Source organism: Haliotis asinina, chromosome 1 (assembly GCF_037392515.1).
Source record: "Haliotis asinina isolate JCU_RB_2024 chromosome 1, JCU_Hal_asi_v2, whole genome shotgun sequence".
NCBI lineage: Eukaryota > Metazoa > Mollusca > Gastropoda > Lepetellida > Haliotidae > Haliotis > Haliotis asinina.
In genome coordinates, this window is record NC_090280.1 from 96,740,249 (window position 1) to 96,884,427 (window position 144,179).

The 144,179-nt window shown below is 41.7% G+C and overlaps 7 protein-coding genes across 7 annotated transcripts; 2 read left to right on the top strand and 5 right to left on the bottom strand.

Annotated features, from left to right (window-relative positions):
* The first annotated feature begins 497 nt into the window (after positions 1-497).
* Positions 498-5,717, top strand: LOC137284752 (mammalian ependymin-related protein 1-like). The gene is made up of 6 exons (XM_067816705.1): positions 498-681; positions 1,695-1,799; positions 2,705-2,783; positions 3,202-3,366; positions 4,609-4,709; positions 5,606-5,717. Exons 1-6 carry the CDS (start codon positions 532-534, stop codon positions 5,642-5,644), a joined length of 639 nt encoding a protein of 212 aa, XP_067672806.1. The 5' UTR covers positions 498-531; the 3' UTR covers positions 5,645-5,717.
* Positions 5,718-10,807: 5,090 nt separating this feature from the next.
* LOC137284755 (mammalian ependymin-related protein 1-like) lies at positions 10,808-16,723 on the bottom strand. Its single transcript, XM_067816720.1, has 6 exons — positions 16,520-16,723; positions 14,743-14,853; positions 14,465-14,543; positions 12,839-13,009; positions 11,884-11,984; positions 10,808-10,904 (listed from the first exon to the last, which is right to left on the bottom strand). The coding sequence occupies exons 1-6, from the start codon at positions 16,658-16,660 to the stop codon at positions 10,857-10,859; spliced, it is 651 nt and encodes a 216-aa protein (XP_067672821.1). The 5' UTR covers positions 16,661-16,723; the 3' UTR covers positions 10,808-10,856.
* A 2,386-nt stretch (positions 16,724-19,109) lies between these two features.
* On the top strand, positions 19,110-24,861 carry LOC137284762 (uncharacterized). The gene is made up of 6 exons (XM_067816732.1): positions 19,110-19,282; positions 20,071-20,181; positions 20,591-20,669; positions 21,800-21,970; positions 24,373-24,473; positions 24,710-24,861. Exons 1-6 carry the CDS (start codon positions 19,118-19,120, stop codon positions 24,755-24,757), a joined length of 675 nt encoding a protein of 224 aa, XP_067672833.1. The 5' UTR covers positions 19,110-19,117; the 3' UTR covers positions 24,758-24,861.
* A 4,158-nt stretch (positions 24,862-29,019) lies between these two features.
* Positions 29,020-38,318, bottom strand: LOC137284771 (uncharacterized). The gene is made up of 6 exons (XM_067816742.1): positions 38,177-38,318; positions 33,101-33,211; positions 32,055-32,133; positions 31,613-31,765; positions 30,547-30,647; positions 29,020-29,133 (listed from the first exon to the last, which is right to left on the bottom strand). Exons 1-6 carry the CDS (start codon positions 38,315-38,317, stop codon positions 29,086-29,088), a joined length of 633 nt encoding a protein of 210 aa, XP_067672843.1. The 5' UTR covers position 38,318; the 3' UTR covers positions 29,020-29,085.
* A 1,162-nt stretch (positions 38,319-39,480) lies between these two features.
* Positions 39,481-44,584, bottom strand: LOC137284777 (uncharacterized). The gene is made up of 6 exons (XM_067816757.1): positions 44,416-44,584; positions 43,626-43,736; positions 43,301-43,379; positions 40,908-41,078; positions 40,249-40,349; positions 39,481-39,622 (listed from the first exon to the last, which is right to left on the bottom strand). Exons 1-6 carry the CDS (start codon positions 44,557-44,559, stop codon positions 39,560-39,562), a joined length of 669 nt encoding a protein of 222 aa, XP_067672858.1. The 5' UTR covers positions 44,560-44,584; the 3' UTR covers positions 39,481-39,559.
* Positions 44,585-46,167: 1,583 nt separating this feature from the next.
* LOC137284786 (uncharacterized) lies at positions 46,168-49,565 on the bottom strand. Its single transcript, XM_067816768.1, has 6 exons — positions 49,113-49,565; positions 48,835-48,945; positions 48,091-48,169; positions 47,456-47,626; positions 46,775-46,875; positions 46,168-46,351 (listed from the first exon to the last, which is right to left on the bottom strand). Exons 1-6 carry the CDS (start codon positions 49,254-49,256, stop codon positions 46,280-46,282), a joined length of 678 nt encoding a protein of 225 aa, XP_067672869.1. The 5' UTR covers positions 49,257-49,565; the 3' UTR covers positions 46,168-46,279.
* A 2,906-nt stretch (positions 49,566-52,471) lies between these two features.
* On the bottom strand, positions 52,472-57,436 carry LOC137284794 (uncharacterized). The gene is made up of 6 exons (XM_067816779.1): positions 57,293-57,436; positions 56,343-56,453; positions 54,560-54,638; positions 54,047-54,217; positions 52,889-52,989; positions 52,472-52,661 (listed from the first exon to the last, which is right to left on the bottom strand). The coding sequence occupies exons 1-6, from the start codon at positions 57,434-57,436 to the stop codon at positions 52,596-52,598; spliced, it is 672 nt and encodes a 223-aa protein (XP_067672880.1). The 3' UTR covers positions 52,472-52,595.
* Between the last annotated feature and the right edge of the window lie 86,743 nt (positions 57,437-144,179).

Below are 144,179 nucleotides of genomic sequence, written 5' to 3' on the forward strand. Positions count from 1 at the left end.
CCGTATCTTGGTTCAATTAGTTGGGACAGATGCACATAATTTGAACTCAGTCGCCATTTCCATCTGTAATTAATCTAGGCACATTGTAAAGTTAGTAAGTCAAGTGGTTTCCCATCCACGTAATACTCTGCAATGAGTGAGAATGGTTTTACGCCGCTTTTAGCAGCATTCCTGTAATATCACGGTGGGGGAGCAGAAAATGGGATTCATCCATTGAGCCAATGAGGGGAATCGAGCCCAGGCCTTCTGCATGACGAAGGAAAGCTTTAACCACTAGATTACCCCACCGCTCCCGTGAAACCCTGAAACTGACAAGATATAAGATAAGGCTTTTCAGAGAAGAATCTTGACGTTTTTAAGTTTTACACATACCAAATTCTCTTCATATAATTCGAAAATGTATATTTGTTATATTAACATTCAATATTGAAATATTCGTTACAAAACACAATTGCGTCCTGACAGACCTGATAAGATAAGGAACGCATATGTCCAATGTCACGTTCATAGACAGTGCTCAATCCATGAATCATGTCTTTCTTCAGGTCCCTGATCTTCACGTGTATGGTGACAGCGAGCACGTGCAGTTTACCGTTTGACTGGTGCACTCCACCTCAGTGGGAGGCGGTTCAGAGCACGCTGCATGGAGTCTTCAAAAATGGGGTTCCCAACATGGAAGCGGTAGGCACGTTTACTGCTATTTGGCCTCAGACCACAATTGTTTTCCTTCTTTGCTGTCTACAGTGGCATGCCAATCCGCCATAATTAATATCGTTTCTCCTGTTGCATGCTGACAAACCTGCCTCTTGTCACTTAACCATCAAAATATCACCCTGGATTGACCAGTGGGATTTTGTTGTGTCCAGTGTGAACAATGGCACCGGAAGTTTCGCGCCAAAACATGCTAAACAGCCTTGAACTTGGGGTCAAATCATGGAAGGCCGGTGTCCACACCATGTGCAGATTAGGAGCCAAAAAAGAATTGGCGATAAAGTGCAATGTCTGACCTTTCATTTAACCTATCACAAGTCACCCTGGAAACATTAGCACAAACAGAACAGCCCATTTAAACAAAGCACTATATTCTGCTATTCTCCTTCCGGGTCATGGTAAAACTAACTGCGGTCTGGGGCCATTTCGTCAAGACAGTTGTGATTATCCGAGGCATTCACGGAATTGCTTATACATACTTCTTCACACACACGCTCTCACGGGCGAATACAGTCGCCAAAATATACTTTACGCTATGACGTCATCAAAGACGTTGCGGATTTCACAGAATGTTGTGTTTCGGTTAACACTATCTTGAAAATACGCTGGAAAAAGCTTAAACAAACATAGGAGTGGTGTTCTTTTTAATAACGGTGTCTGTTAAAACACAAATCACAAATCGAATGAAAATATGTGATAAATGTTTTAATCACAAGTGGTATAACACATTTTACAAATAACTGTCCGCATGAAGCATGAAACTTGGTCCGTTACTCAAATCGATCTCACCAGAAATGGTTCTTACCTTTCTTGACACTAACCTATATCGGCACCTGTTTGTTAAACGTAGCGTTCAGCATTCATTAATCCAGCCATATGAGAGCGGATTAAGGAATCAAGCCTTGACCGATAGTAACTGATGTTTGAAGTCGCTTGTCACAGGGTGCCAAACGCATGCAGTATGTAGTATTTTCTAACTTCAGAGCAGCCTCAAAATATCTTACGACCAGAATCACTCGAGAATAGCGACCACACAAACGCAAGACGGACAGTCCCCCAAAGTCAAGAAAATCTACGATTACACACAGGTGAGCGACTAGTTTGCGGTTAACGCCGCTTTGAACACTATGCCACCTATCAGAAGTCTACCAGTCTCAGAAGCGTATTATTACAGAGAAAACCACAGTCTTTGTATGGACACTCACGTGAAGCACAACCACATTTTTTACTGTGGATGGCGTTGTTGTACCCAAAGAAGGATGCACGTGCCAACATCCTCCATATCCACACTGCCCTCAGTATTTTGAACAGTGCTTGCTGAAGGCAATGTGTATAGCCAGGGGTGAAACATCGTGACGTGATATCAGATACCAGTATATGCTGATGTCATGATGACGTCACACAGTTTGGCGATTAACGTTTCCTGTATATCAAAGAAACGCAGCTTCGAAATCTCATTAAAAAAACCGAAACAACCAAGTCTCATAAAAGTAATCGTTCATATTTATGTGTTCAATTTGAAAACCTGACACAAAAAAAGAAGTCCAGTTTTTTGCTGTTTAGTATATGTATTTCATACAAATAACGATAACGTAACATTCGTATTGGTTATGAGTAAGTAAGTGGGTTTAGTTTTACGCCGCTTTTGGCTGTATTCCCGCAATATCACGGCGCGACACCAGTTATGGTCTTCACATCTTGTACCCATGTGGGGAATCGATCCGGCTTTTCGGCCTGACGAGCAAACACTTCCTCCACAAGGCCACCACTTCGCCCCGTTGGCGGAAACCCGAAGAGATGCCAGCCTCTGACATTTACCTCTCAAGTACAACCCACGAGGACGGTCATGGTATAGGCAAACCTAGAACTATAACCAAGGAGAACTGGGTTCAAACCCAAAACCGACTTAAAGGTTGCAAGGTCACATGTGTCCTTCTTGAATGGACCGAAATAAGTTGATGCACTGTTTTTCAGAAATGTAATTTTGTTCCAGAAAACATTGTATGTTATCGAAAATGACACCTGCAGAAAAGCTTTGCTGAACGAAACTTTCAGAAAAGCATGCATTCCACGTAAGTATGTGTCCTATTTAGAATTGTTTTGCTCTTGCTTAACACCGGACTCAGCGGTAGTCAAGTAGTATGGTGGCCCGTAAATGACCGAGTTTGGACCAGAAACAAATGTTAAATAGCATGAGAATCGAATTAAGGGATAATGTGACGCGTGTCTACCACGTCAGCAAGCCTGACAACACGACCCGTTAGTCGCCTCTTGCGACAAGCACGGGTTACTGAAGATCAATTCTAACCCGGTTGTTCAAGGTTACGTATCTTAATTACAAAAGTGGTTCGACTTCCGTTCGCGTTATGCTAAAAGATGCTACTTGTTGCTTGACATAGAGGCACGGATATGTCCGTCGCTCATTGATTCCAATGGTCTTGAAGTCTGTGTTTAAACCCAGTTTACGTGACGGCATATCCTTGTCCACAGGGGACGCCAACTTCAGCTGGGATAAGACCAGATACGGCATGGACTACGAAAACTCAGTGTGGATTCAAGAATTCCGAGGCACTGAGGACGGCATCAGTTACATCCTGCAGACGACGTATGACCACATGCCGGTGTTTGAGACAATCTACGGAACTCTTAACGGAGGTGACTGCGTCTTTCCAGACTATATACTGTGTCAAAAGCCAGATGATGTATCATACAGATGAGGAATCTTCAGGGAAACCCATTTTGGGCCCCTCCGTTCTGAAAATCGAATTTATTACTTAAACGACATTTGCTTGGTCAATGTAGTGTGGAGTGGCTGGACGTGGTCAGAAACGTGTACAGTCGTTAATACGAGTAGATACCACACTGTCATAGTTGTTAAATGCTCCCCGCTTGAAAGACCTTGGTTACCCCTGACAGATGCAACATGGTGGACACATGATCGCGATCACGTGATCGCAAATGAGTAATAACGTCAAAGCAAGCTGTGCACGCACTTTTTTTGAAAGCATAATTTTTTGTATAATGTACACTTTTTTCTCATAAGACGTTATTTGGCTCACTGCTCATTTTCACTTTTCGCAAAAAGAACCATCCAATTTTATCAAAGTATCCGTCTGTTTCAATCACGAAGTGGCGTTAGTGCACAGTAAATATGACGAAACTGACACTAGTTTACCTGTGATTGACCTTTCAGTTTGCCTTAGGTACTTGGCACGGTGATTACAGGTAACATTCCCCCAAGAAAAAGCGAAAATACCTTCCATTTATCGCTTCTTTGAACTGCGAGCCGTCGCTCGGTGTTCGATTCCAAACTCGTATCTATTGCCCCAATTTGGCACACATTCGAGCAGCGAATGAGACACTTAGAGCCGCGCCATATGCATGTGTTTACATCTTAATGGGTTACCATGGTAATGACGCAAGAACACGAATCACAGGTATTAAAATGGTTTATATACAGATTTACCCACCTGTGCTAGAATTAACTGTGTTCAAATATAAATCTGTACATGAAGGTCACAGTGACATTATAATCTCCAAGGGTCAGTGTGACATGAGGGTTACTTCAACTTCTCCAAGAGTCAACTTTTCATTTATATAGCGCTATTCCAGGACGAGAAACCTTTTTGGTTCAAGTGAGAAGTGATACATTAGTGATGATAATAGTTCTTTCCCCAAACTGACTTGTACCACTGCTTTGGTGTTGATTAACAATTTACTTGCCTTACAGTCTCATGTGTTTGTGATGCTTGCCACCAGGGGGAAAGGATTTGATCTTATTTTCATGAATACCAGATATCATCATGTCTAATAGTGATTCATGAACACATGGTATTCGTTATTGCTCTGTAATGGATTTTTTCGCTTATATAATAAACCTTCTCATTATTCTGACAGCGTATATTCTCTCTAACTCTGCCTTCGTCAACACAACGATTGGAATCAAGAACCCGGATGTGTTCATTCCGCCACCTAGCTGCAAGGGGGCGAACGACGAGGTGGGTTGTAGTAAACTATAAGCTGAAAGTGTGAGGAAAAGTTACAACCGGTGTGTCGTGATATTCAGCTGTAGTAGTACATATATTCCAGCAATATTTCGTGAGGACTTTGCCTTCACACATTTTACGAACTTCACACATTTTACCAACTTAGGAATCGAATAAGGTAACGCATTAACCACCAGGCTTCCACGGTCGTAGGTATGTTTGACAGGCGAGGTCGTCCTATCCGAACCCTAAGACGGGGTAGGCTTGTGGTTCAAGTTTTCACCAGTCACAACTGACATGGGTTCGAATCCCCATAAGGGTCCAGTGTGTGACGCATTGGTGTTCTCCACCACGACCATCTAAGATGGCGTAAGCCATACTCAGTCATCGTGTATCCTTGATCACCTTGTAGGGGAATGTCTCGTGGTTATAGTGTTCGTTCGTCACGCACAAGACCCGGGATCGATTCCCCGCGTGAGTACAATTTATGAAGTCCATTTCTCGTGTCCCCCCACAGTGATATTGCTGCATTATTGCCAAAAGCGGCGTAAAACACTCTTCTGCTGTATAACCAGCACCAAGTGAAGTAAGGTGAAGATGTCGGACAGCCAGGCTAGAGACACAATACAAGGTGACATACTAACAGACGCTTATGATGGGTTCACTTGCAATGTTCGTTGGGCACATACATTTATACGGCAAAGCCCGTCCAAGCCACTAGTAAAGGTGTTTTCCGATTGACTGGAATCCTTGCTTTCGCATACGGAACTAAGCAACGTTAAAGTAAGCAAGCACTAGCTCGAAAGTTCGTACTCTTCCTCGAACAAATTCGTGCCCCAAATACTCGGTAACTTAAATTGAGTTTCTCCGCTATATATCTGCTCACGATTGGTTCATTTTGTGTTTAGCCTGCTGTTCCAAGGAGACCTGGGTTTATGACATTCTGAGACGAGGCAGTGAGCATAAAGACATCCAGAAATGACAATTTACAAGGTAAACTGAAATAAACAGATAATATTTGAACACAACCGCCATATGCTGATCAAGTCGAATGACTGCAAACGACTGACATATTCCGGTCATTTGGGAAAATGAAGGGAAGCGTTTCTTGTCTGCCCCCTCTTTGTCTGGTGTTTTTTGGTACTATCTGTCTGCCAATGGATGTGAAAACGACTTACACCTGACCGACAATTCCTTACGTGAGTCTTTGTGAGTCTGGTGTGCGTTTGAAGGTGCTATATGACACGAGATTCTTTAGACACAAAAAACATTATTATTTCTTTACGATATGCGCCGGTAATATGTTTTATGACTGGATTTCAGTGAACAAAATTTACAATATATGTCTTTTGCCATTTGTATTTCGTGTTAACTCATTCCCTCTCAGAATATTCAATCTGCGATTACTTGTGTCTAACCCCTGTGACACAGCAGCTTTTTCAGAATTTTGCATACTTAATTATCTTCCTCGTTTATGGCCAATAGGGTAGTGTAGAAGCTTTGTGGCTAGAGTGTTCACTTGTCACGCCTAAGACCCGGGTTCGATTCCCGACATGGGTACAAAGTGAGTGAATTCCATTTTATGAGTATCCGCAGTGATATTTGCTAGGGTATTGTTAAAAGCGGCGTAAAACCAAACTCACTTACTCATGACCAGTATGAATATTACGTTATCGGTATTGTATGAAAAATAAACGTTAAATGCCATATGACGTCAAACTGTAGCCTCTGACGTCATCATGACATCATAATAAACTATCATATATCACGTAACGGTTCACCCCTGGCTATACACACATCTGTAAGCACTGTTCAAACATCGAGGGCTGAGAACTCAGCCGTTCGGAACCTGTACCTAATTATGTGTGTTAAAGATGCACCTGCTGAATAGTACACGTGCCCGACACCAGAAGGTCACAGGGGTCAGTACTGAGCAGTGTTGTGTTGATGACCACGAGATGCGGGGCTCTTTAGAAACAGGCACACTTATGTTTGATGCTGGGTGTTGTTTGTTGATGTGTTTACACGTGGAATGGAGGAACAGCTTTATCTTCAGGACGTACAGCGAACATCTCTTCATCGTAGGGAGAGGGTGCAAAGTCTTAACCAGCTGCAGAATCGACAGCAAATGGTTCTCTACACCAGGAGTGACTTCATCCTTTCTAGATGTTCAGGATGTTTGAGGAAGTTGTGGGTTCAATAGTTGAATGTTACTCGGTAATAGAGAGATCACGAGAATCCTAGAGTTCCACAGTCGACAGATTCGAGTGATGTATCGGACAGAAACTATATGGGTGGGCTAACAATTACAGGTTTGTTCAATACCCCACATTTGTATTAGTTCAATTTGTTTAAGATGAGGGTTCAGTGACTTGCTTGAACAAAACTGTATACAAGAACAAACTGCAACGTCATCCTTATAGTTTATACTTCTTAGAGCTCAAGACGGACACGCTTTTTAGTCTCAGGCTATTCCCAAATACACATTCTTAAACTGAATTCTTTGAAAAATTACAATCATAGTATTTTTTTCAATAAGAGTGTTCCTTTGTCGCTTTTTTCCTTCACAAAACAAAACCAATAAGCCAATTTTACGCAAATGTTTTGCTCTGCTTATACAATCGGTGTCAACAGAGAGGGTGACAATTTAATTTATTGTTGAGAAGATCGTGAATTGTGTTTAACCTTAACGTAGGTGTAGACGACATATTGTGACGGACGTTTGGGAATCACTGACCATCTCAAACAGTCTTGACAGGGGCTGAACCAGTGGCAGACGACAACACAGATCCATCTGAATACCTTCAATCACATGAATTCAGTTAGGAACCCCTCCTACCATTAACTCCCATAGATCTGTATTATTTAAGTTTACGGCCGACGTTACCACTGATGACAAACCAAAACAAAGGACGCGACGAGATGTGGGTAAGTATAAAGTATTAAGAAGACTTACAGAATAACTGTGTATCCTACAATGTAGACAGACGACATCGTGTGACGAGAATGCGTTAATTCCTGTTAAATCTAACTTAAGACTCTGGCCTTTGGACGACCCACATTACATTCAGACGACAACACTCTTCCACCTCATTCCATTCCCATCAAGACAGAAACGTTAATCTTCAATGTCCAAGGCTTGTGATGAACTTGACCATGAGAAACAGACAAATCTCCATTACCGCAATATCCCCACCATCTCCTCTACGGCCAGTTCGTTAATTTCTGCATCTATCGACTGATTTAACACCGCGGTGTCTCCCTTCTCGTCTGTCAGATAACGCCAGTCGCCGTCACTGACCACATTGTCTGACCTAGAGTGACGTCTCCCAGGATGTCCCCAGGGCGGCAAAAGCGAGTTACCTCATTTAGTCATTCAATACATTTACAATATTCAACTGTCACTTGAATTAAATCTGACCTCAAGTGACGTCTTCAGGTTGATCCTAGAACTATTTACTTCATTTAATTCATGTGTGCATTCCCAACATTCAGAAGTATCTAATTTCCATCACTGCCCACATCAAGTCATCTGACCTGGAGTGACGTCGTCAGGAACGTCCTGGTGGGTAACTTTGTGAACCGTTGACCGCGGGGGTCATAATGAAACAGTTTCATACAATTAATACCATCAGCACTGAGGTGATTATACCTCTATTTTAGTGCTGAACTCGTGAAGCTCCGGACTGGAACTCGTCTTCAGTAACTTCTGCTTGAAAGAGAGCGCATGATGCTAACTGCTGTTGCCTTGCCCGGTGATCAGAATTAACGGTGTGTAACGACATACTGTGTCTGAGTGGGGTATCTATGTTGTACCCATCTTAAACTGCCGCATATGTCTGTATGCCAGCACATCGTCTATATGTTCGCGCTGACAGACGTATCCAAACTTACTCGTGCCTTCACGCTTCAATACGAATGAACGAGCGAGTAATGTTCCAGCAATATTAGACATGGGCATCACATATTTCACCCATGTGGGGAATCGCCCGGGTCTTCGTCGTGACGAGCTATCGCGTTAACCACGATGTATCCCCACGTCCCTCATTATGAAAGAAAACCCCATTACATATCATTTCACCCAATAATAAATGGTATTGCCTTGTCACGTTTACAACGTCGAAGATTCTCACAAACATTTACAGCAGACACTCTTCACTTCAAGGGTTCAGTCCATCGATACATCCACGTGAACCTAACGGCCACCACGTCAGTCCGACATTATGTTTGCTGCTGACAATTTCGCAATGTCAAGGTCACCGAGATCCTAAAACATTATATCACAAACATGTATCTGTGAGTGATATGTCCATGACGTCACGTCACCTGTTTTGACGTCATATATTAGCGTTATGGCAATATACATTGCCTATGAAATTAAGACTATGAGAGATGCCAGGTCGAGCCGTGCTCGTGGAAGTACCAGTCTAAATTGTTTCGGTGTTTACAGACTGTCAGTTTTTTTAACAAGCAAATATCACCGACGTGTTTACAAAGTAAAGGGCATATTTAGATCTGACATATTCTTTATTTTCGGCAAGTAATGGATCGTACAAGGGGCTGTTGTTAATGAATACACATCTGTTTATATTATGAGTTCACCAAGTCTTTAATGGCCAAACCTGTGTCTGGGCAGAATGGTGATTCGCGACGCAAATATGAAATTTAAGAAGTTATTGTTACAACGAATGTCACTGTTTGTATGTTTGCCATTGTATGAATCGTGACGTCATCAGCACTGGAGTGCATGTCATTTCCTCAATTTATTATACCTTATAGAATGATTAACGGTTGACGCTCAGTCACAAATGGCGAAAGGAGTTCCTGCTGCAAAGTTTGTTTGTTCGTAGTTTTTCCCTGCTCTCAGCAACATTCCTGTATATGGCGGCGATGGTCCTTAAGTAAACAAGTCTGATCCAGACAATCACGGATAGATATTGCTGTAAGAACCGTAGTGTAGTTTTGTACCTTAGTCGGGCCACAAACGGGTTCGAACCCCAGATTGGCACTCATTATGGTTCTTGGTTTGTTTGCACCATACTGTGATAATCGTAGGTTTCATCAAAGAAAATCTCATACGGCTTTTGGCATACACCGATATATCTGAAATACTGTGTATATGGCGTTATAAAGCAATCTGATACACAAAAAATGAATTTGTTGCAGTTTCCTTAGTTTAAGGTATTGTTAGGTATTTGTTGCCTTCCCAATGCTAGAACAAACCCGTGAAGATTCGACTAAAAACACCAGTCCGCGAGACACGAGTTAGAGGGTGGGTTATCAACTGTCATCCTATCCTAGCTGCGTTGGTTGATGCTCATAATGCCAACCACTGGATTCGAAAACTCTTGTTTTCATTTCATCTTTAAACATCACATCGATGCTGTTCGAGCCGAACGAGTCCCAAAACATGACAACTATCTGACATTTCAACTTAAATATGCCTGTAACCTGCACTATTTGTAAGTAACGTACCAGTACCCAGCATGCCCCGGGACACTAGCGATACAATGACGTATCAACATTACAGATCACCAACCAGTGAGATTGTCTGTTGCCTGTACAAACACCCACTACCACAGGGTTTGATTGGAGTACGTGTAGTGGTAAACAGAATAATGAAAACGATAGTAGGGGTGTTTCATAGGTCATCTATGCGTTGTGTTATACAATCTGACAAGATATTTGTACGGAAATGCAAGGGGTTGTTCTCTTATTTTGTTTCACGAACACCTGCCAACAAAAATGAACTGTACTCTTGGTCTCTACATTCTGTATACAAAAGCGGTATAACTGGAAACATGGATCTTTATTTATAAATCATATACTGAACAGCAAAAGAAACGCAACACTGTTTTTAAATGAAGCCATAAAGATGAACTTTTACTTTTATAAGATTTCATTCTTTTCGAAATTTTTCTGTTTCTGTTCAGTATAGTAATTCTCGATAATTTGTTTCTTTTGTTTTGAAATATTTATTTTTTATTTATTTTCCGCCACATGCTAGATGTATACACTCACTCGCTCACTCACGTACGCATATCGTAACAGTATCGGCATCGGGTGGTCAGTCTCACCGGCTGAAACATGGAATGATGGCATGACAAAAGTTAATACCAATATTCTTTATTTCTGAATGGTTAAGGCCAAAGGCGAGTTCTAGATTTTCAGGATACCATGACAACGTCGGGTGGATCTGTCTGCTGGCTGAAACAAAGGTAACCTCAATCAGACCACCTCATCTATCCGGATACCCGAATATCCGAGAAAACCGGAACCTATTGGCCACATAATGCTGTTGTTTGGGGGATTTTTTTAGGAAAACTTTTTAGTCAACATATAGTCAACATATATGCGTGTAGGTGTGTAATAAAACATTGAACAGTAGTATATATCCACATATTCGTTATGCGCGATTCAGATATACTGGTGTCTCATGACTGCTTCCGTATGTACAAATTCTTTACCAGCCTTCTTATGATAACACGATCTTAATAACTGTTGACTACAAGATGTGGGTAAATACTGAAGCTGCTGCATTATTAATGCATTGTAGTGACCTGATTACCGATTGTTACAGGATCCTCCTAAAAAATTCCCCATGAGTGTTAGTGCAGATTTACAGCACGTTGTAATAACGTTAAAATACCCACTGCATATTAACACACCAGTCAAATATTTACCAAATGATAAAACCTGCTTTAAATAGTTTACCACACCCTATACCATAATTCGAATAGTTTACCACACCCTATACCATCAGTCGAAAAGTTTACCTCATGATACACCATTTTAGAATAGTTTAACGCATGCTATATATCCTTCAAATAGTTTACCGCACGATATACCATATTTCAAATAGTTTCTGCATGATATAATATGGTGTAAATAATTACAGCAAGATATAGCAAAGAACTAATTGTTCCATGATATAGCATCCTTAAAATAGTCATCGCGTGACAAACAAGGTCTAATGATTACAGTGACCTATAATAACCAATACACATATAACGTATGCTGTACTATCCCGCAAATACAGACCACCAGTTTTGACGTAGCATTAAATAATCTTGCAAGCAGCCAGAGTGAGAGCAGAAGCTAGAAGAGCCCAGAACCTCCTCCAGTGTTATACAGGCCAAGAGCATGGGAGTCATGTCATGGCGTCAACAGCTGCGTCTGTCACTACCTGGACTTCTACTGCCCTGCACGACGGCGGCGGGGTGAACACTGCCGGGTCCTGGATGCCCACGGTGACGTTCATGAAGTTGGAGTTCTGATACATGGGGTCTGTAAGTATCAGTTTAGTCACGCCATGCGTAGTGAGTGTACATTTCATTGCACCTACAATACAACTTGAGTCTACCAACTGCGTTGATCGTTGCTCATGCTGTAGATCACTGGATTTATCTGATCCAGACTCGATTATTTACAGACCGCGCCATACAGCTGGAAATTGCTGAGTGTGGCGTTAAACAAACAAACATAGGCCATAGAGCATAGGCCTTGATCTAACCAATTAATGCTGTACAAGTATTAGATGAGCCACGACCTGACAAATGGTCCCTGTTTGTATATATGGGAACGCCCTCCAGAACATTCCTTTTGAAACAAGAGGGAAACATGTTGCGAATCGTGTGGTGATGGTGTTTAGCTGAACTAAATCGCTCTACGAGACACGTGTTAAACAATAGCTTTATTGATTTCTCGCCACGGTCAGCATGTATTGCACGTGCTTAATCGCCAATCTACATGTAGCAACCAGGTGTATTTGTCCAGATTACTTGCTCCGCCTGCTTGTCACAAACGCGTTCACAGCGCTGGCTCATCTAATACTTGTCACGCAGTAATGCCCAGCGCCAGACAGGGTAACAATAATTACCATGTTGTGACGGATTTTGTACGACTCGACCCAGGAACCACCGGCCTCCCTCTCTCCGATTATTAAACGCAAGTGAGTTCAGTTTTACGCCTCTTTTAGTAATATGCCAGTAATATCACGGCCCGGAGACCAGAAATCGGCTTCACTCATTAATTTGTACTCATGTGGGGAAGCGAACCTAGACAGTCGGCGTGGCGAGCGACCTCTTTTACCATCCAATTTAGTCTGAAATACTTTGACTCATGATTGAAAGAGGGATTACCTCCATTGATGTCCCCAGTGAGCGTCTCAAACACCGGCACGATGGGGAACTGGTTGAAGGACATGTGGTAGCTTATGTTGTTTAGCTTTCCAGTGAAGCCAAGGATCCACAGCTCGTCGTTAGGCCCCGCCCCTCCTAGCCACGTCTTGCCCCACGTCATCACGGCGTCCTCTGTGGGAAGAACGTAGTTGTGTACGTTGCATTATGACTGAATGGGTGAGTGAGTTAATATGTGGAGAGGTTGATGAGTGAGTGCCTGGAGTGTGTGAGTGAGTGAGTGAGTGAGTGAGTGTGTAAGTTGAGGGGTGGGTGAGTTAGTGAGGGAATGTATGGGCGAATGAGTGAGTGGATGGGTATAGACCTGCATAGAGAGCGGAAAAGAAATCTGGTCCGTGATGACCGAACCCACAGACTACTGTGCCGCTCCCGTACTTACAACCTACGGACAAATTAATGTGAATGGAACAGGGAAGAAATACCCTTCGCATGCAACTATGGCTCGCTTCAGATTTAGAGGATATCCAGGAACACAAGGAACCAGTCGGCACTACGTTCTATTATTCCAAATACTATCTGTTCTATAATACCACGAACGCAACTGCAATGGTCGTTAGCATATTTGGCGCGCCATTATAGAAACTGTTAAAAGCTTCTTACCAATGGATGAAGTTCCATTCTTTTCAAATAGTCGCGGTGGATTAGACTAGTGACTGAAAGGAAGTTTTACTTGTGTTTAAGGTGCGACAAGGGAAGCCTACGTCTTACGTACGTAGTGTCACTCGTTGCTCGCGAACCAGTGCCCCGATCCACAGAGCGTTCGTAACGTTACGACCCGTCGTAAGTCTAAACTTTATCATGGCTTACGAATGGCACAGTGCTACGAACGTGTTGCAGATCGGGTCCCTGGAAGTTGTTTCAAAGGCATTTAGAAGTTGGAGGAATCAAACTAAAAGTGCTTTATGGTTCAACTTCTTTATTGTACAAGGTCACAACGTTTCGAGACAGATTCTAGTCTCTTCTTCAGGTGAAGTGATGGTAAAACTAAAGGGTTGTAGTATATATACACATAAAAGTAGACTGATAACAATGGGTAACAAGATATACAGGTTTCTATAAATTGATGTACAGGCTTCGATTGATTGATGTACAGGCTTCAACTTATGTACAGACTTAAACTGATTGGTGTGTAGGCTTGTGTTGATTAGGTTAACGAGTTACAGGTAAAGATGTTTGGATAAAGATTAGTCACTGAGGATAAGGTGGTTCCATGCATTGGGTAAGTAAACACCTCCGTCTCTGTTGATCGAGGGATTGTTCCGCTTGATTGCAATGGCTTCTAGGAGCTTCCGTTTTTTTAAGTCATTAGCGTTCCTAACTAATGTCCTGGTGTTGTCCCAAACAATCTTATGATTGGGGTTGTGCACTTTTAGTTTGGGTCCCTGGAATCTTATACTTCAGCTCACACTTATAAAGATCCTTGCATCTTCATCATGTCGGCTTCGTTACCAACATGGCGAAAGTCTGCATCCCTATAGGATTTCCACACAAGCCAACATGGTTTAACCTGATCTCCGACTCATTAACTCACAATCCCTGGAGAGAAGTCAAATGACCTGCAATACCTACTTGGAGTGCACAGTCTCTCGAACGGCTGTGTCAATGGCGTCTTTATACAGTTACCTCCCTCTATAGTGTACAGGATCCCCTGCGACAAAGATGAAATCGGAAAGATGGAGGATGGTAAATGAACCAGATACAATAAACCTACAGGCATGTTTCGAGTCACTCTGACCATTCACGTTGTGTAATTTACCACCTGAAGTTTCACAAAGAGCAAGGCGTATATTATATGATACGTTTCAACACGGGCCAAGGCTATGGAGAACATGGCCACCCAACGTTACCTCGGTGTAGTTGTAGATGAAGTCCACCTTGTGGTAGACGCCGCCAGTCGTGCCGCTGGTGGAGAGAGCCAGTCTGGTGTTGTTCTGGTCGTAGGCAATCCTTGTCAACAACTGTGAGTGAGTAATTAGTGTATGAGTGAGTGTGAACAGCTGTGAGTAATTAGTGCATGAGTGAGTGAATAACAGTGAATGACTGGAAATGACTGGATGTCTCGAATGAATGAGTGATTGTATGTGTACATAGGGGAAGCGTATGGGTGAGTAAGTGGGTTTCGAATGAGTGAGGAAGTCAGTGAGGAAGTGAGTGAGTGGGTATATGGGGAATCGAATGGGTGAACGAGTTCGTTGGTGGGAGATCGAATGAATGAGGGGGTGTATGAGTGCTCGGGTGGGTATGATGTGTTGATGAGTGGGGAACGGATGAGCAGGTTTGTTGGTGAGTCAGTTAGAAAGTGAGAGGTGTCATATTGTTATGGCGTTCACAAGTGAATAAATTGGGGACTGTATGGTTGATTGTGTAATTGTTGAATTCGGCAAGCAAGGCAGTATCCATCTTATCACCTGCTTTCAGACTTGTCTTTGACAGTAAACGCAAATCTGGAACTATCGCTTTTTACGAGGTGATATAAATAAGTAGTGAGCCTAACTATATTCTCGATGTACAAAGTTTGTAAAGTTTCCATTTTATTGTGAAGGGATCATTAGCAAAACCATATCTTCAGTTTCACATATGTGATTAATGTGGGTCACGGGATATGAGTCATCACAACACATTGGGGTATATTATTTGTAAAACAATTGCAGAAAATGAAAACGGAAACGTTTTTGAAGGACATCCAACTTTGACCTTTCACAGACATTGTGTTCAGATGTTCATGTTGGTACTGTTTATAATATATTGGGAGCGGACACTTGTGTGGCCATTCAGTCTTTTGGCTAAACCATTGGCATCATGTATGAATAGTGAAAATCAGATATGTCCTTATGATGAAGTCATCTGGAAGGGAGTGAGTAGTGTCTCCAACGACTTACAGCAAACAGGAAGGGGACAGTCACTTTAACAAGCGATTGTAGCTTCAAATTGCCTTTATATGTACTTTAATATATAGGTTTGATCCTAGCGGACTTACCTACCTCAAACACAATGTTTCTTGCATATTTTGTTTCGCGCAGTTTGTGATACATTTTTTGCACGTTTTGAGGGGGTTATTTTATTTTTCATGTTATTTTTTTACTCATTCATTCATTCATTCGTTTGTTTGTTTGTGGGTTGTGGTGTGGTTACTAAATGAGTGGGATCGTGAGGCAAGTACATAGCAAACCAATTTGCTTGAGGTTGACATATATTATGTAGAAATGTCAAACATAAAGACAGTTGCATTTATATCATTGTCGTGGTGAGGCTCACTGCTTTTTGATATCCCCTCCTATAGAGGGTGACCATTGTATTAAGTCGTCAGCTGCGCCAGTGTGATCAATCTCATAAACTATATATCTTTCTTGTTTAGTGTTTAGTACCGCATTCTACTCGAGCTGTTTACCACAACACAATCCATAATTGACGAGACTATCAACTGACTGACATCACGAGTATAGATACAAAAATGGTATACAATGGTATGCGTCAACGTCAACGAACCTGACCACCCGATCCCGTTAGTCGATTCTTGCGATAATCATGGGTTTCTGAAGACACGTTGGTCCAAATAATGATATGTTATCTTGTTATTCCGTTGTTATAAAGAGACATTTCCAGTCCACAGAACAGGTCACTTACTTCATCTATAGCAAGCTGCCCCTCCTTGAAGATCCCTCCATATGTGCTCTGGTAGCCCTCCCATTGCGGGATAGTGCAGAACTGATACTCTTGGGACAAACCCACTCCCCACACCGTCACCAGGAACAGTAACACCCTCATAGCGAGTATAAAATGTGGAGCAATGCCCTGACCTGTAGTGCTTATCTTTCGCACAGGAATCTCAAACCTGAAACACCTCTATCTGAGACAATCAGTTTTCCTTATCTGGGAATTGCCGACCTTCACATGTTCATCGTGGTCAACCTTAAGGACTAAAAGACTTAAGCACTTCAGTACCAACCTTGAGGACTAAAAGACTTAAGCACTTCAGGACCAACCTTAAAGGATTATAATACCTTTAGGATTTTCAAATACATTTAGGAAATCTTCAAATGGAAATGTCAGATTGTAGAGTTGCATAACACTTTGAATATCGACCAGACAATTATCATTCATTTTGAAATTGTGACTGGTGACTTCCAAGTTTTGGATTTCTGAAATGACCTAAATACATAATTATGGCCGAAATGAATAAAAGGGTGTTATCAGTAATCAGATAAGAGGTTTGTATTATACTATTTTTATCTTCATAAATTTGGAGGAAACGCTTTCTGAACCTAACATACATGGTAGTAGTGTAGAGTTCTGTCATAAACATGCAATATTGTCTTTTTCTAGTACATGAGATAATATCTAAAATCTTTCACAGTGATTTGTCAAGGTTTTCATTGATTGAATGAGGTCTGTCTAAAGGAGCAAACGGCTCCAGCTTGTCGTTTATCAGATTATGACTTACGAGTACATCTGTCGGTGACTTGTTCACCCAGGTGCGACGTAAAACCATACATTTCATACCCATGGAGTCTCCAGCACCTCATGAGGCGACTCCCGGGATCGTGTGGGCAGGCTCGATAACCTGGTTGACACGTTCCATCGTATCCCATTTGAGTATGGGATACACAAACGCTCATGCTGTTGATCACTGGATTGTCTAGTCCAGGCTCGATTATTGACAGACCACTAGCTCATAGCTGGAATATTGCGTCGTTAAGCAACAAATCAACCAACTTCAAACAAAATACACCTTACACTACGACCGCTTTTGCTCCCTATCTTTTTCTTCACGTTCTGCAGAATAGGAACATAAGGGGGTTCCATTCGTCGTTCTCCAGGGTCGGGTTTCCGTGGATACGCTTTGAACTCCCATTTCTGTCTTATTTTGCTCAGGTCGTGGCCCAACACATAATATAGTTCAGTTTGTTGAAATACTAAACAGTCTCAAGTAAACGCAACATATCCCTCTTTACAAAATATCCATAAATATTAGCACTATAGACACCGTTGTGTCAGTTATTGTGAGACAACGTTCAGCATCAATATATATCATTACAGGTGATGTCTGTAAACTAACTTTTGTGTACGATATAGGTATATGTCTATTGCGGTTTCCCAGTTTATCTGAGTAAATATTATGAAAGCTGTGATATGTATCTGTATCCGGAGCCTTGGGGGCTCCAGACAGCTAGATAGCATGACCTTTTAAGTAAAATCGGCGTTTCGTTTCAAACCGTGAGCTAAAGAGGTCCGTAAAAAAACAGTACTTTGGGGATTTGCTGTGTTGAACATGAGTAGTTGTATCTTTTTGTAACAACCAGTTGTAACAACAGGAGTTGGAATAAAATTTGGTCTAAACAATTATGTTATCTTACTTGAACAGGTACAAAATACATTACTATACCTCAATCCAAAATTGATAATATTCCTTATTATTTCTTCAACGCAGGTGGTCATTTAGAAAACAGCATTAGCAAAAAATGTACCATTTCTATTGCTGTAGCGCTTGGTCTTAGGCGATATGTCAGACTTTCGTCACATATCACGTCACAAGCGAAAGGGCCACGTTAGTCCCATAATGGTCGAAATCGAGATAACAGAAACTGTTTTCACGATTAAAAAACAAGTACATAAGTGCTTTTACATTAAAATTTAGGGTCCAGGTGTCTGATAACTTCATCTTTCACCCAGTCAGTTATTGAACATTTCTAGTGTCCTTCAAGTGTTTGTCTCGCCGAAGGCTCAGTTTGGATTCCCTATATAGGTAAGGATACGTGAAGGATTCTGGAACCCACGTTAGTGGGCCTTTTGCAGGAACTACTGGGGTCACTTTATTCTGACTTGATGTGCAACATCTTGAGCAACTGACAAACTCTCCCATTAACACCTTTGTTGAACAATATCATCCACGGCAACCATTACAAAGGTGTGTTGACTGGATTCGAACTCAAAACTTCAGCTGGGGAAAACGATTACGAATGCGAATGTCAGATAAACAGAACTGAATGAATGATGAGTTTAGTTTTACGCCCCTTTAGCAATATTTTAGCATTCCACCCATCTGGGGAATGGAACCAGGACCTTCAGCATGATCAGCGAACGCATTAACCACAAGGCTACCCAACCGCCCTTTAGCAGAATTGGATTAGACACTGGCAATGTCAGGTCATGAAGAATACTTTCTTTTCTAAAGAATAGCTTAAAACACTCTACACCTATATGTGCCTGAGACTTGATAAGATAATGGATAACGTTAAGATTGCAGTCACTATGCTGAGAGTCGCGGTGGTCCTAGTATTATTGGCGTCTGTTTTTAATGGTGAGGAGATATGTGCTCCAAACCAGTGGGAAGGAATTCAGGCTGTCGTCACGGGGACGGAGGAGGCAGGGGCGTTGACGGTGATCCAGGTAAGACGTTGCAACGTTGACGTTACCATAAACAAGGCAGACACTGATGTCTATGTATGTCTGCCTTATATTTATGTGTAAGTGGACGACTTCAGCAGAACATCAGTCTGAATACCTCAAGGCTTCTGTGTTCTGTGCTTATCTTCATTATCAGTGACTACGGACGGAAACTTTTCAGTGTCGTCACTATTGACATGTCTACAACATTGTACAGTATATGACTCGGGGCTGTCTACTCCACACACTGCTTAAGAGTCAGGGTTCGCTCAATATTCACTGGTAGGGTTCGCCCAATATTCATGCATGGAGCTGGGCTATCGTAAGTTACTAGTAGTTTATTTCACTTCTGCATATACTAGACTGAGAGTAGGTCGTGTTTTATGCGGACGGTAAGGGGAGGTTGTGAATACAGTGTATTGATCTGGTCCTCAACGTACAACCATACAACGGACGTTTTCATTCTGATCATGATTCAGGGGAGGTAACTGACTGATCGGATAGAGTTGTCTCCTCATTGGTCAAGGTGTCCGTTACTTTAATATCAAGCCAGTTCTCATTAATGAAAGTGATTATGTTATGAAAAGCAGCGTCTATCCTATGAAATTGTGGTTGTAATATGGTATCCCTTTTCGTGAACAAATGAATTTCAACCGATTCAAACAGAATAAATATAAAATATCTGAACATATCTCTGGTTTATAAACGGTACATATTGCTATTCTAAAATAACAGTGTCAAAGAATTCGTCACAAAAATCATGGCGTTGTTTCATTTCTGTTTTCTGTCAGAGTACAACGAGATTCTCCTTTGATGCCAACAACACCAGAATAGCCGCTTTTACATCCGGGTCTCGGAATGGCATTGGTTTCCAGAAAGACTTCCTGTTCTTGTACCAGACGGTAGCGTTGTTGGACATATTGAATACATATTTGCACACTTTAACGTTGAAAGGTTCCGTTGCCATGATCTTCCTCCTCCTGGAGAACAGACCAGTGAAAATCCGGGTTAGAACTGACCTTCAGCAGTCTGTAAATAATCAAGTTGGAAAAGACATTCCAGTAATCAACAACATGAGCATCGACCTACGCGAAAGGGATATGATGACATGTGTCAACCAAGTCAGCGAGCCTGACCACCCGATCACGTTATTCTCTTACCACAAACATGGACTACTGAAAGTCAATATTAACCCGGATCGCCACGGGTGAGAGCAACTCAGAGACGCTTTTTCTTGCATAACTTGTTTAAAACGCCCAAAGGAGCCGAGTCTCCACTATGTTTCAGTGTTGCTGTATATGCTTTCTCTAGGGAAGAGTCTACATCACAGACGGAGGAAGATGCCGGGCATATCAACTCCTTCAACACTTCCCTTCTCCGTGTCTTCCTCGTAGGTTCCTAGCAGTCAGTTAGTGTATACAATAAACTTTGAATGTATTTTACACTCATATATAATCTAAAAAAGTAGAAAGATAACGGTAATAGGTTTCCGATATTTGCCAGTTTTTCATTTTATAAATGACGACGCGCTGGTGGCGCCATCGGCTGTTACTGAAAGAGGCAAACGCCTTAAGTCCAGCATCACTTCCTGCTTTTCTCCTTCGTCAACCTCTCGAACTGTCTCTGTTCAAAGCAGCGATCAACTCAGATTAGTTACACATTGTTCATGACGTCATAAATTGTTAAAATTAAATTTCTCTGTTTGATTTTAATTTTTTCGTTTGACATAAGTTATTTCACTTTCTTTCTAGAAATGACAATTCGTAATTTAGTAATGCATAACACAGCCTTTCAGAATTACGGATAACCGGAAACTCGTGCATGAATTATAGGCCTCGCCAAATCGCGGGTCTTACACTATTCTATTGTGTCAAGTATGGAGATGTCCAGGAAGCTCGCTGGATATACTACAATTATCCCTCACGTAAAGTGGTTGTCCAGTGGCATAATCTGCTGCACATTCGGTATCACTTTTAAAGCAGTTGTATAAAAAATACCACCAAAAACGCTGGTACAGGGTAGAGGCCAAGCAGAAAACATTCGCCAAAACACAGCATGTTCTTTATGCACTTTTTGAAAGAACTCAGAATTTTGTAGTTTTCAGTTTTGACCCCTGGCTTAATGAATTGCAACAAGTTCAAGACCAGCATTACCCTGGATTTTCAGTCAAAGCATTGAAAACGATTTCTGTTTGTAAAATGATTATCATAAGTTTCACATACTTCTTTTTCTCATTTTGGGACCAGGTGAAGTCTGTGGTAACTTTCATTAATGTTTAGCAGTAATTGGACGAGCGTTTATATTGTTATATTGGCAAGCGACGGCCTATAGGGTACCGGCAATACGCTTAGAATATTCGCTGTGACTTTCGGGAAGGCCATCCCGCCAATACAGAAACACAAAAATAATTATGAGTCATACCTCAGCATTATGCGGTAAGAAAACAATAAGTAACGCAAGTCTCATAAAACGCTATTAAACGTCACCATCAACATTGATGTCATTGTTTTTTCTCTCCAGAGACGTTCACTTCGACCTGGGCTATGATGTGGGACGGATTTGTCACTTCTACCGATAAACTGTTCATGTTTGAGTTTGTGGGTGCTCTGAGCGACCTGTATTGTCACGTGCAAGTGTTGGCTTACACGAAGCTTCCTGTCTATATGCAGCAAAATGGAACTGTCGACCAGGGTGAGTCTCGAGATACATCCATTGAAACTAACCAGTAGGATAGGTACATTTGGTATACAAATAGTTTGCAATTACATTGTGACCTATTAACATCGTTTTCTTAACTGACCTTGACCTTTATATTTGTCATAAAAATATTTCAGAATGCTTGGTTCTGTACATACTTTCTCTCGAAGCTCATATTTTCCATAAAATTAACTTATAATGACGACATCACAACTTATTTAAATGTAGATTGCGGTTTTTCTTACAGCTGGAAACATTATTCAATAAACTGTTATCAACATGCTGTTATCGCGGCTACCAAAGCTGACTTCTTTAATTTAAACTCGCTGAATGTTGCTCGACACGAAGAGGGAAATTTACGTCAACATCAGCTCCACTGTTTTACATCTTGATACGTAGCTGGTATCTTTACGAACAGGGGCGGTGGGGTAGCTAAGTAGTTACAGCTAAGTCAGGCCCAAGGCCGGGGTTCGATTTCCCACATTAGTATAATGTGTAAAGCCCTTTTTCTGGTGACCCTTGTTGTGCTTTTGCTGGATTGTCGCTGAAAACGGCGTAAAACTCGACTCACCCACACACACTTTAAAAACACAATTCATTCAGAGTGTGAGATGAAGGTCAGTTGCTTAAATTTACTTCTCAATTTAAACTGCCCGACAAAAAGAAAGGATACACCCCTGTCTACCACGATTATTTAACCATTTAATTAGTATGGCTCTTACGTGATCTGATGCATGACGTGTTGCTCATACTGTCGGTCACTGGTTTTCACAGTGATATAACTATACTGTTGCTGTCTGATGTTTGTAAATCCTGATTAACATAAGCAGGATCAGAGCGTAATTCATTTGTTGTATGACTGTCACTGGCTGACAGGTCATCGACTACATCGTGGAGCGTCACTCTTAGCAGCAAACCACTGGTTTTAACCGTGGCATAGCTCTAATGCTGCTATCTGAATATTATAACAACAGCAAGACAGTAAGAGTAGGGTCAGAACGTTATATCGCGATGTGTGATTGGCTGTGCTTAATTGCGTCCATCACTGGGCGGTGCTAATGCAATCAGTCACTGGTTTTTCGAATGTCTAATCTTCCATCTCATTTTCGTTTCTTTAATGTGACTTGTTTCGGTGCAGGATTACATCTTAGCGTACGATTGGAGCAATTATCACGGTGCCAACAACTAGCTTGCCCATTATGACGCTAATCTTGCTGTCAGCAGTCTTATGCTAACTAATTTTCCATTTTTTTCCTAAACGTCGAATTATTTTGGTATGGGATTGCGTTAATAATATATTTGTAATGAGTGACGTCCGCTGACACAGAATGATCCAGTTGAAGATTACCCAGATGTAATTACAACCAAACGGCCTCACCTGTAAATGAAAATACATTTCTAGCACCAGAAAATTCGATTAGTTGTCATTACGACGGATTCAAAGTGCCGTCAAGATAACGGCCATGATAACTCCTCGTAAAAAAAACAAAAACAAAAAAACAAACCCCTAAACAACAGGTGGATCTGTGGTAAATGTGACTCTCGGATATCCTGTCATTCTCGTGCTTTCAGAAAATTACACACACACTCACGCACGCAAGTGCGCACACACGCACGCGCACAGCTACACGTGAGCACGCATATACACACAAATACACACACTTATACATACATAAACACACAAGAAACAATACATACACATATAGGCACGCGAAGTCCGGAAACTGTCACGTTACATAGTATGATTGTAATGGTAGCAAGAATATTACGTCTCCATGTCGAAAATATCGGATCTGGCTAGCTATTCTCGAAACTATTCTCTGTTCTCACACAATTCTTAGAGTTAAGAATTTTTAGGGCGACGAACGTTTCGAGAATAAGGATCTAGTCCTTGGCCATGACTCTGCAGCTCTATGTGCTCTTGAGGGATATCGCAAACCTGTGCATGCTAGGGGCCTTAAGTGCAGTCGAAAATAGGAAAAACAGTGTTCTTTTTCACGTTTATCTCTACAATTTATGTAGTTGATATGCGAAAGTATGAAATAGCTGTTAAAATAGGTTCGCCCTAACTACAATGTCCGCGGTAAGGAGATAGGAAACGTGAAAAAAGAAACTTAACAGAGGAGAGATTAGTTCAGAAATGAACCATGCGATTTTTTAATTCTTTAATTTTTAATTTGTTAATTTTTCATTTTTTTTGTGCAAATAAGTCGAAAGGGCGATGATTAGTGCGACTAATTGTTTCGTAACATGATTTCAGCCTTGGAACGACATTAGGTATTTCACTGTTGATGCCATGGAGAAAATGTTTGTATTCTGAAGTTTACCATAGAAATATACTCCATCGACCGGAAGGACGCTGCATTTGAAACTGACCTTTGACCATTATGTTACAGCTCCTGTTTTCCGGACGACAGCCTACACTAATGTCACCCTGGGGATAAAGAACCCGGATGTTTTCACGCTCCCGTCTGTCTGCAAGACAGCAGAAGTAGAGGTTTGTTAATCGTCCTTGACCTTTTGTATTTTACTTTTAAAGATATAATACCAGTCCACTCCTACAGTCCTAACCCTACTGAAGAGAGCTCAAAACATATTAGACTGTTCAACTTGGCATTTATATTCGCCTCGCTTTTGCTTAAATGCGGAGTGAAACCCTACTCACTCAGTAGTTCCCGGATTCCACAGTGATCCTATTTACCCCAAAACTAACTCAGTTGTTCGGGTTTTCAGGGTACTTTCGACGCTCCAGACTATTTCATCGGATTGAATTTTGAGTGAGGTTGTGTAAGGCTGTTCCGTGACAAGATGTCTGATGTGATAGTGAATAAAGTAAATGGTGTATTTATCTGTTGGAGGTTTGTCTTGCAGATGATGTTTCAAAATTATGTTGATGTAAGTAAAATAAACCCCTCGTTTGTCGATGCCCTAAAAGAAGTTAACAATCATTTAACACACGTGAAATACTAATAAACTTAGATCGATTTAAAAACTGTTAATTATTTATTTACTAGTTTAGTTCGTTTCAGTACAGATTTCTTATGAGTAGTTATCGGAACTACTTCGAGTAGCTGCATCGAGACCTTCGCTGGAATCAAACCGGCGTCGTGGTAGATTGGGCAAATACACTCATATGGGCTACCCTACCTGCCAAACACAGGACAATATATAGAAGTAACATCAGGAAAAATGTATCCGGCGTGCATACACGGAAGCGATTGTACGGACAATAGCATTCGGAATTGTTCCGGTACAAACTTTTTCGAATATCACTTCGCGAAGTGGTAAGCTGTGTTCTGATTGGTCAGATTTAAAGGTTACCTGACGCGACCTCCTACAAGGGTTTGTTAGACTTAGTGCAGGAGTGTAACGAATAAAAGTGAGACTTTGTTTACTTAGAATGGGTTAGATGAGACAATCACTCAAACTTGAGGACACCAGTTGTTCATGATCCTGCCTGTTCTGTTAATATAGGCTACCCACACAGTTTTTCCATACAATGTCTGTTTGTTGCCTCACCCCTCATTCAGTTGCACTCCTGCCGTGCAAAACAGACAACATGAATTGTTGCATATGTACTAACGCGTTTGAGTAGGCTGGTTGGTTGCTGTTTAATGTCGCACTCCAGTTTTATGCCGTCGTAAGCAATATATCAGCTATATGGAGACGTCTTGATTATTGAATCTGGACCAGACAGTCCAGTGATCGGCAGCATGAATATCCATCTACGTGTTTACTTGTTACCGAGGGACCGGTATGGCAACGGTGTCCGCCACTTGCGCCACTCGCGGTATAGTGTGTGAAGTCAATTTCTGTCATCCCTTGCAGTGATATTCCGGGAATACGAGTATTGCATTAGGGGGGTAAAAGTATTTTAACTCACGCTCGGAACGCAACGTAAATTGTCTTCCTGAAACACGTGTTGTCGTTGATAACCAAACGCCTGAATCTGAAAACAAAATCAACATAAAAAGTCAAATATATAACATGCCGTGAAAAGAGTACTGACGCAGGTGAACCTTGTCCTGATGTTTTCAACTGCTTTGTTCGCAATCATGTCTGTTGTTGTTCAACGCCTTCTTCTCGAACACAAGCAACATTTGTTTATGGTTTCACGTTTACGTAACTTTTGATCATATTGACACCTTTGATCCAACAGGTGTCAGCATGTGTGTTACAATAACAGCATCTACTAGCCAATTCTATCTTTGTAACGGATTGTAATAATGTGGATTATCAAGCGTTTGTCGTTTTGCGAAGCACGAAAGAAGAAGTAACCCCAGCAAAAAAGAGGCGAGCTTCAACACTCGAGATCAGGATTAATGGACTTGGTGTGAGGGAAGAACCCTTGTGGCTTCAGAAAATGTGCAAAAGTTGCACTGGCTTACTTACATGCCGGTTTTCATTCCATGTTAACAGCATCAGAATAGGTACCCCTACTTCCGGGTCACGAAATGACAGATGGTCCCAGAATAACTTCCTGTTCCTGTACCCGCAGGTGGCGCCACCACCACACGTGTTAACCTTAAACACACCAACTGCGGCGTACAGAGAGATCTCGGTTTGAAATGAGTTTCTTTGGTGTACTAATAACAATCATCAAAGTGGCATCACATTACAAAGGCACTTCAATGCTTGCCTATTTTAGGGCCATATCGACACCAAGGGATAGTCAATCTTTTGAACAAAGTTGAATTATGTAGAGAGTGTTTATCGCCACATTCAGCGGTTGTTCAGCTGTATGGAGGCATTTTTCAATTAAACGAGTCTGGAACAGACAATCCAGTGATCATCATCATGAGCATCGGTGTGGTCTGAGACCAGTTGGAAACGATGACAGTTGCCGACGAAGTCCGCAAGCCTGGACACCCAACCTGTAGGAACTTTAAGACCCGTGAAGGTCCCGGAGTAGAATAGGCCTTCATTCCATATAGCTGGAAGAGTTGCGTCCCTTGAGGATGGGGGGATGAAAAATCACAGAAAGCACAGACATGGAACATGGAAAAAACATGGGCAGCTCGTCGCTGAACCTCTAATGGTATCACTCACAATAATGGCATATTTACACGGGCAAACAAACGTACCAACACACTTCATTGTATTTCCTGCAAATAAACTCTTGAACTAATTCCTTTTGTTCTTTCACGAACACAGCCCGTCAGTCACCTCTTACTAAAGATCGTTAATGGCCATATCTCGAGACTCCAATAGGTATAAACGTTACGGTGCAGCCATCGGCTGTAGATGGCCCCTGTCATACCTATAATGACTGGCTTATCAACGATCTTGTAGTGATTGAGGAACCCTCAACATCTGACTAGAAATGTTTGGATTTCCCGACCAGATACGAGATCTGGTAGATATTGTAAACTGAAGTTACCCTTGTATTTGGTAGAAAACCCTTATATAGTTTGAAGGACCTGATACACATGGTAGAGGTTGGTAGAGACTGATGTTCCCTGAAGATCCTCGTTGTCTGAGTATAAAGAGTATACTGTGGTAGATTCTAGAACTTGCAGACCCTGGTAAACTCGCCGGAAGTTATCGGATTTGGTAGACCCCGCAGGCAGTAGACCAGGTAGTCCTATGTGCACTCTGTCTCTCCAAACAGATCTCAACAGTCTGAAAATCAACTGGTTTCAAATTGTTTAATGCTCTTAGCAGAGGTTTTAATGCTCTTAAGCAGAGGTTTTAACAATAATTTCATATAATTATGGAAATGGTTTAAATCGCATGTTCTTTTTTTTTCAAATATACTAAACCTCAGAAATGCTCTCGCCTTACTTTTACAACAAATACACCAATACGTCGCCTAGCAGTATTCTTGATGCATGCCCCTACTGAAACTAGAGTCCGGTAAAGTCGCCTAAAGTGCTGCGAGTACAAGAGGATGACAAAAATACCAGCTGAGATAGTTTAGAGGGAAATAGTGTCGCCTTCAGCATTCTGGATGTGATAATATGGGCATAGGCACTAGAAATAACAGCCTTGAGACCAACCAGGAATAACATCGGATTTCAGATGTTGATTTGATAACATTGGCAACACACATCACAAAGAAATAACAACTCCTGGCTGATATAACCTGTATTGACCTACATCGGGGGCATCTTTGAGGATGAAGCCAAAACATAACAAAATGTATACGAAATTATATGCAGTGACCTATTGAATCTACGATAAATAACGTGCAAGAGATGTAAGATCAATAACACATTGGGGAAAAAGTGACTGACTGACCCATGGGAGACACTGACATTATCTAAACCTTGTTCCTGAGGGAAGATTCTACACTTCGTGTCTGTTTATTTCAGTATGTCCAGTTCCGAAGAGATTATGTGCAGAAATTTATTTGAGGAGCCTCGGGGTGTTCAGGAGAATGTTTGTAAAGATCATTTAAGAAAAACCTCAAAAGAAATGTGATAAAAATAATATTCTAAAATGTTAGTCTAGGAGCAATGATTTATATGATCTTGACATGTCTGCCAAAGTGAGTTTATCGTATCGTATAGTTAAACGCATCTAACTTAAAAAAGAATCCATTTTTTCAGTCTGTGCACCAGATCAATGTAGCAGACATGTATGGTAAGTGTAGATTGTATGTGACCATTTTTAACCTGGTAGCCCCGCGAGGGGTTTGTGAAATGATCAAAGGGTTTATGAGATGGACTTGCAACACTGTTCCACGACACTTTGGTGTTGACATGATATCAGCAGATACTTAGACAGGCTTGACTCTGTTCTGCCTGTGGGGCATTCATTTAGACGTCTGGACGATGCGCACACAGAGATGAGACGCGTGTCCAGAAATACCGAATGTAACTATTTACTTCCATTCTGCTTCTACACAAGTGTGCGGGCGCGTCTCATCATTGGTTACTTAGACATCGCCATAATTAGGAATGAATAAGATTTTACGTCTCGTTCAGCAATAGTCCAGCAATGTCACTGCGGGGCACACCAGAAATAGGCTTTATGTAACGAGCGAACGGCTTTGATACAATTATATGTTGTGATATAACTGATAAAAAACCAAGAAGGACTTACTCCTCTCACTTTATTCATACAGTCTCTCAAAACATCCCTCTCTAGCTCAACCTCTCACAACCTCACTGAAAGTTCAGTCCGATAAAATAGTCAGGCGCGTCGAAAGTACCCTGAAATACAAAAACAACAACATAAAGTCAGGAGGAAAATAACATCCCTATGGGCTCAGAGGTGTAACAGCGTTACACCAGCGTTCTGGCCAACAGACGCTAAGTAAACATATTAGTATTAACATTACTTGTTGTACGTTAGTAGTATATACTAAGGGGGATCACTGTCATCTAACTTCCTGTTCATGGCCATGTGCACATAGCCCCAGCCATTGTAAGCTTCATAGTTTATGATAAATCCTTCCACCACGAAGCCCAACCTTGAAACTACATTACAACAACCAGTCACAGCTTGGCTGATTAATAAGACAATGGTATGTTGACATTGGAACAGAAATAACAGCGAAGGCCTCATAGGTTACGCCACACCAAATGTTTTCCCATAGACTTCTATAGTAACCCTATATTTTCTAAACAAGTATCCAGGCTATAAACAGCCATTCCATGTAGATAGGGGTAAAGTCTGGCCTTTAACTACAATAAAACACAAATTCTGTCCAACTTTTCCGGCGAATTTTCCGAGCACAGGAAGCGGAACACATCAATCCTCCATTCTGCACCAAATGTCATCATCTACTTGAAAACATCGGTGCACACATAAGCCTAAGTCATGGTGATAAAAAATGACAGCACTGAATACTTAAAATTGTGGCCAGTTTTAATTACTGGATGGATGTGTTTTTAAAACACATAAACACTATCTTACACTATTTCATGCAATCACAGCTGTCACAGGCCTTGGTCGGTAGGAGTTGTTCTGATCCTGATATAGTATAGCGGAACCTAACACCAACTTCACACAGATATCAACAAAGGTAAGGCCATATGGTCGGTATATAGAGGATACTAGACGACCTTCCGTGTAATACCATTTTTATTAAACGAGTTAATGATTTGGTATCAAACGAGCGAAAGCGAGTTTGATACTAAATCTTTAACGAGTTTAATGAAAATGGTATTTCACGGAAGCGAGTTTAGTTTTCTGTTTATTACTCGCCAACATAAATTGACAGAAACTGCGGCGAAATCGCCTATAGTGTGAGGACACTCAGCTTTCAAGTCAAGCAAGGTCTAGTAAAATCGCGAACCATTTTGACGTCACAGGTCAAGCAGTATTACACTAGTATAATATTGAAGTGAAAATATTACACTGCTGTATCTTCAACGGGCGAGTAATAAGTATCCTTTATGATATCTCAGTACCGGGCATCAATATCTTCATCACCCGACAGGAGAGTATTTCTTTGGAATACACAGCATTGTAGCCTCGATCTTCACTTTCGACTGATGTACTTCACCCTTTTAAAATTTCACTGTCAGAAAACAACGGTTGTTTGGCGGAAGTATCAATGATTGAGGAGAGTTTCCGTGTCTCACAGTCGAAGTTGGAGTTTTGATGTTTGTGATATATACCTCTACTTCTGCTGCCTTGCAGATGGACGGGAGAGTGAATACATCCGGGTTCTTGATGTCCAAGGTCACATTTGCGTAGGTTGACGTCCGGAAAACGGGACCTGTAAGACAAAGGTCATTGGTCAGAAATAGTCTATGGTCTTTTACCCTGAGGTGAGGTGAGGTGAGGTGAGGTGAGGTGAGGTGAGGTGAGGTGAGGTGAGGTGAGGTGAGGTGAGGTGAGGTGAGGTGAGGTGAGGTGAGGTGAGGTGAGGTGAGGTTGGATTTAACGTCGTATTTAAGAATATTTCACACAAATCTCGACATGCATGTGTACGTGTGACTGCTTGTACCGGCCCAGACTTCAGCTGTTTTATAGTGCTAGCTCACTGAGATACCATGACACAGTTCAGCATGAATTTCCCGCTCAGACACGTTATACTGCCTCCGAGCAGACTAGTCCAGGCCTACCATATCTTAACGTGTTTTTGTATGACAGAGCCGGGAATCGAACCCGCCACCTTCCACTATGCTGGAGGACGCTCTAACCATTGTACCACGGAGGCGGTCTCATGAGGTCAAAGAATAAGTTGGAAAGTGACCTTCAACTTGGGATCAAATCACGTGAGTCTAAAGTCAGTAGTCATCACAAACGGTGTGATGAACATTTCTATGAACATGGGTTTGTCCGAGAGTTTATATGCGCGTGCGTTCTTGTGTTATTTTATTATTCTGATTTTCATGATTCAGTCGATTTCTATTGATAGGCAAGTGTTGGCCTGATTAGAGCAGGATCAGAGTTGTAAAGTGTGGCAAACAAGTACTTCGCATCATGAACAATTCCCAAATCAGACAAATCACAAATTGTGATTCAGACAAATTGTTACGTCCTCAGTTTCAGTGGGCGCGGTGGGGTAACCTAGTGGTTAAAGCGTTTGCTCGTCTCGCCAAAGACCCGGATTCTGATCCCCGCAAAATGTGTGAAGCCCATTTCTGGTCATCCCACCGTGTAGCTGGAATATTGCTAATGGCGGCATACATCTATCTTCCCTCACTCAGATTCGGCGGAAGGTGTGTACAGACTGACCATTATCGACTGTTCCAGTCTGTTGCATGGTGATTGGTATATTGCTGGCAGACAGCACCTGCACGTGGAAGTACAGATCATGTACCGGACCCACAAACTCGTATATATCGAGAAACCCCTCCCACGTGACGTCCCAGGACCACGAGAAGTTCTCTGAGGAAGAAACGTAGGACATCAATGATTGGCAGATGGTGAACCTGAGCATAATTTCATGAACATCAACACAGAGTCAATTTGATGAGGAGGGAAAGTTCAAGATTTTACCAACAGGACCAGGTCATCCTGTTCCCAATAAAGCCAATATTTCTAAAACTGAGCAATCCGTTTTAAGTCCGATTAAGAGCAAACATGTGAAAATAGTTTCCTGTTTCCACAAGTGGGGTGTTATTGCAAATTAGATTTGAAAATACTTATTTAAGATATGGGACTATTCGTCACCTACGAGGGAGACATGGAGAGGGGAAGTGTTGGATTAGCTGATATGCCCGACATCTCCCTCCGTCAATGATGTACACTCTTCTCTGTGGAAAACAAACATAGCAAAAACCTGTTTATAATGGCTCAAAGAGACTCGACTCCTTCGTCTTTGTCTAAAATATTAGTATAGGTGTTATAGTTTCCTAAACAGTTGCTTCTATAACTCATGAAATAACAGGTGGGGGTGTGGTTTCAGATTTAATTCATGTCGTGCAAATATCAGATTCAGTTAACCTTTTATCGTTACTATCAATGTAGAAATATATCCGTTGTTAACATTTATCATTTAAAGTTAACAGTGCGCTATTTGAACGACATAAATTAAATCTGGCAAACTTCAGAAGTCTATGATCACACTTCGCACCAAACCTTCACCTTGTACGTGACGTACAAAACACACGTATCGACGCAGTATGGCTGTATTAAGTAATAACACAGTGCTCACTTGGGTGCTGACAACGAGATTGTTTTGGAAAATTCGGTTTAGAATCTACATAACACGCAACCATGTCATAGACATCCTTCAAGCACTAGGGACTTGTTCATGTTCAAGTCCTCAAAGAGGTGGTATTATAAGCGAGCGAATTTAGTGTTACGCCGCTTTTAGCAAGCAATATTTCAGCAATATTACGACGGGGGACACCAAACTGGGCTTCAGACAGAGCCGTGTGGAGAATCAAATCCGGATCTTTGTCGTGAAGAACGAACGCCTTAACAACAAGGCTACCCCTCCGCCCGCTTCGATAATAATCTGACTAAATTACCCTCTGTGTTAGTATAAGCCACGGCAACCTATGCTGGTCAAAGAATCTCCCCACGTAATGTTCCTGGAATAGTGCTAAAAGCGGCGTGACACTACTCTCACTCACTTTCTCATGTTTCGAAGCACTGTATGCTCACAAATACTATGGCACTGTCAACGACATACTGTCTATTCTCGTTTCATCCCAATGCATGTTTTCAGTGTTTAACTCCACACTAGATGTGTTTTAACTCAGATGTTTGTTCTACCTGCTGATACAGAAACAGGAAGCCCTTCTGGAACTCACTGCCATCCTGTGACCCGGATGTAGAAGCGGCTATTCTGCTGTTGTTGGCATCAAAAGAGAACCGGCTTGTGCTCTGTCCGAATACAACATGTATTAAATTACAGAAGAATGTGTTACACGTGAAATACGTACTCCGTAAAAATATATAAAGAATATAAACTTTAAGTAAATAGTACCGACAGAAAAGTATGCATTTTGTATACATAGTAGAAGGTGATCCCTTTTAAACAACAGTTAACGTTCATTGTATGATTCCTACCATATGATCATATAGTTCTGAATCATCATGAAATAGCGATGACATCAGGTGTTCATCGTGCCCCGCTATCATTCAGGTGAATATAACATGTGTTATATTGCTGATGAATGTGTTACACATGAAATATGTACTCCGTAAGATTATACCGATAAAGACTATAACATATATAAAACTGACAGAAAAATATCCATTTTGTTGACCAGTTTATTGTACGATTCCTACCACATCGTGAACATATGCTTTTGAATCATTATCAAGGTGTTCATCGTGCCTCGCTATCATTCAGGTGTTCATCATGCATCATTCACAAACACATGCTAAAAGGCAAATACGTTTTTTTACAATCAACGGTACAGGTGTATATATAGAGTTGCATTAAACATTTTCCCCACTGACACGTCAAAGTTGGCTATGACCTCCAAATGTATACCATCAGGTTGATCAGACCGCTTTTGGTCAAGAGTGCCGTAACTCTTTGATCCCTTGGTAAAAACAGCTTACAGAAACAGAGGCAAAGAGAAATGAGCATGTCTTCAGGTTTAAAGTAAACCGTTTGATTTTTTAAAGATTTTATTCTCAATTATACTGTGGTTACACTATGTCTACGACAGACATAACGGGATGCATGTGTGTGACGGCTCCTTGTTGCCACGTCACGCAACAAAACGTCAGTGTGACTGCAGTAGGGCAAGAAAAATGTATTCTTCAACTCGGAGAAGAGTTCATTATATTAATCATGTTTTACAGTACCAGGTGACTGTAAATATTGCCTAAGTCTTCAGAGACAAAACAGCCTTTTAATTATGAAGGAATAAAATCTTACACTGTTACATCTATAAGTTATATGATCACAACGGGTCCGGGTATTACCCGTGTCCAACTCATTACCCACCCGTTCCGGGTATTCAGGTTACCCATTCCAGTCCAAAACCCCACGGCGCACTACACTTCGGCTGCCATGGCCCCCGGGAAATACTGAAACCCCTACAACTGAGCTGTTGAACTAGCCAGACACTACGTCAAACTTTCCGAGGCTAGTGAAAATGGAATGGCGGTAGCCTGGTTTGCTGGTGAAAATTTCAGTCTGTGAATAGCTCTCTTCAGGACATTTCTTTCATTTAAAAAATCCTAATTCTTCTAGTATTTTTTGTTTTGTTTCCAAGTTGAGAATTCTGAGCTTATGGGAACAAACGCAAAGCTGATACCCTAACCCGTTTCCAAGACACGTGATAAGAATTCGAAGTGTTAAGAAGCAAACGCCAATCAAAATAACCGACACATCCTTCTTTATTTGCATATGGCGCCATGGTGTCGTTTCAATCCTGACTGACAGACTTAGTGCGTAACTAGACTGTCACTGTTCCAATAGTTACAAACCTGAAATTTGTCCTGAATCTTCTGCTCATGACAGTTTGTAACGTTGATGTTTAAATTTCTTTAAATTAAAGAAATAATTAAAAAACCTACTTTTGAGAGTTTGTATATTTAGTTTGGCTAGTAAATCTTCATTCGGGCTAGAAACGTTTAAAACGTCCTAGCCCGGTTTGCTGGTGATCCTGAAAAATTACTTGAAATGCCACTGAAACCATGTTCTTGATGCAAAAAGGATTGATGAAGTGATGACTCAAATATTATGGTAGGGGTTTTTGTGTAATAAAGAGAATAAGGAATTCCTTGCTTGAAATGAAAATATATGCTCTTGAAACAAAACTTTTTTGGACCATGAAATAACGGTAATAAGTTCACGTAAAGTACAACTCAACTCAACTATACTTTTTGTGGGAACAGTTATTTATGTTTAATGTAGGACAGTCAGACTTTGACTGAAACTGACTTGGGTAGAATTATTTTGTCCAGTTCTATTCAAACCTTTAAGTGCATTATGTCAATGATATCATCACGCAAGGGCTGGCCCCGCTCTTTCAACACGTTCCTCAACCCTCTTGGCCACTTTTGAGTTGATGCATGTCAACATCGTGCTTTTAAGTGGGTAAGATAGTTCCATTTGTGGTTGAAGATATGTTAAATATTATGTACTCGCTTCCAGTACTTTAACATGTTGGGCCTAGATTTTCGAAGCTCTCTTAACGCTAAGATATAGTCGCAAGTGCCATACATTAACATTAACTTACGACTAATTTAGCGCTAAGAGAACTTCGGAAATCTAGGCTTTAGTATCTCTGGAGAAATCAGCTTAAGAGTAATAATATTTACACTTATGACATATACAGTTTTAACCACATGAAAACGTGGAACCATCAAATCTGTATGAAACTAGAAGACGGAAGCAGCTTAAATTGATCCTCGAAGTTAGAGTACGATCACGTGTGTCAATCAAGTCAGCAAGCCTGAGCACCAGATTCCGTTAATCGCCTCTTACGACAAGCATGTTCTTCTGGAGCCCGACACTAACCCGGATCTTCACGGAACCCTACCGAAGTAGAAAGTGTGCTAAACACATCTTTGCTCAGAAGGAAGGAACGTGACGCAACTTTCCTTTATCAATGTCAAAGACACCTGTTACGGTTGCTATTTGTCGGAACTTAAACCTGCCGTTTTCTCTGCCATAATAGATACCAGTGGTCCCTTAATGCTTGGTCTGATAAAGCGTCTACATTGTATTCTACACACTTGGCACCACCTGCACTGTCAAAAATAATCTAGACTGGAGTGTGAACATGAAACACGTTATTCCAATATTCAATCTTAAATACGTTTTAATGGCCTTTAACGAAAACAAATCCAGTACACCTGTGTCAGTGCTTCTTGTCTGACTTCTTCACAACGTTGTAAGACGAGATAGCATATTTGGATTACTTTTGGTTTGAACCTGAGACGTTAGACATCCACGTGTGTTTGTGATATGATCCTATCTATATCATGACGATAGTAAACATAACTTGTCTCTCTATAATTGTAATTGAGATCAAAGACACAATCCTAAGAACAGGATTGAGTGAATATGGTTTGTAGCAATACTCCAGTAATATCAAGGAGTGGACACAATCATCATTTTCGGACTCGAACCCAGGTGTTCGGCACCATAAGGCCACCCATGTATAACTGTGCATCTCAAAGGAAAGGAGTCGTTCATACATTTAAAGTATGTTTGGTCCGGAACTCCAAGTGAAACCAAATCCGTAAAGATCTGGGTCAGATTTGGGCCTAGATTTTCGAAGCTCTCTTAGCGCTAAGATAGTCGTAAGTGCCATACATTAACATTGTCTTACGACTATCTTAGCGATAAAACAGCTCCGAAATTCAAGACCCTGGTCTTCATCAACCTGAGCTTATCGTAAGAGGCGACCTAAGGGGTCATTTGCTCAGGTTCACTGACTTGGTTGACACACGTCTTATACCAGCTGCGTATGTCAATTCTCATCATGTTGATCACTGGATTGTCTGGTCAGAGACGATTATTTACAGACTTTCAACATGGTAGAAAAACTTTATTCAAACCTATTCGTCCATTTACATTGGCTCACAACACGGATTACCAGGATCAGTGGCTACTACAACATTACGTCAAGTTGACTCACAACACGGATTACCAGGATCAGTGGCTACTACAACATTACGTCAAGTTGACTCACAACACGGATTACCAGGATCAGTGGCTACTACAACATTACGTCAAGTTGACTCACAACACGGATTACCAGGATCAGTGGCTACTACAACATTACGTCAAGTTGACTCACAACACGGATTACCAGGATCAGTGGCTACTACAACATTACGTCAAGTTGACTCACAACACGGATTACCAGGATCAGTGGCTACTACAACATTACGTCAAGTTGACTCACAACACGGATTACCAGGATCAGTGGCTACTACAACATTACGCTAAGTTGACTCACAACACGGATTACCAGGATCAGTGGCTACTACAACATTACGTCAAGTTGACTCACAACACGGATTACCAGGATCAGTGGCTACTACAACATTACGCTAAGTTGACTCACAACACGGATTACCAGGATCAGTGGCTACTACAACATTACGTCAAGTTGACTCACAACACGGATTACCAGGATCAGTGGCTACTACAACATTACGCTAAGTTGACTCACAACACGGATTACCAGGATCAGTGGCTACTACAACATTACGTCAAGTTGACTCACAACACGGATTACCAGGATCAGTGGCTACTACAACATTACGTCAAGTTGACTCACAACACGGATTACCAGGATCAGTGGCTACTACAACATTACGTCAAGTTGACTCACAACACGGATTACCAGGATCAGTGGCTACTACAACATTACGTCAAGTTGACTCACAACACGGATTACCAGGATCAGTGGCTACTACAACATTACGCTAAGTTGACTCACAACACGGATTACCAGGATCAGTGGCTACTACAACATTACGTCAAGTTGACTCACAACACGGATTACCAGGATCAGTGGCTACTACAACATTACGTCAAGTTGACTCACAACACGGATTACCAGGATCAGTGGCTACTACAACATTACGTCAAGTTGACTCACAACACGGATTACCAGGATCAGTGGCTACTACAACATTACGTCAAGTTGACTCACAACACGGATTACCAGGATCAGTGGCTACTACAACATTACGTCAAGTTGACTCACAACACGGATTACCAGGATCAGTGGCTACTACAACATTACGTCAAGTTGACTCACAACACGGATTACCAGGATCAGTGGCTACTACAACATTACGCTAAGTTGACTCACAACACGGATTACCAGGATCAGTGGCTACTACAACATTACGTCAAGGTCTCACCTGCGTCACCGTCAAAGTCCCTGCCTCCTCCGTCCCCGTGACGACAGCCTGGATTCCCTCCCACTGATATGGTACACATACATCGTAGATGTAAGCGTTAGCAACGAACGTCAGTAACACAACAGCAGTGACTCTCAACATTGTAACTGTAATCTACAACAAAGATTTGTCTACCTTATCTGGTATCTGACCTATACTTGTGTCTTCAAATCATTGTATAAAAGGAAAACATTCCTTGGAAAAGCTTTCAGTAAGCTTTTGGTATACTGGTGGAAACATTTGGTGGACATATGAATATTAATGGCGTCAGTAATAAAACTGAATTCCGATGAAATTCCATAGGTTAATTTCCTCTATATGATCTCTTTTCGTGGGAATTGTTGATTTGCCGTTGCATGTGTTTGTGCCGGGTGCCGTAGATGTACTTGTAGACGTAGATGTACTTGTAGACGTAGATGTACTTGTAGATGTAGATGTACTTGTAGACGTAGATGTACTTGTAGACGTAGACATAGCTTTAAACGTACACACAGATGTACAAGTCGAGGGTAGTCGTAGCGGTAGATATACACGTAGATGTAGATGTATTTGAAGTAGCTGTCGTCGTAACTGTAGACGTAGATGTGGACGTACATGTACGCAGACAGACGTAGACGTAGATGGTGTGCTCAGGTGTGCTCACCACACCTCAATTCTGTATTTTGTGCTGTTGTTCCCTTGTAGTGAAACGCACACCACCCTGTATACCCATTAAAATGACAATTATTTTCTGTCACTCGGCGTCATACCTGCACGTCCCTTACAACAGTTATAATGTCACATTTGCAACCCTCGATATTCACCTCATGTACAAACAAATGCGGCATTGCATTAACAAGTTTGCTGCTATTCACTGCTGGGATCCCGTTTTTGACACGTGTCATCGTAACCCAATCGCGTAGATCGATGCCCATGATGTTGATCACTGGATTCTCCAGTCCAGACTCCATTATATACATCACTGCTGGATCAGCTGGAATATTGCTTAGTGTGGCCTTAAACAACAAACAAGCAGTATGGGAACCACTGTATTGCAGCATAACGATTGCGCAGATCAATGATCTTGCTGATGATCACTGGATTATCTGGTCCAGACTTGATTATTTACCCATACAGTTCGAATATTTCCGAATGCGGCGTAAAACAAATCTCACTCACTCACTATTGAAGCATAAAGGCCCATACTGTGACTGAACTAGTCGACGTTGAGATGGCAAGAGTCAGCTCTACCTTGTGTCCTACTCTGTAGTCACACAAAAGACTTCTGAGACTTTAGAAACATCATTTATTATCATATCTGCATGGGTCACGCATGGAACTTGTCTTTCAGCCAGGTGTAGAGTGTCACACGGAGGGATCTCGGGGGAAGGTGGCCCCCAGGAGATACTTAGGGGTTTCATAAGTGCCCTGAAAAGAAAACCCCCCCATAAAATATACATTTTAACATGTCATCAAACTGGAGTGGAGGATAAGCAGTGAGACGAAGTAAGGATTTGGGAGTTGGCGTTATAGGATTGCAAAGTCAGTCATCGGGTTAAAAGGAGCTACAACAACAACAACAATAATAATAATAGCTACTACTGGTGAGTTCTTAACAAAACTTTGCACCAGAACGCAGCTGTTCACATACACGACATTTGCACATGCATTTCAGCAAATTTAATGCAATTTTTATGCGTCATGCATAAGGTTTGCTGTTGGTTCCCTGTGTTTGTGGAGAAATTCATCTTCGATGTGTTGGATGTGTGGTAACTGTGACTCGCAGACATTCTTGCCCTTTCAGAAAATTACACACGCACGCACGCACACACCCACCCACACGTGAGCACGCAAAAAACCCCACAGTCACGCACGCACGCACGTACGCACGCACACACGCACACACATAATGTATAGTGAATGCTTTAAGTGACTTTTAATGTCTAGTATACATCGAAATACGTGTTTCCCCAGGTGTGGTAATGCGAGCTCGTCTTTGCAACAAGTACATTGATGCCATATTTTGATAAATTTATTAGAAATAAACGAAATACCTCTACTTTTGCTGTCACGCAGGGAGATGGCAGCGTGAACACATCCGGGTTCTTGATACCCCGAGTCGTGTTGACGACATCAGATGTTTGAAAGAAATATTCTGAAACACACACAGTACATCAGTTGGTCGGTGCCCATCAGGTTACTATGTGCCCATCACGTGACGTTCAAGAGTCTGCGAGTTCGCTTTTATATCGCTTAAAACGTCCATATTGTGTCCATACGCAGAATCGAACCCCGACCTTCTGCGTGACAAACACTCTAAACGCTTAGTACCACACTTCTACTGTTTAAAAGAAACACACAAGAGACTGATCCGTGAATGTCAGGACTAGAATATTGGCCTTCAGAAGCCCCATGCTTGTCTCGCTGACTTGGATGATGTTGGTCACTGGATTGTCTGGTCCAGACTCGATGTTTTACAGCCCGCCGCCATTAGCGGGAATAGTGTTGAGTGTGGCGTAAAACTAACCTCACTCACTCACTCACAAAGGACAGTGTCAATTCAAGCTATCGAGGATTCAAGCTATCTATCTCTGAACACACTCTCTGCCAACTCTCCTTAAGTGTCTAACTTCTATTCTACGGATTACCTGCTTCAGCGAGGGTCGATATTGCAGTATTTAAATCCACTTGATCGCTTTATTATAGGGCCTACCATTCTTGTAGTTGCCATAAATCTGCTGCAAGGCGGGCGTCATCAGTTCCCCCGACATCTGGATCTTGTAGCGCAGGTCGTCCACGTCGCCGCTGTAGCCGAAGATGAGCAGTTCGTCGTCCTGCTTTTCAAAACCGTACCACGTCCTCGCCCACTCCCAGGTGAAGTTGCCTGTGGTCAAGTGAGTGAGTTTAGGTTTTCGCCGCTTTAACAAAATTCCAGCAATAGACCGGCGGGGGACACCAGAAATGGGTACATATTTTACCCATGTGAGGAGTCGAACCCAGGTCTTCGGCATGAGGGACGGACGCTATCACCTGTAGGCTACCCCATCGCTCCTAAAGCTCGTATGAAGACCTTATATTTACACTCTTGTATCATGTATCTATGGTTATCATTTTCAGTGAATTCTTATATCGACTCAAGTGGAACATGTTATACTGATTTGGGTTGCAAAGCATAACTTTTGTAGAGGGACAAATTCTAGTCACTGAAATAGGTACCCAATCGTTTGACGGAAGGGAGAAAACTGTACCCACGTCATAGACAACAGAAATACGCATCCAATTGTTTGACAGAAGGGAGAAACCTGTACCTACTTCGTGGACAACAGGGGAAATACACACCCAATTGTTTGACGGAAGGGAGAAACCTGTATCTACTTCACAGACAATAGGAGAAATACACATCCAATTGTTTGACGGAAGGGAGAAACCTGTACCCACTTCATCAACAACAGGGGAAATACGCATCCAAATGTTTGACAGAAGGGAGAAACCTGTACTCACTTCAAAGACAGCAGGAGAAATACACATCCAATTGTTTGACGGAAGGGACAAAACTGTACCCACGACATAGGCAACAGGGGAAATACGCATCCAATTGTTTGACGGAAGGGACAAAACTGTACCCACGACATAGGCAACAGGGGAAATAGGTACCCAATTGTTTGACAGAAGGGAGAAAACAGTACCTACTTCGTGGACAACAAGGGAAATAGGTACCCAATTGTTTGACGGAAGGGAGAAAACCGCACCTACTTCATAGACAACAGGAGAAATACACACCCAATTGTTTGACGGAAAGGACAAACCTGTACCCACTTCAAAGACAACAGGAGAAATACACATCCAATTGTTTTACGGAAGGGAGAAACCTGTACCCACTTCATCAACAACAGGGGAAATACGCATCCAATTGTTTGACAGAAGGGAGAAACCTGTACTCACTTCAAAACAACAGGAGAAATACACATCCAATTGTTTGACGGAAGGGACAAAACTGTACCCACGACATAGGCAACAGGGGAAATACGCATCCGATTGTTTGACGGAAGAAAGAAAACAGTACCCACTTCGTGGACAACAGGGGAAATAGGTACCCAATTGTTTGACGGAAGGGAGAAAACTGTACCCACGACATAGGCAACAGCGGAAATACGCATCCGATTGTTTGACAGAAGGGAGAAACCTCTACTCACTTCATAGACAACAGGAGAAATACACATCCAGTTGTTTGACTAAAGGAACAAACCTGTACCCACTTCAAAGACAACAGGAGAAATGCACAATTGTTTCACGGAAGGGACAAACCTGTACCTACTTCAAAGACAACAGGGGAAATACGCACCCAGTTGTTTGACGGAAGGGACAAAACTGTACCCACTTTTTGGCCAGAACGGAGACAACCGTACTCACTTCATGGAAAGAGGGACATGGGCAAAGTGTATCAACGTCTTACGGTTCCTGCCGTTGCAGGCACGCAGGTAGGTTTTAAATACGATATTAGCTGTTTATGAGTGCTCGAAATAAGTGTTGGGTTTACAGTGTATGAAATTCCTGAATTAAACAGGCAGCCCACAGAGCTGATAACTGCAAAATATTGCTGGCCCTCTTAACATGCAACCAGCCCTGTATAAAAAGCAGGAAACTGATATGAGGTGTTAAAATAATGTAATTAATGAATTACTTGTAGTGAGGTAAACTTAAACATGTGCAAAAGGAAGTTTTCTATAGAAAGAAACCCATAACTTGGTGATCACTGCTCATTCATTTATCGTCACTGCCATCTGACTCAGAGAAGAACAGCAGAGAGAGGAATGATTCTCTAGAGCGATCACATTTAGTGTTAGATACATAGGCAGGCTGATCTGTGGAAGTTATGGTTTGATCATGAAGTATGCAGACATCGTCTAGCTACCAGAACTGTAAAATCATTTTCGAAATATTTCCCTTAGTCAATGACAGCATCAAATATATATCCTTGGAAATGTATTGGCCCACAGGGCTGGCTATAAAAGAAAAATATAACACAAAGTTCTAAGCCCGCCATGTAACGGGTCCGCCGGTCAGACACTGGTATTGATAATGGTGTAGGAAGGCTTACGTACGTACGTGGAAGGCAGTGCGGTGGAAACGCATTGACCAGAAGTTCGGCGTGGCAGCTTCCATCTTCTATCACATAAACGGTTTTCTAAAACATAGACGGTCTAACATAAAAACTTAACATTCTCTTTCATCTGTAATATTTTTTTTAGGGTTTGTAGACCTATTCCGTGTTGGCATAAAAGTTATCTCTGCTGCCATATGCTGCACTTTGACTAATGGCACGAAAGAGTGCTATCTACAGATTTTATGGCCACATTATTTAAAAGAAAATACTTCCAAGCTGTTAAAATGTTCGTTAGCCTTTGCATTTTAAAAGAGAAAAATCTGTTACCTGCTCGTACAGAAACAGGAAGTCCTTCTGGAACTGATGACCGTCCTGGGACCCGGATGTAGAGGCAGCTATCCTACTGTTGTTGGCGTCAAATGAGAAGTGGATCGTACTCTGCGAGGTAATCAAATGTTAACATTGTAATTGCGGTTCTGTGTATGGTTAATAAAGCAAAGGCAGTCTGAATTGATGCTCATGCTGTTGGTCTCTGGATTGGATGACCTAGACTCCATTATTTATAAACAGCCGCTAAATAGGTTCAATATTACTGAGTCCGGCAAAAAACTAAATTCACTCACTCGCCTTGATGCTTATCCTTGATCACTTGTTTGATCACTTAGAGGTTTCAGATGAAATATGGTATATATCTGTATTGGCTTTAGCATGTACCTCAACATTTTGGATCAAATATTGTCCCAGTCACCATAGAGTATGCCAGGCATTGATCCCATGTCTTCACTAGTCTGATGTGTGATATGTATCAACTGGATCCAACATGAATAACCTTTGTATGTGACCCTTCTGTGTCACTGAAGAATGTATTCCTCCTAAATCTATAATCTATATGAGAATAAGGTTAAATAGCCCGGCCTGGATCAACAACCCGTCGAGGTAGCCCTGAGACATACAAACCTAAGTTATACTGTTTCATGTCGTGTGTAGGGTCGATAGCTGTAGAACATGTTTAGCCTGGATCACATAAACAATGTGCTCGCCAAGGTCACTGTGGGGTGGCTTCATAGTTATCCTTGTTGGTTTTAGCTCACCTGGACAAATGTTGGCTATAGCTCACCTGAATCATGGTAGGCACCCCAGCCTCCTCTGTTCCCGTGACAACATACTGGATCCCCTCCCACTGGCGGTGGGAGCAGACCTGGTAGATGTCACCTTGGACACTGAAAAACAGCAACAGCAAAATAACGACTGAGTTATACATTTCTAGCTGACCAGAACAGAATGTCAGTCTTATCTTATCAAGTGACACACACCTGCACAGGCGATAAGCTTTCTTTCATTCAGCTTACTAGGAGGGTGAAATGCTTCTCTCCAACACTGCGGTCTATGAACAAATGCCCATCTGTATTTTGAAACTTCTTATAGAAAATATAAAAGATACGTTGGAACGAACACATGGCCATGTATGTGAGAACAAATTCGAAGAATGGTTTGTTGGGAACAATTTCGAGCATCAGACCGGTGAGAGTAGAGGAAGCTGTCTTGAAATACATACAGACAATCAAGTATAGGAGCAAATATAAGACAACAAAGTATTTGAACAGACATACAGGACAGACATATAATATTTAAGATACCCAAGAACCCAAAGAGCCAGGCGTGGTGTTCACAAACCAAGAAACATAATCGCCATGAACCGGGGGCGAACCCGAGATCAGAGATTCAAAGGCCGCAACTCTGCATAGCGAAACTGCAGTGCTTGAAGTGATTCGTCCATCCCTTTCCCAGGGATGTGGACCAGAGATAAACACACTGTTTTCATTGATAAGTTGACATGACATAAGTTGACATGAATTCGTAAGGAATATGCAGGTAACTGACGTACAGCTGAGGATGGTTACATGTAGTTCCGTAGTGTCTAATTAACGACCAGCATTCCGTGAACAATTTTACCCAGAATGGCATAAACAAACACCCCATGTCAACACCAACACTCAGTTGATGTATTGTCTGACTCGTGACTGTAATTGATTTCATAACTGTGTCGGATAAAATATCCACATTCCTAAATGAGATGAGTTAACAGCCACAGTATACCTGTACATCCCAATTATAACACCTGCGAACCATTGAAACTAATATAGACATGCCACAAAATGATTGTTTATGGGAACAAATGACAATTAGCTGTGCAACGAATGTCTGTATATTTTTTACAGCTCCGTTTGATCGCAACAACTGTGTTTATGTGAGGAAGTACTAAGAAAGTGAGAATTGGTAGAAAAATTCTCCACCCCTCGATGTCACTGCTGTGAAGTAATATCGTATTATTCAACACGATTATGACAGGCATCGTCCCATGTGTTTTGCCTTTGCATGTGTTTGTGACAGATGGCCCCGGTTCTACAGGTTACCTTGCCTATTTTACGGACACTTGGTCCACTGTGCTATAGACATGTGGTTATGATTCAGCAGGGCTGGCACGGGCGGGTAAAATGGAATTCGTTTTCAGTGGAGATGTTTTATGACCATGGAAAGAGTTGTCGTCGTTGACGTAATTCAAATCTGTCGCCGTTGTCGTGCAACTTGCACGCCCTGTAATGAGATCCCTATTGCGATGGCATATGATAAACGTTTAGTTAATGAAGTGCTCATGGCTTAAACCACTAGTTCAATGCCCAAACAGATCATATACCTCTAGTTAATGAAGTGCTCATGACGTCAATCACTAGGTCACTTCATCCACACATGACATACAAGTGTTCATGATGTCAGTCACTAGGCCAGTGTCCCAACACACGGTAAGCCTCTAGCTAATGAAGTGCTCATGACGTTAATCACTGTATCAAGCACAACACGAACGCTTTCCGGTTCTCTATGTCATCAACGTCTCTGCGTCTTTTAATTTTTGTTTCAGCATGGAGAGAAAAATATTTTCTTTTTTTCAAAGAGGCTGAGTGATGTCGATGAGGAAGGAAGCACTACTGCACCGCGGACACCAACACCCGGGGGAAGGTGGCACCTAAGAGGTACACGGGGGCTTTGTAAGTTCCCTGGGAAGGATAAAAGAAAAACATCAAAATTTCACGAAGCAGCAAATTTATATTCAGGAATGTTGAGTGACATTGACTGATGTGATTGCTCTGACTGGAACACTTCGTCTCAACACACAGTATACGTCATGAAAAAAGAAACCGTGTCTTCAGTGACACGAACCTGTGGTTACAGACACAGAATGAGTGAGTGAATATGGTTCTATCCCGCTTTTAACAATATTCCAGCAATATAACGACGACAGGGGACACCAGAAATGGGCATCCGTGTGGGGATTCGAACCAGCACCTTCGACGTGATTCTTTCATTATTAATTTACCTCACCGTCTATTTCCGAAGAGATGCGTTGTCTGTTCCACCATAATAACACTGTGACAATTTCCACCAAAATAATACCAAACTCGGAAACTCTGTACATTTACCTCTGGCTTGGCATCTTTGCAAGACGATGGAGGAGTGAATACTTCCGGGTTCTTGATGCCACGAGTCGTGTTCCCGACTTCAGTGGTTTGGAAGATGGGCTCTGAATCACCACACAGATGAAGCAATTAAAGTAGCCTAATCTGTCATTGTTCTCAAAACAATAGGTAACAGAGAAAAACGGGTTTTGGTCTATTTCGTTTAACGCCTCTCTCGGCATTATTCCAGTTGTATGATGGTGGCCTAAAAGTAATTGAATTTGGACCAGACAAATCCAGTGACTGATATTATAAAGAGCATGAACCTTTCTCTAAATTTGAATAACCACAGTTTACTGGGGGCTTCGGGCTCCAGGTCAATCGTGCGACTGGACTGCAGATTCATCTTTATATTTTCTGCTATGTTTCAACACAAGGCAGGGATGTAAAATAAACATGTATCTTATTTGACGGATCCTGCATGCTTACTGTGTCGTCATCACTGATTATCAGTGCTCATCCTTCTATCCTCAGAGCTGTTTTGTCTTCAGACTCAAAGGAATCTGTACCGTTAGAAAATCAAGACTGGTTACTTTCTGCTCTTGACTTTTTCTGTATGTTCATGACGTTCATGAGTTTATGAAAAGAAATATCGTGTATTATATGCATGGCGTATCCGACATTTGCAAACTACATCAGGCTTACCGTTGTTGTATTTTCCGAAGATCTGATGCGACGCGGGCGTCATTAATTCTGGATCCAACTGCACGTGGTAGGTGATGTCGTTTACGTAGCCGTCGTACCCGAAAATCCACAACTGGCTGTCCATCTTTGGGAAGCCATACCAAGTCCTTGGCCACGTCCACGTGAAGTTGCCTGTACAGGAGGACGCCAACGTTCAGATTAAACAATATTTCCAAACAATAAACCATTCAGTGTCACCATATACGTGCACAATGCTCAAATGTTGCTCCGTTGTGATTGTTTGTTTCTTTACCAAAGCAGTTGGCAATATCGCGTCTGGTCCAGTAAGTCCAGTATTTGCCGTCTTGGACAACGATCCATATTAGGATGCGATGAAATTCATTAACCAAGTCAGCGATCCTGATCACCCGATGCAGTTTGTCGCCTCTAAAGACGAGCATGGGTTACAGGAGACATATTCCAATGAACCAAGACGCACCCCTTGATCCCACATATAGCATTCTTTACATGAAATAACTATATATTTGCCGCATTTGCTGAGAAATAACAAAACATTTACATATTGGGAAACATTACTGTTCTTTGGAAATCACATCACAGCAGACAGAAACGCGAGTGACTGAGAGCCGTCTTACTTGGAAGGCAGTGAGGTGGAAAACCATTGTCCAAATATTCTGCATGGCATTTTCCTTTTTCCATCACATAAACGATTTTCTGTAAATCAAAAGCTCACATTCAGACACTCTTTTAATTAATATTTAAATAAATTATTGGAACTTTTGAAATTACGCTGTCCGTACGTTTTGTGCTCAACAATTTGAAAAATAAACGTTAATTGCGACGTGAAATGATAAACAGTTTCAATGTGTCTCTCCGTGGCTTTGGACATTTAAGCTCTGATGTGATGAAAAATACTGTTAACGGTGTACTCACAAGAGAAAGCAGAATAGCATTGATTTCTATGTAATATCTACATAATAAAATAATTCAAAGACTGCTAACAAGTGATACAGATTTTGAACTTTCGTAAAATATTTCACGCAACTGACGAAAAAGCTTTTATTTACATATTGTGTTTATTTGATGTTTTTCGCCCGCTCACTCACTTGACAACTGATGTTGTAGGGTAGAAATACCTAAAATATACGGACAACATACGCGATGGTTTAACATGCATGTGATGGGTATTTACAGTTAACGCCTCAATCTAGCGTTTCCTCAGTTTACTTGTTGTATACGGTTTCATAAAACTGAATAAGTGGTTTGCAAACACAACGGGGCGATGACTTGACAACATAAAACCTAATGGCTCATTTAACTCGTGTGACCACCATGCTTATGAGCTGACGGGCGCCATGTGAAAGTGACAAGTCCGTCACCTCTTGATACAGAAACAGGAAGTCCTTCTGGAACTGATGACCGTCCTGGGACCCGGATGTAGAGGCAGCTATCCTACTGTTGTTGACGTCAAACGAGAACTGAGTCGTACTCTGCAGAAGACGTAAACGACGGCTGAGACAGGTGATTAATTTGGCTTCAACTTCGTGTTAAACATATACATGAGGCTGGACATATATAGAATACGATCACCCATAATGAGTGCTGTTAATATTCGACATCAGTGACCCATTATCCACAGCTGTTGGATGTAGCTCACCTGGATCATGGTAGGTTTCCCCACATCCACCGTCCCCGTGACAACATACTGGATCCCCTCCCACTGGAGGGAGGTGCAGATGTCGTAGATGTCGCCACCGACAAGCAACAACAGCGACACAAAAATAACAGCTGTTTCAAACATTTCTACTTCAAGTAGGAAAAGTATGTCATCCTTATCAAGCCAAGACTATCACTATCAATGCCAAACCGTTATCTGTATATAGGAATATTTATAACAGAATACCAACATAGTAGCTTCATTCAAAGTGGTGGATTTCAATATTCAATTGATGTATACGAACATTCGTGTGGCAATTTGAAAAAACAACAACTTCCGTAGTGATGAGAAGATATCCGTTGCCGATTATTTCGTGTCTGAATCTTTGTGTATTACAAAGCACTGAGTACCAACAGATCAACGTTCTGATATAATGGCTTTCACTCCAAGAGCATTGTGACGTCAGATGGACAAATAGTTGTTGCCAGAAAGGTCTGATTGGGAACACGGCCAGTCTGATTAGAGCATGTTTCGGAGAAGGTCAGATGTGAGACGATGGACCCCATATTTGCATTTCTCTAGTATAGCTGGCTTTTTTACCTTACAGCTGCGACATGACACAATACTCAGTAGCCCGTTATGTCAGTATTACTGATGTATTATATATCACACACCAATCACACAAGCACAAGCTGGGTGAGAGAGTGAGTTCATATTTAGCGTCACTCGGCAATATTGCAGACATATCATGACGAGGACAATTTACCTTATATCAATAGTAGCTACGAATTGGAGTACATATACGAGAACGTATTGTCTGTTTCGTTTTCACCGCCATCGTTTGGCACAGGTTCAGCTCTCCGGTGTAATGAAAGAAACACTTAATTTTCTATCAAATATATGATACTATCAGTAGTGCCTACCTTTTCTTGGACACCTGGTGCTACAATCTGTTTGATCGGTTTATCCACCCAGCTTATTATCTCCCGTTACCGTTGTTTACGATCGTATTGGCGCTAACACTGCAACCTGTTTCATCGGATTATCCAGACTGTTTATTCACATGCTCATATTTGGGAGTTTAAATGCTAAAGCCTGCTTGTTAAGCGGATCCCGGGCCACCCTGACGGTGACATCTACAGATAAAGTTGATTACTTCCTGATTGCAGTCACCTTGTGCCCTCTACAAAGCGAACAGATATAGATGTACTGAAATTTGGACGCAAGACGCGACGGTTGTTTATAAAGCCTCTTCAGAAAAGGTTATCCCATATCAACCGTAAATATCACACTGTGATGCCTGATATTTACTGCATTACATATTTCGATACCATTATCAGTCGTACACATGTGGAGTAATTCTATCTCTTTGTGTCTGTTTAGACGACTTATCGCTGTTTCAGAAATAGCTAGTGTAACACTGATCTGTGCATGCATGCATATGTTGAATGCATTCAATGCAGATAAGAATGCACACATTGTGTAACATTTGTTATACATTCGGCCCCAAATGTTCTTTTTCACGACAATGTCGTATTGGTTTTCGGCAACTCGTAATGACGCCGCCATCGGTCATGAAGGAACCCTGTCTACTGCAACCAATCACAGTTGAGAAAACACAGCATGGTGTAAGACAAGCTGCGTTGGTACAGGAAGGTCGTCGCCACTATTTGCCCCTTCTTCCCGAGTTCGCCCCGCAGATGAAGGGTGGAATGAGGGCATCCCCACGTTAACAAATGTCAGGATTCCAGGTAAGCAATGTCTACCACTCGCTGTCACTCCTATCGAATCAGCTGTGTAAATGGTAGAATTTTCATAAAGGTTATTCCGGGGTTGTAACACCCGGATTCCCTCGGCTCTCTCCGCTGATCACTCGAATTGTCATTCGGAATGGTCAGGGTCAGGGTCGAATGTGGCATTTTGACAATGAAGTATTTTTGAACTGACTGTGGTAATAATTCTTAGAGATTATATATTTTAAAATGGTATCTTTTTTTTCATCGTCAATGTTTGTCCTGACGATAGCCAGTTTAACGTCTTGCGTGCTGTTGGAGAAAAGTGATAGATGCTGTTACCTACTGTGGCACCCAAGGTGACGCGGTCGGCGACGATCCATTCCCAAACACCCCCTGGCCTAACCCATAAAGAACCTGCTTAGAATTGATCTTCGGGAAACCAAAAGAGGCGATTAACATGTTCAGGTGATTTGGCTGACCCATGTGATCGTATCCCAACTGCGAAGATCGCTGCCCATGCTGCTAATCACAAGATTGTCTGGTCAAACAAACTGAGACATATTGGTTTGAATATGTTGTTGTTTCCTCAATTTACACAGCATCCCGCCATTTGAATCAGTCAATAAACTTCCCTCAGAGAGAGGAAATTGAGTCTTACCTTTAAGAGTATTCCAGGAATATCACGGCTAGCCAGCCAAATATAGGAGAAGAGATGTAAGTGACGCAGGCGTTACACATTTACTACCTAGGTGAAACCTGTGAGCACAGGAATTGACAGGTGCTGACAAACCTAGAGACATAATCGCCATGAACCGGAAGCGAACCACGATCAGAGGTTTCTGACAGACGCAAGGGAGGCAACTCTGCACAGCAAAACTGCGCGCTTGAACCGAATAGACCCCCTTTGGTTCCATTACGGTGGAGCCAGAGACCATTATATGGTCTCTGGTGGAACGGAGATAATAACACTCTTTTCATTTTTAAGATACGTTATTTGTACGTTTCAAATGTGACCATAAAATCTACGGTTAACCTCACTCAACACACGCGGGATGTTTATATTCTAATTAGAACATGTAATTAGAGTATTGAAACTAATGTGAAAATGTACAACAGGTGCTATTTGTAAATGTCAGAAAGTGAGAAAGTGCATGAAATTTGTACTAGAAATCTGTGAGTGGAACATTTCATCCTTCGAGGCTGCAGAACTATTTAGTATCCTACAGTAACATCCGCAAAATTTTCAAAACAGTTGTGTGGTAGGCATTTGCCAATGCAAAGTCCTGTGTTCATCATTCATGTGGACAGCTAATTTGCTTTGAGTGAATGACTGCTTTGGGTGTCTTAACACTGAATACACCTCAAGAGTCCCTACAGCTTCTTCAGCTTGGCCTGATCAAGTGAATACCCATGCATTGCGTCTACGTGTCACAACTGGTTGGGTCTATTATTGTGAGGGGGGTCATTTTTGCCAGTTGATTTTATCAGTCTGTCCGTCGACGAGGTCTCTGTTCCCCTGTTTAGTGAAGTTAAGTCGACCTGCCGTTTGTGCATTTGCAGAGTAGTTCAGGTCAAACTGAACAAGGTGTAATTCAGGTATCTCAAGCGATATAACTTGAACGCTTTTCAGTGATCTATGTCATCAACAGTGATGCATCGTTTAATTTCTATTTCAGCACTCAGGGAAAACTATTTTCTTCTATCCAGAACGTTGAGTTATGTCGGTGACTAGATGAGGAAGGGCACACTACTGCACCGCGGCCACCCGGGGAAAGGTGGCACCCAGTAGGTACACGGGCGTATTGTAGGTTCCCTGGAAACGAGAAAAGAACATAAGAAGTACTCGAAGCAGCAAATTTATATTTAAGAATTGGTGTGAACTGAATATATCTGACTGGATATCTGATATTGTCTCCACACATTTTCCGGAAACTAAAAACTGGGTCTGATCGTGGACGCAGAGATGTGTTATCTGTCACGACCTAAAATGATGCAACCGTTTTCACTTTAATGCCATCCTAAAAAGATCTGTACATTTACCTCTGGCTTGGCATCTTTGCAGGACGACGGAGGAGTGAATACATCCGGGTTCTTGATGCCACGGGTGGTGTTCACGACTTCAGTTGTTTGGAAGATGGGTTCTGAATCACAACACAAATGTAGCAATTGAAGTAGACTAATCTGTTATTGTTCTTAAAACCATAGATAAAGGGGGAAACAATCTGTCACTGTTCTTAAAACAAGATAAAGTGGGAAACAGGTTTGGGTCTATTTTGTTTAACGCCTTTCTCAGCATTATGTAAATTGTGGTGGTCTATAACTGATCGAGTCTGGACCAGACAAATCCAATGACTGATATTATTAACAACAACCCGCGATACAATGTCTGCTTGGTTTATTGTTTAACGCCACACTCAACAATATCCAAGCTACATGGCGGCCCAGAATAGCCCGGGAGTGACCACTGGGAACAAGCTCAATCGTGTGACTCGATTGCTGATTCATCCTCTGATATCCGGTATGTTTCCATGACACCAGCACATGACAGAGGTATAATGTGCATTATTGAACGGATACTACATGCTTTCTGTGGGGTGAGTGTGAGGAAGTTTAGTTTTACGCAGCACTCAGCAATATTCCAGCTATATAGCTGCAGTCTGTAAATAATCGAGTCTGGACCAGACAATCCAGTGAACAATAGCATGAACATCGATCTGCGCAACCGGGAACCGATGACATGTGTCAAATCAGCGAGCTTGACCACCTGATCCCGTTAGTCCCCTCTTGCGACAAGCAGAGTCGCCTCTTATGGCAAGCATGGGTTGCTGAAGGCCTATTCTACCCTGGACCTTTACGGGTTGTTTACTATGGTGTCTTCGCTGGTTTCCAGTGCTCGCCCATATAATGTTCAGAGCTATTGTGACAGACTTTCAGGCTCAATGCAATCTGTATCGTTAGATAATCAATAGTGGTTGCTTTCTGTCCTTATGTCCATTATATACTGAACAGCAAAAAACGTACCTCTGAGGGTTTCTTGTCAAGTTTTAAAATAAAGACACAAAAACACGAACGCTTATTTTAATGAGGTTTCATTTTATACGAATTTTACGTATGTGTGTATTTAATTCTGTCACAGTTGGGTGTAGAGTCTCTGTAATGAAAGACCACGAAGTAATATGTACGATAAATCTGGCTCACCGTTGTTGTATTTTCCAAAGATCTGCTGCGACGCAGGCGTCATTAATTCGAGAAACAACTGCACGTGGTAGGTCAAGTCGTTCACGCGTCCGTCGTAGCCGAAAATCCACAACTGGGCGTCCATCTTTGGGAATCCGTACCATGTCCTCCACCACGTCCAGGTGAAGTTGTCTGTAGAGGAAGACGCTACATAATAATTCCAACCAATAGACCATAAATCTACAACTGTTTGCTCCTCCGTTCTGTTTGGTTGGTGTTTGGTTGGTGTTTGGTTAACCAGCAATATTCCACCTTTGGCTCGGGTTTTGTTTGTTTGTTGTTTAACGCCGCACCAACAAGTATACAAACTATATTTAACGGCGGTACGTTAGTAATCGACTCTGGACCAGACAATCCATTATTTAACATCGTCAACGTCGTTCAATGTTGGGATACGATGACATACTCTCTAGCGATCACATCACACCACTTAGAAACGCGAGTGACCGAGTGCAGAGTTGTCGTTAGTCTTACTTGGAAGGCAGTGAGGTGGAAAACCATTGTCCAAATATTCTGCATGGCATTTTCCTTCTTCTATCACATATACGGTTTTCTGTAAATTAAAAATCTGCATTCAGGCTTTCTTTTTACAACGAATATTAACATAAATTATTGTAACAACTGTAAGGCTGTCCGTACTTTTTGTGTTTCTCATCTTAAAATTAAATCATTAAATAAATGATAGTTCGACATATAATAATATACAGTTTCTGTGTATCAACTCTCCACGTGGCTTTGGGAATTGGTGCTCTGATGCCATTAAAAATACTGTTAACAGTGCACTCTCACGAGAAAGTACAATAAAGCTGATTTCTAAAGAAAGATCTACATAATAAAATAATTAACACACTACTACCAAGTGGTGCAGATTTTGAATGTTCATAAACTATTTATACAACTGCCGAAAAGTGTTTATTTACACAGGGACTTGTATCGCTTAGAAACAGCGCTCGAAAGACATATATGTGTATAGACCCTACCCTAGTACTATATAAAAGGAAAGGGATGTAACGAAGAAACCACCCCCTGTTCGATCAAAGTTACATGTCAACGCGTAAAATATTTTTAAGGCAACGTCGAGGCCAACGGATCGAACGCTAGATGATTTCCCTACAAAACGAGCCACAAATGGCCACAATCGGATCATTATTTCAAAAGTTATACTCCACGAATCATCGAAAACAGCTACCTCCGCAATTTCACGCCAAAATCATGGATCACCAAATACGGCGAAAACTCACCTTTTAAATTAGTTTATTAATTCCAGACACGTTGACAGCACCAGCGCTGGGCTGGATTCGATCGGCTGCGGCATTCCGTGGGTCGGAAAACTTATTGCAACACCTACATGTCATTTTCTCGACAGTAAGCAAACATTTTCACCAAAATCGCTGGCAAACCTACTCACTTGTCGGCCATACGTGACCTTGACATTCATTGAACTGAGCAGATCCGCGCAAACAGACTCGGGCCATCCGACTGGCCACTGCCACTGTATATTTTATTTCCCACCAATCGGATGGCCCGAGTCTGTTTGCGCGGATCTGCTCAGTTCAATGAATGTCAAGGTCACGTATGGCCGACAAGTGAGTAGGTTTGCCAGCGATTTTGGTGAAAATGTTTGCTTACTGTCGAGAAAATGACATGTAGGTGTTGCAATAAGTTTTCCGACCCACGGAATGCCGCAGCCGATCGAATCCAGCCCAGCGCTGGTGCTGTCAACGTGTCTGGAATTAATAAACTAATTTAAAAGGTGAGTTTGGTGATCCATGATTTTGGCGTGAAATTGCGGAGGTAGCTGTTTTCGATGATTCGTGGAGTATAACTTTTGAAATAATGATCCGATTGTGGCCATTTGTGGCTCGTTTTGTAGGGAAATCATCTAGCGTTCGATCCGTTGGCCTCGACGTTGCCTTAAAAATATTTTACGCGTTGACATGTAACTTTGATCGAACAGGGGGTGGTTTCTTCGTTACATCCCTTTCCTTTTATATAGTACTAGGGTAGGGTCTATACACATATATGTCTTTCGAGCGCTGTTTCTAAGCGATACAAGTCCCTGTGTTTATTTACATATTGTGTTGATTTGATTTTTTTTCGACCGTCGTTAATGGTTTTGTAAAATTGAATCAACGATTTGCAAACACGTGCACACAGTGCAGTGATTTGCTAACATAAACCCAGTGGCTCGGTTAACTCATGTGACCACCATGCTTATGAGTTGAAGGGCGCCATGTGAAAGTGACAAGTCCGTCACCTCTTGATACAGGAACAGGAAGTCCTTCTGGAACTGATGACCGTCCTGGGACCCGGATGTAGAGGCAGCTATCCTACTGTTGTTGACGTCAAACGAGAACTGAGTCGTACTCTGCAGAAGACGTAAACGACGGCTGAGACAGGTGATTAATTTGGCTTCAACTTCGTGTTAAACATATACATGAGGCTGGACATATACAGAAGATGGTCACCCGTAATGAGTGCTGCTGGATAGTCCCTTGCAACAGATTTAGAATGTGGCCAGTATTGTGTAACAGTCTGGCAGATATAAGGAACTTTTTTGTCAAGGCTACTTGCTATATGTTTTCTATGAGTAAATCGAACTTATAAACTACTACAATTACAGGACATTTGAGTGCAGTATAGCCGTATTTTTTGTTTTCGTATATCTCATCATATATTTCTACACTCTCGTCACCTTTTGCCGGATTTTGCGTAAGAAAATCTCATAATAACCAGATATTATCAAATATTCCCAAAACACAATATAATATTGTTGAAGGTTGAGTTTGGGTGTGTTGTCTTTAATGAGATCACACTAGGCACCATGCAAAAATGGATACTAAATGCTTTACATCAGCACAGAGTCAGTGCGGATGACCTTCCTTGCCATAGTCGAGTGGACTACTTCCCCTGTATCACAGGGAGTATGTAGCTCATTTGGACAGTCCTGGTGGATATAGCTCACCAGGACAGCTGTTGGATGTAGCTCATTTGGACAGTCCTGGTGGATATAGCTCACCAGGACAGCTGTTGGATGTAGCTCACCTGGACAGTCCTGGTGGATATAGCTCACCAGGACAGCTGTTGGATGTAGCTCATTTGGACAGTCCTGGTGGATATAGCTCACCAGGACAGCTGTTGGATGTAGCTCACCTGGACAGTCCTGTTGGATATATCTCACCAGGACTGCTGTTGGATGTAGCTCACCTGGATCATGGTAGGTTTCCCCGCCTGCACCGCCCCCGTAACAACATACTGGATCCCCTCCCACTGGAGGGAGGTGCAAATGTCGTAGATGTCGCCACCGACAAACAACAACAGCGACACAAAAATAACAGCTGTTTTCAACATTTATACTTCAAGTAGGAAAAGTATGTCATCCTTATCAAGCCAAGGCTATCGCTATCAGTGCTAAACCTTTATCTGTATATAGGAACATTTGTACTTGTATACGAATTAGTATTCTAAAGGCAAAGTGATGTAAATATTACACTGACGTACACGTATAGGCTCGTGTCACTATATTAACATATGAACTACAGGTCTTTTGTTCTGATGAGAAGATATTCGTTTCTGATTGTTTCGTGTTTGAATCTTTTTGTATTACAAAGGCCTGAGTACCAACAGATCAACGTTCTGATATAATGGCTTTACACGCCAAGAGCATTGTGACGTCAGTCGGAGACATAGCATTTATAACACAGGGTGGTACTTGTCATTGTGTTAGCTTGAAAGGTCAGACTGGGAACGCGGCCAGTCTGGTTCGGAGAAGGTCAGAGGTGGACAATAGACCTGGTCTAGTGCTCACCATGATTTGTGTATGTATGTGTAAATATGTGTATATATAAGTATGTTACCACAGCACTGTCTCACCCTGTAATGCGTAGTACATGTGCACCCAAACGACCTGCTATACAATTGTGAAACCTAAGAACAAGCACATTTGGATTGAAACTTATGCCATTATAAATATGAACTAAACACTTTGGACAATGTGTATAGTAGAAATCTGGATGGGAATTTTAAGACCGACTTTGAGCACTGGTTTAAGTTAACATTGAATTATTTGGCAGTGTTATTCACTGCATAATTATTCCAAGTGTAATACATTGTACATTGCATGTGTGGATATTCAGCTGGGGGCAGTTGTGTGTTCTATATACAGATTTATACTACATTTCGCCTGATTTCTGGAATGTACTACAATTCTATGGTCATTTGTTACATTCGAAATCAGGGAGTTCAGTCTTCGAAAGTCTCTTTCTTAGGGATATGAGGGGAGCTTACTCTCGCCTCTCATCTTACTGATTGCATCTCAAGAAGTCCAGCAGTTTTGTGGAGATCAGTCTAACACTGACTACTCAGCCCAGGCCGACATTGGAAAGTAGACCATTCGAAGTGAATATTACTGTCGTTGTCTTTGTTACTGTGATGACTGGTTTGGTGTTATACTGTCTTTGAATGTGCAATGCCACATTAATATCTTTGTAGTAATTTGTATTCATTTGTGAACGTGGTTATTTTTAGAATCGCTTATTACATCACACTGTTTTGTAATATATTTAAGTTATTTTAACTGTATAAAGCCAATAGTGCATGTGGACCCACTTGCACAAACCGATCTTAGCACTACAACTATCTTCAGTCAGCAGTGCCAAGATTGCTTTGTGTAAGATATCCTTATAGTTCAACTCTAGTAGAGTACGAGTATTTCTTATAGGATGCCAGCAGCAGGATAGCGGTCTCTACATCTGGGTTCTAGGACGGTCATCAGTTCCCGAAGGACTTCCTGTTCCTGGACTAGTCACTTATACATGTCGCCCATCAGCTCATAAACATGTTGATCATAAAATCACATGAGTCAGTTCTCCATTGCCCCCCCACCCCCAGCCCCACCCCCCAAATATCACTGATTTAATTTCCGCAACCATAAACAGCAACGGGTTTGTCTCTTTCACAGTTGTATCAACTTGACCTCTCTCTGGACAGTGAAAATGCTAAAACCTGGTTGTTAAGCGGATCCCGGGCCACCCCGACGGTGACATCTACAGATAAAGTTGATTACTTCCTGATTGCAGTCACCTTGTGCCCTCCACAATGCGAACAGATATAGATGTACTGAAATTTGGACGGAAGACGCGACGGTTGTTTATAAAGCCTCTTCAGAAAGGTTATCCCATATCAACCGTAAATATCACACTGTGATGCCTGATATTTACTGCATTACATATCTCGATACCATTATCAGTCGTACACATGTGGAGTAATTCTATCTCTTTGTGTCTGTTTAGACGACTTATCGTTGTTTCAGAAATAGCTAGTGTAACACTGATCTGTGCATGAATGCATATGTTGAATGCATTCAATGCAGATAAGAATGCACACATTGTGTAACATTTGTTATACATTCGGCCCCAAATGTTCTTTTTCACGACAATGTCGTATTGGTTTTCGGCAACTCGTAATGACGCCGCCATCGGTCATGAAGGAACCCTGTCTACTGCAACCAATCACAGTTGAGATAACACAGCATGGTGTAAGACAAGCTGCGTTGGTACAGGAAGGTCGTCGCCACTATTTGCCCCTTCTTCCCGAGTTCGCCCCGCAGATGAAGGGTGGAATGAGGGCACCCCACGTTAACAAATGTCAGGATTCCAGGTAAACAATGTCTACCACTCGCTGTCACTCCTATCGAATCAGCTGTGTAAATGGTAGAATTTTCATAAAGGTTTTTCCGGGGTTGCAATACTCGGATCGTCTTGGCTCTCTCCACTGATCTTTGGAACCAGTCGTTCTTGTCATTCGGAATCTCTCATGGCACGATCAGGGACATAGGAACATATTCCAGTTGACTGTGGTAATAATTCTTGGTGATTTTATTATAAAAATATGTATCTTTCTTTTCATGATCAGTTTTTTCCTGAAGACTGAACGATTCCCTCATTGTTTTAACGTCTAACGTGGAGTGGAGAAAGGGGCAGATGCTGTTACTGACTGTGCTGCCTACGGTGAGGCGGTCGGCAATGATCTATGCCTAAACACCTTCTCGCCTAACCCGCAAAGATTAGGGTTAGAATTGATCTTTTGTAAACTATGCTTCTCGTAAGAGACGACTAACAGGATCGAGCGGTCAGGTTCCCTGACTTGGTTGACACATATCATCGAATCCCAGTTGCATAGATCAATACTCATGCTGGTAATCACAACATTGTCCAGACTCGATTATTTACAGAATGCCGACATATAACTGGGATATTGCTGAGTGCCACGTTAAACAACCAGTGGACCAATTTCGTCGTCTCTTATGACAAGCATGGGCTGCTGAAGACCTGTTCTTACACGGATCTTCATGGGTATTTCTTGTTAATGTGAAGAGCCCACTGAACCACGGCGAATGTTCATCTGTATCTCTGCTGATCCGTTACCCAGATGACGTAAAGAGGTGCTGCCAGTCGACTGTAGCAAATGTACGCGTAGGGTTTGCAGATCAAACCTGTGGGCTTGATTTAACAAGTGAAATATATCCACACCTGCCCAGGTGTTTGTTCTTTTTCGGTTATCATTTCTTTATCAAATTCTTCATCAGTAGGTAAAGTATCAACATGGAGTGAGTAAATATATGTACTTTGAGCAATATCGCGAATGCTGACTGTAGATTTGTTCTTAACATATTTCACCAATTCGAGGAATGGAACCTACGTTTTCGGCGTGACGAGCGAACACTTCAACCACCGCATCTTCCGTGTCGACATTAAATACACGCAAGTTTTAACGTTAAATATTGGACTGTTTGACAATTTGACTTTGACTGTTAAGCGTACGTTTCAGATGTTCTCGCTCACTCATTCGTTATAACGTTTAACTATAAGTAACGCTAATGTTAAGGGAGTTATTACCAGAAACCTCACTTGTCTTCTGGGTGAAGGTCACTATGGAGATTAACAGCCCCGACGGTCAGCTGGCTACGACAAATGCTTAATGGTATTTCTCTCTTCTTTTTAATACCAAGTCTGGTTTCCGACCAGACTGGACTCCGCCTACAACACAGTGCACATGATTACCCTAGTGGCTACACACGCAACGCAGCTAACGAACCAGTCAGGATTGACGCCTTGCAACATTAACTCTCCAGGCTTTCTCTCACAGACTCCATTATAAAGTTTAAAACCTATTCACAGTTCGGTGCCTTTCTGAGGTGGATGCAAGCGACAAAATCGAGAGGTATATCGAATGACAAGACTCTAAGTAAAAGTGTGTGTACATAGACAAGGAGGTAATGGGATCTGAGAGCGCCAGGAACAATTACATCAAAGACGACCTTTAACGGATGGCATAACTCGAGCCTATTGTACGGACACGGATAAGAGAGAGGCGTCAGCAGCACGACGAATCCGAAAATTGAAACATCGTTGTACATCTTCACAAAACACAAAAAGGCAAGACAAATAAACCTTCCTCAAACATGCACATATTCCCACTATTACTGCATCAAAGGCATTGTTTCGGGGGCAGATATATTCCAGACCTTTATGAATACGTCTGCGCATGCGCATCTTCTGCTCAATCTTTCACGTGACACCCTACTGAAGCTTAATTCTGGGAAGGTGTTGAGTATTTAATGTGATTTGTTGCACCGTGTTTCCTCCGATGATACGCATGGGCCTAGGACTAAGTCATTAATACGTTGTTGTCTAAGATAGTTATGGATACAATATATCATGCGGCCATTATGCATCTTGACAGCTTCCTGCAGAAAACTGTTACCTCCAGAATACCTCTAGACCCACGCTGAAGCATTCCTGAAACCCGTCCCTCGCGGCTATACAAAACAAACGACTGGAATGCAGTGTGTGGAGTTCAAGACGTTAACGCCGGAAAACAATCAGTCTGAAATATCTGACTAACCAGATTTCTAGGGACGTTAAGGTTACATTAGGCATAACAAATACGAATGGATCACTAATACAGTGAGTGAGGTTAGTTTTACGCCACAGTCAGCGATACTAGTATTCCAGCTATAAGGCGGCGGTCTGTAAACAATCGAGTCTGGACCAGATAATTCAGTGATCAGCAACATGATCATCGATCTTAGCATTTGGGATACGATGTATCAACCACGTCAGAGAGCCTGACCATCCGTAGTCGCCTCTTACGACAATTTGGGTTACTGAAGACCGATTCTAACCCAGCTCTTCAGACTAGAGCACTAAAACACCAGGTGTTCGCGAAAGATGGTAATCATGACAAACTAGGGGTAGCATTATCACCGCATTTTATTTGACAGTCAGTGTTAGTGAGTAGAGTGTGAACACAGGTTATGTTGTAGCACGAGATAGTAGCATGCTTCATGTTACGGGTCACGTGTCATATTTAGTCTACGTTCGAATATCCACCATGAAACTCTCTGGATAACTGGGGGCGGTTGGGTAGCCTAATGGTTGAACCGTCCGCTCGTCACGCCAAAAACCCGGGTTCGATTCCCCACATTGGTACAATGTGTGAAGCCTACATTACTCAATGCGGCGTAAATCTTCCTTCATTCCTTCACTCAAAATCATAGAATGAATGAGCACTGGAAACTGGCCTAGATGAATGTATTTCATTATACCCAACGACGTGGAAGTTTAGTCAGAGCGTCTGTATTTACAGTTCAAGACTGGAATATTTCGAGACATCGTGACTTGACGGTGAAGGTATACGTTTATCGCAATGAAGCGTTACTTCTCTGAGTGAAACGGTACGCTCTTGCCACGATACGGTACAATCATGTACCATCATAATGCAGAAGATTCACTAGAGATACAGCGTACAGAAATGCACAGATTTTGACAAACTGTTTCGATTTCTAGAAATTTCAGGAAAGGGCCAAAAGGGTAATAACATGATGGTGCGAAAACTGGAAATACCGAAGTTTTGGATTGCATCACGGTACACCGCGGTGTGTCGTTTCACCCGTAGATAGTTCCTGAAGATCAAGCTGCACAATGGAATCATAAGGATCCAAGGATCATGAGATGGGATTTTATACCTTCAACCATCCAAGCTTTTGGCAGACCACGGACAGTCGTGCCACCCGGTGTTCTTGTGCCAAAACAACAGCAATAAATTATCTTTTATTCCAACCCACATGTCCCAAGATAAGAAAATACCGAGAAACAAAAGCCGGATCAAAGACGTATTTCGACGGTCTGCACTGACATCCGTGGCCTGTGTGACTGGTCCTCAGTAGATACTCTTACCCTTGAAGAACACAACACCTCTTCAAACGAGAAGGAACCTGTTCATGTTTCAGAGCTAACCCCTCACGTTGCGGGAACAATGCGCATCGACACAAGATATAGTTCAGTGTCTGTGCATTATACCCCGAGTATGGCTGGTCATAGCGACGCCCAGATGAAATAACCTCTGTGTTATATCAGCATAACCCACTTCAAACGCCAAAATTACCGTTATTAACTTCGTAGTTTGTTTTGGCATTCGCCGTATCCGAGTGTTATTTAACATCGTCAGCTATAGTGGCGGTGTCACGTGACTCCGATTTGTCTTTGTCTAACGTCAAGGTACCTGCAACTTAATACTGAACATCGTGATTCGTAAGCTACAGTGGCGGTCTCACGTGACTTCTGGTTTGTGTTTGTGTAACGTCCTGGTACCTGCATGTGTCATGAGGGGTGGTGGGGTGGTGGGGTGGTGGGGGTGGACTGGTGTTCTAATATAGAACCTCGATGGAGCTCCTGCATGTAGGTTCTTACTGGCCTCCTGAATATAAGACGTAATTTAGTTCAGGAATATTGGGCGCAATTTGGCTCCTGACTATAGGGCCTTTTGGCCTCCTGAAAACAGGGCTTTGCTGGCCTCCCGAATTGTTGGCTTCGGTATGTAGGACCTAGTCGGGTTTGTTAATTAACATAGGGCCTTGTTTAGGTTCCTTAATATTTCTTGAACATGGGGTCTTACAAAATTCTTCAGCATTCGATATGTGAATAAAGACATGAGGCCCTTCTGTTGCAGCGTGGGATTTCCTGCTTAGTGTCTTGATCCTATTGCCGCATCACGACTTAACGTGCTCCGTGATTCACTTGTCCTAAATGGAATACCACTGTATGAAATAAGCCAAAGTGCCCGCCAGACATCAGGTCTGATAACTTCAAATGTTACCATCCCCAAATGAATTTAACCAGACCAGACAATATTTCTCAGGTGCATGGACAATGCTATCCAGTGTTGCTACCAGACTATCAGACTGGCTAGCTGAGAATTTAGACCGTCCGTCAAAACATCTAGCCCGTCTCGGGCGATCGGACGGGCAAAACCCATGCTGACGACCCGCTCAGTGATATACACCCTTGAATTGAGTGAGTGAGTGATTTTAGTCCTCCGCCACATTTAGCAATATTGCAGCATTATCACCAGGGGGCACCAGAAATAAGCCTTCGAACCCGGGATCCTTTGCGTGACGAGCAAACGCTTTAACCACCGCCTCTTGACTTGGAAACAGATACTACGTGAAGCCTCAGTTTCCATGGTGATACGGTAATGGGATATACAGTAATACATCTTCTCCGATTTAGACCCACTGCATTCCTAACAACATATTATGTCATTCTGCAGGTTGACGTCTGACTCCCGACATCTTCAGCTGGCATTAACAATATCTCAGAAAATGTCAGGATTTCGGCATGGGCGTTCACAGATGTAACTTAACCACATTCAGTTTGTACGTTTAAAACGTTCCAAAGCATTATTCCTGGGGCTTGGAGCGATCACCACAGGAGCTTACTTGATGTAGCATCCTTTCATCGACACAAAAACATGCATGTGCACAGGCGCAGGCGCTATGCAAACCACAGGGTTGCTGTTTTCACACGCGGAAGCCACTTCGAGAAGCCTCTTGTGCTGACAGGTGAACAGTTCTCGTTTATAATGTCACTCCTTGAGAGAAAACCGTGAAATCGACCTTTGGGTCCACTTCATAAACAAGTACCACGACCGAATGGGAGTTATCTCCCTTGCAAAATGGCGCTGCAAATAATCCTCTGCATGGGATAACCAGGCATGCGTTATTAAGGTTGCGAATTTAGGTAACCTCTCCGTGAGTTACGCCAGGGAACACCGTATTACAAAAAATGTTATGTGCTTTTGTTTCTCCGCCACATTTCTAACAACTGGAAAACGAAATAAGGCGTAGAAACCAAAACGAGGCTCTCATGATAGGCACACTTATCTCACCTCTCGCGTGGTTTTCTACTGGAAGTCTCGTCTCAAAGTCAGACACGGAAGGGCACATCAAGGTCATTCTCGACGTTAATAGCTGGAGCTTTTAGCAATGCGGAACTCATTAACATGAATCCTTAACCAGCGATATGTGGGCCGACCCAGTTCTCGCGTGATGCTACTTCTCCAAGAGATATGATCTGCCTTTTCCATTCCTTAGGTACCGGCAGGTGACCTTGAGAAATGGTGAAGATACATTTCTGGTTAGTCCTGTAGAAGTGTTGAGCGGTTTACTTATATTATTCGGGTGTGTGCTGGGGGTTGGGGGAACATTATTCAAGGGAACATACATTTCCAATAACTTTGGAGAAATGCTACGAGATGAGAAAGAAACTGAGAAAGAGTCGGCGCATAAATTAGGATAATTTCAGACTCAACATGGTTGCACTTTTAAACTAAGCTTAATACTGAATACTGCGCCGATTTAAGCAATGTCCTCCGAACAGGTGCATCAAAAACGAGTTTCACAAGTTGTACCCATGTTTGAAATCGAACCCGGCGAGACGAGAGAAAAAAAGCTTTAACCACTAGGCTACTGTCGCGTTCCCGCCCCTTGACGTTTTACCTTCCGAGTAAATGATCAGGAGAGAAATCAAACAGTGACTGATACTACGCACGCACATTTGAAATGATGTGGCCACATGAAAGTGTGATTCTTTTGAAGACGTTGTCATGCCCCATTTTTACATCCCCACAGCGTGTGGAGATGCTTCTCTCATAGTCTGTGATACTGAAGCAAATACATCTAGAAAAGCCATCCTTGGGCTTTATAAAATAAAATGTTGCAAGGCTATTTATTCTTAACTATGAACTTTTCCCTGCAAAACGTCTTCATTTCACAGACTAGACGTAAGTCTATCCCTCCTACTAAACCAGGACGAGCACGTGTAAATTTCCAAGACATTAACATTAGACTGCCTTGAATGGTCAAGAATAACGTTGATAGTGGTTGTGTTATATCGTATCGTGTTTCAGCTCCACCAAAGGACCTTATTGTTATACATGTCAGAAATGCCATCTGTGTCTCTCCTGTACTGCGAGAAGCGAAACATTAACGATGGTTTCCTGTGAGGATGCATGTGGCAATGATGTTGCCAGTCTCCCTTTCAGCACCACGCCAGGACAACGTTTTGTTTGGTAGTCGCTGCGAAACATGCTACATGATCGTTACCCAACTGCAGCGCCGAGAGTTTATCTTCTCCAGGTATAGTTGGCGTCAGGGTGAAACAAAGCGGATCGTACATATGCCATGTTTCATAACACCGGGTTGGAATACGGTTGTCGTAAATTCCTGAACTCGGCGGAAATGAAACGTTTCACGGCATGTTACAAACACGGGGAGATATGAGTAACGTGATTGAAGTAGACTTTGCTTTGCAAGAACATTGTTCTGTTTCGGTTTAGCATGTTATTAAGAAGAGTTTAGGTAAGGGTGACAGGTGGGATGGAAGATGAGCGTCACCAGTGGGGATAGTGTGATGTTAAACGTGTGGTTGAATTCTTCCCGTCCTCATTCACTCACTGACTTGCTGGGCTAAAACTAAAAGTCACTTAAAGCGGCGTTACACCACACTCACCCACTCACCCACTCACTCACTCACTCACTCACTCATATTTCAAACACGGTTTAGAAAAAAATATGTATTTTCATAGCCAGATATTGGCCTTCCAGCATGTGAAATCACTGGAAGCGTCTTACAAATAATATGACAGGTACGAGACACTGCAGAGAGAGTGAGTGAGTGAGTGAGGAGTGAGTTTTACAACGCTTTCAACAATATTCCAGCAATATCACGGATGTGGTTAGTCGAACAGCGAACGCTTTAACCAGTGGGCTACCCCACCCTATTTCCAGACTGATAAGTGCCAGTGGTACAATTCAATCCACATCATAAGCATATGTTGGATCACTGTCAAATAGTGATAATGTTATGTAGTATGTCATGTACCCCGGGACACCAGAAATGGGCTTCACAAATTGTGCCAGTGTGGGGAATCGAACCAGGGCCTTCGGCGTGACGGTGGAACGCTTCAATCACCAGGCTACCCCACCGTCCCTGTACAGATGAAGGAGCGTCACAAAATTAGTTACTATGACACAGACATATTGAAGCACATACAATATATAAAATCTTAAATTAAGTAAAACTTTTATTAACATGCATGAGATTTTAAGACCAGGGTTTACGTTTTTAGTACAAAACGCCCCTGTTCATTCACCCTCAGCGTTACACTATTGTCTGAGGTTCCCAAATTTGACGTATGGCGTTGTACGCCATGATGACCGTGAAAACCAGTGGTGACACCAGGTGCTCGCGAAAAGAGTGAGCATGTCTCGTGGCACCAGTAGCACCGCCATTTACCCTGCATGAGAAGTAACTGACAATTGCACCAAAACATACTCAGATGGTGGCCAAAATATCACTTCACTTTCTTACAGTTCCAAATGTTTACGCCTGACATAAGAAGGCAGACAAAATGGCTAAAAAGCGTGTATTTTCCAACAACTGATATCACATACTACATCATAAATAACCCAAAGTCTAACCCCACCTTCTGTCAAATACGTGCATACCATATTTAAAGAGGATTTGAAAGCGTGAGAATACCTATAAAAAGTGTACATGTATTACCACTGATGGAATAACGCTGTGGTGCCTGGCATTTTACCCTGCGGACTTCCCATACTAACAAAAAACGCAGGTAATTCAGATATCAGAAATATTTTCATAATGCGTGTTATGATCTAATGTGATTTTACAGATTACATTATATAACACCGTTGCCATGATAACAAGTGATTAAGTCGTTATGCTGTTTTCTGTGCGTCACAAGAACATGTTATTCAATATCTGGAGATGGGTAATTACACATTACAGCCACATACGCCCTAAATTCATGATGTTATTAACTGTGTTCTTCCTAGAGTACGGTCACTTATTAGATTGTCTTTTTATCGTTTAATTTCATTTAAAAACACGTGCTCTGATAAACGTGTTCCGGCACCAGTTATTTGTGTGTTGATGAGGTAGGCAATCGAGGAGGAAATTAAACGCACCAGGATGAATATTTACTTAAAAATGTCCCGAGTCAACGAGTGTATCTGCCTGTCAGATGTAACCACTGTTATATCCCTTTATGTACAGATCAATGACAAAGGTATTTAATGCAGACCGTAATAAATAAAATTATTGATTTTGTAATTTTCTTTCACTTACACACTCACTCACTCACTCATTCCGTACTACTTCATTCATTCACTCCCGCACTCACTCACTCACTAACTCTAGTTTGTTTAAAGCCGTTTTCATCAATATTGGAGCTGTCTGTAATTATTCAAGCCTGGGTCAGGCTATCAGGTGACTGATGTCATGAGCATCGATGTACGCATGTACTTGACCACCCTATCATGTAAGTCACCTCTTGCATGGGATGCTGAAAATCAGTGCTCACCCACGTAAAAATATAACAGTGACATCCTAGGAGGCTGCATCCTTAGAACATCAGTTTACCTCAGCCCAAGCTGGGTTGAAGAGGTAACTCAGTGGGCACTGCGTTCGCTTGGCAAATGACGACGCAAGTTCGATTCCACAGATGAGAAAAATTGTGAAGCGCTCCAGTACCGCTAAGTAGGTAAATCACGAACTGCAAGATGGTTCCAGGCTTGACCTGTTTCACTGGGGCATGGTAGCACCAGACCGTGGCCCCAGCTGGTGTTCGGTACATGTACGACCTCGGTGTTCTGGGCCTTGATTTCGACGCTCTCGCAGCACTAAGACAGTCGTAAGACAATGGTAATGTATGACACTTACGACTATCTTAGCAAATGACGACGCAAGTTCGATTCCACAAATGAGAAAAATTGTGAAGCGCTCCAGTACCGCTAAGCAGGTAAACCACGAACTGCAAGATGGTTCCAGGCTTGACCTGTTTCACTGGGGCATGGTAGCACCTGACCGTGGCCGCAGCTGGTGTTCGGTACATGTACGACCTCGGTGTTCTGGGCCTTGATTTCGACGCTCTCGCAGCACTAAGACAGTCGTAAGACAATGGTAATGTATGACACTTACGACTATCTTAGCGCTAAGACAGTCGTAAGACAATGGTAATGTATGACACTTACGACTATCTTAGCGCTAAGACAGTCGTAAGACAATGTTAATGTATGACACTTACGACTATCTTAGCGCTAAGAGAGCGTCGAAAATCCTGGCCCTGGGATGCAAAGATGTTGTGGTGGTGGACTATTTTCAGGAATGTCTAACGATAAATACAGCACATTATGTAGCAGTCTTCAAGCAGCTGGAGGAAGTAATAACTAAGAGACATGGGTAGGCAGCGTTCGCGGTAGGTTTTGTACGAGTCCGTGCAGAAATAAACTTATAGCTGTGTAGTCCAAATCTTTTGCGCGCGGAACTACAACCCTGAATCATTTCATAATTTATTGTTTTTCCATAAGTTGCTGTTTTACGGTACTGTAAAATTAAGTATATCAGAATCTATGCGTCCAAAACAAGCACGCAAAGTGCGTGGGTGTTTTTTCGTGTTTTTATTTTGTTTGTTTTTTTCCGTGTTTTGCGTGAAAAACGCAGGTTCCTGCGTTAACGCGAACGCTGGGTAGGTGACAAAGTGTGCGCTCTTCCATTAGGAAAATGCACTAGTATTCTATTATTCTTGAACTACTTCCTTACCTTATTCCCCCGATCTGGCACCTCTGTGCCAATGTCAGTGAGTATTGTTTTACGCCACTTGTATCTATATTCCAACAATATTATGCCAAGGTATGGAACAGTTCAATATATGTTTGTGTGCGCCAGATCAGTATATGCTCAAGTGACCAGTCTCATACCTTCTCAGGTGTGCACCACTCCAGTATATGCTCAAGTGACTAGTCTTGTACCTTCTCAGGTGTGCACCACTCCAGTATATGCTCAAGTGACTAGTCTTGTACCTTCTCAGGTATTTGCTCAGTGACTAGTCCAACACCTCCTCAGGTTTGTTCCATTGTCCCGAACAATTCAATGTATGCTTACCTGACGTGTCACAGTCTAATACATACCCAGGTGCTCACCTTCTCAGGTGTGTGCCAGTAGACTGTCTGGGCTGATACATATCCAGGTGTGCCTTTCGTTAAACGATAACCTAAAATAACGCAAGGTTATTTGACTTCGGGAATTGGTGGAATAGCTGCAGACAGAAAATCAACGTATTTTACCCTCTTCGCCAGACATAGCTTCAATGACGTCACGGCGTCAGAAAAATTTAAAAGTAACTCTTAACGCGGAGCACGTTAGATATGTTACGAATGTTCTTCGCCTGTGCATGCAGCCGATCGCACAGTGGCAGGTTCGCTTGCCGTCACTGCAGGAAAGGGTGTGATACTTTACTCAGAAATACCACAACGTATAGATGTTACAGACAGTCAGTACCCGTCACATTCCCCTGCACAACATGAATTAGGCTACGGGGCTGTAGTAAGGTTACTCTTAACAGTCGTGGTGAAGGTGTTTTATCTCTGGGGCTTTACGCAAGACGTTTGAGTCACTGTATCCGTGACCTTATGCTCATTTAGTAGGCATATATGCCAACGACAAATGTCGGATTCTAAATTTAAGGAAATTGTTTGGAATACTGAATGACTAATTATTTAAGGAAATTGTTTGGAATACTGAATGACTAATTATTTAAGGAAATTGTTTGGAATACTGAATGACTAATTATTTAAGGAAATTGTTTGGAATACTGAATGACTAATTATTTAAGGAAATTGTTTGGAATACTGAATGACTAATTACTTAAGGAAATTGTTTGGAATACTGAATGACTAATTATTTAAGGAAATTGTTTGGAATACTGAATGACTAATTATTTAAGGAAATTGTTTGGAATACTGAATGACTAATTATGAAACATCGGCAGATGCTGACAACTTGCCGTTTTTCACATTAGCAAACATGACTTTTGATATTGTCAGTTTGGCTAAAATGAATGGAAACTGCGGGTTTTTGAACTTCGTCTGAAACCCTATGACCATCCACGGGCAAATCCATGATGAAAAGATAATATCTGTCAGCCTTTTTTAATGTTAATCTCGTCTGAGAGGTACGATATCTCTTTTGAACAGCGCGCATGGTACAAGTGTGCTACATATAGCTCTTTGACTGTTAAATCAAAGGAGACATTATGACATAATTTTTAAGTGATGAGTAAGTATGTTGTTGATTTTCTCTTGAAAATGCATAAAAAATGCGTCTCAGTGTAGAACCTCTACACTGTGACAAGATCTCCGCTACTGGCAAATGGCAATGAAAGTAGAATCAACAAACATTGTTTAGATATACATTTATTCAAATGCAACAGTCATGAACAATGGTACGTTGTTTCACTCTATTCAAATGCAACAATGGTACATTGTTGCACTCTATTCAAATGCAACAATGGTACGTTGTTTCAGTCTATTCGAATGCAACAATCATGAACAATGTTTCACTCTATTCAAACGCAACAATGGTACGTTGTTTCACTCTATTCAAATGCAACAATGGTACGTTGTTTCACTCTATTCAAATGCAACAATGGTGCGTTGTTTCACTCTATTCATATGCAACAATGGTACGTTGTTTCACTCTATTCAAATGCAACAATGGTACGTTGTTTCACTCTATTCAAATGCAACAATGGTACGTTGTTTCACTCTATTCAAATGCAACAATGGTACGTTGTTTCAGTCTATTCAAATGCAACAATGGTACGTTGTTTCACTCTATTCAAATGCAACAATGGTACATTGTTGCACTCTATTCAAATGCAACAATGGTACGTTGTTTCAGTCTATTCGAATGCAACAATCATGAACAATGTTTCACTCTATTCAAACGCAACAATGGTACGTTGTTTCAGTCTATTCGAATGCAACAATCATGAACAATGTTTCACTCTATTCAAACGCAACAATGGTACGTTGTTTCACTCTATTCAAATGCAACAATGGTACATTGTTGCACTCTATTCAAATGCAACAATGGTACGTTGTTTCAGTCTATTCGAATGCAACAATCATGAACAATGTTTCACTCTATTCAAACGCAACAATGGTACGTTGTTTCACTCTATTCAAATGCAACAATGGTACGTTGTTTCACTCTATTCAAATGCAACAATGGTACGTTGTTTCACTCTATTCAAATGCAACAATGGTACGTTGTTTCACTCTATTCAAATGCAACAATGGTACGTTGTTTCACTCTATTCAAATGCAACAATGGTACGTTGTTTCACTCTATTCAAATGCAACTATGGTACGTTGTTTCAGTCTATTCAAATGCAACTATGGTACATTGTTTCACTCTATTCAAATGCAACTATGGTACGTTGTTTCACTCTATTCAAATGCAACAATGGTACGTTGTTTCAGTCTATTCAAATGCAACTATGGTACGTTGTTTCAGTCTATTCAAACGCAACAATGGTACGTTGTTTCACTCTATTCAAATGCAACAATGGTACGTTGTTTCACTCTATTCAAATGCAACAATGGTACGTTGTTTCACTCTATTCAAATGCAACAATGGTACGTTGTTTCACTCTATTCAAATGCAACAATGGTACGTTGTTGCACTCTATTCAAATGCAACAATGGTACGTTGTTTCACTCTATTCAAATGCAACAATGGTACGTTGTTTCACTCTATTCAAATGCAACAATGGTACATTGTTGCACTCTATTCAAATGCAACAATGGTACGTTGTTTCAGTCTATTCGAATGCAACAATCATGAACAATGTTTCACTCTATTCAAACGCAACAATGGTACGTTGTTTCAGTCTATTCGAATGCAACAATCATGAACAATGTTTCACTCTATTCAAACGCAACAATGGTACGTTGTTTCACTCTATTCAAATGCAACTATGGTACGTTGTTTCAGTCTATTCAAACGCAACAATGGTACGTTGTTTCACTCTATTCAAATGCAACAATGGTACGTTGTTTCACTCTATTCAAATGCAACAATGGTACGTTGTTTCACTCTATTCAAATGCAACTATGGTACGTTGTTTCACTCTATTCAAATGCAACTATGGTACGTTGTTTCAGTCTATTCAAATGCAACTATGGTACGTTGTTTCACTCTATTCAAATGCAACTATGGTACGTTGTTTCACTCTATTCAAATGCAACTATGGTACGTTGATTCAGTCTATTCAAATGCAACTATGGTACGTTGTTTCACTCTATTCAAATGCAACTATGGTACGTTGTTTCACTCTATTCAAATGCAACTATGGTACGTTGTTTCACTCTATTCAAATGCAACTATGGTACGTTGTTTCAGTCTATTCAGATGCAACTATGGTACGTTGTTTCACTATATTCAAATGCAACAATGGTACGTTGTTTCACTATATTCAAATGCAACTATGGTACGTTGTTTCACTCTATTCAAATGCAACAATGGTACGTTGTTTCACTCTATTCAAATGCAACAATGGTACGTTGTTTCACTCTATTCAAATGCAACAATGGTACGTTGTTTCACTCTATTCAAATGCAACTATGGTACGTTGTTTCAGTCTATTCAGGCGTCGTATAACGTCTCCCAGGAACCATCTCCAACATGGTGAAATGCCTCACCCTGACATCTACGGAGTGTTACCAGATAAGTCAGAGGACAAAACTAGTGTACGATTAATCGGTCTCCAAACAACTTCTACCACGGTAATCTAAATCACCGAAGAATCTTCGCAATGACTTTAAGCAAACGAAAAGGGTTATGACATCTAATGGCACTCTTTAAACCGACGACTCAGTGAAGAAAGCCTAGACTGAGTCACTCAAATATGTTCAGGTGTTGTCGTTTACAAACAACAATTACAGAAAGGAATAATGTAAAAGAAGACGCGGTAAGTGGTTTGAAAAGATAAAAACTCCTGATCGGCTAGGGCGAAATATGACGCCAACAGCTGTAATGGCGTCGACAGCCTCGTCTCCGGGATGATGGACTCGGTGATGGCTGCTCAAGGGAGAGAGCAGTTCTTTATTTACACGGGAGATGTCATCTTATTATTGAACATGTTGCCTCTGTTAAGTCAACACATTGTATAAATACAGTTTGTGAGATGATATTCGTAGCACGCCTTGTTTATGGCAGACGGTGTAGGGGGTGACATGTGACGTCATGATCAGGCAGGGATATATCCTATATTGCCCCGTGTATGGTATATTAGCTTGGAACGAGACCTACAGAGACCTGAAATGTGAAAGCAGTTCGAATATTCGGTCAGCGCCGTGCCGATACCCTATCGTGTATTGAAAGTCACATTCTTCAAGCAACGCTCTGCGTGTAGTCTCCGTCTTCCAGACAGAACATCAATGGTTGTCCAAACACTGTCAATGTCATCTCGAACCCTTACGGGCCAGAATACAAATTCGAAGACCCCGTTTACTAGACGGAGATAACAGGAGATTAGGGTCACTTGCTTTATTTTCTTGTTTCAGGCGCAGTCAGCCAAGTCTGGACCTGACAAACCAATGACTGATGCCATGAGCAACATCGGAAGCAATTGGAGTGCGATGAACACTCAAGCAAAGAGTAAATCTTTTTCACGACTTTGTGATTGAGTGTTTGAAGCCGTTTCCAGGTGAACGTCAGCTTTATCACTAAGAGTCCTCATTCGATTTCCGACCAGTAAGAAATATTGGGGATACATTCTGTCCAGAATATCAGCGGGCTCAGCGGATGTAATTATCATCCAAGTAACGTCACCTAATAACATACATCTTAATTATTCTTTCAGAGGGCACGAAAAGGTCAGTCATCGAAGGCCCCTCTGTTCGCTGTGCAGAGTTGTGTCCCTTGGGCACGCTAACGAAACTGTGATTATGGGTTCGAATTTCTAGGTTTGTAGGCACCAAAGTCGTAAATGTCTGTGATCCTGTGACTGGGATTTTACCCCACATTAAGCCGGCCCACCGTGAAATTACTGGAATGTCTCTCAAAGCTGACCTGCACATTTATATTCTCAGCTCCGTTGGGAACATGAGTCAAATCGGTACTCATTATAAGAACTGAAAAACAGAAGACGTTTTTTCAGAAGAAGAGATGACGACAAGAGCTTTATAATTGCCCTCAGAAGAAATTGATAGAAACTGATCAGAAAACACCATGTCTGAACGTCAGTCATATTATCCAGTGGGGGTCCTCGCTTCACCGTTGTCTATCAACGCAGTATTTCAAGCCCAAAGGGCCTACTTCCAACCTTTACCACGCTGTCGCCGGTGCAGATCGACGGGGAGTCCTGCCTTTTCCCACCTTCAGCTGGTGATCGCAATCTCAGCGACGCGTTCGGAAAATTTGATGCGGCCATAAAATGCCTTCCTAACTAAACTATTCACCTTTGAAACATGATCCCTCTCAATCTCGACCCAAAATGCGTCAGCATCAGACACGTGGATTGCCGGTACATGCACTGAGAATGAAAAAGATAACAGTCAGTTTCTTTGTATCAGTGAGAGTTTTTTTTAATAAATACTAACAAATGGTTTGAAACGTTGCTAACCTGACAAATACAAATAATAAGAAAAAATAAATAAATAATAAATAAATAAAATTTAAAAAATAATAATAAAATAACCCCCATCACATGAACCACATGATTTCGGTAACAGTATGGCAGGGGACGCTCGACAGTGGTTAACGCGTCCGCTCGTCACTGGGTACAACGTGTGGAACCAGTTTCTGGTGTCCCCTGTCGTGATGTTGCTGAAATACTGCTAAAAGCGGCGTAAACGTCTCCTCACTCACTCACTCACTCGCTCACTTTGATGTCAAAGCATCCCCGCCGTGTGAAAACACATTCACTAGACATTGTGCATGTTTAGATCATCAAATGAGCGCGCATGCGTGTGATCGTATTCGTACACGTGTGTGTAAAGAGTGTGGATATGCTCGACTAAAATACAAATCCAACAACGGTTTAGCAGCAGCGTGCACGTCCCTTAGATCCTTCGCAGCAGAACCCGTCACGCCAGCACCGCCCTTACAACGCGCCAGGGAAGAAAAATACGTGCATGTCAGGACTGTTCGGGAGATAGAGTACTCTTTTTAACATTTTGCTATTTACTGTAAATTCATTTCGCATGCCTTAAAGCTATGAACGCTTGCAGTCAATCCTCATCAATTCACCATGCGTCCCGAAATACACGTGGAGCGTCTCCTCCCGTGCTGTGTAGAAGAAATCAGTTGTGAGATATGCATTTAAAGAGATGCTTCCTGCAGATTCGAGGCTCCCCATGAAAGTACTGCTTTTTGTCTTATATATATTTGATTGCTTCCTAGTTCAGCTTTTTAATGTTAAAAATTAACGATTGGTACATGACTAAGAGCAGACTCTTATCGACTTACAATAATTTCCTGCTTCAGTTTTACAACTTTTATTGTAAAACGAAACTGTTACAGTCAAACGAAATTTCTTTCAATAAAACGTAACTGCTTGAATACACACACGCGCGCGCGCACGCACACACACATGCACAAACAAACTTAATATTGTTAAATTCTTTAGATAAAAGCCTATTTGTTTCAACTGTTTAAAGGAGTTGAAATCTATATTGATGGGGAATACCTATTCCTCGTTTATACAAACATATTTATATATGTTTTTTGATATCATAGACTGTATTCCAGACTAATGAAAAAGAAATATAACACTGATGAAACTGAAATAAAACGGACTGATTAGGTAATCGCGCTTTACGACGAGAACTAAGTTGAAGTATTTATCAACTTAGAGCCACAGTAAGGGCGAGCTGTGTCCCTGTGTATGTTCTTAAAGAGAAAGATGTGATAGAGTCAGCAGCAATCAAGGCTACATCGACAGCTTCGCAGCCGGGTTAACAACCCATTATCTGTCAGCTGTTCGTAATGTGAGATATCGACTTGCGAGCAATCGGGAAGTAGAGCAGCGTAACGCCGTCGTTCAAGGGCTAAGGACCCGTTTGGGGTGACACCAAAAGAGGTAGTGTTGAAAAACAAACGAACTAGGGATATAAATGTTTTGTATGGTACTAATTTTGCAATCTGACTGTAACATAATCGTAAAAGAGCCCTTGAAGCCAAAAACTATAACCGTATTTAATTATGATTAAAACATTAAACAAGAGAATGAAATGGTATTAATATCTTCTTGTTATCTTCACTTCAGAGAATGTCCAATTTCCATTTCTATTTCATAAATACAACCCCGATTTAATTTGATTGCTCGGGGAAACAAAGCCATTTAACATATAAATTGGACGTGATTTGCACATTTTGCAACATTAAATTTTATAAAGTAGTGCAGGAGTACTATTCAAAAATTTTTTTTAATCGTGATTTTATACAATCGGGTGTTCTTTCGTAATATTTCTGTTTCCCTGACTGACAAAATCAACACCATATGTTCCTTAGCATAAATCAGTACAGTGCCACCTCTTGATATAGTACCACCACACGGTATTTTCAGTGTTGGAGCCCGGGAGTGGGGAGTACTTGCTGTCTAGGTACAGCACCACCCCATGGTATTACCAGTGTTGGAGCCCGGAAGTGGAGAGTACTTGCTGTCTAGGTACAGCACCACTCCATGGTATTACCAGTGTTGGAGCCCGGGAGTGGGGAGTACTTGCTGTCTAGGTACAGCACCACCACACGGTATTACCAGTGTTGGAGCCCGGGAGTGAGGAGTACTTGCTGTCTAGGTACAGCACCACCCCATGGTATTACCAGTGTTGGAGTCCGGGAGTGGGGAGTACTTGCTGTCTAGGTACAGCACCACCCCATGGTATTACCAGTGTTGGAGTCCGGGAGTGGGGAGTACTTGCTGTCTTGGTTCAGCACCACCCCATGGTATTACCAGTGTTGGAGCCCGGGAGTGGGGAGTACTTGCTGTCTTGGTACAGCACCACCCCATGGTATTACCAGTGTTGGAGCCCGGGAGTGGGGAGTACTTGCTGTCTTGGTACAGCACCACTCCATGGTATTACCAGTGTTGGAGCCCGGGAGTGGGGAGTACTTGCTGTCTAGGTACAGCACCACCACACGGTATTACCAGTGTTGGAGCCCGGGAGTGGGGAGTACTCGCTGTCTAGGTACAGCACCACCCCATGGTATTACCAGTGTTGGAGCCCGGGAGTGGGGAGTACTTGCCGTCTAGGTACAGCACCACCCCATGCTATTACCAGTGTTGGAGCCCGGGAGTGGGGAGTACTTGCCGTCTAGGTACAGCACCACCCCCACGGTATTACCAGTGTTGGAGCCCGGGAGTAGGGAGTACTTGCCGTCTAGGTACAGCACCACCCCATGGTATTACCAGTGTTGGAGCCCGGGAGTGGGGAGTACTTGCCGTCTAGGTACAGCACCACCCCATGGTATTACCAGTGTTGGAGCCCGGGAGTGGGGAGTACTTGCCGTCTAGGTACAGCACCACCCCCACGGTATTACCAGTGTTGGAGCCCGGGAGTAGGGAGTACTTGCCGTCTAGGTACAGCACCACCCCATGGTATTACCAGTGTTGGAGTCCGGGAGTGGGGAGTACTTGCCGTCTAGGTACAGCACCACCCCATGGTATTACCAGTGTTGGAGCCCGGGAGTGGGGAGTACTTGCCGTCTAGGTACAGCACCACCCCATGGTATTACCAGTGTTGGAGTCCGGGAGTGGGGAGTACTTGCTGTCTAGGAACAGCACCACCCCACGGTATTACCAGTGTTGGAGCCAGGGGGGGTCGAGGTGGTATGAATAGCGCTACAAACTGAATGTGAAATAATGGTTCGTTGAAGAGTAGTTCAGCAGTACGTCCCATCTGGAGTTTGACTTCTAATGCACGTTCTGCCTGTGGGGTGAGAAGCGTTTGTCGTCTACCCGTAGATGGTGAGACATGGAGCGAGGGGTGCTAGTTCTGCACTGAGTGTTGGAACCAATGTTGAACAGAAGAGCAGAACCGTATGGTTGGCTCAGCACAGCCCAAAGCCCCTATACGACGTATTCGTATTGTAGGAAAGACTACTGTATGTTTGTAATTTACAAGACCAGACCAAGTGGTACCTATCTATCTTTTCCGAAAGGGTTTTGTTCTGAATTGTTACATCATAAATGCCATGCAACTGTTCAGTAGGTCATGAATGTACGTCATGCCAAAGTGTAAAATTGCACGTGGTATAAGTAAACTGTACACTGAGTATTTGCAAGTCATTTAACTGTGCGACCTGTACCTTTACGTCATACAAGTGAAGAACAATTATGTATTTACATAGAGTATGTGACCCGTGAAGTTCCGGGGTAGAAAGGCCTTCAGCAACCCATGCTTGCCATAAAAGGCGGCTATGCTTGTCGTAAGAGGTGACTAGCGGGATGGGGTGGTCAGGCTCGCTGACTTGGCTGACACAAGTCATCGGTTCCCAGATGCGCATATCGATGGTCATGCTGTTAATCACTGGATTGTCTGGTCCAGACTCGATTATTTACATTCCGCCGCTATAAAGCTCGAATATTGCTGAGTGCGGCGTAAACCTACACTCACTCACTCACTTAGAGTATGTAATAGTACGCCATCTATGAAAACTGTACATTTAGTAATTGATATTGTTGTATGTGTACAGCGCATTTTATATTTGGGATGGCATTGTGTAATTTTATCTGTACAACACGTAATTTTATGCCATATAAGTTTCTAATGTGTAATTACATGTAATACAATTGTACAGTCTGTATCAGTACATCATGTAGTGAGTGAGTGTTGCATTTAGAATTATCACGACGGGAGGACACCAGAAATGGGTTTCACAAAATTGTACACATTTGGGGAATCGAACTCGGGTCTTCAGCGTGAAGACCGGACGCTTTAACCATTAGGCTACCCCCAGGGCTCCGGTTCACCATATAAGTGCACTGTAACTGCACGACACAGAACATACAGCGTGTACTTGTTCGTCACGTAATGCACGTGTATACAACAGCGTGTACCATGGCGAGTACAACTGAATTTAAAAGTTTAATTTACAGACGTTACTATGATTATCATTTTCATTATGAAGAATTAAGCGATGATTCCAATAAGGTAATTCATTAAATAAAAGACTGAATTCGTTGTCATTTCGGTGATACATGAAATATTCTGAGTAATATGCTGCTTGAATATACATCAAAGGTGTTTCAGGACGTTGGCAAAAGTGAATAAATTCAAATCATTAGGTGGAATACAACAGGGTGGATTGAGTCGTTATCATAAAAGATATTTCAACAAGAGCTGCATTTAGCATTTCGGGACTCAGCTAAAACAGATGCATTTGATTACCATCCATGCTATAATGAAATTGCTTTAGCCTAAATGTTAAATTCCAACATGGGGTAACGGATGGTCATTCAAGGCCCAAGAAACACGAGCATGTACCAAACTATTTTAACATGGACCGTGCGCCTTACCAAAGTCTTGCTGCCACCCTGCATAGGGCCAACACCACAGGTAATATGGAAGGTCAACAAGCATGCACCCACCTCTCAGTGCGTAAAGGTTACCACGCCCTGGGCACGTGATCACGTACGACGAGCCATGACGGATATGCGTGAAGCAGTGTGCCAATTCTTTGCGATATACCTCCTTTGCAGGGGCAGTATATTTATGCAGCAATGACCTTTCACACCAGTCAGGCTTGAAACTATCTCTCCATACTTTCTTCACTACCTCTTGAAGGTGGAGTTACTGGGCCAGCGTTCTGACTCCGAGTCTGTTAATATGCAGATGATCAATAGAACTTTACAGATTTAACAGACACGTATCTATATATAGGTATTTTTTTTATTCATGGTCTCGCCACAGACGTTCTCAAGGTCGGCGTTAACTGTTGCGTGAGTACTACTTTTAGAAAATCTCCCGTGGAACGGAGTTTTCGTTTTGATTTTTAACCCGATAAAGCTGTTTTATTATTTCAAGCTTCAACTTGGCTGTCTTGACGCGCCAACTGTAAACAGCACTGAATGCTACGCGAGATCACGAGAACTTCCGAGAACTTAACTCAACTCTCCCGCATTAAAACGAGTTTTGTAGCAGGTGCTTGTGAGATTCGTTATTTGTAAAACCTTTCAGCTTGAAAAAACTGTCAGAATTGCTTTTAAGCTTGGCAAAAAATCAACCAACATTCAAGAAGATAGATTCTCTGTAGATTTAAAAATGTTTCCAATGGTGATGTTTTCAGTTTGACTGAATACCGCAGGTGAAGGAGATACCTGGAGGTCTGTTGGCGCTATAGGTCGCCCCGTGATGTTATGGAAAGCAACTTGGTATCCTCTCTGGCTTCATCAGTCAGACCCGTTCAGGTCGCTGAGGCCGGAGATGTAGACGTAGATGTGATGGATTAGAAGCGTATACCGTGATGACATAGAGTATGACGCTTTTTATCGGAAGCATGAGTTTACGGAAAACGTTTCTGAAACGTGTGTGGATAGAAGGAGATAGTGTTGACGGTTGCTGATGGTTGCTGAGTTTTGTTTATGGTTACTGATGGTCGTTGTATTTTGAGTATACTCGCTGACGTATACATTAAAGCAAAATAAACATTTAAAAAATGACAGAAACAATTCTGCAAAAAGCAGAGGTCAACGTTCAGCATCTTCGGAATGTGCTCGCTCACTCACTCACCAACCCACCAACCCAAGCACTCACTCACCCACTCACTCTGTTCTCTGCGCTGGGGGTAGAATTGTGAGCAAAGCGTTCGCTCCTCACACCGAGGTTTCCTCTGCTGTTAACGTCGTGAATCGACTTAAAGATTTTGCTCTAAAGGCACAGGTCCGAATTCCAACATTATTACAAAACTCGCATTTCCTTCTCATTGCAGGAATGTTGCTGGAGGTGCCACAAAACACAACTCAATCTCTAACTCAGTGGAGAGATGGCAGCGCAAATATAAGGAATAGCCCATAGTATTGTTTCCCACTGACGAAGATGGAGGAGACGGCACAGTCTGATACCTAGGCTGTCAGAGGCTGTCAGTTATCTGCCTGATCCACGCTTGCAGCTAACGCAGTCTCTGACGTATGTGTTTACAATTAACATGTAGGTATGTTCTTTTATTGCCAGTTACCTATTGAAAATTCTTGGTGAAATAACACTGATATTTTCACGCGACTATCAGGTTACGTGTTTTTACATCAACCATTTATCAAGAGTTCCTGGAACAAGCTCTGCGAGTCATTAAGAAGCTCATCTAAGCAGGGCTTGTATACTCTATAGCAAACACTAACCTAGCGGTTACATAAAGATAACTGTTTAACTAATTGGAGATGTCATTAAGAAAGTGTAACCCCAAAGTTGGGGAATATAATTTACAGTAAACTAAATATCATACACTGCTCCACCCCCGATATCCCAGATTCTGATTACAGGTCCTTTGGGAAATATGGATATGGTACACTGGATAATGGAGAGACGCGTGGTAGTGAACATCCTAGTAATGGTATTCTTCAGCAAGCCATGCTTGTCGTCAGAGGCGACTCCCTGACTTTTCTGACATTTGTCTTATCCCCATTGCGTAGACTGATGCTTCTGTTGTTGATCAATCGCTGCTATATAGCTGGAATACCGCTGAGTGCGGAGTCTCCGGGCCTTTCGACTCGTGAAGATTCGGGTGAGAATGGTCTTTAGCAACCCATGTTTGTCAAGCCTGACGGGATCGGGTGGTCAGGCTTGCTGACTTGGTTGACAAATATCATCTGATCCCAGTTGTGTAGATCGATTCTTTTGCTGTTGATCACTGGATTGTCTGACTCTATTGTTTACAATATTGCTGGGTGCAGCGTAAAAGAAAACTCACTCACTCAGGACCCGGCAAAACTAGGGACGCCACCAGCGTTATAACATCTATGGTGACATGCGCTCAACAGTGGCACACTGGTCAAACTCATGCTGAGCACTCCTGATAACCAGACACACATACACGGAGAATATAGTTCCGCAGCTGATACCAGCACCACCGATGGGTCCACCCAAACAATACAATCCGATTATATTCTTTGATTTCGTGTAACATTGCCTTGTGTTTGTTTTCGGAATACGAAGATTAGTCTTTGTTTGTGTTTTTTGAGGCCATGGTAGAAAAGATGTCAATGATCACGTTCTTTTCCAAGATGGCCGCCCGTTGAGGTTCTTGTGAGTACAGAAGACATGGATCTGTGTCTATACTACATGCAGTAGTCTTCCTGGTGTACATTTAGACTGCAGTGGCGTTTCATCCCCGTCGGAGTAGTCGTAACAGACTCACACTGCGTAAACACAACACGAGAGGATCACGACCCCGGGTTTAGACCATAGCCGATTCTTGTTATCAAAATCCCGGCACATGTTGTGCATGTTGCACGTTCTGTTACGTGAGACTCAAACGCTACTGTTAAGTATACGGCTGAAGGCTTCCTAATTCGCCCCACCAGGTCGACCCTCAGATATTATTGTCTCATGTGTATACACAGGCGATAGTCTTACCGAAACACGCTTCTTGAAGGAGAGTTGTGTTGGCTTGTGAAGGTTGTGTTTACAATGATTACGAGAAAAAATAAGAATGTTGTTATTGGGTTTTAGCCACTTTTAACAAAGTAATAATTTTAAAACACATTAGCACATTTTTAATACATGCTAACTGTTGCAAATAAATAAAGATCCGGGTTTTCACTGGATTAGTTATATGAGTGAGTTTACTTTTACGCAACTTTTAGCAAGATTCCATCTGTATCACGGGTGGACACCAGTGAATGGGCTTCAAACATTGTACCCATGAAGGGGATCGAACCCAGGTCTTCAGCGTAACAAGCGAACGCTTTAAGCTACCCACTCGCCCGTATTGGTATGGGGGGAAGTTTCCTAGTGAAAACTACGAGCATATGCATTCTGCTGATTGGCCAAAAATAGTTGTAAAATCGGGGTGGGGGTGGGGGGTGGGGGTGGTGGTGGGTGGGGGTACTATGAACGCGGTAGTCTCCTGATCACGCGTAAGTAGCCATGAATCAGTTTTCTATGTCTTCCTCGATCTGGGATCAGGACTCATTGAAGTTGGGTTTCATCGTACATCTGCGCATAAGATGTTCATTCTATCAATCACCTGTTTGCTTATTGGTTAGGACTTTCAAAGACAACCCATCTCCCTTACAGTTACTCTGGCCCTACCCTAACGAAACAACCAAACTCACCACGCCCAACGTAAACGCCATCTTACGGCATGATACTCAGCACAAGATCTCTTCTTCATGCCACCAAACTCTTTACAGATTCGCGTCATCTCGCTCGGGAAGGTTCTGAGTGTCTATGTTGCTACCTTCGTGATTCAGAGGACAAGGTGTGGAGTGCGGGAGGTCGATGCCAAAAGATGCCACGAGATAGTACTTGGTGGGGGTGTTGGGTAGCCTGGTCTATAGGGCGTTCCAATGTTCATATTCTATTCCCAGTATGGGTACAAAGTGTGAAGCCAAGTGTGAAGGGTGCTACCCTCTGTTAATGCTGGAATATTTCTAAACACGGCGTACTACCTGAGACCTGTTGTAACCTTGCCTGGCGGCCTGTTTGATAGACATATTATAAAGATTGGTCCACCCGATGTATCGGAGGTGGGGATGTTGATCTAGGCATATGATTTTAGAGGGCAGACTGAAAAAACCGATGAGTACAAACAGCCTCAGACACACACACACTCACGCAAGCATCCACGCTTGCGTGCACGCACAAACGCGCCAACGCGCATAATTGCAATGACCTTGAACCCGCTGTACGTCAAACTTCATTTCAGCTGACTAAAATATACAGGTTCCTGGCGACAGTGTTACTGTTGTACTGGTGTATCTATACACAACTGTCCACAAATAAACTTCAGGGCATTTTAATGTGTGCGATATCCCTGTGAAATCAAGGATTGTTTAGGCAGACGTAAACAGAGCCAAATCACGGAATTCAGATTTTTTTCTGAATTCTGAGTTGTGACGGTGTTTCAACGCCCGCCAGTGTAAACTCTGTACCAAAGTGATTTACAGATTCTCACTGGCGCCACGTGGTGTGGCTGGTACGGCTATCGAGCGATTAAAAAGTTTTTTTCGTCACACCGAAACTCCGGGTTCGATTCCCCTACATTATATGAAACTCATGTCATGTGATGCCATTTGTTATTTTCTCAGTCTTCTGTTTCCATGGTAGCTGAACATGTGGGGTCGAAAACATTAACCTTGCCTCATCACTGATACGGTATCTTAAGGATGTGTCCAAAAACGGTGAGGTGGCCTAGTGGCTAGAGTGTTTGCTCCTCACACAGGAAGATCGGGGTTCCATTCCACAGATGGGTAAAATGCGTAAAACCCATTTCTGATGTCCCGTCCCAGCTGATATTACTGGAATGGCGCTGAAGGGAAAAAAAACAAAACAAGTCAGCATAATTAGACGCTCATTCTATCAACCACCTGTTTGCTAACTGATTGAACTTTCACTGACAAGTCAGTTTCCTGACAGTTATTATATCCTCCCGTCACAAAACAGCAATATAGCGGCGTAAAACCGTACTCAGTCACTCCATGTGGAGCGATTCTATATTTTATAACCCCAATTTGCGATCGTCTCCGGGAGGTTTACCTGGGTTGACAAGGAAGGGCCATAGCATTCTTCGGATGCAAACTCTTTGTACTCAGCCTTTACATGTAATCTTATAACCTTACAAAAAGCTTGGTTTGGTGTGAATGTACCGAAGGCAGAGATGCATATTTCTACAAGAATAGAGAGACCAACAGACGGAGACCATATGCTCCAATGCAGGTCGAGCACCTAAAAAATCGACTGCCCATACACTTTCATATCCATCTATATCGCCAGGTATGCTGTGTGTGGGAGGCAAAGGAAGGGAGGCAGTAGTGTAAATGCATTGTGCCTACAGCTTATGATAAACTCTCTTAATGCACCAGCGCGTGCTAACGTGTAGAGCACAAGTCAGAAAGTTTTTATATATGACCTCAATGCCAATGAATGTACTTTCGATAATCAGCCATCAGATTCGACTGGGCACGAAGCAGAAAGGAAGCGGTTGGGTAACCAGGTGATTGGAACGTTTGCTTGTCACTCCGAAGATCCGGGTTCGATTGCCCACATGGGTACAATGTGTGAAGCCCATTTCTGCAGCTTACCCAGGGACATTGCTTGAATATTCCCAATATGGCGTAAACATAAACTCAATCACTATGAGACAAAGATGTCCTTGATAGATGTCCTCATTGATGTCCTCGTGATACAGTGTTTCTCAGATTTACTTATCCCATTTATTATCCTTGGAATCAATTATTATACGTTAATTGTTCTCAGACCAGGTCTACAATTATTTACCCTTAATCATGATCGACAAAACTGACACTCGACTCAGGCTGTTCAGAGTAAAATGTATTTATTTGTATATTCCTAGCACCTTCTTATTGTCTGAATGGTGATGGGATAGCCCAGTTGCTAAAGTGTTCGCTCGGCACACCGAAGATTCGGGTTCGATCCCTCACATGGAGCCCATTTCTGTGATACATTTCTGGAATATTCCAAGAGGCGGTGTAAAGATAAACCCTCTCCCATACACCTCCTGCCTGAAGTCCTGGCGGCAAAAACTATGCTGGCACTATCACTATGTAACACCTACTGCCTGAAGTCCTGGTGGCGAAAACTATGCTGGCACTATCACTATGTAACACCTACTGCCTGAAGTCCTGGTGGCGAAAACTATGCTGTCACTATCACTATGTAACACCTACTGCCTGAAGTCCTGGTGGCGAAAACTATGCTGGCACTATCACTATGTAACACCTACTGCCTGAAGTCCTGGTGGCGAAAACTATGCTGGCACTATCACTATGTAACACCTACTGCCTGAAGTCCTGGTGGCGAAAACTATGCTGGCACTATCACTATGTAACACCTACTGCCTGAAGTCCTGGCGGCGAAAACTATGCTGGCACTATCACTATGTAACACCTACTGCCTGAAGTCCTGGTGGCGAAAACTATGCTGGCACTATCACTATGTAACACCTACTGCCTGAAGTGCTGGTGGCGAAAACTATGCTGGCACTATCACTATGTAACACTTCTGAGAAATCACCTAAAGATAAGTAAAACCTTTATTTCATGGTTCACTGGCAATCGATTTCAAAGTTCGTTAGGAACAGGCATCTGCTGACACGTTCTCCTGATTCACTGACGTCCAGTAATGGTAGATCCAGTTCTGATAGGTGGGAAGGAACGAAATACTATAAACCGTCAAAGCCAGACTCCTTGCAAAAGGTCTGGTCTGCTATTTTTATACTAAATCCAAATATAATGCAGAATATTTAGACAACTTCATGCGTAAACTCTATTTTCATCATCAGATGTGTTTCTTTCTTGGACTAGTCCGTGTACGAGGGGTGTCCCTTTGGGTCAGACTGCACCAGATACCGCCCGTTTCTAAGCTCTGAGACAAGGAAATGGCATCGCCCTACCTTTACTCCCTAGAACAAGAATGGTCATGACCTTCAGCAGTGACATCTGAAATATGCCCATCCTTTCTTTTCTTTGGGTGGTGATATCTTTGTTAATACCTTTGTGACGTCATGGCTCGCGTGCGGCCAGGTGACGGAAAGACGAACAGACAAACGAACACGTGCAATGCTGATTTTTGCGCTTTTTATCCCCCACGGGCTTTGCGTTGCCTTCAGAACCGGGATATATTCAGGGAGGACCTCTGCTGGGTGAAATTTGAGAATACAGTAAATTAAAAGCAGGGCTAGGATTACCAGTGCTGTAGAAGAACCCACCACAACGTGTTTACCTGTTATCTCGCGAGTTGATTGAAAACATCATACTTTCGACTCGCAAAAGCTCGGTTACATGGTTACATGTAACACCATTTGTTTTCGAAGAATATGAACATATACGTTTTGCTCCTTTATGACTGTAATGATTGTATTTAGAAGGAAACGTTGTGTAATTTTTCAAAAACATGTTTCAACTGTCGGAGGCTAGAATGAGTATCAACAATTTGATTCAACAATATGTGTCATATTTGGGATTTAACTTTCTCAGTAAAGTACAAATTCTAGTACTTTTTTGGTTGAGTCCCATCCGGGATTCGAACCCGCACCCTCAGACTCAGCACACAAAGTCAGCCGCCTAACCCGCTCAGCCAACCGCGACTTCCTCAACGAGCGGGTTAGGCGGCTGACTTTGTGTGCTGGAGATTAGGTGCCTGACTCTGAGGGTGCGGGTTCGAATCCCGGATGGGACTCAACCAAAAAAGTACTAGAATTTGTACTTTACTGAGAAAGTGAAATCCCAAATATGACACATGTTGCATTTGACCACTTTCTAAATGGCATCGTGTAATCATTGATTCAACAGTTCAATGTAAGGTGCTTAGGCAAAGTTGAATATTTGTAAAATATACTTAACACTGACCTAGGCTGAGGCGGTAGAGAGGGGTCTGTTTCTACTGGAACTAACATAACCTCATCTCTCTTGCTGCTCCAGATGTCAGGTACTACTTCAAAAGTACCTCTCCTGAAGAATCAAACACAGCGTGCATGTGACCATATGACCTTAAGATGAGTCAGTGATCTACTGACCTCTGACCTGTAAGTAGATGACCTTTGACACATCTGTTCGCAATATGAATCACCCTGTTCGCAGTGACCAGACTGTGATTTCATGCAAGTCTGACTAAAAGAGGTAAACATACCTTAAACTTTAAATTGAACAGTGTTAGTTCGTAAATTAATAAACGAAGAAAAGACACCCAGTGACAGTCCACCAGCGTTGAATACACTTACAAACTGCTCGCAAATACGTCGTGATATTTTCAAAAAATCTATCTCCGCTGAACACCTGTAAGAGCACAAGAAACTGAACATACCCAAAGTGAAGTTGAGGGCACTTATGTGTTTATATTTCACTTCAGAAACGTTTGATTTGCTTGTTTAAAGGGCTATCCTGAAACGGGTTATTATATCAAGAAAGGTGTCAAGACGATGAGGAGGAAAAAAAACAACTTCAGATGAATCGACAGTCCTTCAAGTGAGTCTGTTCTTCAACGTCCACCTGTTCTCTATCTTCAGATCATAATGCGTGGAGCTACATAATTATGTGTTCATGTGGTCCCAATACCGACAAAAACGTAATGTAGCATTTGTGTAAGTGTGTCGGTTTGTTTCAGGTGGTGGAACTTTTGTATACTGTTTTCGTTTACTTTCTGAGAGCAACATCAAAGCTTTTGGGGGATATATTTAGTGTAGGTACACAAAATAATACTCTACAACGAATCCTGTCGGAGTTTATTGATGGAATAGATATGAAAGCACTCACAGCCAGTTAGCGTATGTTAAACATACTGTTAGATCCCAATAGTCCTGTCCATATATCCTTTATAACAAGTAAAACATGCGCATCGAATTTTCAGTGGGTTATTATGAATACTTCTATTGCAGAGAAAACCTGTCGATATTGGCACTCGATTGGTTCCATGTGGAGGACAACGACCGAATGACGTCACAAGTGCCAGAGTATCACGCACGTGCATCTCCTGATTATAACCAGACGGAAAGCAGCGTATTATCAGGAACCATGGACTTACACACAAACAGAAGGGGTTAACTTCGGCTGTGATAAGGGCAACGCTATATTGACATGCTAATGCGTTAGTCCCAGGCAGAGAATGTTCAAAATGTCGCGTGCCAGAAGGGCAGATAACTCCAATGACCCGAATGGTCGGGGCAGTCATTATAAGCGTTGTGACGTCATCTGAACGTTGTTGTTCTCGTGTTTATCAAGAGGAGAGGTATAATTATACGTTTATCTCGACTCGTACTCTAAATGAAACACACGTGATCCCCTATGCGGTTCGTCCTTGTGTACTAGACATGACCTGACGTGTGGGGCAATATGCCCACATTGCCAACAGTTATTAATTGTACATTTCCTTGTCGAGATTACTTAAATCTACATTATGTCGACTGATGATGCTGAATGCTGTACAAGGCCACATCTGCTACAGGCTTTCATAATCGCCCAGGAAACAAACAGAACTGCCGATTGTATTTGTAAAAACGAATATTGAGTGCGTGCTTGTGTGAGTGCTTGCGTGATTGTTTGCGTTAGTGAGTGAGTTTGGTGTAAGGCCGTCGTCAACAGTATTTCGGTTATATCAAGCGCATGATAATGAACTTTGCAGAACCATAAGTACTTTGAACTAAAATCTGAGTCCATATCATAGGCATGTGTTTAAGAATCATTATCAAACGATGACGACACCAGGTGTTAGCAAAACGTAAGCATATTCTGCACAACTGGTAGCTCCGGCCACCCCTACAACCGCAAGACTAACGTTTAATCTCTGAATATACATAGATCTCATAATCCTTTTAGTAAATAAAAAAATAAGATTGAAAAGGAACCTGATAAGAACTAGACTTAATTGCTTCTTTTGCGTTTTATTATCGCAGGGATTGCGGTTCAGGAACTGTGAGACAGGTCACTACAACAACGTTGGAATTTCAAAAACTCCAGTAATGTGTCCAAAGGAAGTAATATATCCAAATAAAAGTCAGAGCATATTCTGTTACTTATTACTTTAAATACTTTCACAAAAACGGATTTTACGTAGTGATAAATGATGTGCCGATTGAAGTGAATATAGAAACGTGTACAATTTTTAGCATTGGTGAGCCTACCCATGAAACACAAATATGCCATCCCATTCCCCGGCACTGTCGGGTCAGAGAAACAATGATAAGCTTTCTGTGTGATTCTCTGAACCTTCTTGTTTTCTCGATCTAAGATAGCAATCTACATTCGAGCTAGGAATGTTCCTACTGGACTAGCATGTTCAGGTTGACCCTTGGCATATTCCATCATCTTGCAAGAATCTACCACAAGCGTCAACGCTCTACGCACAGCCATATGGCTACAACAACGAGCGCCATCTTGACTCGCGCTAGCCTCTTTCTGAGATTAGCTCTTACGCTCGCACGTGACAAGTAGACGAAGAAGCCAGGGGGCTATCGCGTGGAAACGGAGTGATAGGGAGACTGGGAGCCGCAAATAGTACCCGGGAACAGATGGGAAGGCTTGATACCTGGCCTCCAATACAGAAGCTGTTTTATTCCGACTACTGTTACAGTGTGGCCGTGACGTCATGCTGGGGGCGTTTCACACGTGCAAGGTGTGACATCACAGTATCAAAGCAGACTGTTAAAAAAGTGCTAGGTCAGCTGTTTAGATATTGTAAGCTGTTCTTTGAAAACCGTTGGCTTGTGGCTATTGGGGTTATAGACAGTGCGTTTGCCCGAAGACAGGAAGGTCTGTTCTACTCTCTGCAGTGTACAGGTTTGCGGCGATCCAGTGCCGTAATAAAACAGGTTAGAATAGACATATACCACCCAGGAATCAATTCAAAATTGTTCAAATGTATGTTATAAGGGACCTTAAAGGATATTAATCCTTGCTTCCAACCAGTGTTTGCCATACTTAGATTTACCAGCAGGCCATCAGGGCCTGCTGCTACCTGCAGACTTTAAAATCTGTAGGCCCTGAATGAAATCTGCAGACCCAATAAAAACGAAATAGACAACAGTGTACACAGTTTCTCTCTGTTTCTGCAAGATCAGTTGAAGCCTATGTGGAGTTTTTATTTGTGAAACTGGAGTTGACAATTCTGAAATACCAGGAAGTGTGTGTATGCATGCATGCATCTCTGTCTGTATGTATATGCTCTGAAATACCAGGAAGAGAAACTTTGAGTTATCGTGATACGATGGACTGTGGATGGTCTCGAACGTTAATAAAGAAAAATGGGGAAACATTCCAGCTGAAATATAACTGACAGCTAATTTACTGGAGACCATAGGGGCCCGCACATACGTAAACTGCCGACCCGATACAAAAACAACTGGCGCGGGGCCCCCGGGCCGGCGTTTATTTCGAACGCTGCTTCCAACAAATGTTGACACATTTTATCTAGGAATCCTAGAATCCAAAAATGCCTTCCTTGTAAATTACAGGTTTTGTTTTTACTTCTGGATAGCCTAATGGTGGAAGCGTCAGTTCGTGACTTATAATGCCCGTGTTTGAAGCCCATCTCTGGTTTCCCCCGCCTTTACGATTCTAACCAGACATCAGGACCTCTTACAAATAGATTTTATTGCATAAGCGTCTACATGGGACTCGCTCCTCGGCAGGTGTACATTTTACTGAGGACCCATTTTATCCCGGGTAGGAAAGCGTATTAGACACCTACATTTTTCAGTACAGCCAAGCGGGTTATCTCAGTTTGAAATACCAGTTACCTATCATGCAACGGATGAATATGATAAACGAAATTCTTCAGACGCATCGCCCTATGTCATCTATGAAAAGCAGGTAAGTAGCTATAGCTTATGTGTTAAAGCGTTTATTTGTGTCGGCTCAGTTGACTCCTGGCTCAATTCCTTGAAATGCGTGTATAGCTATAATATCATTGTGTCCCACCTTTCGTGTGGGTCATTATTAAGAGCATGCCATGCTAAAACACAGTGCTTAATGTTACCCTGCCTGTCACTCAGCATTAATTATGTATCGGCTTTGTGTCTGTAATCTGTATTATAGTCTGGTACTTGTAGAATCTCAGCGGCCTAGCGGCTTTCTGTTAAGCTCCTCGTTCCTCCCACCCTGGTATAGATGCAGGTACCACACCGTTTCTACCCCCATCTGTATGTTGCAACAACTGGCTGACACTAGTTTACATGAACAGCATACAAGAACCTGCATTCCTAACGCCTGATTAACAAGAACACATGAAGCCTTTGTCGGCGTGTATTGATGTTTAGCATCTGAGCTTCCTACTTAGTCTACCCATACCATGAACAGCATGTATGATTGGGCAGACAAAGTTGGTAAAACAGTTTCAATTGGGATTTGTCGGCCAAAGCGGACATCTGCAGTTGTACTTTGTGTTCCTTGCCAACAGGGGGCGGTGGGGTGTGGTTAATGCTCTCTCCCGTCACGCCGAACACCCGGGTTCGATTCTCCACATGGGTACAATATGTGAAGCCTGTTTCTGGTGTCCCCTGCAAAGATATTTCTGGAATATTGCTCCTATTGTCTGAAATCCTTGCGACGAAAACTATGTTGGCACTATCACTGTGTTACACAAATCACCAAAACACAGGGACCCGTGAAGGTTCCAGGGTAGAATAGGCCTTCAGCAACCCATGCTTGCCACTGTGTTTGTCGTAAGAGGCGACTAACGGGATCGGGTGGTCGGGCTCGCTGACTTGGTTGACACATGTCATCGGTTCCCAAATGCGCAGATCGATGCTCATGTTGTTGATCACTGGATTGTCTGGTCCAGACTCGATTATTTACAGACCGCCGCCATATAGCTCGAATATTGCTGAGTGCTACGTAAACTCACTCACTCGCCCAAAAGATAGGTATTTCATGGTCTCATTTCATTTCCCACAGCTTGCCAACAGTGTGGTGTAGGCGTCCTATCAATAAATATTCTGCCGTTAGTTTCGAAAGAAACTTATTCAGTTACTTGATATCCTACTTTCTGTTCACTACCGACCAAAAAATTATATTATTGTCTTGAATTCAGCTAGCCTGAAATTGGATCTATTAAACGACAACAAATAGATCACAGTTCCCTTTTATGAAAAGGGGAATTCTCCTCGGTAAATGCAAGCAGCTCCCTGAAAAGAAATGATCCTCATTTAAAGACAAGAAATTTGTATTGATCGAGTTCCTGTAGATAGATGGTTAGCTAGAACCATTACGTGCCTTAATTGATTTGGTTCCATTTGGTTCGTCTACATGGCACATTTAGGACTTCTGTGAAGATGAAGGGTAAAAAAGAGTTTGAACATTCTTGCTTGTTGTAAGAACAGAGGCTTCTAACATTGCTGTGTGACGGCCAGATTCGGTTGATACGAGAGTAGATAGGTTGTTTACGAACCCTTGTCCTGTAGCTTAATATCGATGAGTGCGCCTTAAAACATCAAACAGGCTAGTGAAGGCTGTTTTTGCCTTCAGTCGACCGGAAGTGGAGAAGCACCGAAAGGTTTATTTTTTTCTTATTATATTTTCACTGTTTACTGTCAGTAATTTGAAAATGTAGGAACTAGTTGGTAAGATTTCCTGGAACTTTAGATTATACTTGCAGTGCCGTCGTTTTAACGTGAGCATCGTCAGCAGTTCCCGTAATAGATGAATTACCTGAATAGCTCTACTTTCAGCCACAGGTTCGTTATCTTCGGGTGTATAATATGTACGCGCAGACTGTGAAGGCTGGAAGCTGACGGGCTGTGATTTGCGGTAAATGCGGTAATAACTGTGCGATTGAATGATCCCTAAAGCCCCATAAACCATTCGACGGCGTACTGGAGAAATTCCTTTACGTTTCAGTGAATTTAATTTGTTTTATATTGTGAACGTTCTATTTCGCCAAATTGCGTCAAGGTCTTAAATAAAAAACTGATGTCTTCGTAAAATGTCTTCAAAGGCATTTCGAAGTTGGTGTAGTAACACAAGACAAATCCGTCCGACATTACCCACCTGAAGAAGGGGCAAGAACTAGCCCAGAAACGTCGTGGTAAACAAATAGAGACGTTGTTATGATCCATAAGTGAGGATACGTGAATTAATCTTAACTTAGTTTGTAAGAAAAATAAAATAACAAAGCTTTACGCGTTGCCAACGTTTTCATATAGCTAAAACCATGCATCACTGTTATAGTCTCATTTGTACAACTGTTAAGTTACGATTAATTTTAGCAGAGTTTTCGAAGCGGTTTTTTATGCCGTTCCCTTGGTGCCATCTATTCGGATTGGTGTTAACGTCGCACTCAGCAATATTTCAGCTATATGACGGAGGTTTGTAAATAATCAAGTCTGGAAAAGACAATCCAGTGATCGATCAGCAGCATTAACATCGACCGATCAATTGCGGTACAATGTCAACCAAGTCAGCAAGCCTGACCACCCGACCCCATCAGTAACATTGTATAACAAGCATGGTTGCTGAAGACCAAATCTAACCAGGATGTTCACGGGTACCATGGTGCTGTAAATCTAGCTCTTGCAAGAAGAGCTGTCCTTTTATAGAAACGTCAAAATATGACACTTGATGTTACTGTGCCTGGTGATAGAACCACGTGTTTGCTGCTTATGTTCCATTACATGTGTATGATGCCACTGTAGCTGTTGCTGCTGTTGCTGCTGTTGCTTGTATTTCTTATTCTGCAGTTCAGTGTTCAGTTCAGTTCAGTTCAGTGTTCAGTTCAGTTCAGTGTTCAATTCAGGTTAGAACATCATAACCTGGTTTGAGTGGTACAAACTCGATCATCTACCCGGTGTTGTCATAACTGGAATATTGCCGAATCCAGCACTAAACAATACGAAAACAAGTGCGAGGTTCACCAAACCTGTCAGCAGGTCGAAAATGCAGTCACTGGCTCCCAATTTACATGGTGTCCAATTTCGGCGATCTCACTGACACCACTTTGTGCGGCGTCAAGCCATATTTACTCACTCACTCTGCGTGGGATGTGCAACATCTACGGCAAGACCACGACATCTTCAAAAGTTTAAGTGCAGGTACCTCGCTTGTCGGCTGGATCATCAAAACAACAGTTACAAGCTGACGATGTCTTCCATATGGTCTTCTTGGCGTTTAATTTTGAAATATTTACACACCTCGAGGAGGTATACACTCAATCTGACGTCCTAGCTCTCAATGCCTTATCTCTATTTGTCAACATCCATATATTATACCTTTATGATCCATGGGGAGAGAGAAACATCCAAAAACGATTTCCACTTGTTACATATCTTTTTACATGATAAGCAGTTAGATTTTAGGGCGTCCAGTACTGCTCACCACTGCCTCAAACCCTGCGTGATGACGAAACATACTGTACTGATCTGCGCATGACCGGATGGCAGTGAGATTTTCCTCTCAACAAATTCATTGTATTTTACATTTATATACGGTGATTGCGCTAGCAGAAGTTGTCTTAACATCAGACACTTTTCCGTCTGAACAAATATAATTTGTTGAATTCGTTCAGTGAAGTATTTGTTTGCTGGGTCAGATAAACCTAAGCCTCTTAATGCTCATGAGTCCAAATAAAAGCTTCAGATCTTGCAAGGATCTATGTTCATATTTTATTCTTAGAATTATTTTTGACCGAACATATTGTCCTGTTTGTGAAATGTATTCCCAGTGAACCAAACACAACAGTATACAAATCTACGGTTTTCGGCTTACCTCCTTTGATTGCTTCAATTCCCATCTAAGAACATCAGTTGAAATACAAGCGATCACACCCGAGTTGTAGTTTAGTGCTACTTTCAATATATTCCAGTAATTTTACCAGTGGATGCCTCCACCCTTCGTGCTGCATGGAGAATCGAACCCGGACTGTGGCGTGAAAATCTTCCCCAAACAGTCTCATATCAGGGAGTAATACTTCGGTTAATACATTGTATAAATGTGAGAGAGTTTGACTGTACCATGTTCTTTGATTTTCCAAATGTGGTACCTGCACTCCGGGATTTCCTCCCTCATTAACCAGACCGGGCCTTTGTTAATAGTGGTGATGTGGGTTTAAGAATTTAGAATGATGGAAAATAACACATATGGACCATTAACGTCATTTAAGCTTGTTCGTGTATAGAATACACACACGCTTACTGAAGTGATTAGTCTTGTTTGAGGAATAGGAGTGAGTATTTCAGCAATGTCACGACAGGGGACACCAAATGTATCGTTTATGTGCCATTATAGAACCGTTGTGACATGCTTCCGCTTTACGGTCCCACTTCTACATGTACCTGGCACATGTTTTCCAACTACCGATACTGCTGACAATATGATAAATCTTTCTGTCTAGATAATGCCACAAGCCACTCCTTCAAAAGAACAGTGCGGATTCCTGAAAACGTGACATTCAAGCAAACGGTGCTTCAGTTCAGAAGAACCGTTCCAACGGACATTCCAGTTTCCCCAAACACCTACTGTAAACATGTTGACGTGGTTGCTTCTGATTGGTCAAAATGATCCCTGAGATGTCAAACATGGCCCCCATTGTCATCCATCCTCAACAAATTGCCTTTATTACAACCATCCCTAGATAAGCACGTGTAGCTCGTGCAGGAACAGAACTAGTTATCATCGAGAATCGTTGGACATCCTTGAATAGTTTGTTAATTAATCCTTGGCGCTTTAGCAGGCCCACAAAGACAACAAAGACAAAGGGTGTCGAATGTTCTACTGCTGTTCAAATATCGATAGGAAGTGTGTCTCAGAATGAGAATAAAGTCTCAGAATAAAGTCTCAGTGGCCAGAGTAATTGCTAGAATGTGTTGTCATAAGAACAGTATTTGATAAAGCCACGGAACGTGTATATTTGAATCTTCACCCTTAGTGTTGGTCTAGCATGCACACCCTGAAGCAAATATATCCAAGACCGCCCACGCAAGTCTAGAAGATGTTGTACATTTCCACAGCTTCAGGATGAAGAAAGTCTCAGGGCTCCGTTGCACCAGATGTTATTTTTTTAAACTATTAACGTTTTTCTGTAAAATACAGAATACGTTGTTATTCTAGCTAACTGTGAAGTGACTGTCTTGTGTATAAATCTCTATCAGTTTATAGGCAGTATACGGTGATTGTTAAAGAGTCACGGCAATCTGAATGAGTGTGGTTCAAATCCTATTTTTGTATATTCCTCACCGGACTTCACCCCTCGTGCAATATGGTCGATCGAACCCGGCCTTTGGCGTGACTAACCTGCTCGAAACAGTTGCCCACCATGGAGTAATGATTTTAATAGGATATATGTGAGGGGGCAGTTTGAGTTTAACACTGCTTTGAAAAGTGTTTATTCTATCATGGCGTTTCAGCATCATGAGGGAGGGAATCCCGAAGTAATGTAGGTTTTATACGTTAAGTACTTTTCTGAAACCCACGAGTATGGACATCCGTCAGCAAAGATAGTATGATAAATAGAAGGAAATCGGCAGGGACCTAGAAGTGAGTTCGACATAACCGAGAATTCTTCTCAACCGATTTCGAGATAATTGGGTTTCGACTATATGTGATCATTTCAGTAATATATTATGTTTAATTAAAATGATATCATTTATTCCTTTACGTAACAGAATATATACTAATGTGAAAAATGAAATATGTAAATGTGAATATAACTGGTTAAGATATTATGGAATAAGGTGTCATTCCCTCAGTGTTTCGTATTAAATTATGTAATAAAAGTATTGTGCTATGACTTGACGTAAACAATATGACCATTGAATGATATGGTGCAGAATGATTGACAGGTGGTAGCTCGAGGAACGCATGGTAATCCAGTAATCAGACACTCGTGCCTCTGACTTGTATGTAGAAGAAAGAGCTATGGTAAAAGTCAGACTGTCTTGATATCTGCGAGGTAGTCCCTGAACCACATTACTTTCCATTGCATCTCGCCCTCAGTGCAGTGTGAAGTTCTAAATGAAGCAAGTCTAGATTTCTCCAGGTTCTGAATTTCCGACCTCACTTGAGTTGATTTTCAGTTAAAAAGGAGTGATTTGTTTCTTTAAATATTATATAGTCACAGACTAAGTATCAGACTGTCAGCAATTCAGTGGTCATTTGACTGTTAGTAGGGGATGTGGCTTAGAAGAAACATTTTTAATGCACCATGCAATGGTATTGTACGTATGTACTCTGAACCGGGAAAAAAGTAAACAAACCAAAAAAACTAAGAAGAAACATTTTTAAAAACCAGTAATAAAAAATGAATCAATGAAGAACACTGCTGTCAGCTGTCAACTGTTGGAGAGGAATTAAGACTACCATAAACTGAAGTGCAAAAGAAAGTACATATTCGGTGCTTTGAGATTATTTCCCGATAAACAACATCGGTATTGAGTACGTCGTTTCGTTTGGAAAGAGCACCAAAACACCAATATGTTTAGTTTCCAGCACGCATCAGTCATGCATTAGTGAGCCAGTGATTTAGCAGTATTACAGCAAGATCACAGCGGGAGACAACAGAAATAGGCTTCCCACATTTCACCCATGTGGGGAATCGATCCCGGTCTTCGGCGTGACGAGTGAACGTTTTACCCAAGAGGCCACCCAATAAACAACTGAGGACTGGAGCAAATATAAGACAATAAAGTATTTGAACAGATATTAGTGAGCGAGTGAGTTTTGGGTTTTATTCCGCTTAAACTATATTCCAGCAACATCACGGAGGAGGACACCAGAAATGGGCTTCACACATTGTGCTCATGTGGGAGTCCAATCAGGAACTTTCACCACTTGGCCACACAGTCATGAATTAAGCTATACGGTTCACTGACAAGACATTGTATTCCTGGCAGGATAGTTGATGTTAAACATATCTTTTCAGAATTTACTGTTATTTACTAACATGCCATGGTACTGTTAACCTACCCTGTCCAAACCAGACTGTCCATGTATGCCTACAGGTTTCTTGACCTAAACTGCCCCAAAATAAGTTACATTATATAATAATATTTATCTGTAAACTAAATCTGAATGAAGCCCACAGCCATCCTTAATGTTAGCCTAGAGCTGAGGCAATCTAGACTTGTCAAATCCTTGTAGGGTTGCTTATGACGACATATTTAATTCATTCTCTAAGATCCAGAAGACAGACAGGTCATAACGTCATGAGCAAAAATTGGACAATTTAAAGAAGGGTTCTGATGTGCTCCAGGATACTGGTTCTCCAGATAAACCACGATGTTCGCGAGTATTTTCATCTAAGTAAAGTCTGCATTATTTCCAGATTCCAAGCTCTATTCGTATTCTCCAGTATGCTCCTGATGAACATAGAGGCACAATTACTGCGGCAGCGGACCCACCGGCCAAAGGTTTCATACTCAAGGAAAGGCAATTGTTCAAATCGAATTTAAGACTGGTGCTTTACTGACTGGGCCACTCGTCCCCCTATTCGTTACTGTAACGATTTTCACGTAACCTAGGTAATGTGAACCCTATAGTCCTCACACTAGGAATGTATCACTCTATACCAGGTGCTCTTCGTGCTGCTGAACATCTCTCCAGGCGATGACCTGTTGCTATATATATCATCAACATCGCAACATTTCTCCCGCCGTGTCATCTTCAAATAACAGCATCACGGACTCGGTCAAAAAATGTACCCTGAAGAAATGTGCTGTCAAAACGAAGCATCACTTATATCATGTAGTAACGTTAGATTCAGAAAATAATCATATGGCTTGAAATAATGGCCCCACATCGCCAGGTCACGTTGAACTCTTGTAATGGCGACAGGTGTACATTGTCATCCCTCAGACAACGGAAGTAGCCGGATATTCGTTTATGTGAAATTCCGACTTCCGGGAATATTTTTTTCTTGGGTGTTTATTTTCGCTGGAGCCTGTGTGCTGCCATTGTGTTTCATCATTCCAGCTGTTTCGTGCTGCCTTTTCGGCTGCTGATGTTGCTTTTGGGGACTCGATGCTTCCAGGTATAACTCTATCAAGGCGAGGGGGCATATTTTCACAGTGAAAATACCTGACCTTTCACTGTTTCCGGGAGATTCGAAGCTAATCAGACGAAACCAAATTCGGCTGACGCTTCACCGTTTCCTGGCACATGTGCAATCACTGTGCTCTTTGTTCCCAAACGTTCTGTTGTTTCAAAGGTAAAGTAATAATAGGAGAAAAAAAGAAAAGAAAAAAATATATATATATAAAATCTCGTCAGAGCAAATATAAACACTGGGCAACGACTTGACCTTTAGTTTGTGCGTCTGTGCGTGCATGCGTGTGCGCGCGTGCGTGTGTGTGTTGGCAATACGCTGGGCAATGACTTGTTCTTTTGTTTGTTTGTTGAGTTTGCAATACGCTGAACTAGGCTTCGACAAGTCCTTTAGTTCTGTTTTTTTATGTTAGCAGTACACGTGACTGATCTATGACTAGTTCTTTAGTTTGGTATGTGCGTTGGCAATACGTTAATCTGAGCTAGGGATGTTGATGACTCCGTCTGCCTGTTATGTCGTAGTCTTTGTTAAAATCACATATTCAAGGTCACGTCTAGTGTTAACGTCCTAACACAGACTTGGACAATTTCTGAAACAATGTTTGGATATGGTTATACGTACTGGGAATATTCAGGGATTCTGGGATTTTGTAAGTAGAATAGGTTTTGTTATAGTCGCTACACCTGCAAATGTGATATTTGGTTCCAAATACTTTTAAGAACTCGTTTTACAACAATGTATTTTGTGGTGAACGATTTTTTCTTTTCGTTTCTACAGTTACAAGTATTCTCTACTGAAAAAAACCCACACACATCAATATCATTACCAGAAAACTCTACCTCAGATTATCATATGGTTGGATCCTTGAATGTAACATTATGCTTGTTCATGTTATGTAATATCACGTGATATTAGGAAATGCATTAATGGCAAAGCACGATATACATTGGCTGACCTTTGGACCTCTGGGTAGATGGAGTTGCCTGGTGGTTAAAACGTTCGCTTATGACCAGGTTTTGATTCCCCACTTGGCACTCATGTGACGATCCGGGTTACAATTGATCTTCAACAATTCATGCTTGCGAATAACGGGATCAGATGGTCAGGATCACTGACTTGTTTTACATTAGTATCTCAGTTGCAGAGATTGGTTTTCATGCTGTTGCTCACTGAAATGTCTGGTCTGAAATCGATTATTTATATATCCCATATAGCTGGAATATTGCTGAACCTGGTGTAAAACAAGCAACTGTACATAGGTGAAATGTCCAAGTCCAGTCCAGGTGTCCTCCGCCGTGTTAATACTGCCATATTGCTAAAAGCGGCGTAAAACTATACTCACTCGCCCTGTTCCTCCCGTCCCAGAAGGATGTGATTCCATATACGTTGAATGGCATAGTTGCCATGGCTACGGTACCAGGAAACTGAAAGGATCTGATGCACATGGTTTTCGTCAAGGATGGAAAAGGAACATTTGATATTTACACGAAGAAAGAATCAAACTGGATTTAACTGAAACAAAATCGGAACATTCCCGCTGTAATCTTCACTACTTACTATTGGCACCTTACACAACTCACCAAACAAACACAGGAAACCAGCATATTTACCAAACTCACTGTAGCCAAACCAAACACGGAGAAAATGCACGAAAATTCCCTGATTACAAAACGAGATTGATCCCTTTAGCAAGAAAATAAACAAATACCTCTCCACGGTGTACTGCAATGTTAGTCAGTTTCTCCGTGGTCGAGGTGAGGAGATTCCTCCAGCAAGACAACACGTGCTCGATATGCCCACGTCACAGCATGCCCCTGGCCAACTGTTGGACCCCTTCCCCAGTAGATCTACATCAGCATGCTGGGTCTATTCGTGAGCTTCCAGGTGACTGTAGGACTATGTTTATAGTTTCTCTGTTATATCTGTGTATCTATCAAATATACTTAACAATTAATTTAGTATCTGACTTTGTCGGTTTATCTTTCCTGCGTGGTCAAATTAACTAATTATCTACAACATCAATTATGATTCTCAAATGGTATGATGATTATGATTGTGTTTTCATCGTAACTTTCATGAATATTCACAAAGCATGCCATTTGTATTTATATAGTGTGTATTATTACTATTTATTCTGCATACCTGTTGTAACGATCTATACAGTAAATAACTATATCTTTTAATACCTCCTGTAATTATCTAAACAGACTATTCTGTAACCCTTCGTAAGTGTCTATATAGGATATACCATAATTATATTCTGTACACATATTATAATGTACTTCCCATCAAACACTCACTATACGTTATGTATATATGTATATGTAGTTACATCTAAGCAGAGACCGATGTCGGTATATGGTCTCTGATCAAAGATGATGGTTATGATTGGGGAACCAGCTGCAAACTACAGTGGAAGCTGTCAAAACGACTCTGTCCAATCCTACAAGTTGCCAACACCGGCATAAAATCTGTCCCATCCATGACGTGTACATTCATCATAAGCTCTACAATCCGGCACATTGTCTAAACTGGATTATTTACTCAGTTCCAATGAGTGCCGGTGTAGACAGCTTCCACTGTATATGATCTACGTCTAGATGAATTGCACGAGGATCTTGTATCAAATTGCTGTAAAAACAGTGTAAATATCGTGCATGTGAACCGCTGCGTTTTGATGTAAAGTTTTGCTAAGAATTCGCCAGTTTTCACTGATTTTTAGTAATAAATTTGATTAACATGAACTCCTGACAATAATCTTTTCAACGTTACGAATGTGTTTTGAATGTACAATATACAAGTACATGCGTAAATTAAACATTAAAAAGTATGGAATATTTAGCAAAATTTAGTTTAGAATAGTTGCCTACAGTAAGCGACTACATCGACACTAGTGAGGCTCACCTTTTGATGGGAAGTAAATGCACCCACCACATCAGTCATGAATATCTGCCTCTAACGTCAAGATGAAGGTTGGAGTGATGCCGCTTCGCAAGCTGAACAGTTCATCACTGCCAAGGTTTCGCTGACGATCACTGATTACAGCAGGCAGTATCGTCCCGATACGTCCCGATACGTCCCGATACGACCCGATGGCAAGGACGAAGGCAGACTGATCTTGAAATGCACTACTGACCATACCAAAGGAAGTGTCTCTTTTTGAAATGTAGCAAATATAGCCAACAGAACCATTTTCATATTCATAAAGATATTCTGCTGAATGCTGAGTTCATGATTGATTAGGACTATCTTGTGTTTGTGATTTGTTTGTTTGTTTGTTTGTTTGTTTGTTTGTTTGTTTGTGTGTGTGTTGATTAAAGACGCACTGAGCACTATTCCAGCTCTAGATAATACCGACTGTAAATAATCGAGTCTGGACCACACAATCCAGGGATCAATAGCACAAGCATCGATCTACAACTAGGATATTTAGTACTATCCGAGCTGTAAATAATGCCAACTGCAGGTAATCGCATTTGGACCAGACAATCCAGTCACTGGGATACAATAACCACTGGCAGCCAAATCGGCGAGCCTGCCAACCCGATCCCGTTAGTCGCCCTCTATCGACAACTTGAGTTGCTAAAAACCAACTCTAACCCGGATCCTCACGGGTTTGTATTTATGAATCATTATAAAATAGTTATGATTATTATTATATGATTGACCGCTTATATGTTAGACGTAATGCAGACAAACAAACTATGGGAATAACGAAATTAGTTTCCCCTCCGATTTCCCTCCCTACGTTGTGACCAAAGTTTACTTGTATATATGAGCGGGGTTCCCGTGATACCGATGTAGTTTCCCCCTCGCCCCGTACGGCCGTCTTTTTATCGTATTATATTATTGCTCAGAGTATGTCATTACCGCACTTTCATTTTTCCCCCAAAAGTAACGTGACACAAGAGAACAGTTCCAGACACTATACCCATATTATGAAGATAACGTATTAAATAACCGTAAACGAACAAGTATACAAAATCTAATATTTATATACAATCTGGCACTCATTGCACAATTCAGAAGTGGAAACGAAATACTTATGCAGCGGTTTTGTTATTATTTAAAATAAAACAAATATTTTAAGAAAACTGACTGCTTTTTCCCATAACCCGGAGTTGTTTTTTGGACTAAGTTTGCGCAAATGTAAGCAGGTTGCTAACCTCAGCATGATGCGTTCAGTAGAATTAACAACTGATGCGTGGAATAACTGCTCTTACAGGCACAGCTTTAACGTCATGGCATATTGAATCATTGCCAGATAATGAGCCGCATACTTCTATCTCTGACGTGGGCAGCTGATGGTCTCTAAGTCTTCTTTACTACACACATTTCATGACGTGTGCACTTGCAGACTGTGACGTCATCGTGGAGATAACAAAAAAGTATTTATTATCTCCATGTTACCGTGATGTATCGCTAGCTTATATGATATGTGTCATAATCACCACTGTGTAAAAGCCTGAAGAGCGGTACAGATTGGCAAGTTTATTTTCGTTCACACACGAGTCTTCATGTCGTTTCTCGTGCATCCAGCTTCTTTTAAAAATGCTCTTATCGCAAAGTACCTTACCCCCTTGTTAAAGTTAGAAAATTAAGTTACTGTCAATTGAAGCGCAACTTGTTCATAGTATGTATATATCAGGACATTGTGTTCGATATATTTCTAAAACTAGAAGATGGTTTTCGGTCAACTATTTTTTGTTCATTGTTTTTTGGTTTTCTTTTTGGTTTTTGGGTTTGTTTGTTTTTGTTTGTTTGTTTTTTTGTTTTTTTTGTTTTTGTTTTGTTTTGTTTTTTGGGGTGGGTGGGGGGATTTTTAAAAGTTTTATTACGATAAGGTGAGTTAGTCATAGAAGAATGACCGATTGTGCAGCTGTTAATAAATTAATATGTCAAAGGAGGTCGTGATTCATAAATATAAGACGAGTATATGGATGACAACTTCTTTATTGTATAACACGACGTTTCTGGGCTAAGTCTTGTCCCGACTGCAGGTGAGGTCGTGATTCTAACAGGAAACAGACGAACACGTCCAACGTGAACTGCCACTGGATAGTTTTGGTCAGTGTTTCTAAACTTGTGAATTGTTTTTTGTGCAAGAGATTAAGATTTTTAGAAACATAGACAGGCACATTTGCTAGACTGACATTATAATACATGCTACTATCAGCATCTAAATGCATTAATTAAACCTCATTTACTCCTGGTCGAATAAGCCCCCTAAAGCCCAACTAATCACATGTAAATATGGCGTAATTAGTTTAAGACGTGTTAACGTGATCACCTTGGTGATGCATGATAGTTAAAAGGCACCGAGACAAGCAACTGTGTGCCGTGCTGAGGTACCATAATCTCAGAAGGCATCAACTTAAAGTGGCACAGTAAGAAACACGGGTGTATTTTCTGGCGGGATTTCACAACCTCAAATTCCCACATCTGTACTGAGATTGCGTCAAGAATCATTGCCCAAGAGACATCAGATCATGTATGTGTGTCGTAATGTGTGACAGTGTGTGGCAACAGGTTGTCCGTATGAGTGTTACTAAAGTCACTTACTGGTGAGCCTAATGGCTGATTATCTTATTCATCACAACTGATTACTGTGAATGTACGGAAACCCATCAGGGACGAATCCTGTGAAGAAACACCTAAACACCCCACTTTCCCAACCTAGATTTTATAGCAGAATAAATGGGCCAAGTCAAGCTTGAAATGATCTGGACGATTTTAGTTGAACTGTATACCTCCCATGCGTCACAGATCACCATTAACGATGGTCACATCAAGTGTCTACACGGGTCGATAATGGTCGGGTCGCACAAAAGCTAGGGCTCAATTCGATTATGTGCATATTAGGTTAGCTCAGATCCTGGAACGACCATTGCCGCCCATTTCATTAAAGGACAGATGTGGCCGATCCCGAAGAAAATAAGCGACAGATACGTCGGTCCGGGAGATACGTATTCAAGCAGCCCCAAAAAGAAGTTGATTTAATGAAATCGTCGCCTTTTTAAAAACTATGGCGGAAACAATTCATGACTGACAAATGCTTGTTCGACATAATTCAGCCTACTGTTAACCATCCTTGTGGACATATGATCAATGATCATCGCTTCATGAGAGTGAGATGTTGTATGAATGGCGCCTGCCAGCGAGTACTGAAGCTATTTGTAGAGTTGTATAAAATTGTTCAAAGGCACGAACGTATGCGTTCAGTATCTAAATTGGTACATCACGGTTCTATTTACATCGCAGTAACCCAACGCTTGATCCTGCAAGGATATTGACGTTCAGTGACTGATGAGGTGGGTGTCGTCTGGTCTCTCTCAAATGGCGAACCGGAAACAAAAGCCAACCCTTTTATGTCGTCTGTTACCTCACTCACAGACCTGAAAACACGCAATGCTGTGTTACCTTTTGTATGTTTTTAAACACCGCTCAGAAAGGGGTTCTTTTCAATCTTTAAATACTTAATCAATGAATTCTTAATACAGTATGTACCTTTGTCTTTGTCCATCGTCCATCACGGCAGGATATCAAACTCATGAAGTTAAACCGCATTGGTGAAGGGTAAAGTTCAGCCGACTTCATGCATTAAATACTTTTCATCGAAGTGAAAGAGATGAAAGCATTCAAATGTCAATGATTACTCAACCGAAAGCACAAAATAATGGAACTCTTATACCTGTGGCATCATGTTAGCTGATTCCGGCCATTCGCCCTCTAGGGCGGTGAGAGGTTTGCACACTAGTCGTGTGGTAATGTGTAATGTGTTCCATCTTCAGAATGTAATTTTGTTGGAGCAGGTTTCAGAATGAAGATTCTTTCCAAACATTTGTTTTTATCTACATTTTATTTCCTGTTTCAAAACATTTTTATGTTCACACATTAGAAACTTCCAGACTATTCCTGAATGATACATGCTATCCTAGTTCTTGCAGGTAGTATTGTTACAAGTTAAGTACCCAAAATGAACGCGCTTGCACATTTGGCTCAATGCGCAACACAACTTATTCTCCAAATATCGCGATACCTTCTACAGACATCCAGCAGTTGGGTTGTGAAGGCAACGTTATAATGATGTACATACTGATGTACAACACATTCTAAATCTTTCTAAAGCGCTTAACATAATATCATTTTTATTTATAGCATATACTTATCAATTGTGTATGTATATTACCTTCTACAGACATCCAGCAATTGAGTTGTGAAGACAGTGTTAAAACAATAGTAGATACATAAACAATTGCATCAAATTCTGGGACACTCTAAGGCGCTTCATATGAAATTATATGATCACATACAATCTATGGAAGACTGTTTCAGACATATTTCTGTTGTCAGTATGAAGAAGCCCAAACGTTTGAGCATCATATTTCTTCCAATGTTCACTGTTTGGAAATGCTTTTCGATCGCATATTTAGATATACACATGAATCGGTAATGGGCACAATTATTCTGAAAATCGACAATTTTATGAAGAGAGCGCATATGTTTCAACCTCCAGGAATGTTAAACAATAACGATGCCTCCGTGAATCCGTCGATGATCACATGTCGTCAATGCCGTCTCAAGCACAGGCACGACGAGGCCCACACACTGGTCTATCAATAATAATTTCAGTCAAACTAAATTACTGATATTAACGGTTAAGCTCCTTAATCACAATGTCTGTTTCCATTGCCTCCACGGATGACATATATAAATTCCATGCAGTGTCTATGTCAGGTCCGGTTTCATTGAACGTTTTCTCAGTATAACAACACCTATTTCACTCGTAAGCTTGATACGTATATTGGAATACTAGCTAGCTCCCCACAGTGTCTAGGTTCCATCGGAAGTAGGTCGGCGAGATTGCGTACCCTATAGGCTCATATTTCTAAATAACGTTGTTGTTGTCGATGATGCCGAGCTACAGAGGACAAAAATGGCCGTCGTTACGTATAGAGGGTTAGCTCAACTGGGTTTTCTGGTATGGCCTCTTGATCATGTGACCAACTACTGAAGGTGACTAAGAGGACATCCAGAACTTGACATATCAGTTCGTCCTGTCAGTGGCTAATCAGCATGATCATCCGTACAAACAATCATTGAAGATAATTTAAGTAACGCAAGGATCTGTCTGTTATTCTTGTAGAAAACAGATGTTAAGGGTAAATGCTGGTGGACCCCTTTGCAACATTCATGTTTCCACAGTGACTTAAATGAGTGAAAACTTTGATCTTCAAAATACAATATAACAAGGTTCGTGAATGAGGATGATTTACGTAAAGAGGGTTAGCTCAACTGGGTTTTCTGGTATGGCCTCTTGATCATGTGACCAACTACTGAAGGTGACTAAGAGGACATCCAGAACTTGTATCAGTTCGTCTTGTCAATGGCTAATCAGCATGATCATCCGTACCACCAGCCATAGAAGATAAGGTACTAGTATTTAACCTGACTCCCATTTAATGAATGTTTTCTCCCAAGTCATGTTATTCGTTATTCAGACAATGACATCTATATCTAATGACGGGATTTCAATGAAATAAATTAGTTACTTACAGATAACATTGTAGCATTGCGCATAGACAACAGGGAACCAGCTTCTATGAATTCCAACCCACAAACGCTTCTTTGCTGTTCTAAGAACGAAGTGCTTTTGAAGAAACAATTTTTGAAACAATCGCAGAAATGATAAGTGAAGGAACAGGAGATTTTGAATCTGTATTGGGGAAAATAGCCACAATATAACCAGCAGCCATGCGTTTAGCACGCGTACAACTGGAAGCAAGATTGTGTTTTATCCGTTCCTGGTGGTATTTCACAATGTTCTTCAGGTGCTGAAATTGTGTCAAGAGTCACTGCCCCAAAAGACATTACAATCTAGTGTGTGTCGCAATGTGTGCAAGTGTGTGGCATCAGGCTGTCCCTGTGAATGTTACTAAAACCATCAACGGGTAAACCCAATGGCTCACTGTCATGTTCATCGCACTGCAAATGTAATGCAGCAGCATATTGTGTTCTTTCAAGGACTTTACATCAGAAATGATCGTGGTGAGACTGAGGAAGAGTGCAGGCGTCCCAGATAACCAGCCGTTATGTCCATGTCGAGTTCCAACACAGATCGATAATGGCAGGGTTGCCTTTTGCCAGCGTTCAATTTGATTAGGTGTTTATGGAGTCAGCTTAGAGCGCGGAACGAACGTTGCCACCCATTTCATTAACGGGCAGATGTAGCTGATCCCGAAGAGAACACGCAACAGATCAGTCTCTCAGAGAGATAAGTATTCATGTTTAGAGCAAGGGTTCTGTCACTAACTCTGACGCCAGCAAATGATGACTTAATGAACACGTCACTTTTCTGGAACATAGCGTATGATATTATTGCAAACTGTTCATGACTTGTATACTCGTATAAAACGTGTAATCGAAAGGTATCGTTGCTGAAGTGTAAGGTGTTTGTGAATGGTGCCTGTAAGCAAGTACTGAAGTCATATCCAGAGTTGTGCAAAATTGTTCAAGGACACAAATATCCTCCGCACTCAACAGGAGATTTAAATCTGTGTGTCTATTTATATCTCAGTAAACCAACACTTGATCCATCGTTGTCATGACCTGCAAGAGTATTGACAATCAGCAAATGATGAGGTGGGTGTCGTCTGGTGTCTCCAAATGGTGAAACAAAAACCAGCCCTTTTATGTCGTGTGCTACCTCACTCACACTCAATCGGAAAGTGTTCCTTTACAATTTTTAAATTCTTTAGCAATGTATTCCTTCTACGTTTATCAGTCTTAAAAGAAGCTTGTAATACTAAAGGACGTTCCATCAGGACAGGATATTAAACTCAAGAAGTTAAACCGCATAGGAAAAGGGTAAAATTCAGCCGACTTCATGCATTAAGTACTTTTCATTGAAGCGAAAGAGACGAAAGTATTCAAATGTCAATGATTACTCAACCGAGAACACAAAATAATGGAACCGAGGCATCATGTAAAGGTCGGTGAGAGGTTTGGACGCCAATCATGTGACCGAAATGGGTGAAAAAGTAACTAATTTTGTTGAAGCAGGTTTGTGAATGAAGATTCTTTATAGAAATATTTTTATCTATGTCTCATTTCTCGTTTCAAAGGATTTCCTATGTTTAGAAATAAATTATTAGTACAAGGCTTCCTACAACCTCTATATTATTCTTGAGTGACACAAGTTATCCTAACTCTTGAATGTATTATTGTTACAAATTAAGTCCACAAATGGAACGTGCTGGTACTTGATCCAGCACGCAACTCAACTTATCCTCAAAATATCGCGTACACAGTTATATGTATCAGTTCGTCTTGTGTTAAAACAGTACACATATTAAATTGCTAACGATGCCTCCTTCAATCCGTCGATGTTTCACCTGTCGTCAGTGCCGTCTCAAGCACGTGCCTCAACGAGGCCCCCACACCCCAACTAAATTACTGATATTGAAGGCTAAGCTCCTTAATCACAATGTCCATTGCCTTGTTTCCATTACCCCCACCGGTGACTGTTGTAAACTTCATGCAGTGCCTATGTCAGGTCCGGTTTCATTGGACGTTTTTCAGTATAACAATGTCTATTTCACTCGTAAGTTTGACAAGTGTATTGGAATAGAAGCTCCCCACAGTGCCTGTTTCCATCGGAAGTAGGTCGGCGACACTGCGTGCCCTATAGGCTCATATTTCTAAATAACGTTGTTGTTGTCGATGATGCCGAGAGCTACAGAGGACAAAAATGGCCGTCGTTACGTATAGAGGGTTAGCTCAACTGGGTTTTCTGGTATGGCCTCTTGATCATGTGACCAACTACTGATGGTGACTAAGAGGACATCCAGAACTTGACATATCAGTTCGTCCTGTCAGTGGCTAATCGGTTTGATCATCCGTACAAACAATCATTGAAGACAATTTACGTAACCTGACGCAAGGATCTGTCTGTTATTCTTGTAGAAAACAGATGTTTAGGGTAAATGCTGGTGGACCCCTTTGCAACATTCATGTTTTCACAGTGACTTAAATGAGTGAAAACTTTGATCTTCAAAATACAATATAAACAAGGTTCGTGAATGAGGATGATTTATGAAGGGTATGTTGGCACTGGCATCGACGGATTTACAGAGATGTTGTCACTGCGTGTCATCACTGAAAGGTGAAACACATGTACGTTTTATCGAATGACTTGAAACATTTTAAAAATAATTTTGTACACATGATCAATATGTATGCATATTTAAAATTACAATCAAAGGCGATTTTGCTAAAAGTGGACGAGCTAAAAAATATGTTGGTTCTTGAACACTGTAATGTGACAATGGCACTCGTTTTGAATAGATCGTGTTGACCTCCATCTCTTGGTGTACATCATCCTTGATCTATGCATAAATAAGCATCACCCGGACAAACTCATTTTTGTCACTAATTCTCTAGGAGATCAGTCACATCTGTCCGTTGATGAAATGGGTGCCAATATCCCTCAAGGATCTGAGTTGACTTCATAAATGCCCAATCAAATAGTTCACTAGCAAAAGGCCACCCTATCATTATCGATCCGAGTTGAAACTCAACATGGCCGTCTGGAACGCCTGTAGTTTACCGCAATCTCACCGAGATCATTTCTGATCTAAAGACCAGAAATAACACAATCATTTGGTGCTTTTTCATCTTTTTAAACATCACTCAGATAGGTTTTGGTGTAGTCTTCAAATACTTATCAATGAATTCTTCATACAGTACGTTTGTCGGTCTTGATCGAGGCCTGTAAAATTAAAGCTTGGCGCCGTTGAAAGCATGTTCCCTCAGAGCAGATGTCAATCCGAAGAAGTTAAACCGCGTAGAAAAAGAATAAAGCTCAATCGACTTCATGCATTAAATACCTTCAATGGAATTGAAAGCATTTAAATGTCAGTGATCACTCAACCGGAAACACAAAATTTATGGATCTCCTCATGTATGTCAACTCATTCCGGCGATACGCCCATATGTAAATAGTGAAAGCCGGGGAGAAGATTAGATGTCTACACAGCATTCATGGTTTCACTGTGGCAGAAATGAGAGTAAAGTCGATGTTTCGATCTTCAAAATACAATCTAGTGTAAGTGGGTTGGTGAAGGATGATGCATTTTAAACATATTTTTGCCCTCTTTATATCTACGTGTCATTTCTCGTTTCAAGCACTTTCTTATGTTCACATATTAGCACGTCATCCTGACCTTTGGGTTTATTGTTATAGTCACAAAAACACGTGATTTCGCATGATCAAATTAAGGCAACACGTGGTTGCACATGGTCCGACGCACATGGTTCTATTCCTCCTCTAATAAGGCTTATCATATGCATCATGTACTATCAGCAGTACTCTCTGCGTATAGATATCCAGCATTTGACTTGTAATGGCAATGTTAAGACTATAATTATTGAGTACATTAAATGCTTTTTCAAATACATTTCAGTTCTCAGCATAAAGAAACTCGAAATGTATTTAGATATACACATGTATTGAATACATGTATTGGTTCTGGACACTTTTAACTAAAGGAAAATGGCTATGTGATAAAACAAAAATGTCTTTCAACGTCATGTAGTGTCAATCAGTGAAGGCACCTTTGTAAACTCAACACACTTTACTCATATTATAGGTCAAGTTCCTCATAAAGTCTGTTTCCATTGCCGCCACAGGTGCCGAAGATGAACTCCATGCAGTGTCCACATCAAGTCCGGTTTCATCGAGCGGACATTTGTGCAAAAATGCTTCTTTCGCTCGTGAGCCTCATACAGGTATTGGAATACAAACTCCCCACAGTGTAAGTAGGTCGGCGACACTGTGTGCCCTATAGGCTCATATTTCTAAATAACGTTGTTGTTGTCGATGATGCCGAGAGCTACAGAGGACAAAAATGGCCGTCGTTACGTATAGAGGGTTAGCTCAACTGGGTTTTCTGGTATGGCCCGTTGAGCATGTGACCAACTACTGAAGGTGACTAAGAGGACATCCAGAACTTGACATATCAGTTCGTCCTGTCAGTGGCTAATCAGTTTGATCAGTTGCCCAACCTTAACACTTACTGAAATATATTTCGCACCGAATCATGTCATTCGTTATTCATCCAATGACAGTTATATCAAATACGTGATATCACTGAAAACAATAAATCAGTGACTTCATTTGATTCATGTGCAGTTCAAAGAAAATAGTGAACCAGCTTCTATCGCCTATCACTAAAGCTTGCTACCTTAAGAACGCGGCGTCGTTGAAGGATTTGGAATATATCGCAGAATTAACTGAGGAAAGGAACAGCAAGGTGTGAATGGGCGTCGGTAAACTAAAACATACCAAATTAAACATGCATGTGACAACTCAGATATTGCTCGTAAAGGTTATCCTTGTGTGTTATCACAGAATAAACAGGATCAGTGTTCTCCTAACTAGTTGAAAAATATGATTAAGGACGGCTTAACAGCGTCAATACTATATGTGAGTACTCATTATACCACCTACATGACGTTATGTAAGCCTTGTTAGTTCAATGAATGGTCCATACTCCTCCCTAAACAGGATTAACTACCAAAGACCAAATGCACGTGAATATCATGATACACGTGCCCAAACTGATTCGGAGCTAAATCAGTTTAGAAACACAAAAACGTGTATTTTTCAGCCGGTTTGGCTTTGGACACAGCTGTGATGGGTTGAGATTCTCAATTCTTGTGTCGACTGGTGGTGAAATTACGTAAAGGTGAGTTACGTGTGAGTGATGAGCTATCTTCAGTTGGATAGGGACGAACGGTCTTCGGTTAGTTTTTATGAACTGCGACCTTCGTGCCTACCATAGTCATAGTTGGGAACTAGATATGATTTCCTGACCGTCTACAGGTGTCTACTGAGATTCCTGTGTTCACAACTTTCAGAAAAGAAAAATAACAATATCGGAGAGGTGACAGGTAAATTTGGTAGGACATCTGGCGAAATGAGAAGAAATGGAATCTAAACGAAGTTGTTGTATCTGTTGAGTTAAGAGTCACTAGCTCAAGGGACACCACAACGTGTGTGTATTCGTAACGTGTGCCAGACCGAGTGAGCTGGGGTTACTAAATTCACTCATAAAGAACCCAATGGTTCCTTATCTGCCAATGCAGAAAAATGGTATTCTTGCCAAATGGGCCAAACGGCTTCAGATCAGAAATGGTCTCGAATTGAAGTAAAGTGCAGGCGTCTCATATCACCAGTCGTCACGGCCATGTTAAGCTCCAACACGGATCGATAATGGTAGTGTGGCCTTATGCCAGTGCTCAGTGATTAGGTGTTTATGAAGTCAACTCAGATCCTTGCGGGACATTTTTACACATTTCATTAACGGAGTGATGTGGCTCATCCCGAAGAGAACTGGCAACATGTCAGTCTGTCAGTGAGATGCGTATTTATGTGAAAACGATATGCATTGTACAAATGCCTACACCAAGAGATAGTTCAACATGTGATCACAGCCAAAACGGGGAAAAAGAATGTGCTATTGAAAAATGGCATTTGGGGATCATGATGGCCGGAAAGTTGTGAAAGATGATTTAGCGATGGTGTTTAGCAATACGATAAATGTATGCAAAGTCTCCCAATGGCGTTTATCATCCAGCATTGAGGTTATTTGCAGTTGCACAAATGTGTTCAAAGACATAAAGTTACACGCTGACTTTGACAATAAGGGATGTAATCCTGTATATCACATATCTATTTACATGTCAGTACTCGAGCACTTCATCCCTCCACTGTCATAACCAGCACGACTAATGACGTTCACTTTGTAACGAGGTGGGTGTCGTCTGGTCCCTTTCAAATGGTGGATCGGAAACACCAACTTTTCCATGGCGTCTGCTGCCTCACTCAAAACTGGAAATAACGAAACGTTTTTTCAAACATTACGCGAAATGGGCCTTGTTTCTTTGTGAATCTTCAGGTAGTTTCTCCATGGAATCCTGAATTAAATGAATTTGTTTGTCCGGACCGGACGTGGTAAAACTAAGCATCTACTGACCATGGGCCCTCACGACAAGATATCAATGACTCAAAACGATACCTTATACTTGGAAAAACAAAATGAAAATCGAGTCAAACCGTGCCTCTTTTCATAGCAGAAGACATTGAAGCATTCCATTGTCAACGATTCCACAATCTTGGTTGACATGATGAAAGTAAATATTTGTAAATGTTAACAAATTCTTGATAGAAGGTTATCTTTAAACATCATGTTTTCATGAGCGTTCCAAAGGTATATCCACATTCCCGTATGACAAAATACGTCTTGGCAACCCCAAGCAAGTCCCAAACATTTTTTCCTTGTGGGCCTGTGGACAGAATATGATCACAAATCAGGAGGTGTTAAGCAACGGTAGTTCCTTTACAACGGTATGATTTGCTTCCGGTGTTGAAAGGATAGGATCAGACTGTGAAGTGTCTTTTTACCTTTTAATATCACTCTCTAATATGATATTTGATAGCTCGACATTAGGCCGATTAAACAAGGAGTGGTCTTCTCGTGGTCACTATATTGTTTCAGGGTAATTTCCGGATGTCCTCTTAGTCACATTCAATGCCTGGTTACATGATCAAGGGGTCACATGACAATAACCAGCTGAACTAACACTCTTTACGTAACGAATGCGATTTGGTCGTCCATGTTTGGCATTGAGTTTATAGTGGCCACCTGTCCCTGTAACAGAAACCGGAGGTTAACCTTTAATTCAAGTAATATTGAAATTATTATGAATAGAGCAGTGTGGGATATAGACTGGGGACACCCTTGACAACATGTCGAAGGACTTCTACAGATTTAAGGAAGTCTCATCATTGGTTAACCTTACTGAAAACATGAATGCTGTATAGTCATCCAAACCTCTCCGGGTGAGGTCCGAGTTTATTCAACGGTTAATTAGGAAATGCTGTACATTGATCCCATGTCAACACTGCTGCTAAACACTATCGATAAGTCAATTGAATAAATCCATGCCAGTCATAAACTGTTTCCGATAATATCGACACTATGTTTCTCTACAGTGACGTTTTTGTCAAATCACAATCTATTGGTGTCGGTGTTTTCGGATATAGTTCTCTAAATGGCTCTGTCGCTAATTCCTTAAGGAGTCAGCTGTCCGTTAATGAAATGGGTGGTAACGTTCGTTCCGAGCTCTGAGCTTTGACTCCATAAACACCTAATCAGATTGAAAGTTGGCAAAAGGGGACCCTGCTTTTATCGATCTGTGTTGGAACTCGACATGATTGGCGATCTGGGACGCCCACACTTTACCTCAATCTTATGAAGATCATTTCTGATCTAACATGCATTGGTTCATTCATTGCAAGATTCTGTCCGTACATTTAACGAGGTCAGTGATGCGCACATGGCGAACCAATATATGATCTGACGCAATATCAGTAGCTATGTTAAGTTGTGAAGTGCCGCCAGTAACGGACTAGAAACCTTCTGCGACTTTTGGCAATAACAGATCACGAATCAATGATATTTTATAATGATATGACAGTCACAAACCTGAAAAAGTGTGCCGAAGTGTGGCATGAAGCTGATAAGAAATATTATTAATAATGCCAATATTCAACAAAATCATAGAATCTAGCCTGGCAGATCAATGTTTTTCATCATCAAGGAAGACGTGGTACATCACACCACACGGCCACCTTATACCTGGCTGTAAGACAGACTGGGTGCAGGTGGAAAATGTCACCTTGCATCGCACATGTGTGACTTATTAGAAAGTAGGACATCCGGTTTACCCAAGTTGAGTATTGAGTGTGTTCAGATACCCGCAAAATACAATGACAAAGAGGCCAAAGTATCCTTTTCTCAGCTTTTACTTGACGAATTTGATTGTTCCTCTCCAAAATGCTTTCAGAAATGTAATCAAGAAACAGACAAAACATGTATTAATCTTCAGTGTCGCTAGAGGTGACTCTATTTGGTTCCCAAGCTATGACGATGGTATGTATGAAAGTGGCAGGGAGAGGTCAACGTAACCAAAGACTGTTGATCAGTTACCGCCGAAAGATGGTTAGTCACCGGAACTCATTTTTGGTTCATGTAACGCAGAATCTGCACACCTTGAACAGGAATACGAAAATCGCAATCCATCCCCACCTATTCATGTCGATATGTGAAAATCTTCAAACACATACATCTATCGTTGTGTGAACTGAATTGTTTGTGAATCACTCTGAGCAAGTGCATTTTGATATTTACGTAGATACGATCACGGGTAGTTAATCCCAGTTAGGGCAATGCATGAAACCTTCGTTGAAGTAACAAGACCTACATAAGAACAGACAAGTGTGGTAATGAGTACGGCACAGAAAGAACCAGCATATATAATTACAAAAACTAAAAAAACGCGGAATAGTATAAAAATCAGCAAAGTGGGATTTAAAACATACCCAGATCATCATGCAGATGACACTGTTCATAAAGTTATCCATAAGAGTTAAACGTGAACATGCAGTCGGAAATCTAAAACGTACTATTTAATTCTTTTACCGGTAATTTATAGCATGCCTAAATCATCATACACGTGACGACTCTGATAGTGCTCATGAAGGTTACATTGGAACACGCTCAGTGTTCTCAGACCACGTTGAGAGCTGTGATTAACGTCGGCTTACAACGTCCGTAACACAAGTGCTGATTACGTCAACGGGACGTTACGTAAGCCTTGATAGTTCAGTAATTATTTCACACATTCCCCTAAATAGGATTAACTACCAGTGACCCAATGCACGTGAATATCATTATGTGCATTATGCACAAACTGATTCAGAACAAATTTAATTTCCAGAAACATTAGGAGAGAGTGTATTTATGGGTTTTCCAGACTGGCTTGGTGTTGATGGCATGAGATTCTCACATTCTTGCTGAAGGTGTGCACGTTCTGGGTTACATTACGTGAAGGTGAGCTACGTGTGAGTGATGAGCATTGTTCAGTTGAAGAGTGATGTACAGTCTGTGGTTAGTCGACGCTGTGGACTCTTTGTGGAAGTTTTTCAGAGAGGAAAACCAAAATCCGTCAAGTGTAAGCTGAGAAACAGATTCGACGTTTGCTAAAGTAAAAAACATTCGGACTGAAACACAGGAATCTGAACCTGTATTGCGGGTACCTGAACATGTTCCACTACTTAACTTCAGTAAGCCATTACGTAAAATATGCGTGTTATATGTGATAAGCTATCTAAAGTTGAAACATGGTGAACAAGTGATGAACAGGCTTTGGTTAGATTTATCTCTCACTGTCACTTTCTTTCATACATGCCATCTTGATAGCAGGGGGACCAAATATGGTTTAACTCTAGTGGCGATGAAGAATAATATTGACTGTGAACGACTGATTTCCCTGGAAGGTTTTTTTTGAGAAGTAAAGTCAAATTCCACCAAATTTCGAAAAATTAAAACACTCTAACAGGTTGATCAGGTGAGATTTGTCCCCGGCACCCCATGCTTGTCTTACTGTCACGCATAACACATGTCACAATTTGAGAGTGTGATTGTGTATAGTTTTACGCCGCCATTATTCCAGCTATATGGCGGCGATGTGTAAATAATCGAGTGTGTACCAGACAATCCAGTGATCAACAGCATGAGCATTGATCTATGCAGTTGAGTACCGATGACATGTGTTAATCAAGTCAGCGAGCCTGACGACGAGCATAGGTAACTGAAGGCCAATATTCTAGCCCGGACCCTCACGGGTCCACAACTGGTGACTTGATGTGTGACTTCATCGGTCATTGATTTGCCTGGCCAGACATAGAGCACATGACCTTGTTGGATATTGACGTTATTCGATACCACACTAGGTCCTGTGATGAATGCGTGATTGTTTGCGACTGGCATCGGGTGAAATATCATTGTTTCAAGGTGGCTTGATGCTAACAGTCGCCGAGAGCTCCAGCCTGTAGGTGCGTGCCGTGTTATTACAACCGTACAGACGGCTATGAGACACAACTGGAGGCTGGGGTCTTTCTGTCTGTTTGTGGTGGTATTTCACAGCTTGCTACAGATACTGACATTGCGTCAAGAATCACTACCCAGCGTGACACGAGATCATGTGTGTGTCGTAATATGTGCCAGTGTGTGGCAATAGAATGTCCTTCTGAGTGTTCATCACAACGCATCGGTTGAACACGTCAAATGTACGGAAACCCATCAGGGACATATCCTATGAGGATGAAAAATCCACTTTCTGGACAGCGAAGTTATAGGAGAATAATCGGCCGAGTTAAAATGTAAATGGTGTGGATGATTTTTAACGGATGCAAACGCCTCAGATCACCACTTGTGATGTTGATGTCTAGTGTCCACACAGATCGATAATGGTAGGGTTTATGCCAGTGCTCCGTTTGATTAGCTGTTTATGAAATCAGATCAGATCCCGGGAGGAACATTTCCACCTATTTCATTAGTAGACAAAAGTGAAGAGAATACGAGACAGATAAGTCTGTCCGGGAATGCATATTTAGGTTTACATCGAGGGCAATCTATACACAGGGACACCAAGAGCGAAACCAGGGCAACATTTAGTGTATGTCTTATTGGAATATCATGATCGGCATAGTTTTATGAAAAACGATTTGCCGATAGTGTTTAGCAGCAATATTGACGTTGATCAATGTACATTATTAGAGGAGAATAAGATGTTTTCTGAACGGCTCCCGTCGGTGAGTTCTGAAACTATTTGGAGAGTTGCACATTGTTCAAAGACATGACCGTACGCGCTCAACAGGAAATCTGAATCAGTACATCACGCATATATTTATGTCAACGCTGTCCTGATCGGATAAAGAAGTTCAGTTACTGTTCCGAGGGGATGTCAATACGTTTTGAGTCTTGAGCATTTTTCATACCCAGGTGTCACAGCCTATCGTACGACATTGAACCCTGGGGTGTAGCTGATGTGATATCTAAGTTTTGGTATCCTACTCTGAGAAGTTACTGAACAGCTCACATTGACAGAAAGAGACCCCCCTCACGGCAGTGAAAATTAATAAAATTGAGTATAGAGCAGTAATTAAGTTTTTAGTTCTTGAAAGAAACTTGGCGAAGAACATTGGAGAAAGGCTTTCAGCAGTTTATGGGAAGTCTTCCCCTTCATCTGCTACCATCAAACGATGGGTCAATGAATTTAAGCATGATACAGAGAGTCTTGAAGATGACCCCCGTCCAGGTCGCCCAACAACAAGCACTAGTCAGGAAAACATTGACAGAGTGCAGAGACTTGTGCTGGAAAATCGTCGAATCACACTGCACGAGTTACGCTCGTAGAGGGGACCACAGGCATTTCACACGGATCCATCGAGACAATTCTTCATGAACATCTCGTCATGTCTAAGGTGTGCGCAAGATGGGTGCCAAGAATGCTTACAGATGAAATGAAGCAAACAAGGGTCACCATAAGCAACTCCATGCTAACCAGATACAACCAAAATCCAGAAGATTTTCACTTTAGGCTAGTAACCTGTGATGAAACCTGGATCCACCACTATGATCCTGAGAGCAAACAAGAATCCATGGAATGGAAACATGTCACTTCTCCCAGGACCAAAAGGTTCAAAGCCTCCAGAGCAGTGCAGAAGGTATTGGCGACAGTCTTCTGGGATAGCAAAGGCGTCATCCACATAGATTACTTACCAAAAGGAAGAACAATGAATGGGGAATATTACGCTAACTTGTTGAGGCAAGTGCGACAGTCAATCAAGGAGATCAGGCAAGATCAGACGTGGTATTCTTCTACATCAAGGCAATGCTCCAGTACACAGCGCTCGCGTTGCAGCCGCTGCTGTCCAGGAATGCGGGTACGAAATCTTGCCGCATCCCCCCTTCTCTCCAGACCTGGCACCAAGTGATTACCATCCGTTCCCAAAATCCCCAAAACACTTTGCGTGGTCGTAGATTTCAGGATGAAAATGAGCTTATTGCTGCTACTGAGGCTTGGTTTGAGGACCAAAAGGGCGCCTTCTACAGAGATGGCATCAGCGTCTGGCAGAAAAGATGGAACAAGTGTCTTGACTCATGTTGAAAAATAAATGTGGTTCATACCAATATTTTGTGTTTTTCTATGCAAGACTCAAAACTTATTGACACCCCCTCGTATGTGGTCTCTCTCAGTGGTGGACCGGAAGCAAAAGCGATATCTGCCATGTCGTCTACAAAACGGTAATGACGTAACGCAGAAGCATCTTCAAGTACATTATCAATAAATTCTTAACACAGTACTCTTGTTGGTTTGACAGTAGGATCCATCATCACAGGATATCCAACTCAAGAAGTTTATTCTCATTTCTTTGGCGTGAAAGAGACGAAAGCATCTAAATGTCAACGATTGCAACCGAGAACACACAAAGATGGAACTCTTTAAACTCGTGGCATTATATTAACTCATTACGGCCCAGCGCCCATATGTAAAGGGTTAAGGTCAGTGAGGGTGTTGGACGTCAAAATAGAATTCATGTTTGACTGTAAAATAATCGATATTCCGAATTTCAGAATAAGGTGTTATGTAAGCGTGTTCTTGAACTAAGATGACTTTTCATTATTGTTTATGCTGTTAATTGTGATGCTATTTAAAATATTCCTATTTACAATATTTACTAAAATTCACATGTTAGAAAAGAAAAGGGACTCTGACAACCTCTAGAATAAGAGAATGGATGATTCAGCGAGTTTTAATCCGCTTATAGCAATATTCCAGCAATATAACGGTTGTCATTGGTTACTCTTAGAATAAGTGCACATTTTGTCAAAAGTATTAACACAGTCAAATGAATATAGTATTATCATCATGCATGCATGAACATATAATGTAGTAATGGTCATAGTTTCAGGACAGTATAATTAGCAAGAAAGCCACGTCATTTTAAGGTTGCAGATATAACACTTGTCAGTCATATGTGAGGTACTGCACTTGCCAACTGATAGCATTCGTGCGAAAGTTGCGGATAGATAATGACATGACCATTGGCGCCAATTGCATTCTTACTTCATATGTTTGTACATGCTAAGGCTCAGAAATGTGTGCTAGAATTGGCAAAACAACCACAACAAAAATGAGAGCTGTTAAGTTGAGGTATATCGATGACTTTGGTTATATACTTGCGTATATTCCATATGTATGTGTTGGTGACGGTTGTTTTCGGTTGAACTGGGGGAACTGCATTTGTATAATGTGTGAAACCCATCTCTTGTGCCCCCGAATATTGCCCAAACCAAACTCACACACTCACTCGTTCACTCGCTGAATATGCTACAGCTTGATATGGAAATACCGTAGATTATTCTTTATTATACCTCACTTCGACACAGAAATGTCCAAGTGCCAGTTACGTAAATGTTTGTTTGCCTTCCCCTTGTAAATATTCAGGACTTCTGTACATGTCTACACTTCACAAATATTCATTGACTGAAAGGAAGAAAGTACAAACGATACGTCTCTGGTGTTCTGGCCTCATGTTCTCAATGTTTGTGACTTACTGTCACAATCAACACGCTTTTCAAAATATTCAGAAAATGAATCCAAAGGTGTGTGTGCTCTTTGTGTACGACAGTTTAGTCTTGTATCTTACTATTTAGTGTATCTATATCTATTTCAAACGTAATATAGCGCCAACTGAGATATAATTCCCTATTTTGACTTTGGTTGTATATTTCCTATACTTCATGTGTATGTGAAGGGGGTGGTTATTTTCGGTTGAACAGCAGAAACCCATCTTTAGCCATCCATCACCTGTCATAATTATTTGATTGCCACGAATACGTTTATAATGAACCGATCGATGTTACGAACTGTCCCTTTGATCCTCACCTAATGCTGTAGTCGAATATGTGACTTTTGAGTGGTCCTCTTTATGGTCCCTTTGATTTCGTAATGACCGGAGTTTATTGCATCCGAAACACTAGGTATGACCACAGCAGTACGTACAATAAACTATGCTCTAAGCTGGGATATTTTTATAGTTAAGGGAACGGTTGATTTAGGAGATAAACATCATGTGTTGGCCTCTTTCCGGGTGTTATTGAGTATTTGAAGCACGGGAATGCATTTGGAACCGACAGAGTCAGCCGGAGGTTTCAAATGAAACATTCTCGTGCTTCAAATACTCAATAACACCCGGAAATTGGCCAACACGTGATGTTTATCGACATTGTAAACACAAATGTAAACCAAAGGGTTAAAACTTTTTTGCCTGCACTCGTTTACATCGAGTACGGGTACAGCAGTGAAGTGTCATCAGCAGGCCGTTTCAGCTTGTTCCCATGGTAACGTCTGGAGTCGTTCATTTGTGACGTCATTCTGACTTTACGTCTAAGCATGATTTGAATAACGTCACCACTGTTGATGACTCAACAAGACAATTGTTTGCGAAGTCAATACGCAGTGAATAGTCTTGCAGTTTCCGGGAATCTAATACCATTTGATCATGTTTTCCAACCAATCAGATTACAGAACACAGTGACTTTTGGTTTACAATTAGGAGATAAACATCATGTGTTGGCCAATTTCCGGGTGTTATTGAGTATTTGAAGCACGGGAATGCATTTGGAACCGACGGCGTCAACTAAATACCTAATCGTTCGCAAAACTTTGACAATCCTAACGCACATACTCACGTAATATCCTTAACTCTTGATTTGATGGTAACCCACATTTCGTAACAGCTCTACGCATAGTTTACGACATACACGTACACAACCATTACACTTTACCTTTCGCAAAGCTTAGACGGTCGTAACGCACAGACTCTTACATTACACTTCAAGCTTAGATAAATAACCCTCGTAACTCCTCAAAACAATCTTAAACTTTATGATATAATTGCCTTGAGGAACACGGCCAAACAGTTTTTCACATTCAGCTTAAGAATGCGCCCTTCGAACAGATTTTCAAGAGGTAATTCCTGCTAGTTTATGCAGCTCCTGTCTGACGGAGTTCAACTTGAGCTACAGTGAGCCTGACATCCGATCCCGGCAACGTTAGTCCAGAGAGATAACATGCACACATCACAACCACTTCCTCAAAATAACACTAGTCAGTAATCGATACCTCTGTGCTTTGTTTTAATAATACCCAAACAAACGCTATATGGTGATATTCCTTTCTAAACAAGAAACAACACGTGATGCCACGTGCCATCACTCATCACGACCACGTATTTCAGGTCTGGAGCCAACATGGACAAGAAACTGATGGAAAACAGCCGTTCCCTCCCAGAACAATGGTCAGCGTTGAGGAACCAATGGTCGCCAAGGCGTTGATGATCACGAACGTGACGTGCTTGCAAACAACCGCCCTCCTAACTCTGGGTTCCATCTCTCTATATTAAAGAGAGGAGAGCAATCAGAGGCACGTATTAGAAAGGGTGTGTTCCAATTACAAGCTCGTCAAGAAAATAATTTAGTTTTCTGAAGAAGGTGTCCCAAAATACACCCTGAGGCTGACAGTGCGACAGGTCCTTACTACCATCAAACGTAATTGTCCACTTCGAACGGGAGTCCGTCAAGAAGTCGCCTCCGTCGATATCATTGCTGTAATCCTCACATTTTTTCACTCCGAACGGAGTGAGTGGGTGTGGTTTTACGTCGTTTTACCAGCATTCCAATGATATCCCTTTCAGGGGACTTTGTGCCTTGTAGAGTGGCCTAGTGGTTAATGCGTTCGCTTGGGTTCGGTTGCCTACATGGGTACAATGTCTGAAACCCATTTGTGATGTCCCCCGTCGTGATATTGCTGGAATATTGCTAAAAGCGGCGTAAAACCAAACGAGTTATTTGTGCTACACGTTGATATTGAAATCCCCTATCCCAATCCTATCTGTCCTGGACTTCTACACCGAAATGTCCAAGTGCCAGTTACATAAATGTCTGTTTACGTTCTCCTTGTAAATATTCAGTTCTCAGACTGACACATGTAGGTCTTCACAGGAAATCACTGAATACAGAGAAAGGAAGTACAAACGACACGACTTTTGAAGTGTTTTGGCAACATGATCACAATGCATTTGACTTGTAAGTCACAATCAGACCGGTTTTCAAAATATTGACTTTCTTTTTCAGAAAATTAACACAAAAGTGTGTAGTCTTTTGTACGCAAGTATAGTATTGTATCCTGAATTTGAGTGTATTTAGGTAGTGAGTCATCAATGACATGCTTCATTTCTAAGGTGTACTTCACAAATAGTACGTGGGGTTAATGTCAATCAGCAGAAGGGTGGTTTATCCCCAAAAGGTGCTTCACGTCTTGCGTAGAATGTGTTTATTTTGTGTCAGCTTTCGTATTAATATGAGAAAGATTTATTATTATTGATATGCAACCTCAAACAATAAACGTATGTAATACACACACACGCATATATTCTAACCATCCATGTAGTATTTGTTATATCTCACGACGTATTATTGATATTGTATGTAGCATGACATCAGTTGCAAGTGGTATATCCAACGTAACGCCCTTCATGTTTTATATCCTATATATCATGTGCTATAACACATTATGCGTCATATCCTACATAGCATATGATATATCATGTGTTATATCCAACATACCATGTGCTTTATCCTATGCAGTATGTTTGATAAGCCATACGTTATCCTCCGTATCATACGTAATAACGCACGTACGTGTCTGTTGATTACGCCATCTGTTGATGCCTATACCTTGTGTTTTATATCATTCATTTATCGAAACTGTATATTCTGTGCCTTATGTACCCTTCTATTCCCTCGTGTAATTCTTAGGACTGTCAGTTTTTCGAAATGCCTCATGTAATGTTATTTATCTGAGACTCTCAGTTCCAGTATGAAGTGGCAATATATGTTTCTTACAGCCCGATCATGATCAGTCTGTGGTAATGACAAGCAGTGAATGTTTCTTTGTTGTTTACTACTGCTGTGAAGTGTCAGAGTGTCTCCACACCACGACAACAAACAGATGTATTTACAGAAGGGCTACGTTCTCTAGCACAATATTCTCGAGAAAACACAAAAATACATCAAATGTGATGACTAGCGCCTTAGAGAATATCTACTCTGCAGGTATACAAACATTGTGTAGCTTCTCTGGTTCAAGGCTTGTTTACACAGACATGAGTACGACATCAGCTGACACGTGGATGAGATGCTCATGTAAAAAGGGGTATATTTCTATAAACAGAGAAAAGGAAAAGAAATGGAACCTATATGTTAAAGCAGCACGTGTTTATTAATTACGAATATTAATCCTGCGATGCGAACTGCATGTTTCAAGGGTTTCGCACAAAGATTGTAAGTGCATACATGTTCTACGTGTGAGGCGTTCTCTGGGCGTAGTGCTTTCCGGGTGTAGTGTGGTGTAGGTGTAGGTGTAGAGTTCCCCCGGGTTAGTGTAGGGCAGGTGTAGAGCTCCCCAGGTGTAGATACCCCTAGGTGTAGAGGTCCCCAGGTGTAGAGTTCCTAAGGTGTAGGTGTAGAGTTCTCTAGGTGTAGTGAAGGGCAGGTGTAGAGTTCCCCAGGTGTAGTGTGGGGCAGGTGTAGACTTCCCCGGGTGTAGTGAGGGGTAGGTGTAGATAGAAGTCACCAAGTGTAGTCTGGGGCAGGTGTAGAGTTCCCAAAGTGTAGTATGGTTCAGTTGTAGAGTTTCCAAGGTGTAGTGTAGGGCAGGTGTAGAGCTCCCGAGATGTAGTAAGGTGTAGTGTTCCACATGTATAACTTTCCCAGGTGTAGATTTTCCAGGTGTACTGTTCTCAAGGTGTAGTGTTCTCCTTGGTCTCGAACTACAAAGCGTTCGTAGAAGTACGACCATAGAGCTCCGACAAGTCGTAAGGGTTGTGGAGCCCCCCAGGTGTAGTGTTCTCCCGGTATGGAGTTTATCACACCTGCTATTCTTCAGGTGTCGCCATATGTAGCTTCCTCTTGGTGTAGTGTTTCCGGAATAGTGTGTGGTCGGTTCTCCGGCTTGCACTGTCAAGGTGTAGAGATTTCACGTGCCATGTACTCCACGTGTAGCTTTCTCCAGTTGTCATGTTTTCGAGTTCTTTTGTTCACTGATTATGGTGTTCTCCTCCAAGTGAGTTTCATGTGATGCCTTCTACTACTACAGTAGTATGCAGAAGTGTATCAAATGATCACTTGGTCACTTCTAGCAGCAAGATGCCAATCCTGTGTGTGACACTGAGACCGTAGGAAGACTGGCATCACAAAACGGCACCCTTCTATATTTGTTTTCTGTACAAGAGTACAACTTTAAATATCATTTATTGACTGCTTGTTAATAATGACACACTAAGACCAATCTTGACACCGCCATTCTACCAGCCACCCCTCCAAACTTTTCTCTCTATCACCCACCCCTTCACAAATTTACCGCTCCACAGACAAATATCAGATATACTGGCAGTCTGTCGACAAACAAACCTAGTTCCAGTATTCTGCGTGCCGACTTGTTCAACTCGTTATTAACGACAGTGATAATATAGATTATCGTCGTCTGTGTTGTTGTTACCGTAGTCTGAATGAACGACAAATTACATCTGCATTTCTGGACATCCGTATTGTTGACACGTGCTAGCCATGACTGCGCTCAGGATTAAAGATCAATTAAACTCATCAGAGGTCAGTAGTGATCTACAGAGGGCACCTTGCGCTGGACACGCGAGGGACCGTCTCACAAGTGTTTTGTGATTGTTGTTTGTTTTTTTTGTTTGTTTGTTTGTTTTTGTTTTTTTAAGTGTGTGTTTAAAAATTCAATTTCTTTTTTTTTCAGCTATGATGCACACTGCCCTGCTTCTGCAGGCAGCCAAGTGTTCTAAAGGCTGTGAAGAGTTACGCCCCTTGGACCCGCCAGAAACCCAGTTCGAATCCAGGTTCGTTCTAATTATGTATGTATGTATGTATGTATGTTATATGCGACAAATAAATATTTGAATTCCTATTGACATGAAATCGTGACTGTAGCATTATTTTGTGGTGTGTTCCATGAACTGCTCTATGCTCATGCTGTTAGCCACTGGATTGTCTGGTTCCGACACGATTATTGCCACAGACCGGTGTCATACAGCTGGAATATTGCTGTGTGCGGCGTTAAACAACACACCAAACAACCAACCATCAGAGTTGCGTCCTTAAGCCTGTCTGGATCCTATGATCGTACGTACAAGTAGAACCAGGGTAAATATGTACACACGTGGATCTAAAGAAGCATTACGTAATTCTAAATAGGTGAGCCAGTAGTTTCGCTAACTATAGAATTCGGCTTATCAAGTGTGAATCTCAGGGTACGGATGATTTGCTCTCAAATTCATATGAAACGTGAAGCTAGGAGAACACAGGAACCAATCTGTAGAAGCGTATATCGCATCTCAGTACACCTGTATTGATGGGTGACCTTGTGGCAAAAACGTTCGCTCGTCACTCCGAAAACCCAGGTTCCCTTCCCTACATGGGCATAATGTGTGAAGCCCATTTCTGGCAGACCCAGTCATACTGCTGGAATATTGCTAAAAGCGGCGTAAAGCCGAACTCACTCACTCACTGACATTTGCTACAGCGTTGTTCATGTTTACAAGTGTCAGAGCATTCTTCATCATACAGTCACCGTCTCCTCCTTCGGCAACCTTTTAGTGTTTATCCAAGAAGAACTCGCAGAAGCTGCAGGTCGGAATAAACAGATGGGTATACAAGACTCAGGTCCTTCACACAAACACATACTGGAGAAAATAGCAATATTGCTGATGATTCGACCCCTAGGTCACCTTGCCGTTCGTGCAACATCCCAGGCCGTAGATCAGCCAGTGGTCAAGGTCTGAGCGTTCTGTGAAGGCGTATCCCTTGTCCATCAGCACCCAAGCTATGATATATTGACACACTTTATTTAAGGCTGAGATATATGAACATGTCTATCCTGAACACGTCTTACATTAGTTTTGTACACTGAACAGCCCAAACAGTTGTAAATACGCGTTTTGTGTTTGAATTGAATCAGCTGAGGATACTCAAACCCGAAAAGAACTTCACAACAATGAGGATATGTTCACGCTTCACATCAATGAAATGTATAACTTCTGTCGCGTTCAAAAATTATTACTGAAAATGAACATATGCTTTGAAACTGAAATTTTTGAGTGTGCTCACATGTACCTCAATATATATGTATGACCGATCCTCACGTGTTTTGGTCAGGTTACCTACAACTACTTCAATATGCAGTACAACATTTCTAACATTTGTCGGTATTGTTATTGAACGGTAGAAAACAGTTGTTCGGGTACTCGATTCTCTCATTTTCCTTATCTCACCCAATTAGTTTAATGTTTCCGCTTCGTATTATGTCCAGGCGGTGGCGTAGCATTGTGGTCAAAGCCAGCATGGTATTGCTGGAATGTTGCTAAATATCACTCTCACACATTATGACATGCTTGTAAAGTTTCCATAGGAACCAAACAGTTACTCATTTCTTTCTCTTGCAGTCAACCACCGTAATGATTGGAGTGATGACTGTCACAGACGTTTTAACCCCACGAGATCAGATGTTTTACTGAGAAATCTGAAAACATAATCAAGACGAACAGAAATTCGAGCCTATGCACTAAGGTTCCTGGTACACCCAAGGGAGTCTACTCTTCACGGCGAATTATGCCATATGGCAAAAGTGCGCGTATGCACGTGCGGGGTGTGAGTGTGTGTGTTTATGGGTGCAAGTGTGTGCGCATGCATTTATGTTACACACTTCTTCTTCAACAACGTGCATGCACTACAGGGAAATGCAGCAACCCATATGTCAAGGCTGTTCTGGTAACCAGGCACCGAATCGCCACTCCGCACTACCTGCACCGCTGTCATGTGACCAGCTACACCAATCATCAACCTGCTATTACCTGTCTGAAAGCGCTGGGTACCTGTCAACACGGGATGCTGGTAATAGGTAATGTCCATGGGCTGATGCTGATAACGATGTATACAATACCTCGCCGAGCATGGCTCATTCCACGGGCTGATATCCTCCAGCTCGGTGTATTATGGCCGTCAACGGATGACATTTAATATAAAAGGTAATAATATAATGTGGATAAATGCATCCCATCACGAAGTTAATCAGCAATATATATACATTTCCAATTCGGTGCCACATTTAGACTAATAACATAGACATGAAGTCTGTCTGGGGGATTTGTATATGACTGCTGTTGGGGACCTGCAATGAGGTATTCTTTGCGCTGCTTTCTTTACAGTTTCTCCAACCAGCTGTCATCTCGAGAAAATCTCATGATAAAAGGTGCACTTACGTTAATTAATCTTTAGGAAAAAAATACATTCTGTCCTGTGATGTTGTAAATAGGAGTTGTATGATGTATACATTTATTTGTGATTTGTTTCCAGGGCGTGAAATCTACCTCATTATAAGGACGTCTTGTGTCATGTAGAGCTCCTTATTTATACTTGCTAAACTTGGACTACTTGTGACCAGTTTGACAACACGCACATACACGCGTATGCATTCAATATACTGACATACAAAAAAAAGTGCGCACCTATTGTTTTCGGAACATCTTTCAGGAGCAAGGTAAATAATTTACAAAAGCAATTTGATGTTTGTGGAAGTGGTGTCAAACATGACAGATATCCAAAACAATGATGTGCGTGGGATTTCAAGAAAATCATGATCGCACGTGCATGTTAAGCGCCAACAGTATAAAACACAGAAGGTTGAGACTGTAAGTCGTATACCTGTTAAAGGTATTCATCAAAAAGCCAAGATTATCAGCAGTTGATCGAGTGTGGACCAATGGAATGTCGCAGATAGGCGACCATATTGCAAGAACGTTTGGCAGCTGCACGGGGCGGACGGACAGACTGGCCAGACATCTGACAATCTCAGAACCAGAAGCCCGAGAGAGACGCCAGGCAAGATGAATATCACCTGCGCCACTTGATTGTCACAGTGACGTCATCAACGTTACCAACGTTCGGTCACAGCGTCAGCAGGAACACAGTCGGCGTCAGCGTGTATCGACCATTTCACTCTTCCGTCAAAACCGATTACTTCAGCTACGTTGGACAATGAGTGAGTGAGCGAGTGTTATTTTAAGCCGCTTTCAACAATATTTCAGCAAAATATCACGCGGGGGACATTAAAATGACCTTCAAACATTTCACTCATGTGGGAAAAATCGAAAAAGGGGGCCTTCAGCGTGATGAGCAAACGCATTAACCACTTTCTTTTGTACGTCAGTTTAGACGTAGAAATGACAGTCCCGTGTCGGTTTGCTCTTGCTACTAATACCCTGGTGCCTAAAATCTGGCTAACAGATAAATTGTATTTATAACAAGGGTGGCAGTTTCACGCAAAGGCAATAACCTTGACTGTGACGTCAGAATGCAAAAGGTACAATGGAACAGAAACTTTTACATTCAGTTTTGAATTATACGTATGCTCAGTGGATTGCGGTTATAACAAACTCGAAGGAGCATGAATTTATCCTCGATATAAATAGGTCGGGATTCGACTAAAATTTGTTAAAAGGGACCGGGAGATAAAAAAAATGCCAGTTCCATATATCCGTCAGTTCGTTATAAACGTCTCTGTTATAATCGTAGTTTTCTGAATAAATGATTCCACTAACATTACAATGTTAATATAAAGAGGTCCTTAACTTCTCTTGAGTGGTGTAACTTAAGTACTCTAACAATACTTTCAGTCAAATCTTACACGCGACTGCCTTGTGTCACTTATTATCTGGATTATGATTCGAACCTTCCCACAGTGCCTGCCTGTGTAACTGTGACCTTGTAAAGCTAAACCAACACGTCATGTCTTCATGTAAATCAATTAAAGTATAAATAGTTTCATAAAGTTTCGTTTCAAAGTGCGCCTTTGAACTTGAGATAATACATATTGTAAAACCATATGGTTACCTAGCAACACATGCAATTTATTGAATCATTCGCGATTAGATTATAACGGGCAGCTATTTCAAGTTGAAACTTAAACAATCGTTACTATCGCTGGTGATTTCGCTGACGGCAAGATGGCAGGGATTCTTTTATGTTTTCAATTTTCTCAAACGAGATGTTGAGCTGAAGCATTAGGTTACACTTTCATTTCCAGAGAGTGTTTTTTTTTACTTAAATTGTGTTCCCTCACATTGCCCCCGAACTGCTCGGGGATATCCATCTCCCCACTGTTTCACAACGACAGTGTCTATTGTTACCAAATCAGGTTTGTTGGCACTTTCTGTAGTTTATGCTGGTGTGCTCAGCTTTCTTCTTTGATGATGAATCATATACTATGAGATAAAGTTGATATTTTTTTATGTTTTTCGATTTTAAAGCAAACAGTGATCTGGTGCTCTCGTTAATTCACGCCTACAGGCATACATGCATACACGCACACGCGCATGCACAGTTCTTTGCTTGTTGGCAGACAAAACATCATGACCTTTCACAGAACTTTGTCTAGTACCTATCACATGCAGTCTTTCTTTACGTCATAGTTCCAGAAAACACCGTATTGTCTTGTGGTTTGTCTTGGTAATAGCGTTAAGTGAAACCTTTATTTGGTAAATATTACACATGAGAATACAGTGGCGGATCCAAGTGTGCGTGTGCGTGCGTGTTGGGGCATAGGGGGAAGAGTTCGACCCCCGACCCACCCTTGGCAAGAATACACCGGACCATTATTCGCAGAAAAGGACTTAGTCTGTGAAGGTATATATATCTCGTTGAAATGAACAACTAAATGTACTTTGGAAAGGCACCCAAATGTGATGGCAGATTCACAGCCTGAACTTGAGGAAAATACACACTTGCTTCATATACGGTTGGTTGTTCGTCTAACGTCTCACTCAGAGTTATTCCAGTTGCATGGCATCAGCCTATAAGTAATCGAGTCTGTGATCAACAGCATGAGCATCGATCAACGTAAATGGGATGCGATGGCATGTATCAACCAAGTCAACGAGTCTGAATCGCCTCTCGACATGTGTGGGTTGTTAAGGGTGTCTGAGAAAGACTTCATTTTTCTGCATGCGTTGCGCGACTTAGGCTTACAACAACTGAGGCGTCTCCGGAAAGGAGTGAGGGGGTGCAAGCAAGCAAAGATCTGTGCATGCGCGTGTGCGTGTATGCATGTATGCCTGTAGGCGTGAATGCACGAGAGCATCAGATCACTGTTTGTTTTAAAATCGAAAAATATAAAAAAAACATAAACTTTATCTCATAGTATATGATTCATCATCAAAGAAGAAAGCTGAGCACACCAACATAAACTACAGAAAGTGCCAACAAACCTGATTTGGTAACAATAGACACTGTCGTTGTGAAACAGTGGGGAGATGGATATCCCCGAGCAGTTCGGGGGCAATGTGAGGGAACACAATTTAAGTCAAAAACTCTCTCTGGAAATGAAAGTGTAACCTAATGCTTCAGCTCAACATCTCGTTTGAGAAAATTGAAAATTTGAAAGGCTGGGACATTAATTGTGGCCCTGATGGTAGAACTGTTTGTCGTTATTTCTTAGTAAAAGTGACAATTGTTGAATACCGATTATCTCCGATTGTTGAAGTCACGTCATTTGTCCATTCATCTCCTAAATAGCAAACGTATTGGACTGCTGTGTCAATGTGACAGAGTGAATTTCAATGTTCTTTCAGAACTGACGAAAGACGGAGGATCACAAGGCCTACAGAAGTGGCATATCGCCGACAGTGAGCTGCTCTGAAGTCAGTAGTAAGGAAACGACGTCATTAGGAATGAGTGAGTGAAGATTTTAACTCCATTCCAGTAATATCCAATATCCATGAAAAATGTGATTCACGCACATATTGTGCCCATGTCAGAAATCAAACTCGGTTCTTCGGCGTTACGAGAGAACGCTTTACCCAATAGGGTACCCCACCCCCCTCGTCATTGAGGTATGTATATTTATCACGCTACAAACAGAATCACAGAGCACGATGCGATGTCAGTTGATAACGCATCAACGAGACGAACGTGAACGCACACGAACTTTCTTAAACCCGGATTAAGAATATATATAAACCCGGGAAGCGGAAGATAGAATCAATGTGTTGTGTCCATCTCATTGTACGTCCCTTGTAGTTCTGGAAACACCAAGTGGAGATAGTGACCGAACCTAGTGGTTAAAGTGTTCGCTCGTCACGCCGAAGACACAGGTTCAGTTTACCACATGCGTACATTGTGTGAAGCCGAAAAGTCGCGTAAAACTCACTCACTCATGTCACGGTGTGTCATCATAAACAGGGCGAAAGTGAGCTAATGTTTACCATTTTGTTTTTACACTAGAAACACTGGCGTTTTGGTTTAGATTCCCAATGCCAAACCCACTATCGATGGCATAAGGTCATACCAAACACGTGCAATTCTGTGACGTCGTAGACGAAAGGGTCGCCTCTCCAACGGCAACTCGCCTTCAAAATTCCTTGATCCGCCCATGGAACATGTCTAATAAAGTCTATCTCTGCAAGTGTCGATATACGGCAAGGTCAAAGTGTCTGTACGCGGCAACCTTCAAACAGAGATACAGGTGTGTCCCAGAATAGTACATTTATTTGGTGACCTGCCTAATTTATTCCAATGTAACGGTATTATGGCCTAAAGACTTTAAATTCCGAGCCTACTCATAGTTTGCTATAGAAGCCCGTGGATGTTTGCAGTGCACCTGCAACACAACAAGTAATGTAAGAAAAGCATCAGTTTTTGTGTTGATGAGAGCATATTGTACATACACATATGCCCCGTAGAAAGCAGATCTACACGTTACGTTTCGATATCGTGGTCTGGAACAAACGCAGCAGGTCGGATTTGCGTCATAACTTGAAACTGTTGTGAGTGTGTTGGTGTGTTTACGCCACTTCAGCAATGTTCCAGCTATATAGCGGCGGTCTGTACATAATCATATCTGGAACAGACAATTCAGTGATCAACAGCAAGAGCATCGATCTGTGCAATCTAGAACGGATAAGATGTGTCAACCAAGTCCGCGAGCCTGACCATTCGATCGCGTTAGTCGCCTCTTACGACAAGCATGGGTTACTGAAGATCAATTCTACCCCGGATCTTCAAGGATACGACAAGCATGGGTTACCGCAGATCAGTTCTCACCCGGATTGTGACGGGTATCCAGCAATACAATACAAGGACACCAAGGTTGTGTTAATCGTACCCATGTAGAGAATCCAACCCGGTGTACCGTAACGAGGGAGTGCTGTTACCACCAGGCTACATCTACTCAGAAGGTTTTGTGACCTCGATAAGACATGGAAATTTGATTCTTGAGATACGGAATAATTGTTTTTCCTTGAGAAAACAGAATCACCATAACTGTTTTTCACAAGGTGAAGTTTTTTGCTCTTACTTATGGTGCCTATTCATACTGATTGTTCTATCTTCGATTCCTCACATGGCTACAACGTATGAAGCCCCTTTCTGGTGCACCCTGGTCCGTGATACTGCTGGAATATTTGCTAAACGCGGCGTAAAACCATACTTACTCCCTCACTCACTCACTGACATGGATTAAGCCATACATATAAACAACATGAATTAATACTCCGGTGAGACAGATCGTTTTGGATGGCTGACTGTCACTGTACAGTTACTGTACAATGGCGATTTACAATGGTATCAGTTCCTTAAAGATAATGGCAATAAGGTGAGGTAGATGCACATATCACGGCTACTAGATAGTAACCCCATAGAATTAAATGATCTTTGGGAATATGGTTGTTCTGAATCGGTTGCTGCGACACACGGACATCACAATGAAATCGTTAATGGAGGATGCTGTAGAATCATCATAATTTGAAGATAGGGAAGTTTGTGTGATGTGATACGTACCTTATCTTCCCTTAACATCACCAGTGTTAACATCACCAGTGTTAACATCACCAGTGTTAACATCACCAGTGTACGCCATATGCAGCACGTGGAATTGTAATCAGCATGAGCTCATCAGTATGCTTCGATTTGCAGGGCACCCGACGTTGATTAGTTTAAAATTCAGAATCATTAGAAATCTCTACATCTCTCGTGAGCTACAATACTGATAGCCTGTCTCACTGTCCCCGAACTACATTATTTTCCGTTCCGCTCAGACTTTTCTGAAATGCTGAATGCCTGAGTGTATGAAGCAAGCCTAGATTTCCTCAAGTTCAGGCCGAATCTCAGTTCTCACTTGGGCTCTTTTGAAATTTAATGGAATTGCTTGCTGATACCAACATTATATATATTCAGTGACTTAGAATCATTTCGCAAAAGCATGTTTATTATTGTCTACTTCAAGGCGAGTTGCCGTTGGTGAGGGAACAGGCGACCCTTTCGTCTGAGACGTCACAGAATTGCTCGTGTTTGGTATGACCTTATGCCATCGATAGTGGGTTTGGCATTGGGGATCTAAACCAAGATGCCAATGTTTCTAGAGTAAAAACAAAATGGTAAACATTAGCTCACTTTCGCCCTGTTTATGATGACACACCGTGACATGAGTGAGTGAGTTTTACGCGACTTTTCGGCTTACCACAATGTACCCATGCGGTAAACTGAACCCGTGTCTTCGGCGTGACGAGCGAACGCTTTAACCACTAGGCTCGGTCATGTACTCCACTTGGTGTTTCCAGAACTACAAGGGACGTACAATGAGATGGACACAACACATTGATTCTATCTTCCGCTTCCCGGGTTTATATAATTTATATTCTTAATCCGGATGTAAGAACGTGCGTGTGCGTTCACGTTCGTCTCGCTGATGAGTTATCAATTGACATCGCATCGTGCTCTGTGATTCTGTTTGTAGCGTGATAAATATACATACCCCAATGACGAGGGCGGTAGGTAGCCTATTGGGTAAAGCGTTCTCTCGTAACGCCGAAGAACCGAGTTTGATTTCTGACATGGGCACAATATGTGCGTGAATCACATTTTTCATGGATATTGGATATTACTGGAATGGAGTTAAAAACTTCACTCACTCATTCCTAATGACGTCGTTTCCTTACTACTGACTTCAGAGCAGCTCACTGTCGGCGATATGCCACTTCTGTAGGCCTTGTGATCCTCCGTCTTTCGTCAGTTCTGAAAGAACATTGAAATTCACTCTGTCACATTGACACAGCAGTCCAATACGTTTGCTATTTAGGAGATGAATGGACAAATGACGTGACTTCAACAATCGGAGATAATCGGTATTCAACAATTGTCACTTTTACTAAGAAATAACGACAAACAGTTCTACTATCAGAGCCACAATTAATGTCCCAGCCTTTCATATTCCGATCGCATTTAGTTATTTATCAACAAAGTTTCTCTCACAGGATAACAAATCTACACGACTGCAATGCATTACCCGGATTTGATGTCTGATTCTACCATCTCCAAGGTGTGCAAATTCGGACATAGTTGTCAAACATATTGATCTATAGCTCTCTGATTAGCATTGCCAATTTGTCACTCACAGCTCATTTTCCGTCAGCAGCGAAAAGAGCTTTGGTCGATAGGCATTATGTGCGGAAACCACAACAGTGAGATCACAACACTTGGTTAATGATGATACGTGCACATAGCATAATAGGCCTTCCTTGGTCAGTGTGTACCTTAGTAACGTATATTTAGGCATTGTATGAGTGGCCGAACAGCAGGACCCGTGAACATCCGGGTTTAAGTTAATCTTCAGTAACCCATGGTTGTCGTAAAAGGCTACTAACGGGATCGGGTGCTCAGGCTTGTTGACTTGGTTGACACATGTCATCGGTTCCCAATTGCGCAGATCGATGTTCATACTATTGATCCTTGTCTGGTCCATACTCTATTATTTACAGATCGCCGCTATATAGCTGGAATTTTTATGAGTGCGGCGTAAAACTAAACTCACTCACTCTGAAGAGCAGAATATATACCAAAGTGGAAGTCGCAATGTTTCACAGTGCTGATTAACACGTGGTGTAAATACACAAAAATACACATGTCGGATGTGGAACTACAGGTTGAGTATTCCTCTCTAGACGGAACCAAATTCATAACATGGCCACGTGAAGAGCCGGAGTCGCCATTCGGTTCGTCCCGGACTTACTCGCGTGATCCCGAATGTAGTATATCATCGCCACGTTGTCCAACTCAAGTCGTCCGGACGTTTGTTTTTGAAGTGAGAGATTTGCAATATGATTAGTCGCTGTCGTCAGATTCATCACTAGAGAGGGGTATGGCATCAATAGAGTATAATATCCCATCAATAAGCTAAATTTAATAAATGTAAAAATATCATTTACCAGACAGGCAGTATAGATTTCGTCTTCTAATTATTATAATAATCTATAATTTGAAGCGACACGATGACCCAAATATTGATTGAGATTTTTTATCTGAAAACCATCAGATTCTTCGAATCCATGCACACTGCACATTTTTAATTTGTACGTACGAAAATAGTATCAATAATATCATCACATGCCACTGCCCATATTAGATATTGAATAAAAGACACATATAGATAAATAGCCTCTTTCGTGACGGGTTCCCTTTGTCAGACTGGTTTTGCCTTGATGTGGCGTCGCAAGAAATATAGAATGACACAACGTGAATGAAATACGTGAACAAATCGATCATGTCGCCGTTGATGAGGAGGGATACTAAAGTAGCTTATGTCGGTTTTATGTATTGCGTTAGACGGTGATATATCATGACGTCATCGGAATAACACATTGTCTTGTGTTCGAACAAATATGCACACAATATGGGCATGTTTAATATGAACGCTTTCTGCTGCTGCATCGGTTTGACAGTGTGAATGCCATTTTTTCCAGGGTTGACGGAACACAGAAGACATCAGTGCCCCTTACATATCACAGCATAGTAAATTCCACCAACCTCGAAAGTAAGTAAACATCGTCATTAGGAGTGAGTGTATATAGTTTTACGCCGCGTTTAGCAATATTCCGGCAACATCACGACGGGGGACATGAGAAATGGTCTTCACATATTCTACCTTTGTTGGGAATCGAACTCGGTTCTTCGGCGTGATGTAGATATGCAGAAGATTCAAGTGCAATATATTGTACAATGAATTTATAGTCAACTAGGTTTAAGTTTCAAGTGTCTGGATTGAATCATCATACAGATTCAAGATTCAAGTTGTGCATATCACGCTTCTTCGTTACTACTTGATGCAGCATCTTCGATTATGCGCCCTATTATGTTAAACACCGTAGACACCTTCGTGAGCGAGGATTGATGTCGATAGTGACGCCATCACCTCAATTCTCCCATCTCCTCGTGACGGTGTGTGTCAACGTGTGTGTGTGCACGCGTGTTTTGTTTCTCACCTGGTTAACTGACATGCCTGCTTAGACGGCACGTAAACCTCACTCATGCCTCTAGGTAAACAACCTACCATACAACCGAAAAGTCGTTACGTGAGGTCTGTACTTAACACAAACTCCAAACGTCTGTAAGTCTCAGCTGGAATCCAGTCGTATCGAAGTAAAATCATCGAGTTCATCATCACGCTCCTTCAATCAATGATGTTGTTTTTCCTCTGAGCAGGTCCTTGGTCTTATGTTCTAAGATTCTTTCTGATGCGGCTTCTGTTTGTCGGCACCCCCCTCTGCCAACAGGTTTCGCCTAAATGGTAAAAATCGAAGACTTTTATCTATTTCGTTCCACATTAAGCTGCCATGTCTTGCACTAAAAACTCACCTTCAAAGGGTTTACCAAAATTCTCCCACGTGTTATCAACACATTATTACACAACTTGATCATAATTAACCTCGTTATACCGGGGAGTTTTTGTATCTTCTTGTTCAGGGTTCGGCGTGACTGACAGCTTGGATGAAGACATTCTATTACCGGAAGCCGGTTACAGTTCATCTCGCCTCAATCAGAATATCAAAGGACCTGCAAATGCCGATGCTATTGAAGTCTTGACAACAGAACAAATGAGCATGTTCCTGTTGGATGTAAGAAAATGGCAAGATATTACACACTCACACTCAGCTGACCTCAAACAGTATTTCTGATCATTGCTGAGGTGTCGTTGTTTTCTTTTGAATGTTGTCCTATTGCGGGAATATAGTTGATATTTGTTGCACATAAACCGCAGACTCCTCTAGTGAGTCTGACAAAGCCTAGCAGAAGGTCAGGTCAGATAACATTTGAGATTGACCAATCAGAACACAGTTGCCAAATCGTGAAAGTGGACATTCGCACATACCTTTTCAACTTTTACCCCGAAAAGGTTTGTACCCTAATGATTCCGAATGCTATTTTCCTACGGTCGCTCCCGGGTGATGCACAGGGAACACACAACAGTGTTGTAAACATTCGCTGAATGTAGTGTTTTTGTCATTATTCAAGGATGTCAGCTTGCAGAAATATTGGCAGATGGTAAGCATGTCGCCAGAAAGAGTTAAGCGTATATATTGCAGGTCAAATACCTGTGTTTTATGCGTTTTTTAGGGATGAGAAGGGGACTTTGTTAAGTCCAGCCAAACCCTGAACAGTAGCCTTTGTCTGATTTGTTAAATACGTTCGGCTGTCTCGTGTTTGATTGGACTGTCATAGATCGCTCAAGGTCTACCTGACGCGACCTCCTGCTAGCAGAGACTTACTCAAACCGCGTCGTTGTGGTGTCAGTGCTTCTCGGCATCTGGTGTTAATGGACATCTACCGGTTTTGAAAGGCTGGTATATTTATTAAGAGAAATGATCACTTTGCTATAAGTAGGTTTATTGAGGTTTCTTCAAAGATATCAAGAATGTTAACAAACTGCAACTCGTATTGAACCGCGCAGCGAAGAAGCGAAATAACCAAAGACACTGTTTCCCTTTGTTTATCTAAACAGTTATGCACTCACTACAATGCAACAAGAAGATGGAACAACAATCATTATCTATCAAAGTTTGTGTTCAAATAATTCTGCGATTTCCAGCTTCAAAGTTCAAAGACACATGCATTCAAGAGAATCGAGATGGGACATTGATCGATTGGTAGATGCAGAAAACACCTATTCAACAAACAGACAGACACATCAACCACGCATCCATCAATGACAAAAGTGAGAAACAATGCAGGTTTCTTATCCAAATCTTGAAACCAGATGAAAAACGAGACAAAAGCCCGAAAATAGAGGCCCACTGTAACACGAACTGTCATGGTGGGATCGTTATGTATACCAGAGAAAGGTGGGCACATACTCTATGTATATCTATCTTACATCTACATGCCCGGGCGTGTCTCTTCAACTAGCATCTCATAACTACATGCCAGCATAAGTATTCGTACGCCACACACAACAATAACCTTCACACTGACACAGTGTGTTACAGGTTATTATACACATCGGTTTAACAAGCACCTCAAGGCAGAATCATCAGACACCTGTGATTGGTTGATTTTGCGTAAGAACTTCCTGCTTTATATATATACATCCATCCAGTAATTAAAACTGACCATGAAATTTTCAATATCTAGTGATCCCTTTTTAACATGCTGACTTGTGTCGAATGTTTGCAGAGGTATTTTCACGTAGGTGATATTTGGTGCGGAACTTCGGTTTGTGTGTTTAGATCCCGGTACCCGGAAAAGAAATTGGTCAACATTGCCAAACGTCGTGTTTATATTGCATCTTGAAGGCCATGCTGTAAATACATGTGCATGTAATGGATGCTAATGGCCAGGTTATTTTTAAAGAAAATATAACGCTATTATGGAAGACTATGGGGAAACATTTGGTTTTGTGTAACTTCCAGACGCCGTGACACACTATCGGCCATCTTTGTCTCGTTTGGACCTGAGATAGCCGTTTTATGTCTGATAGTATCTATAACGCTTGGAAGAAGAATCTATGTCTGTTTCTGATTGTTCGCAATGGTCTAAGCTCTGGGCACTTCTGCTGAGTATGAAAAAGACGATCAAATATTTCAGAACGTCAGATTTACTTTACTGGTAGATACAAAGCATGAAATGAGCCAGCATTTACCGTGAACCGATTATTAGTCATTGATGAAAAGATAATGTGTTCTTAGAGAGACTGACAAAGAACTAGATCAAATTAACCTGTGAATATCTTAACGCCTTATACGCTTGGATGAACACAGAACGATAAAACCTACACACTAGCCTGAGGAAGGGACATGCTTTAAAAGGGATTGAAAGGAGAAAAGCATGCAATGCAAATGAGTATTGTTGAAATACATGACATTAAGACTGGATTGATGTTTAGAGAGCTGAGGTTATAATATAAAATGTTGAATATAAAATCATTGATAAAATGGTTAGATGTAGGCTAATTAATGAGATTGTATATGTCATCATAATAATGTTATGACACACTAATTTAAAAGATTCACACGTTTATTATATTTACAACAGTTGCTATATACAAAGTTGACTCTGCCACATAACGTACAGCAACAGGTGTACCACGCTGGATACCAACTGTTATACTCACATCGGTTATGTTCAACGATGGATATAAACCACGATATTGCCATCAGTTATGTACAGCGGTGGATGTATAGTGTAATATTCCATCTGTTATATGTCATATTGCATAATCTAAGCAAAACCTAAGCAAAATCTTAGCATCTTTTCGAAAGTTGAGACCGAATTTTTCACACCAGAAGAAACTGTCACTGTTATTTTCTGAACTGTGTATACAATCTTTATAGAAACAAATAATTCCTTTTTAAAGCTTTTTAAACTGTAAAGGAAGCGGTTGTGAGAAGAGAAATTCTGGACTTGAGGAAATAGAGACTTTCTTCATTAACGACTTTTGCATTGCAGGAAGGGCTGAGGCGAACGGAAAATAATGTGGTTCGGAGATTGTGAGACAACAAAGCTTCAAAGTGCATCATGTTCCAGTGAGCTTTAAATGCGTTTACATGCATAAATCTTATTATTAATATTCGTGGGATATGTTTAGGCAATTATGTGCTCAGTTCTCACTACAAATAATATGCTGAAAAGCATTCTACGTATTTGTTTAGCAAATGTTGATACATTTTACCCATTCTTCTTTACAGCCTCGTCTTGAAAGTGGTGTCACTCGTACGTCGACCTTGATATCTCTTCCCTTCCATTCCAGCACAGAGTTTTCTCTCTCCCATGAGAAGCAACTAGGTCATAGATCTACATTCAGTCAGCAGCCTTCTTGAATTATCGACTGCAAAAGATACACGTTAATAATAGGACGTGAATGGACATC

What these genes read in the sequence shown, in the direction of transcription:
- LOC137284752 (XM_067816705.1), top strand. Translation starts at nt 532, where the DNA reads ATGTCTTTCTTCAGGTCCCTGATCTTCACGTGTATGGTGACAGCGAGC. An exon ending in GGGTTCCCAACATGGAAGCG is followed by an intron (nt 682 to 1,694) that starts GTAGGCACGTTT and finishes TTCTAACTTCAG; the next exon opens with AGCAGCCTCAAAATATCTTA. An exon ending in AAATCTACGATTACACACAG is followed by an intron (nt 1,800 to 2,704) that starts GTGAGCGACTAG and finishes ATTTTGTTCCAG; the next exon opens with AAAACATTGTATGTTATCGA.
- LOC137284755 (XM_067816720.1), bottom strand. Translation starts at nt 16,660, where the DNA reads ATGAGGGTGTTACTGTTCCTGGTGACGGTGTGGGGAGTGGGTTTGTCC. An exon ending in GGCAGCTTGCTATAGATGAA is followed by an intron (nt 14,854 to 16,519) that starts GTAAGTGACCTG and finishes ACTCACTCACAG; the next exon opens with TTGTTGACAAGGATTGCCTA. An exon ending in CACTGGGGACATCAATGGAG is followed by an intron (nt 11,985 to 12,838) that starts GTAATCCCTCTT and finishes TGATACTTACAG; the next exon opens with ACCCCATGTATCAGAACTCC.
- LOC137284762 (XM_067816732.1), top strand. Translation starts at nt 19,118, where the DNA reads ATGGATAACGTTAAGATTGCAGTCACTATGCTGAGAGTCGCGGTGGTC. An exon ending in TCCTGTTCTTGTACCAGACG is followed by an intron (nt 20,182 to 20,590) that starts GTAGCGTTGTTG and finishes TGCTTTCTCTAG; the next exon opens with GGAAGAGTCTACATCACAGA. An exon ending in CCCTTCTCCGTGTCTTCCTC is followed by an intron (nt 20,670 to 21,799) that starts GTAGGTTCCTAG and finishes TTTTCTCTCCAG; the next exon opens with AGACGTTCACTTCGACCTGG.
- LOC137284771 (XM_067816742.1), bottom strand. Translation starts at nt 38,317, where the DNA reads ATGTTGAGAGTCACTGCTGTTGTGTTACTGACGTTCGTTGCTAACGCT. An exon ending in TCCTGTTTCTGTATCAGCAG is followed by an intron (nt 32,134 to 33,100) that starts GTAGAACAAACA and finishes TGTTTTCCACAG; the next exon opens with AGAAGAGTGTACATCATTGA. An exon ending in GACTGGAACAGTCGATAATG is followed by an intron (nt 30,648 to 31,612) that starts GTCAGTCTGTAC and finishes TTTGTCTTACAG; the next exon opens with GTCCCGTTTTCCGGACGTCA.
- LOC137284777 (XM_067816757.1), bottom strand. Translation starts at nt 44,559, where the DNA reads ATGTATAACTCAGTCGTTATTTTGCTGTTGCTGTTTTTCAGTGTCCAA. An exon ending in TCCTGTTTCTGTACGAGCAG is followed by an intron (nt 43,380 to 43,625) that starts GTAACAGATTTT and finishes TCTATGTTTTAG; the next exon opens with AAAACCGTTTATGTGATAGA. An exon ending in GCGTGACAGCAAAAGTAGAG is followed by an intron (nt 39,623 to 40,248) that starts GTATTTCGTTTA and finishes TTTTCTTTTCAG; the next exon opens with GGCACTTATGAAACCCCTAA.
- LOC137284786 (XM_067816768.1), bottom strand. Translation starts at nt 49,256, where the DNA reads ATGTTTGAAACAGCTGTTATTTTTGTGTCGCTGTTGTTGCTTGTCGGT. An exon ending in TCCACCTCACTGCCTTCCAA is followed by an intron (nt 47,627 to 48,090) that starts GTAAGACGGCTC and finishes CCTCCTGTACAG; the next exon opens with GCAACTTCACGTGGACGTGG. An exon ending in CTTCGGAAAATACAACAACG is followed by an intron (nt 46,876 to 47,455) that starts GTAAGCCTGATG and finishes GTGGTGATTCAG; the next exon opens with AGCCCATCTTCCAAACCACT.
- LOC137284794 (XM_067816779.1), bottom strand. Translation starts at nt 57,436, where the DNA reads ATGTTGAAAACAGCTGTTATTTTTGTGTCGCTGTTGTTGTTTGTCGGT. An exon ending in TCCTGTTCCTGTATCAAGAG is followed by an intron (nt 54,639 to 56,342) that starts GTGACGGACTTG and finishes TTTAATTTACAG; the next exon opens with AAAACCGTATATGTGATAGA. An exon ending in GCAAAGATGCCAAGCCAGAG is followed by an intron (nt 52,662 to 52,888) that starts GTAAATGTACAG and finishes TCTCGTTTCCAG; the next exon opens with GGAACCTACAATACGCCCGT.